The 129,868-nt window shown below is 40.4% G+C and overlaps 1 protein-coding gene, 1 long non-coding RNA gene and 1 pseudogene across 2 annotated transcripts; 1 reads left to right on the top strand and 2 right to left on the bottom strand.

Moving 5' to 3' along the window:
* The first annotated feature begins 23,185 nt into the window (after nucleotides 1-23,185).
* Nucleotides 23,186-48,905, top strand: LOC146381635 (alpha-tectorin-like; annotated as a pseudogene).
* On the bottom strand, nucleotides 33,465-33,860 carry LOC146381636 (uncharacterized). The gene is made up of 2 exons (XR_014801127.1): nucleotides 33,718-33,860; nucleotides 33,465-33,632 (listed from the first exon to the last, which is right to left on the bottom strand). It is a non-coding gene; the product is annotated as an uncharacterized LOC146381636 (long non-coding RNA).
* A 12,304-nt stretch (nucleotides 48,906-61,209) lies between the features above and the next one.
* On the bottom strand, nucleotides 61,210-100,984 carry ngfrb (nerve growth factor receptor b). The gene is made up of 6 exons (XM_084937731.1): nucleotides 100,487-100,984; nucleotides 96,606-96,747; nucleotides 89,140-89,496; nucleotides 70,831-71,062; nucleotides 67,725-67,885; nucleotides 61,210-65,809 (listed from the first exon to the last, which is right to left on the bottom strand). The coding sequence occupies exons 1-6, from the start codon at nucleotides 100,538-100,540 to the stop codon at nucleotides 65,466-65,468; spliced, it is 1,290 nt and encodes a 429-aa protein (XP_084793857.1). The 5' UTR covers nucleotides 100,541-100,984; the 3' UTR covers nucleotides 61,210-65,465.
* Between the last annotated feature and the right edge of the window lie 28,884 nt (nucleotides 100,985-129,868).

Below are 129,868 nucleotides of genomic sequence, written 5' to 3'. Positions count from 1 at the left end.
CCTTGCAATCACTGCTAAGAGGTCACACCTGCTTGATGTCACACTAACCTGAGACCAGGACTGGCCATTGGGCCTCTCGTGATTTTTCATTTTTATGGGCCAATGGGGTTTTATTTCTTTTCTTTTTTTAACGGTATAAATGAATGGTGATGGATTGGCCAGTTGGTCATGATCGACTCTGGGCTGGACCAATTACAGCCGAGGACGTCGAACTTTAAAGTTGAGGTGAAAGGGAACGCAATTTGTCCCGTACTACTTCAGCTAGAAAGTTGCTAATTCAATCATGAAACTGATCAATGATCAGCTGACTGGCTTTTCTCTCTGCGCCAGAAAGAGGAAACAGGCGGATGTCGCGCTAAACAACAGCAGCACGTTTAAGCTTGATCAGCTGTTGTTAGAATTTATTTAACATTACTTTCTAGTATCAGCTGATGTTTGCTGGAACCACAGCTGTAAAAGCTGCTTCTCATGATATCCGTCTGGATATGTGGTGCGAGGGAAACGTGAAGATGAAACCAGGAGATGTCCTTACTGAATCATCAGAGCTGAACAGGTCATGGGGAAACAGGTTTACCTTTTAGGTGACATGAATGAGTTGAAGGGAAGTTATGAACTGTTTGTGAGAGACAAATAACACCAGGATTCTTTTCTACGTAGCTGACGGCTACGTGTGCAGGGGCAGGTCTAGCAAAGTTTTGCCAGGGGGGCAGGTAGGGCATTAACAGGGAAAGGGGGGCACAAAGAAATACTTTTCTTTCTTATTCTTATTTAAAATGTCTAGCTTTAATAAATAATTATCTGAATCTTCCAACCAAAGTTTTCATCTGATGTAAAATGTATAGAAGTCCATTATTGTATTCAGTAAATATTAAGTCTAGTATATACCCTAGTAAGTTATAGTATTCTTTCCTTTGGGAAGGTACCATCTGTGCAGTCTGCAATTCTGTTGAAGAAAGATGTTGAATCTATTTAATTACTGGAGAAAAATAATAGATTTCTGTGCATTTGTTTTATACGTGCATTAAATTAAAATTGGTTTTGTCAATTAAGCATCTTGAGGCAGAGGGTACGGGAGTGGTTCCCTTTTTTTTTCCTTTCTTTTTTTGCTGGGAGTTGGCAACTCTATTAGTTAGGTATATGTAATTATTAATTAGGTTGTTTTATATTTTTGCTAAGTACTGTTTAGAATACCAGAATAGGGAGGATGGTGTAGGTTTAAGTTTATTATAAAAGCTTTATGGCTTTTCCTATAATACCATGGTGGGCCGGTCACTAGTCAAAATGCCTGGGCTGATTTTTTTGTCCCAGTCCATCCCTGCCTGAGACACAATTCAAAAAACCAAGACATGAATAGGAATGTCTTCCAAGCTACTTTATTTTTAAATAAATAAAACAGAAAAAGAAAACCTACTGTTAAAAAAGTAGTCAGTACCATCAGTGGTGTGAGGGAGTGCATGGGTGGAAAAATGGTGCATGTAATGGTGTTAAAAGCAAAAGCCAAACCAAACGCAGCCAGAGTCTAACATGGTGTCTCAGGGAAATGAGCCAAAAAACAACTATGCCCTAAAGGCTTTTTTATGGAGCCCTGGCACGCTGGCCCAGGTGTTACCAGTGTCACTGATTGTAAATGGGAACTCCGCCTCTCCAACGTCTGCAAACAAGACACACATAAGCCAAAAGGAAGGCAGGGTGCAATAGGTCGTCACAGTGCCCAAGAACAACAAGTCCTCATGCCTGAATGACTACCAGTTGCACTGACTTCGGTGGTAATGAAGGTGTTCGAGAGGCTGTTGAAAAACATCATCACCTCCTCCATCCCAAACACCACAGATCCGCTCCGACCCAACAGATCCACTGATGACCCCATGTCCTGCACACCACCCTTAGCCATGTGGACAAGAAACAGGCTAACTATGTGAGATTGCTGTTTGTTGATTACAGTTCAGAGTTCAACACAATACTGCCCGGCTGACTGTTCACAAAGCTGAGGGATCTAGGACTCAACAGCAGTCTGTGTGCATGGGTGCTGGACTTCCTCACTGGCAGAACTCAGGTTGGGAGGGTGGGTAGGTGCGTCTCCGACAGCATCACCATCAACACGGGAGCGCCACAGGCGTGTGTATTCTCATCACTGCTCTACAACTTCTGTACTTCAGACTGCGTGGCCACGCATGGCTCCAATACCATTGTGAAGTTTGCTGATGACACAGTGTTGTTGGACGCCATCTCCAACAATGATGAGGCGGCCTACATGGATGAAGTGAAGAATCTGGCATCGTGGTGCCAGGATAACCACCTCCAGCTGAACGTCGGCAAGACCAAGGAGCTGATGGTGGACCTCAGAAGGAGTAAGCACAGAGAATACAAGCCCATTGTCATTAATGGAGCTCCAGTGGAGAGGGTGCAGTCCTTCAAGTATCTCGGTGTCCACATCTCCTCAAACCTGACATGGTCTGCCCAAATTCAGGTCCAGTCCAAAAAGGCTAGGCAGCGCCTGTATCATCTCTGACAACTGAGGAAGTTCGGGGTCTCTCCAGTGATCCTCAGGACTTTCTATACAGGTGCTGTGGAGAGCATCCTCTCAGAACGTCGCACCCCGGTATGGGAACAGCTATGTTAAGGACCAAAAAGCTCTTCAGAGAGTGATCCATACAGGAGAACGCTGCTGCAGGACTGATATCCCCTCCCTACAGGACATTTACACCAGGAGATGCTGGTCCAGAGCAGCTCAGATATTGAAGGACCCATCCCATCCCAGCAATAAACTGTTCCAACTTCTGCAATCAGGCAGAAAGTTCCGCACCATGCGGGCGAAAACAGAGTGGCTCAACGGGAGCTTCTATCCTCAGGCCGTCCATGTGTTAAATCAGGACTTTCAGCATTTAACACTTTATTTTTCTGTTCTGAAAGGGCCCGTTGCCTGTGAATGTGTGGTTAATTCTTCGTCCACATATGTGGACATCACATTTTGGGTTGTCTAGACCACAGTACTAAATTTTAGTCTACATGGGCCTGCTATCCACTTACAAGGACATTATACTGCCACTGTTCTATCCAAATTTAAAACAAATGTCCTCATATGTGGAGCAAAATCAGGTAAAAAGATATATATATTTTTTTTTACATTCATCAGGTCCCAATCAGCCCAAATAAATTGTGTACTGTTGATAAATTGTAGAAAGTGTCGCAGAGCCATACGTGGACAGTGTTGGGGAGTAACGGAATACATGTACCGCCGTTACGTATTTAAAATACAAAATATGAGTAACTGTATTCCGTTACAGTTACCGTTTAAAAAGGTGGTATTTAGAATACAGTTACTTTGTTGAAATGAATGGATTACACGGCAGTATTTTCCCGTTTCATATGTTAGGCTATGCCCTCTCTATTTTTAGTTTCCATGCCGGTGGAAACCCAAACAAAACATGCATTAAGAGGCTCTAATGTCTGTGTCTCAATCTTGCGGCCCATGTCACCTCTACTTGCGGCATAATGACGTGAAGAAATATTTTATAAAATTATTCACAAAAATTATTTAATATGAAGGCAATAGGCAGAGTGTTACAGGCATTGCCTTAAATAATGTAGCCTCATGGGCAGTGTAGTCTGTGTTGCAGGGAGAATGGACTGCCATACCCGTTATGCGTCTGTGAGCACCAGGAAGGGAGAAAAAGAGTAGAAAAGTACGAGCTGTCACCGAGCAGAAATGGGAGATGGAAGCATGTAAATATAATAATAACCACTGCAGCCAAAAAGAGTGCCTGACGAGCCCAGTTGTAAGCAAGCTATTAAGACTCGACTGTACACTGTGTTCGTGTTTTCCTCCGAAACAATAAGTTTCGTTGGAGCAGCCTTTCAACGCCTCTCTCTGTCTCTCGCTAGCAAAGTTGACCAAGACGGCAAAGTAAAGCTAGTTTTCAGCTATGAGCCCGACACGAACCCCGAAGTATTAGCCAGAGGTCCCTTTACGGTTTTACGGTTTTACGCCTTTACGGTTCGGAGCCGCGAACCTGTTTTACAGGTGCGGAATAGTTTTCTATAGGAGATCGCTGCAAAAAGTGCAGCCTTACCTAATGCCAACCTACTGTTACTCATTTTATATTAAGATTTAAAATCTAGTTGGTATTGGTATGGTAAATAACCTTCAGTAAAAGTAATAAGTCACATAGCAATAGTACATTCATGTAGTTGTAAAAAGCATGATAACATATTAAGTAATCCAAAGTATTCAGAATACGTTACTCTCACTGAGTAACGTAATGGAATACGTTACAAAATACATTTTGGGGCATGTATTCTGTAATCTGTAGTGGAATACATTTTAAAAGTAACCTTCCCAACACTGTACGTGGATAACGTCATAACTGAAGGAGATTTTGAGTGTGTGTTTCCCATCTAACCACTGGCTACCTGACTGGCCAAATATGAAATGATCTGCCACTATGTCAGCTGTGAAAAAAAAACCAAATTGGCAAGTTTTGCTTTGTTATAGTTGTAACACTGCTTACTTGCATTGATTCACAGGGAAAGCAAGTTATTTGCACGCAATGTACCATCTCTGCTGTCACGTTTCACAATCAGTGAACATGTGAGTGACTCCTCTGGTAAAATGTTGGTTCATACTGATCATAAACCACACCTGTGCTCATTTTTCTGGTAGTTAAAGAAATGCATCATTAGTGACATGATAAAATGTAGCTTCTCTGTAAGAAGAAATTACATATCTGTAATACATAGTGTGCAATAATATATCATATTAAAATGTCAGCTACCACTGCACTCGTTTACTGGAAAAGTGGAACCTTTAACAAAGTCCGCAGACCCGGTCAGCTGCAGTCAACACTCTATCATGCACATGAGAGAGAGTACACACAGCTGTCCGCAGACCCGGTCAGCTGCAGTCAACACTCTATCATGCACATGAGAGAGAGTACACACAGCGAGGTGCCGTCATGCAACGTCTGAAACAGAAGTGGAGCTCTCCTTTATGCATTACCAAGAAAAGGGAGGAAGTCACAAACTGATACCACACATCACTTGGCCCGACATGAAACCTAACTGAACAATGGTAATGCTGTTTTGTGCCCTTGGTGTTATCAACATCTGCAAAAGGAGTTGTTGTTTTGTTCTACTTTTGAGGCTGAAGTAAGTTCATCTAGTTTTAGACTGTTCAGTGGACGTTTCCATTGCAGTGTCACAACTAAGCAAATGCACAAGCACTTAAACACTTTCATTGAGAAGAATGAAAAATTTCCATCACACTATGATAACTGTGACAATTCATTATGATACACAGAGAGCAATAATATTTAATGCAATTATCACAACTGCTACTATTGTTCACATAAATCACATTATTACTGTAATCCCGAGTGGATTCACAGAGGACTTGAAATTAACAATAAACTCAGATGATTCAGTTATTATATTATATTATATGAATATTCATATAATATAATGTAATGAATATGCCATTCAATCAGTCTTATAAATTCCTTATCAATGCCTAAATTTGGCCAAACACCTAACGGTTAAAATGCAATGTCTATTCATTTTATTTTTTAAATGAATAAAGATGCTTCTTTCAGAGCTACACTGATGATGAGTTGAAAACCAATGCTTACTGTCTTCCTGTACTGTGCCATAATGTGATATATAATACAGCAAATGCCTGAAATCTAATCAAAAGCAGGTACATAGGTAAGAGCACAAGGAAGTACCACTGGATTTAACCACTGGAAACCCCCATTATGAAAACACATTATCCTTCTGAAAGCATCCGTCAGAAGATTAGTAGACTGTAGTTATACAGGCATGAACATGATCAGCATTGGTGTTTAAACAATGCTCTCTGGACCCAAACCTGTCATGTTGATGTGGCCCTCAAATGCAGTCCAAAACATGGGTGTGTCACGAACTGACGAGACGAGAGGCAAAACTAGATTAAAAAAAAAAAAAAAAAAAGCATGGATTTATTATATCCGATAACAAAACTAAAAAGTAAATATATTAAACTTGGAATGCCTGGAAATCCCTGAACACTTGAGACATGGAGACACATCGACAAGGGAAAAGCGGGAAACTGACACAATGGCTGTGTCCAAATTCAGGGGTAGCATGCTTCGAAGGACCCGCCCTATGTGGGTCGGGTCCTTCGAAGGCTGGGAAGGCCCGGAAGTGAGCAGCTGTGAATTTGGACAGTCTTCTAGCCTTTGTTCAAGTCCGCCCTTACTTCTGCATTTTTTACAGTCACTAGCACCACAGCGCAAAAACTTTAGAATGGACCTAAAAATGTCGTTCCGTTATTTTGTACATTTTTAATTCTCGAGGAGCTAGAAAAACTTGGACCTTTTGTCATGGTCCTTTTATATAGTCTGTGGTTTCTTCTTGGTTCATGTTTACTAGTGTTTTGGTTTTTGTTTTGTATTTCTTGTTCTTAGGTTTTGGTCCCTGTGCTCCTCATGTTACTCTGTGCTCCTTCCATTTAGTGTCCAGTCATCCCTGCCCGTGTGTGCCTTCCGTACTCTGTCAGTGTCAGTGTCTCTGAGTTCAGTCAGTGTATTTCCTGTTTTACTTTGAAGGTCCGTGTCTGATATCAGTGTGTTCTGTTTGCGTGCTCCGTCTCGTCACGTTAATTAGGTTTGTCTCCCTCCTGTGTGCAGTTTCCCCATTTCCCTCAGTGTATATTTAATGTGTTCTCCGGTGTTCGTTGTCAGTCCGTCTGCATATACATGCGTTTCATTCTCCGTGTGCATAGATGGGCTGTAAAAATATCACAAAGCTGAAAACAGGGTTATTTTTGAGTTAACAAAAAAGCTTAGTTACACAGATGAAGTGTATAAGTATAGTTTACTTAAGCTTAATAATCAGAATAATGCTTTGATGTCTTAAAATAAATGAAATCATACCTTTCTACTAAAACTGTTTGTTGTTCTCCACCTTTTCTTTAACCAAACCAGACCATTGTACTGCAGAATTGACCTGAATGTCCAAGTCCTGGACCGTTTTTTTTTTAACCAGGAGGATCCCAGGCCTGATTTTTGTTGATGTATTATAAATATTCTTGTTTTATTGTTATTGTTTCTTTATTCTCATTAAATAAACATCCATTTAAAATAGTTCAAAGTTAGCGTTATGTTCATACATGTTAAAAATACTTATATACTTAAATGTTACTTAAATACTATTTTTGTTCAGTGACAATTACTGTTTGTTTTAATCAATTTATTCATACCATAAAACTTTTAAACATAATACATGATCTGCATATTATAACATAAATATATTCAAATACATAAATTTCTTAATGCATTTCTCATTTTGGAACAAATGAGGTGAATATAAACAACACAACAACTCTTAGAAATTGCACATTTATTAACTTGTGTTCTTAAGAATTATCTTCTTGATAACACACGTACATACTTTTTTTTTTTTTTTAAAGTAATCCCATTTCTTTCTGGCCTGCAAAGGGGTGACTTTCCCCTGCAGGCCCATCTTCTCTTATTTTTCGTGTGTGATAAGGATATCACACACGAAAAATAAGAGAAGTGTCACGGCTGGGGAGGCGAGCCGTGTGGTGTGGAGGAAGGAGGACCCAAGATGCAAGCAGTGGATGAAAATGCTAGTGAAGTTTATTTACAAGGTGGTGTAGTGGCAAACAAGCAGTGGGGCATGACAAAATAACTGAAGACACCTAAACTGGGAGAACTAAAATAACAGACCTGGGAGCATACGACAAAGGGATGAGAGGCAGAGAGGCAGACGAAGAGCAGGACACCGAGGAACACAGAGTAACGCAGACTGACACGGAGAAACACAGACGAACCGGCAACAGGCAGGAGAACACACAGGGCTTAAATACACACACACACACACCGGTAATCAGGGGATGAAAGACAGGAGGGCAACACAGCTGGGAGAAATCAGAGCTGACGGGACAGGGGAAACGTAAACTGAACACACTCACATCAGACAGAGACCTTCACAATAAAACAGGAAACTCAGACATGGAGAACCAAACAAGACACAGAACTAAACAGACAGATTCACAAACAGACGGGGTGACACCATAGACAGACAGAGACACAGACGCAGACTCAGAGGCAGACCGAATATAACACAGAACTCAAACAATCATCATCATCATCATCATCAACTAGAAAATGATAATAAACTAAAAGCGCTGGGTCACCGACCCAGGACCATAACAAGAAGAGAGAAAAACATGACAACTATGTTTCTCCTCTCGTTTTAATAAATTGAGCCATTTGGTCTTTGTTCCCTAAAGCATTTCACAAAAAGGTTAATTCGAAAACATCTAAATTAGCTGTATGTAAGCAGCAATACATGACAAAACGGGACCCACCATACAAGCTCATTAACGGGCAATTTTTACGAAGATTATTTTAATAAACAAAAAACATGTCTATACAAATGCCCAAAGCCTAACAACACAACCGCTATAAAAATGTAACTTTTGTACCACCAGATTTTCATATACTTTCATTTAAAAGTGTTTTTCTCTCCTGCATCAACCACGATTGTTATTAGAATAAAATTCTCCTGTATGGCCCGCACTAAATCCTGGGATATGTTGGGCCACAAAAGATGTACCTGACCCGTCGTTCAAATCTGGGGAAAACTAGGACGCATTTGTCGCTGCATTTGGAGGAAACTTCGAATTTGGACAGCTTTGTTGCATCGCTGTGACGTAATTGGCTACAAATGCGGCCATCAAAGCATGCTACCACTGAATTTGGACATAGCAAATGTATATGCATGAGGAGAGTAAGTGGAAACACATGGGGAACACAGCAGGAATGAATTAGACATGACGAGACAGGGGAAGCAAAACTGAACACACCGAACGCAGGATGAGACTGTCAAAATAAAACACGAAGTAAAACAATGAGACCATGACTAAGACATAGGAACTTGACACAGGAAGAGGCGCACGGGAACGCACATCAGACTGCAGAGACAAAAAACACAAGGAGGGGAACATGGAAACAGATAGAGTCAAACACAAAGACATGACTAAGACATGGAAAGTGGAAGTTGTTGAACCAGACCCTTGGCAGGGCAGGTCATGGCAATGGGAGTGTTGCCTGCAAAAGGGTCATCGCTATTGTTGTGGAATTTTTAAATAAACTGCAAACACCTGGTGAGCGTCTTTTTGAAGTAGGTTTAATTACATACTGCAATATGGAAAGAAACATTCTGATGAAACGCCAAAATGGTCTCTAACAATGGCCACCGCCCTGATCTCTTATATTAACACACAGACAAAAACATTCCACAACACATCACGTGAGTCTATACCTTCAGTTTAGCTCATCCTTAAAACCTTCCCTTCAAAGAATTGCCATCACCTCCCTACCTCCCAGAGACAAACACCAGGACCCCACTACCTATCAGTCCAACACCCCTGCACATACGGCACCTGGATGTCTCTGGCCTGCTCACAATGGCCCCACTGTTGTGTGTGGAAACATAAGACATAGATGTGACGCTATCCCAAGTGACAAAGTGATATTACTATTATTATTACTAAAGTGATAGTGTTATAATATGTGATCAATGCATAGAATAAAGAAATTTGCCACTACAGTTCCACCCTTTGTGATTACCCAAAAATAACATAAAAATATGGGAATTTATTTTCTAGCTCCCCTACATCATTACACACTCAAGGAATTTTCACAATGTGCATTCTCCCTACAGTCAGAAGGAAAAAAAACAATTTCACTCTTTAATTTTTATCCTCGCCCTCACTATCCTCTCCTCTGAGTCTGAATCTCCACCCTTTGGTCATTTCCAATCATCTTCATAGTCTAACCTTCATATGCAAAAGATAACAGTAATAATACAAAAAAAAACTTCACAAAATAATGAGATTACACACAAAAATATGAAACAGCATTAGTTGTTCATCTGCTAAAAGAAAGCTTCAAGTTACCTTACATCAAGTTGTTCACTCATGAGAGTCTGTTGTTAGGATAAGGAAGCAATTCAGTGTGAGACATGTTTCTCCTCTTTATCATTAGATCCATCAACCCATGGATGTTTGCCATCTGGACAGGGCATGTTCCAAGTTTGTGTATAGATGCACCTATCTATAGATGCACAAACATAACATTTTTAGATATTTTGGTTTACAATTTTACAAAACTCTGTTCACAACTACACATTCTGATTTACAAGTACAAAATATTTATGACCACAATTTGAGCTCATACATGTCATCAGTCCTTCACAGTCCCCTCACATGTATCATTGCTGATAGTGGAGCCTCTCACGCAGCATATTTAAGTATCCACTGAGACCAATATGACATCATATCAAAAAACAAAAAAAAACAAAAACAAATCTTTATGACTTTGGAATGGATTGACCCGCTGCAATCCTTTTAGACAAAGGGACTCACCGTTCAATGTTATCTGTGGCCCAGATAGGTGAATTTCCCCGAAGCCCATTGTAATCTGGAGAAGCTCACATTACATTTGCTCTCAGTAAGATATTTTATAGCGCTTTTAGTTTCAGCCTTGCAGGCTTGCTTAAAAGAGAGCTGATAATAAAATTCTCAACACAAAATATCATCCCCTGGAGGGATGACACCTGACAGGTTTTCCTTTCAGCGCATTGTAAAAAAATAAAATAAAATAAATTCGGCCTAGTTTAAGACATGTCCAAGCATAACTTTTCTCTGACGCTATCCCAAGCGATAACCCGCAATAGAAGTGTTGACTTCCTGGGTGCGACGGAATTGCCTCTGCAGCTATTTAGACAAAACTTTCCTCAAGGAAAATGAGAAATATCTGACATTAAAGAATAGCTGCAGTTATAAACACTACCCCAATCGGACCAGGAGTGACATGTTTAGCCGCACGTTCTCCTTAAATTGTTGGCTGTCTGAGTGGTGTCCAAAAATGATGTGGACTTTATATATAATTGGGAAACTTTCTGGAGGAAACCTGGTCTTGTTAGGAGAGATGGCATCCATCTCACTTTGGATGGAGCAGCTCTCATTTCTAGAAATCTGGCCAAATTTATTAAACGTCCCAAATGACTATCCAGAGTTGGGACCAGGAAGCGGAGTTGCAGTCTTACACGCCTCTCTGTAGCTTCTCTCCTCCTGTTATCCCCCAAAACCCCATCCCCTTAGAGACTGTGTCAGCTCCCAAACAGACAAAAAACAAACAAACTAAAAACCAGCAAAAAAAAAAGACTTAAAGACAAAAAAATCACAAAGAAAGAACAATACAGTGTCCACATCTAGGTCTCTCTCCTCCAAGTCTCTGTTAGTACATGACTTAATAATTGACCAACAAATCGATTTACTCTGCCTTACAGAAACTGGTTGCTGCAGGATGATTATTTTAGTTTAAATGAATCAACACCCCCGAGTGATTCTAACTATCAGAAACCTCGAAGCACAAGCCACGGGGCGGTGTGGCAGCAATTTTTCACACCAGCCTATTAATCAACCAAAGACCAAGACAGACTTTTAACTCATTTGAAAGCCTGATGCTTAGCCTTGTCCACCCCAGCTGTAAAACTCAAAAACCAGTCTTATTTGTTATCATCTATCGTCCATCTGGGCCTTACACAGAGTTTCTGTCTGATTTCTCAGACTTTTTATCTGATTTATTGCTCAGCTCAGATAAAACAATTATTGTGGGTGATTTTAATATTCATGTAGATGTTAAAAATGACAACCTCATCATGCCATCTAATCTGTTAGTAGACTCAATTGGCTTCTCTCAAAATGTAAAATAACCTACCTACCGCTTTAATAACACCCTAGATCTTGTGTTAACATATGGCATAGAAACTGAACATTTAACAGTGTTTCCTGAAAACCCTCTCTTGTCTGATCATTTGCTGATAACATTTTTAATTTACAGTAATTGATTACACAGCAGTGGGGAGTAGACTTCAGCACAGTAGATGTATTTTTGAAAGTACTGTAACTAAGTTTAAGAATATAATCCACCCACTGTTATCATCGTCAATGCACTGTACCAAAACAGAGCAGAGCAGCTACCTGAACGGAGGTTGATTATCTTGTTAATAATTTTGCCTCCTCACTACATACAACACTGGATACTGTAGCTCCTGTGAAAAATAGAGCCTCAAATCAGAAGTACTTGACTCCCTGGTATAATTCTCAAATATGTAGTCCAAAGCAGATAACTCCTAAGACGGAGAGGAAATGCCGTGTCACAAATTTAGAAGATCTTCATTTAGCCTGGAGTTTGTTGCTTTATAAGAAAGCCCTCCGTAAAGCTAGAACATCTTACTATTCATCACTGATTGAAGAAAATAAGAACAACCCAAGGTTTCTCTTCAGCACTGTAGCCAGGCTGATCAAAAGTCAGAGCACTATTGAGCCAACCATCCCTTTACACAAATAAATACACAATAGTTCACAAATAAAATTTTAACAATTAGAGAAAAAATTACCCATAATCATCTCACAGATGTAACATGGAGGAATGGCTTATTTGAAGAGTTTCAGTCAGGTTTCAGAGCTCATCACAGCACAGAAACAGCTTTAGTGAAGGTTACAAATGATCTTCTTATGGCCTCTGACAGGGGACTCATCTCTGTGCTTGTCCTGCTAGACCTTAGTGCAGCGATACTGTCGACCATAATATCCTATTAGAGCGATTAGAGCTTGCTGTAGGTAGGTATTGTGCTGCAGTGGTTTGTATCATATCTATCTAATAGACTCCAATTTGTTTATGTAAATGGAGAGTGCTCTTCACACACTAAGGTTAATTATGGAGTTTCACAGGGTTCAACGCTAGGACCAATTCTACTTATGTTAAACATGCTTCCCTTAGGCAGTATCGTCAGAAGCCATAGCATACATTTTCACTGCTATGCAGATGACACCCAGCTTTATCTATTCATGAAGCCAAATAACACACACCAATTAGTTAAACTGCAGGAACATCTTAAAGACATAAAGACCTGTATGGCCTCTAATTTTCTCCTTCTAAATTCAGATAAAACTGAGGTTATTGTACTTGGCCCTGAAAATCTTAGAAATATGGTATCTAACCTGATTCTTACTCTGGATGGCATTACCTTGGCCTCTAGTAACACTGTGAGGAACTGTAGCGACTTCCACAGTCACTAGAGGCTGGGGATGGAGCCTGCCTCTTTGCCTGACGCGCTGTCAACTTTACGCAATAATGCAAGAGGTGGAATTGCTTGCTTGTTTATTAAAGTGCTTTGAGAGTTTACAGAGTAATGTGATCGGCTCCCGATTCAGACTCTTAAAACATCACAGGCAACAAGGGAAAACTCGTTGTGCAGCGGTCAACAAAAACTACGGCTACCCAGCCCTCCTCTCTCTCAAAATCAAACCAGTGAATGACAGACTGACAACACCCTCTTAATGTCACTGCTAGCATCCACGTGACTCCAGTTACACATCACCATAGCAACCAAACAAATGAAAACCCAGTGATCATCAAAATTCAATACATTTAGTTATGGCTCCTATAGGAACCTTGGAGTCATTTTTGACCAGGATATGTCCTTCATATTGAACAAATATGTAGGACTGCTTTCTTCCATTTGCACAATATCTCCAAAATTAGAAATATCCTGTCTCAGAGTGACGCTGAAAAACTAGTTCATGCATTTGTTACGGGCCCCAGGAATGGTGCCACAATAACAAAGAAGAAATCCCTGCAAATACAGGTAAAGTTCAGGAGCAATGAAGACAGTGCACTCGGTTTGCCTCTCAGATTGCATCTGATTAGTGGGCGGAAGTCCATCCCCCTAAAGCAACTGGGGTGCACCTGCCTTGAAATAATAGTTCCACCTGAGGTGTTGCTCCATTTTTCTGTCTTTCTGTACAGTCCAAAATAATATACTGCATAAATTGGTCATGTTACCAAAGTCATTTTGAATATTAATAGCCACAGAAAATAACAAATAAACAAATTAAATAAATTAAATTGAATGATTAACACAAAAGTGGCCATGCATTTTGGGTGTGCCACACATTTATTACTTCCAGGCTGGACTACTGTAATTCATTATTATCAGGATGTCCTAAAAACTCCCTGAAAAGCCTTCAGTTAATCCAAAATGCTGCAGCAAGAGTACTGACAGGGACTAGAAAGAGAGAGCATATTTCTCCTATATTGGCTTCCCTTCATTGGCTCCCTGTTAAATCCAGAATTGAATTCAAAATCCTGCTCCTCACATAGAAGGTCTGAAATAATCAGGCCCCATCTCATCTTACTGACCTTGTAGTCAGTGTAGGGACTAACGCGTTATTAAGTAACGCATTACAGTAACTACATTATTATTGTGGTAACGAGCACGGTAACTAGTTATTATGCCAAAATCAGGAACGCGTTAATCATTACTGGGATTTAGATAGGGTTGTTATTCGTTACTTCGTGTGGTGGCTATCGCGGAGCTTCCACAGTAGTGATGGTAAATTTGATTCTTTTTACTGAATCGAGTTTGAATGAGTCACTCACCAAGTGAATCGGGGTTTTTTGTACATTTTCACTCAAACTTAATTTGTTTCTCTTTTCATGTATATCCTACTGCTAAGATGAGTGATTCTAAAAGAAAACAACTATTTTATAGAGCAAAAAAGAGCAAAAAAAATTCTAAAGGGAACATTTATTTTGTTTATTTTTATTTTATTAGTATATTCCTTAAATGTGTCAAATATATATTTTCTCATCTAAATGTCCACTGAGCTGTGAGCCAGGGGGCGGTAATGCGCTTTAACATTGGTTGCCAACCAAGAAGAAGAAGAAGCTGTGAGCCAGGAGGGAGGGGGTGAGTGTCTGCAGCCTTAAAGTACGTAGCCTTAACGGTTCACAAGGGCCGCGTACCGCTAAGGCCGGAAGTGCGAGGCTTGTGAAATGGGATGGTCTAGCCTCCGCCGCGCTGCCCAGGTTGCCTAGCCACCATGATACTAACAGCTGGAAACGTTTCATACAGCTTTGTTTGACGGAAATGAAGGAGAAAATCTTTTGTTCATTTGTTTGTTTGTTTTTACATGAGCTTTGTTTGATTAGTTGAGTATCTGAGGCTGAGACCACGGGACTGTTAAACATGATTGTTGGGCTTCATTTCTGTACTGAACAGTCATTTTAAGATTAGTTAGTAAATAACAATTAGCTGATGTTGTTCATGACACTAAAGTCATCTTACTTTGGTAATGTAAATATAATATATGGCCAATGTTAAATTTATTATATTAATCATTATTAATTATTACAGCAGTGAACTTGAACTCTTTGTCAAATGAGCTTCAGTAAAGATTCAAGTTGCAGTTATTTATATTTCCTATCACCTTAAATCTTCACTCAAAGATAAGTATCTTTGACAGTGTATATATAGATGTATCATATATAAGAGACGAATATTGTTCGTTTAATATGTTGGCATTATTACATTTGGCTCAATGCTTACATATATGTGTAAAAAGAAAATGTACGAGCTGTGATAACTGTTTCTGATAGAATGAAGAGTAGACTGATATATTAAATATTCCTTTAATGGGTGAGAAAAATCAGACCATGTCATAACTGCTTTAAGTCATACAGAATAGATATCAGAGCCTTAAACAGGCTGACTTCTGCTAAATAGGTCAAACTGGGCAGAAAGTATACAAACACATAACATCTTTATAGAATATGATGTAACACTATAGATGTGTGTGTGGTTGGAGAATGTGTTTGTGTGTGGGTGTGCGTGCGTGTGCGTGCGTGTGCGTGCGCGCGCATGGGGGGGGGGGGACATTTTTCCTGGAAAACAAAGGGGGCCTAGCAAAAAAAAGTTTGGGAACCACTGTGTTAATGTGATTCATGAGTCAGTAAAGTGATTCTCGAGTATTGAACGATTCGTTCATGATTCACGCATCACTGTTCCACAGATTCAGTAACATTAGCAAGTGGTGGAGGCCAGCAGGTGGATGAGGGAAAGGGGAGGCAGGAGAAGAGACCCGAGGCGGCCGCAGGTCCGAGTGTCAGGTGAACTGAACTTCAGGTAAGAAGTTATGACCTGCAGTCTATCTGGGTCAGATATAAACCAAGTTTAGGTGTACTTTATTTTCGTTATCCTAACTTTTTCGTACTGGGTACTAGCTAGCATGACGGAGTTTCTATACAGCTGGGTGGGTGCTATAATGTTACTGATGTTGAACTTTATTTTGTTCATAACGTTAATTATTAGAGTTGTCAACCGTCCCCTAAAAAACGGAATCGTCTCGTATTCAGAGAAAATATTACGCGTTTCGTATTGAGGTGAAAAGGAACACAATTTGTCCCGTACTTCAGCTACAATGACAAAAAGACACAAAGCTGGAGTTTTTCTGTCAGCTGCCTCTTCTTCTCTCATTCTCTCCCCCTCCCTTCTCCTGTTTCTACTTCAATCATGAAACTGATCAATGATCAGCTGATCAGCTTTAAACAACAGCAGCACGTTTAAGGTTGATCAGCTGTTGTTAGAATTTATTTAATATTACTTTCTAGGTGAAAGGGAACGCAATTTGTCCCGTACTACTTCAGCTAGAAAGTTGCTAATTCAATCATGAAACTGATCAATGATCAGCTGACTGGCTTTTCTCTCTGCGCCAGAAAGAGGAAACAGGCGGATGTCGCGCTAAACAACAGCAGCACGTTTAAGCTTGATCAGCTGTTGTTAGAATTTATTTAACATTACTTTCTAGTATCAGCTGATGTTTGCTGGAGCCACAGCTGTAAAAGCTGCTTCTCATGATATCTGTTTGGATATGTGGTGAGAGGGAAACATGAAGATGAAACCAGGAGATGTCCTTACTGAATAATCAGAGCTGAACAGGTCATGGGGAAACAGGTTTACCTTTTAGGTGACTTGAATGAGTTGAAGGGAAGTTATGAACTGTTTCTGAGAGACAAATAACACCAGGATCCTTTTCTATGTAGCTGACGGCTGGTAACTGTGCAGGGGCGGGTCTAGCAAAGTGTTACCAGGGGGCCAGGTAGGGCATTAACAGGGAGAGGGGGGCACAAAGAAGTACTTTTCTTTTTTATTCTCATTTAAAATATCTAGCTTTTAAAAAATAATTATCTAAATCTTACAACAAACGATTGACAGATTGATGCATATATACCATAAAAACAGTGTACATCACTGTCACAACAGCGTTTGTTTTCATTCAGAGGCTTTATGGTTTTTCCTATAATGGTGGGCCTGTCTCTAGTCAAAATGCCCGGGCCGATTTTTTGTCCCAGTCCAGCCCTGTATGCAGCTCATCTGCAGTCTGGAGTTACCTACATCTTCCTACAGGGAGTGCAGAATTATTAGGCAAATGAGTATTTTGTCCACATCATCCTCTTCATGCTTGTTGTCTTACTCCAAGCTGTATAGGCTCGAAAGCCTACTACCAATTAAGCATATTAGGTGATGTGCATCTCTGTAATGAGAAGGGGTGTGGTCTAATGACATCAACACCCTATATCAGGTGTGCATAATTATTAGGCAACTTCCTTTCCTTTGGCAAAATGGGTCAAAAGAAGGACTTGACAGGCTCAGAAAAGTCAAAAATAGTGAGATATCTTGCAGAGGGATGCAGCAGTCTCAAAATTGCAAAGCTTCTGAAGCGTGATCATCGAACAATCAAGCGTTTCATTCAAAATAGTCAACAGGGTCGCTAGAAGCGTGTGGAAAAACCAAGGCGCAAAATAACTGCCCATGAACTGAGAAAAGTCAAGCGTGCAGCTGCCAAGATGCCACTTGCCACCAGTTTGGCCATATTTCAGAGCTGCAACATCACTGGAGTGCCCAAAAGCACAAGGTGTGCAATACTCAGAGACATGGCCAAGGTAAGAAAGGCTGAAAGACGACCACCACTGAACAAGACACACAAGCTGAAACGTCAAGACTGGGCCAAGAAATATCTCAAGACTGGTTTTTCTAAGGTTTTATGGACTGATGAAATGAGAGTGAGTCTTGATGGGCCAGATGGATGGGCCCGTGTAGGATTGGTAAAGGGCAGAGAGATCCAGTCCGACTCATACGCCAGCAAGGTGGAGGTGGAGTACTGGTTTGGGCTGGTATCATCAAAGATGAGCTTGTGGGGCCTTTTCGGGTTGAGGATGGAGTCAAGCTCAACTCCCAGTCCTACTGCCAGTTTCTGGAAGACACCTTCTTCAAGCAGTGGTACAGGAAGAAGTCTGCATCCTTCAAGAAAAACATGATTTTCATGCAGGACAATGCTCCATCACACGCGTCCAAGTACTCCACAGCGTGGCTGGCAAGAAAGGGTATAAAAGAAGAAAAACTAATGACATGGCCACCTTGTTCACCTGATCTGAACCCCATTGAGAACCTGTGGTCCATCATCAAATGTGAGATTTACAAGGAGGGAAAACAGTACACCTCTCTGAACAGTGTCTGGGAGGCTGTGGTTGCTGCTGCACGCAATGTTGATGGTGAACAGATCAAAACACTGACAGAATCCATGGATGGCAGGCTTTTGAGTGTCCTTGCAAAGAAAGGTGGCTATATTGGTCGCTGATTTGTTTTTGTTTTGTTTTTGAATGTCAGAAATGTATATTTGTGAATGTGGAGATGTTATATTGGTTTCACTGGTAAAAATAAATAATTGAAATGGGTATATATTTGTTTTTTGTTAAGTTGCCTAATAATTATGCACAGTAATAGTCACCTGCACACACAGATATCCCCCTAAAATAGCTAAAACTAAAAACAAACTAAAAACTACTTCCACAAACATTCAGCTTTGATATTAATGAGTTTTTTTGGGTTCATTGAGAACATGGTTGTTGTTCAATAATAAAATTATTCCTCAAAAATACAACTTGCCTAATAATTCTGCACTCCCTGTATTTGGAAGGCAGAATTTCGGAGTTCTGAGTACAATCGAAAGCACCACGACTGCAGTTTTCATGTTGGATATAAAAAGTGCACATGACGCTGTGACATGGACTAGAATCATGGCGGCGGTCAATGACGGGGATTTCTCTCGTGGAAATATGCACATTATTTTTGCCTTTCTGTTGGTAGGTGGCACAGTGCACTTGTGGCAAGTAAGCAAGCTAGAAGACTGGCAGTCTTGCTGGGTATCCAGTTAGGAAAGCAACACATTAACACAGTGGTTCCCAAACTTTTTTTTGCTAGGCCCCCTTTGTTTTCCAGGAAAAATGTTTGCCCCCCCCCCCACGCACACGCACGCACAAACACATCCTCCAACCACACGCACCCATACTTTGCTCCATTGCGGTTTATTTCACACCTCAAACATTTAGTAAACAATTAAGCAAATACAAGTAAGCTGCAATAAATTACAGGTAGTAATAAAATGAACTACTAGCTCTTTTATTTTTTTTATTTTTTTTTAATAAAATAAACTACTAGCTCTTTTATGCTACGGCCACACCTACACGGGTATTTTTGAAAACGCAGCTGTTTCGTTCACACGTAAACGGCGTTTCGAATCATCGAAAACTGAGATTTTTTTAAAACTCCTTTTTTGCGTTTACGTGTGGACGAGGAATACAGAGTTTGTCACGCAACGTCAAAGGTATGTACCTTTTTTCACGTCACGCTGTGCGACACGTTATTGTTTCCATGAGATGAATTGCAGAATAGCAGATAGTCAGAATAACAGTATTTTGTCTCTATCTTTAGGTTTTACACGCTTACATATATACACGCAGTTACTGTCCCTCCATGTACAAAGGCATCACGGTGTGATTATTTTACGTGTAGTTGTTTTATTCCTGTGTAATAATATTCAACATTGCTATCAATACATTTTTCAAAAAATGCCTCTCTGTGCAAAATGGGTTCAAAAACATAAATAACTGTGGGATACTGTTTTTCTTGTAAAACACAGGGGGGCCTAGCAAAAAAGGTTTGGGAACCACTGTCCTAAGGCAAGATTCACATGGACACATTGCTTAACACAGATTACCTATCACAGTTGTTAACTTCTTCATTTTGGTGCCAAACTGCATAAGGAACTATCTCCCTCACTCAGGATTTCCACTGATAATGTGATCTGATTCGGTGGCGCCTGCGCTGGTGTTTGAAAAGTTTCATATTTCAACACAAGCACTGCATGCAAAGCAGATGACAAAAACTGAAGTGGATGCGGTTTCTCAGTACATTAGAGTTGGAACCTTTCATGCATGAATTAAGACAACCTCAATCAGGATTTTTACTTTTCTTAAGTATTTTTATTCATATTTAGGCATGAAAAAAAAGATTTTTGAACTTGTATGTGCATTTTGAACTTCATTTTTTTAAACATATGTTTTTCATGTTTTTTAAACATGGCAGGGTATGGACTGACACATCAGTGTCCAATGTAGTGGTTTATGTGCAAGTATACCATCAACACTGACACAAATACAAGAAAACAACCTTTGAATAGCTGTCCACTGTAGTGACCACCAATGTTCCCTCTAATTTTTCATGTGTCTGAGTGAACACACAAACTCCCTGAGCAGTCCCTTGGACCACTGTGAGCAACAGCAGACGTGTGCACTGTGGTCACGCCTGCATCGAATTCATCCAAGTTACATGGTTAATTAAAATAATCAAATTACAGCATTTATGTTAGACTACTTTTAATTAACTGCTTTAGCCCACTTACAATGAAAACTAAAAAAAAATCTTGTTCATGACCTGTGTAGTATGTTAACACTATTGGAAGTAAAAATAACTTGAACTCCAATTTTGAAAACACAACTTTCCTTTTTTTTTTCTTTCTTTCTTTTTTTTTAATATAAAGCTCTGACTTATATTATGAGTATGAGTCTGTGGTCTGGGAGAGAGTCCTGTAACTCTGTCTGCAAAATACAGGATATAATGACCAATGTTGGGCAATTAATTATATAGTTACTTCTTCAAAAAAGTAACTGAGTTATGCAAACAACGTTTTTTGCAGCTGTTTACCTAAAAATGCAGCCAAGACATTTTTTTTAAATAAACATTTCAAACTATTTACAGAACTATCAGGTGTTCTGCATCAAATTTGATGCCACACAAATTATTTGTGCCACTCCAAAAAATAATTTCTGTCCACTATGAAATAAAGGAGAACATCACAAGCCTGATACCTGCAGGCCTGACAACAGGAGATGTATCACTCCTGTAACACCTGTAACATATAGCAGTCACCTCATTGTTCTGACACACACAAGAAAACTATTGACTACACTACACACTAACTACACAAGATTTGCGCTAAACGTCGCAAATCTCTCACATCTCAAAACACCGCCTTCACTCCTAAAACTTCCCCCCTTCCTAAACAACTAAATGCCATGTTGCCATATCATCTTTTGATTGGTTGACATGGTACATTTTTCGACCAATAGGAAAGGGTGGTTTTTTACAGCAACACTGACCGCTGTGGTATCCTCAGCAGTAGTTCTGGACCTTTCACGCCTTGCCATCAGCAACTTCCTCCACAGTCCTTTGTGGACAGTTGTGTGTATGATCTGTGTGTAGGAGGAGGGTACCGACCTATTCTCTGTCAAGCCCTAAGTGTGTATGCAAGTCAGTGTCAACAAAGTGGTATTCGGCTACCAAGTTGGAGGACACCCAGCTTTTGTGGTATGTTAATCACTTTTTTTTTTTTTTGCATTATTTCAAAATATTATTGTATTAAAATTCCACTGATGTAAATATCGATGTTGTTCTCTTATGCCTAGAAATCCCATGTCCAGCCAACAGTAACTTTGAGTCTGAAGGCACAGGATGTCCACTTACCTGTGTTAATCCCAACTCTACCCATAGCTGCCCTCTACCTCCCCAGGAAAGCTGCATCTGTGATTCAGGCTACATCCTCAGCGGTGGGGTCTGCGTCCCTCATGCTGAGTGTGGCTGCAGCTTTGAGGGCCGTTACTACCGCTCTGGACAAACTGTAATACTAGACGAAGACTGTGGGAGACGTTGTAGCTGCAGTTATGGCTCCATGACTTGCCACTCTCATGGTTGTGGCCCACTTGAATCATGCAGGGTGGAGGATGGAGAAAGAGGATGCAGACCAAATAGCTATGAAACATGCTGGATCAGAGGCCCAGGGTCATATCAGACATTTGATGGACTGACATACCAATATCCTGGAGCGTGTCGATTGACACTTGCCAAAGTTATGGGACTGTCCAGTCACCCACACTTCATGGTGACAGCAGAAAAAGTGCCAAGAGGCCAGCAAGGTTTTGCACGAATTCTGCATTTTGAAGCAGAGGGGATACACGTATCTATTGAGATGACAAGGAACAGTAAAGTGAAGGTAAGTGAATGGAACACTTACTTAAAATTATGTTCTTCCTTTAATATTTATTTATGTGTACACGGACACAATACTGTTTAAGTCTTGTTAACTGCAAAAAACTGGATGATCCTGCAGGTTAATGGTCAGCTGATCAGGCTACCTTTCAGCACTCCATCCAACCAAATCCAGATCTTCCACAGCAGCATTTACAGTGTCATCATTCGCACCTCCTTTGGTGTAACTGTGCAGACAGTCTGGCCTCACTTTGTCCGTGTCACTGCTCCTGGTGTCTACAGTGGTTCACTGGGTGGACTCTGTGGTAATTACAATGGTCATCCACATGATGACTTCAATACACCCAACGGTGTCCTGGTCAACAGTTCTCAGGACTTTGGAGACAGTTGGCGAGATGGCTCTCTGGCTGCTCACTGCGTGGAAAGCATGAACCAAAATTCTACAACTAATTACAATTCTACTGAGTACTGTGGCATTCTCAGCTCACCAGATGGGCCATTTGTACCCTGTTGGTCTGAGGTTGACCCAAGCCAGCAGGTGGATGTATGTGTGGAGATCATGCGGGGCTCTAGTAATCCAGCATCAACTCTGTGTGGCGTCCTACGAGATTATGCACTAATGTGTCAACAGAAGGGTGTTGCCTTAGGACAATGGAGAAATGCAACTGGCTGTGGTAAGCATTCAGCTGTTTTTGAATTAATTCTAGCCATGATCTCCAAATGTTTAAAAATGCTTTTTTATGTTAACCTGTTTGTTTTTCTCCAGCACTAACCTGCCCATCAAACAGCCATTATGAACTCTGTGGAACCTCTTGCCCTTCTGCTTGCCCCAGCCTCTCTTTCCCCTTCACCTGTGATACTGTGTGCCAGGAGGGTTGTCAGTGTAACAATGGTTTTATTCTCAATGGTGACCAGTGTGTTCCACCAACATCTTGTGGATGCTATCATCAAGGACGCTATCACCAAGGTGGTGAGCAGTTCTGGGATGGTGAAGAATGTCAGAGCTTGTGTACCTGTAACGGCACTACAGGGAACGTCCACTGTACTCCCAACTCCTGTGGGCCCCAGGAGTCCTGCCGTGTGGTGGAGGGCGAGTTTGGCTGCCATCCCAACCCTCATGGCACCTGCTCTGCCTCTGGAGACCCTCACTACATCACCTTTGATCGTAAGGCCTATGACTTCCAAGGAACCTGTCGCTATGTTCTGGTGACCCTCTGTAATGCCACTGATGAGCTCAATCAGTTTTCAGTGGAAGCTAAGAATGAGGCATTGAATGGGCTTCCACTTTCAATAGTAGCTGAAGTTCTTGTGAATGTGTGGGGCTATGACGTGCATATGTCAAGGGACAGAAGAGGTTTGGTACAAGTAAGTAGTTAGTGATAGTTCTCATTCGATGATTGTTATGAACAATTTCAGGTGTATGAAGTAAATGGCATCATCATATATTTTAGGGATATTTTAACTGCTGTGAATGAAAAAAATAACAATTAAAAAGTAGAAAAAATAACCACTGATTTTCTTTGCATATCTCTTCTAGGTGAATGGAGTAACTAGAAATTTACCTATTATCTTGAATGAAGGTAACGTTTCTATCTACACAACAGGATCTCGTATAGTTGCCAGCACTAATTTCGGCTTGAGTGTTACCTATAATGGATATAGTGCAGTGTTTATCTCCGTACCACCAAATTACAGGTACAATTCCCACCCATCAAAGCTGCAGTAATTATTGTTTGACATGCTTTAAAAACCAGGATACTCAAATCTACATAATTCAGTTATTTACTAATAATTTATCCTTATGAAACTAAAACAAGGACTATTGCTAACTGTTGTCATCAACAGAGAAAAAATATGCGGACTTTGTGGAAATTTCAATGGAAATCCAAATGATGACTTTCACACACCATCTGGAACGATAGTCACATCTCCAGATGAGTTTGGGAGAGCCTGGAAGGTGCCAGGCAACTACACGTGCAATGATGGCTGTGGCTCCTCCTGTCCACAGTGTACCAATGAACAGCCTGCTAGAGATCAGTGTGAGGTGATACAGGCATCTGACGGGCCCTTCAGTTTCTGCCACGAGGAGGTTGACCCGGCACCATATTTCAACGACTGCGTGTTTGATGTATGTTTGTCAGGAAATCAAGGCCACGATCTCTTGTGCAGTGCCATTGAATCATATGTCAGTGCCTGTCAGTCTGCTAATGTTCGAATCTATCCCTGGAGAGAGAACACCACCTGCAGTGAGTCAACATGTTGTTTTATTATATTTATATTTAAATTTACAAGAAATTTGCTCACCACTTAACTAATTTGACAACACTCATTATATCCAGATTGTATTACATTAAAAGTGGTATGTCTGACTAGTGCCATTTGTCACGTTTCTCACTTATTAAGCACTGGACTGTCCAGCCAACAGCCATTATGAGCTGTGCGGTACTGACTGTGGCCACACCTGTGCCAGTAGCATTGATGAAACCTGTGAGCAGTTCTGCTCTGAGGGATGTTTCTGTGATGAAGGCTTCATCAAGAGTGGGACCAGGTGTGTCCCAGTGGAAAGCTGTGGCTGCCAATATGATGGATTCTACTATGATGTAAGACATATTAAAGTCAATAGTAAATACTCTTTGAAGTAATTCCCTTCAAATCAGCAGAATCAGCAGACTTGCCCTTCTTACATTTAGAAAGCTTCGTGAAGTGTTTTGGACTGTGACAAAGCTTAAAATTCAGAAATATATTTTAAACAAACAACAGAGTCTATTATAGCTCAGTAATAATGTGGTAATATTGAGGTAACAAGGTGGAAACAGGAAGATAAAAACTAGAGCTATAGCAAATAATTGCCACTTCATTTCCAGAGTAATAACCAAGTGATCTAGTGAGTACTATTACATTTAAATCTATGTAATAACAGACCATAAATTATAAGTGATAATGGATACAAATGTATGTACATGAGCTTAAAAAAACAATTAGTAATAGTATAGTCACAATCACTAGCAATAAAACACATTTTTATATATACTAACCTCATAATAATAGGGTAACAAGATACTAATATGATTTTAAGTTTTAATGTATTAGGATACCATTACCATATTGCCATAATGCTGGAATGAATCCTGCCTCATCCACCAACATTCTTTTTTGTTTGACAACAGTATCACCGTAAATATTATGTTTAAATCTGATATCTTACCTGGAATCAATGTTGGTTTCTGTTCAATAACCAAGAAACAAGGCTACAAAATGCAAATTGACGTTACCTGGAAACATGTGGTAGTTTAGGTCTAATAACCAGGAATCAGGGCTGCAAAATGGAAAAAATGTTAGTTCCATGTTAATAACCAAATAAAAAGCAAACCAAATGAAAAATTTCAGGAAGCATGATGAATACCTGGAAACGTGGTAGTTTCTATGAAATAGCAAATAATAGGGGTTGCAAAATGCAAAACTACAGTTTATAGTTTCATATAACTGAAATCTTAGGATCACAAAAAAGGTCTTCATTTGCTATCATATATTCAGCATAGCTATTATGACCGTTTTATATTACACCACTAAAAAGAAAATAATTAATATGTAGCTATACAAGCAAAATGATGCATTAACTCTTTAAACTGCAGATTAAATAAATAAATAAAAATCTGTCCCTAAATAAATGAATGCATTAAACAATCAGTTGAAGATTATACAGCTACATCGGAACAATTAAAAACCTTTTTCATGCATCTCTGTTCCACATATTTCTTGAAATTGTGGCATTTAGCATCTGTCCTTTCTGTGGGAGAAAGATCAAAAGTTGTCAAACTAGTTGTCAAAATATTTATTATATTATTAGTTGCACTTTGCAGTGATCTAGCAATTATTGCACTAAATCACCTACAATTAATGAAAACAAAATCCTTCAAAATGGTATTTTAAGAACTATATTTGTTGTATCAATTTGGCTATGATTTGGTGTGGTGTGGTTCACAGGCTGGCGAGTCCTTCTGGACAGACGGTTGCTCCCAGAGATGTGAATGTCACACTCCAAATGACCTGCGATGTTCTGCCTCGTCTTGCACTCCTGAACAGCAGTGCTCCATCAGAGACGGCCAGCTGGGCTGTTACGATGCCATGTCCACCTGCACTGTGTGGGGGGATCCACACTACATCACCTTTGATGGAGCAGTGGCTCATTTCCAGGGAACTTGCTCCTACATCATCGCTGATAGCACAAACCATGGCACTAACGAAACACAGTTTCAGGTGATAGCCATCAACAATCACCGTGGAAACAACCGTGTGTCATTTGTGTCTGCAGTGGACATATACCTCTCAAATCATCCAGAAAGTGTGTACATCAGGATCGGACCCAATAAAAGATTAACGGTAAACTATCTATTACTTTTAAGATGAACAGCATTCTACTTTGTCTAATCTGCACAAAAGTAACAACACACACTTATTGCATCTCTTGTCCTCTCAGGTAAATGGAAATGATGTGTCTCTTCCCACCACAGTGGGAATCTTAGCTCAGGTGGTAAGGCAGGGAAGCTACATAGTGGTGGATGCCTCTGACTTGCTAGTCCAGTTTGATGGTCAGAGCACTTTACTGGTCAGACTGGGCCAAAACCGTCATGACAGAGTCACAGGGATGTGTGGAAACTCTAACAATGATCCTTCAGATGACAAAGTCTTACCCAATGGCACACTGGCACAAAATGATAATTATTTTGGACACAGCTGGAAGTCACCCACCAGCCAACCAGGGTGAGTTGCATTGGAAATCACTATTGATGCTTCAACAAGGCAGTAGCTGATGGCAGTATGATTTGTCTTTTCCAGATGTGGCTCCACTGATGAAGATGATGATGGACTGAATGACTGTGCCTTTAGAGAAAAATACTCCCAACTCTGCAGTGTCATCACCAACACCACCGGCCCATTCAGCACCTGCCACCTGCACTCTGACCCCCAGCCATTTTTCTCTTCCTGTGTCTACGACCTCTGCCTCTACACTCCAGCCAATGGCATGCTGTGTTCCGCTGTCTCTGCCTATGAGAAAACCTGCTCTGTTCTGGGGCTAGACATCCCTGACTGGCGCTCTGCTTTGCATTGTAGTATGTTTGTACTGCTCAAATAAGACATTTAATACAAATTTAAATCATTGCAATTCATCACTGATGATCCTTTCTCTGTGTCTGCAGATGAGTCAGACCCCTGTGAAAAGCTGGACTGCACAGAGCACGAGTGGTGTGGTGAGAAGGACGGTGTCTATGGCTGCTTCTGTAATGAGCACCACCATCGGCCAAACAATGAGAGCTACGGTGCGGGCTAACTAAAACCTTCAGCAGTATCTGCAGTGTGTTTATTGCATTAGTCAGCCTTTATATTAAGCAGTCAAGTCAACAAATGTCTTTCAAATCAGTATTGATGACTCAGCTTTAAAAAAATATCATGCTATAACGAGTCAGATTGTGTTTCTCTCTCCTTCTTAGACTCGTCCATCACTTGTGTCAGTAGTTCTGGCACCATATCTCTGTCCCGCTGTCAGCTGTTTGAGGCCGGCTTCCACTCTGATGCCCTCCATCTTCGAGATGAAACCTGCAACGGGACTCTTGAGGATGGTCGACTGGTTTTACACTTCAACAATGATGACCAGCTTTGTGGGACAATGCTGAGGGTAAAATTAGTACATTGAAGGAATCTTCTGGGCAGCATTTTTAATTTTTGAAAATATGCTTAAACTCTTTTGTCTTCTTACTCTTAAGAGCAACGGGACCCACTTCAGTTATGAGAACACCATCAGCGGGGATGTGGACCCTCATGATGGCCTCATAAGTCGTGAGAAGAGCATCCACCTGCACTTCTCCTGTGACTATGCTCTGACCCAGGCACTGTCTATGGATGTTGGCATCAAACCTGTAGAGAGGTGATAACCACAACACCATCTGGCTTACATTTTTTGTTTTTTACTTTTTGGTTATATGACATTGTGGTTGCTGCTCTTCCAAAGGTACATAGCTCGCTGAGCTTTATAGAAATTTCAGTTTTTGATTGTCTTCATGACTAAATGACCATGTGAATCACCATCATTTTACCCTGTTTTTGTTTAATACAAACATTGTTCTAATGTATGGAACGCCAGGTCTGCCATAATGAATTAATTAAATACACTATTAAATAATTTATTAATGTGGCAATAATTAATTAGAATTGATATTAATTAATTAAATAAATATTTTTCACACATTTAATCAATTAATTATTGCCACATTTAAATAATTATTTAATGATGTATTTAATTAATTCATTTTGGCACAGTTGACTCCTTTAGGTCTCACCGTGAATTTATTTTATCTGTCAACCGCATCCACCAATCTCAGGGGGCGGGGTTAACGCTGATCGAGTCAAAACCATTGCTTCGGCCTGGTGGCCATTATTTTTAGCACACCAACAACCGGCTTGTGGAAACTAACAGAACTGAACTACCTGCACTGCCAGGTCCACCTGTGTCTTTTGAGACACAATTACTGCACAGCTGTACGTACTACTTATAACGATTTGTATTAACACTGGGAAAAAATCTTTCATACCACTTATTGGATTTCTTCATCTGCTGAAATCACTCTGCTTTCCACAGCACAGCTACCCAGGTTACCATGCAAGAGTGGTGAGGGATATTTCATACCATGACAGTGAAGGCATTTCATTGCCTTCACTGCCACTTGTATTGAACACAGGTAACATTTTTACAACATTGGCAGTCTTGTAGATGATACAGCTGTATAATCAGTGGATTGTGATAATTGGATTCATGAGCCAAGTTTGAATTCACTGTAGATTTTGGTTGTTTTCTAACAGAAAGAAGAATGAAAGCAAGCAGCTCTCCAGGCCTCTTGACATCTCTGGTGACCCTGATAGTCTGTTTGCTGACTGCAAATATTCTGATCTAGAGAAATCAAGTTGATGCACAAATTACAGCAAACTCAGCAATCATATAATAACTTAGTATAGATTTGATAAATAAAAGCACTGAAAATAGAATCAGAAGACTTTTTTATATGCACAGAGGAATAGTGATGGTTTGAAAAGTGGATGTTACTGAATATTTGACATCTATTAAAATACTTCTTATTTGCTATGAGCATTCCTACTTGTAATTTCTGCAGTTTTTCTTTGCAACACTGGAGGGCAGCATCTGATCAAAAACATATTTGTATGCTTCTGTTTCCAGTTCATGAGTTTTACCTTCAGGTCATTCAGGATTGTTTTAACATCGTTACATCATGATTTATTTTGTGGTATTCATCCATTCATTAGCAAATATAAAAATAATGAAGAATAAATGTATGTTTGAAATATTAATGCCTTGTAAACTGTGTCAAAATACAGTCTGAGATGATTGATGATCTTGCTTTCTTTTTCTGTTTCTTTCTTCTTCTTTTTTTTTAAATAAAAATGTTACTACATTGCTTTTGAGTCATGTGGGATTATAATATTACCTATGCCATGTTAGACCCCTAATTAAAGATTGTGAATTATTATGTAGTTTTAGTTTGCATTATTCTCCTGAATTAGAAGAAGGTGATAACTATTACATTTGTTAAACTGATTTGCATTACATTAGACTGATGATTTATTGTGAATGAATGATATTGTTTTACGATGCATTATACTGCTGAGTTATAAGAAATACTGTTCGCAGAAAGTCATCGCCTTATTTGTCTGATTAGAAGAGAACAGAGCATACCGGAGAGGTTTTCTGCCCCATCTCAGCAGGAGCAGATAAACAGGGAGCCAAGGTCGTAGCTTAGGCGCCGTGTGAGAGAAAGAATGTCAATGTTTAGGCTTTTATGATTAGGTGGGGGCCACGAGAGGCTATAAGAGTTTGATCAATGCTCCACCATTTTGAGATCTGATGCTGTCTGCGTACGGTGTCTATCTCCCACGCGTGTACATTAAAATCATCGTTTGACTCAACCCGGCCGGACCAGTGTTGTTATTTTGGTTTTCCAATATTTGAATCCGTAACAGTCACTTTTTCAATTTACAAAGAGGGCTCTTCATGTAACTGTAACAAAGGAGGAAAACTCCATTTTAGAATCACAATACATAAATGAACTGAATCATTTCTATAACAGATTTGATTCCACGCCCCCTCCCGCCATGACAGTAGGCCAAGCAAAGCACACGGAAGTGTCAGCTATGGTTTGTACGTGCTGTGTTGTCGGTTGCAACAGTAGATCACACGACAGGGAAGGCAAGAAGCTGGAAAATGGGCTCTCTTTTCATCGTTTCCCCTCCTGGAGGCAACGGGAGGGATCTCACGTATCCTATCCAATAATACTAAACGAAGACGTCAGGCTTGGATTGCAGCGGTCAGACGAGCGGATATCGAGTTCTCTGCCATCCCCAAACGAGAGCAATTGCCCACCTGAGAATTCATGTTGAGCGAGTAATAGGTAGTTTGCGTAACAAGTTCAAAATGCTACACACTACAATGCCAGTCCGATTACTCATATCATGTGAGGGTGAAGACACAACACTGCTTGATAAGATTGTTAAGGTGTGCTGTGTTTTGGTGAATATGTGCCCCAGTGTGGTTGTCAAACCAGGGCCAAATGAAACTTGCTCTTGTTGAATATTCATAAAACTGCTGTGTTGCATGTACAGTTCATTGTAAATAATTGTACTTTCTGTAAAGTGGTTTCAATAAAACAGAAAAGAAAAGTATGTTGTAGTTTTTTTTTATTCAAGATCTGTTCACATGTACTTAGCAAGTGCATACACATGAAATGCAAACTATTTACATGGCAACGCACAGCTGGCATCAATCGTGAATCGTTCATCTAGAGCAAATTTTGGGGCAGCTGCTGAGGAGAAGTCAATGTTATGTGCAACCTCTGGCTGTATCTTGGTCATATGGTCAACGTACTCACAACGTGGAGGCTTAAAAACAGCCAAATCTTGTACCCAACCGTTTGTGAATCAGATGTGCGCCTCCAGGGATTTATAATTACGAAAAGGATTTCCCCTATGCGCTGACTCCACAGACAAGGTACGCGAAGATATCGGGATAGGACAACGGCGGTAGGCTGTCTGGTTTTCCACTCCACTGCCTTTTTTCATACGGGTCCACATTACAGATGCACGCTATTTTTTCCAAGTACCGTCTCTTGGCGTCTGGGCGCAATCGGTCGCGATATAGCCCTTTGTCTTTTGCGCTGATTTTAAGTATGGTTTTGGCAGTAACGCTTCCAACATAGTGTGTTTGTTTTGATTTATTGCCTTCTGACATGGCGCCGCGATCCCACAATGCACTGCGGCGTGACGTCAACTCCAAAGCCCTATACACATTCAGCACAAGACTCCAGCCTGTCTCTCTCAGCCACCCAGGTTAGGAGGGAACTGAGGAGGCAGCTCAAGGGCTGTCAGGTCCTGCGCAGACCAACGGATGATCTGATATCGTCGTGTTGGTGTTGTTCCCAGATCATCATGAAAATGTTGTTCCAGGTTCAACATCGCAAGTGACCAATCACATTGTTGTGATGTTATTCTTTTGCGCGCCGAGCCATTCGTACATTTATGAAATTCCAATGTTGCAAGGACAATATCAATTCTGCTTACCGTTTATTAAAGGGTTATGGTTAGGGTTAGGGTCAGGGTCCGTTGATCGGCGGACAGAGGCGGTTTCTCGCAGCTTAAGTACAGTTTTTGGTTTTAAGGCGTTTTTTCCCGAAGTCGCAAAAGTATGATGTCACAACATTCTGATTGGTCACTTGTAATGTTGATCCTGGAACAACATTTAGTATGATGATCTGGGAACAAAACCAACACGATGATATCAGATCGTGCGCAGACCAACTGTGTGGGGTGATGGAGCACATTTTCAACCTGAGCCTCAGGCTCGGGAGAGTCCCACAGCTCTGGAAAACCTCCTGTGTTGTATCAGTGCCAAAGACTTCACGCTCCAAGGACCTCAACAGCTACAGCCCAGTGGCTCTGACATCCCACCTGATGAAGACCCTGGAGCAGCTGGTCCTGGCTCAGCTTTGGCGCCTGGTGAGCTCATCACTGGACCCACTTCAGTTTGCCTATCAACCTGGCATTGGACCGCTGGGAGCACTGTGAGAATCATGTTCTTCCCACAGTCTTGAAGGACAAGCTGGAGAACACTGGAGTGGACCATCACCTCACTACATGGATATTAGGCTACCTCACTGACCAACCACAGTATGTGAGAACTCAGGGCTGTGTGTCGGACAGGATCGTCTGCAGTACGGGGGCACACAGGGAACTGTTGTGGCTCTGTTCCTCTTCACCATCTACACTGGAGACTTGTACCACAATTCCACCCAGTGCTTTCTGCAGAAGTTCTCTGGTGACTCTGCAATAGTCGGCCTCATTACTGATTGGGACAACAGGGAGTACCGAGAACTGACCCATGACTTTGCAGACTCGTGCCAGCAGAACTACCTGCAGATCAACACTAGTAAAACAAAGGAGCTGGTGGTAGACTTCCGCAGACACAAACATCCTCCACTGCAACCTCTAAACATTCAAGTTATGGACGGGTATGGAGTATCCTGAATACTATCGTTGTTTATATTTACTGCAAGAAGAAACGGTAAAAACTGCATTTTATAAGGAAAGCGCTTAAAAGCACTCTCCGCCTGTGAGCAAAAACAAAACCAAAAACCCCCCCACCCTTTCCTATTGGTTGAAATATGTACCATGTCGACCAATCAAAAAATGATATGGCAACATGGCATTTAGTTGTTTAGGAAGAGGGAAGTTTTAGGAGTGACGGCGGTGTTTTGAGATCTGAGAGATTTGCAACGTTTAGCGCAGATCTTGTGTAGTTAGTGTGTAGTGTAGTCAGTAGTTTTGTTGTGTGTGTCAGAACAATGAGGCGACTACTGAATGTTACAAGTGTTACAGGAGTGATACATTTCCTGTTATCAGGCCTGCAGGTATCAGGCTGTTGTTCTCCTTTATCTCATAGTGGATAGAAATTATTTTTTTGGAGTGGCACAAATAATTTGTGTGGCATCAAATTTGATGCAGAACAGCTGATTGTTCTGTAAATAGTTTGAAATGTTTATTTAAAGAAATGCCTTTGCTGCATTTTTTGTCACGGTCTGGTGTAGGGAAGGAGGACCCAGGCACGGCGCTCTGTGTGTAAACAGTGCGTTTATTTACAGTGTATGAAACTAAACAACAATAAATCCCCGTGCTTTCCCCAGACTCCCGTGTCGTGTCTTCTCCCAGTGTTTGTGCTCTCCGCTCCCGTGTCTCAGCACTCCCCCGTGCTGGCTGCTGTCTGGCACTCCACCCCTCTCCTGGGGACACAATAGAAGCAGCCGTCAGGACACATAGAACCGCGGGCATACACACACACTAACCAAGCACAACGGGGTGACTAACGTGGAGTCTCAAGCAATGATCCCGCGTCGGTGGGAGCTCCAAGACTCTCCTAAGTAGCTCCCCCGACGAGGCCTGATCAGCAGCAGGTGTGTGGCTTCGGGTGTGGCCAGACCGTCAGCAGGGCCACACCCACCAGGCCTGAAGGCGCCCACCGAAACACATATACACACACACGCAAACAGGGAGAAAGACAGCAACACCAAATATACATGCAATAATAATAATATAATTCATAACTGCTCAGGGATCCTGGGTCGCTCAGACCCAGGACCCTGACATTTTTAGGTAAACAGCTGCAAAAAACGTTGTTGTTTGCATAACTCAGTTACTTTTTGAAGAAGTAACTATATAATTAATTGCCCAACATTGGTCATTATGTACTGTATTTTGCAGACAGAGTTACAGGACTCTCACCCAGACCACAGACTCATAATATAAGTCAGAGCTTTATATTTAAAAAAAAAGAAAGAGAAAAAAAAAAAAAAGAAAGTTGTGTTTTCAAAATTGGAGTTCAAGTTATTTTTACTTCCAATAGTGTTAACATACTACACAGGTCATGAACAAGATTTTTTTTTAGTTTTCATTGTAAGTGGGCTAAAGCAGTTAATTAAAAGTAGTCTAACATAAATGCTGTAATTTGATTATTTTAATTAACCATGTAACTTGGATGGATTCGATACTGGCGTGACCACAGTGCACACATCTGCTGTTGCTCACAGTGGTCCAAGTGTCCGCTCAGGGAGTTTGTGTGTTCGCTCAGACACATGAAAAATTAGAGGGAACATTGGTGGCAACATCTCTGCTGGGGACAGGAAGAGACTGAACAGGCTGATCTGGAGGGCCAGCTCTGTTCTAGGATGCCCTCTGGACCCAGTGGAGGTGGTAAGTGACAGGAGAATGGTGGCTAATCTGTCATCCCTGCTGGACAACATCTCCCACCCCATGCAGGACACTCTGACAGCACTGAGCAGCTCCTTCAGTGGCAGGCTGCGGCACCCACGGTGTGGGACGGAGAGATCTCGCAGGTCTCTCCTCCCCACTGCTGTCAGACTCCACAACAAAGACTTTGCAACTGACCAAACACACACATCCACACATGTGCAATAGCAATAACACTAAGTGCAATACTCTTTTTCTGACTACGCTGTATTGTGCTCAGTGGTATATAGCATTTGCATTCTATTTTATTCTATTGTATATAGTATTTGATTTGATTCTATTCTATTGTGTACAGTTGTGTACAGTCTCTTTTTCTTATCCTATTCCTGTGTTTTTCTAATTTTTGGTATGTAACTTTGCACTGTCCACTGTCTGCTGTAACAAAACAAGTGTCCCACGTGTGGGACGAATAAAGGTTATCTTATCTTATCTTATCTTATCTTATCTTATCTTATCTTATCTTATCTTATCTTATCTTATCTTATCTTATCTTATCTTATTATCTAAAGGACCGTTTCACGTGAAAGAAAAGAAACTATTGGTGATACAAGAGGTCTGGGGTGATTTATCTGTCAATATGTCGTAGCGTTGTGGGATGAGACCTACAGTAAACATAACACTTAACACACATGCACATCATGAAATTTATCGTTGGTGTTGTGATACAAGTGTTCAGAGAAGGGCTTTGTGTCCAGAGGAATAAATGAATGCTTGATAAACTATAGCGAGAATATGCTGGACACACAGTTCAACATGGGTTCGTTTTGTAAAGATACATCTTCATTTATAGTGCACGGTAAATGTTATTCTGCTTCAGTCTGGAAGCCGATGTGGGGTATTCAGGGAATGCCTCATTACTTAAAACTGGAAATGTAAGACTGGAAAGTCATTTATGAAATCCTCTACCTCATATGTTACTTTGTTTTTGATGCAGTTTTTGACATTTCAAACGCGAGACAAGTACTCTTGGACTACTGTGGATACTAATGTGGATGCTGATGTTATATAACAATTATAATAAAAACAATATGACAACCTAATTTCATCGAGGAATGTCTATTTATTAACAAACTTTAAAATATTAATGTTACATCTTTTAGCAATAAGAGGAAAATATTCATTTTTGTCAATGTCTAGCTATAATAATAATAATAATAATAATAATAATAATAATAATAATAATAATAATAATGTGACAACAATGAGAAGCATTAATTTTGTCTCCTTTTAGCAATAACGGAAACAAAAACATTTTTTTAGTAGTCATAAGGTGAAAAGGCTTTAATATCATTTAATGTCATCTGGAACCAGGTGTGCCCCAGTGGAAAGCTGTGGCTGCCAATATGCTGAATTCTTCTATAATGTAAATTCTACAAAGGACCATAGAGGTGGATAAAAGAAGGGCGTGTTTCTTCATTTCAAGGATTTGAGTAGAGAATTAACAATGACACCTTGGCAACAGTAATTATATGGTGTACTTTATTATTAACTTTGTGGTCATTCTTTCTCCTTTTGTTACATTTTCTCACATACGCTGGCAAGTCCTAAAAGTTGCAGTATGTGGTGATCTAGCAATTACTGCACTAAATCACCTACAATTAATGAAAAAAAACTTCAAAATGGTATTTTAAGATCTATATTTGTTGTATCAATTTGGCTATGATTTGGTGTGGTGTGGTTCACAGGCTGGCGAGTCCTTCTAGACAGACGGTTGCTCCCAGAGATGTGAATGTCATGCTCCCAATCTCCTGCGATGTTCTGCTGCATCTTGCACTCCTGAACAGCAGTGCTCCATCAGAGACAGCCAGCTGGGCTGTTACGATGCCATGTCCACCTGCACTGTGTGGGGGGATCCACACTACATCACTTTTGATGGAGCAATGGCTCATTTCCAGGGAACTTGCTCCTACATCATCGCTGAGAGCACGAACCATGGCACCAATGAAACCCAGTTTCAGGTGATAGCCACCAACAATCACCATGGAAACAACCGTGTGTCATTTGTGTCTGCAGTGGACATATACCTGTCAAATCATCCAGAAAGTGTGCACATCAGGATCGGACCCAATAAAAGAGTAACGGTAAACACTAAGCACTAACACTATTTGGTGCCTGCCACCTGCACTCTGACCCCCAGCCATTTTTCACTTCCTGTATCTACAACCTCTGCCTTTACACTCCAGCCAATGGCATGTTGTGTTCTTCTTTCTCAACCTATGCGAGAACCTGCTCTGTTTATGAGCTAGTCACCCCCTTAATGGCACTCTGGTTAGCTGTGTGGTAAGTTTGCGCTGGACAATTAAGTGATGTCTTCATAGAGCTTGTCAGTTTTCTTTGAAAGATTGGCGTTCTTTTATTTGATCCTTGTTCCTCTGCTTCTGCAGAGGAGTCCAACCCCTGTTAACAGCTGGACTGTACAGAGTATGAGTGGTGTACTACTACTGAGGATGGACGACTGGTTTTCCACTTTGAAAATGACAACCATCTTTGTGGGACAGCACTCAGACAAAAATATTATGGATATTCACTGTTATTGAACATATTCAACTTGTACTATTTTGCGTTTCAGCTGTGAATACCCCCTGAATCTGGCCCTGTCTATGGCTGTGGGCATCAACCCTGTAGAAAGCTAACAATACATCTCCTGTGTATCATATACAATATTTTGTCAAGTTGGCATTTTTAGTACCAGTGTTGGGGTTGTTACAAAAAAACTAAAAAACAAAGTAAAAATAAAAGTAATTGTCTTTTGAAATTTCATAAATAACTTCAACATTTTCCTCCTCTGCTACACAAACACAAATCATCAAACTGGAGCAAAGAAACAAAGAAACAAAACAAGAAACAAAACATTGTTTTAATTGTTTGTTTCTATCCGTCTGTCCCGAAGATACAGCCACAATCAAAAGCTTAAGACTACTTGAAAAATGGCAAAAAAATAAATAAATAAATAAATCATACTTTGCACGGTTGGATCTTAACAAGGTTCCAAGTTGAGCTTCAACATGCAACAAGAAGAAATGGGAATGAGACAACACATTTGTTAAGACTTGTTAAGATCCAAACATGCCAAATATGATTTTTTTTTTTTTGTTGCCATTTTCAAGTGGTCTTCAGCTTTTGGTTGAACTGTATTTGCAAAACCTCTGCAACACAAGCAGTGGCATAATTGTAACTGTACAGTAACACTTTACATTAGGGCATTACTAAAAATTGCAATTATTATTACAGTGACACGTCACTTTGAAGCTCTTTACACTTACACATACACTACTTCAAACATACATTATTTTAGCTCTTTCTAGTTTGAATGCATATTTTTGTTTACAATGTCGATGTGTCATGGAGTACTATACGAGTACAGAAGTAGTTAACTCAAAGTGGGTAAAATGTGTGGAACACTGTATGGTTGCTAGACTACATAGCAGAAGGGGAGAGACCACCAGCAAGGAGTTTTTAGGGAGGGTGTGGCTCAAGTGGTTGCATGGGTTTTCCAACAGTTGGAAGGCTATTGAATCCCAGATTCTTCCACTCCACATCCCAAAGTATCCTTGGGCAAGATACTAAATCCCAAGTTACTCCTCATGCATCCACTGTTGTGTGAGCCTGTGAATGTTTGAAAGCACATAGGCATCGATAAAATGTGCTGTATGAATGAATTAATGTGTGGGTGATTGGGTGAATGAAACAGAAACAGATTTGAGTGCCTAACTGAGTAAAAGATGCAACTACCGGTCCATTTACTATTTGTTAAAAAAGCTGCAGTTTTCTGAGAGGGCTGGGGGTTGTCAGACATCAGTGCTACATATTATGATGTTCATGCATGTTAAATACAATACAATACAATACAACTTTATTTGTATAGCACATTTAAAAGACCAGTGGTACACCAAAGTGCTTTACAATAAAAACAGGAAAATTACGACAATAAATAAAAGACTATTAACAAAGTACCACATATGTCATCAGGTTAAGGGCACTAATTATACAACAATAAAAGGGAATAGAAGAACAAAGTTACTAAGAACAGATATAGCTAAAAGATAAAGTACATAAATAAGAAATTGTAAATATCTGCAGCTAGCACAGCATTCACAGCTAAATGCTGCTGTTCTCATCCTCACTAAAAGTACAACGTGCCATGCTCCGTCTGAGATAACGCACTACATTGTAAGCTCGTAGTTTACACCTGTAGAAAAGGAAGTGAACTGGATTCAGTGTTAAAATGTTACATTTTTATTATTGAGAAGCTCTTGAGGTGAAACTTATTTACAATCATTTGGTAATCAACTCACTTGTAGTATTATTATTATTATTGTTGTTTTTTGTAGCATCATTAGGAAGAAGATTGCAACTGCCATGGACAGTAGCACATTTGAATGATCCCCTTCCATGAACCCGGCTTCTGTTTCCCCTTCAGCAGTGGCACAAACATAGAAATGGAAATAGATCAGAGGTTATATGTTGAGGTGCGAACAGGAAGAGTGGATCAGCATCTGATCTCCACTGTTCTGGACTCCTGCTGGGCCACGCCAGTCAACATGCCAAATTACCTCGTCCGCCCATCTTATTACTGCAGAGTAAGAGAATTTTTGCAACTTCACCTTGTCTTAGCAGTCTTTATTAAAAACTTGAAAGAGTCAGACCCAGACAGACCTCTCCTCGGTTTTCCACCAATTCTTCCTCATAATGAATTTTGCTACTTTGCTTTATAATCTGGGATATTTAAATGTCTTCCAGATGTCCCAATGAAGCTGATGGAACAGTAGAGCTGATTCAGAACGGCATCTTCACTGAGGCCCGATTCTCCTTCAGGATGTTCACTTTTACCAACTATTCATCCATTTACCTTCACTGACAGACCCACCTGTGTCTTTTGAGACACAACAATTGCACAGCATTATTGTTTTTCATTCTTATGTTATAAATTAGAAACAGTTAAATCAGCAGAAGCTTCTAAACATAACAGTTAAGAAATGCAACATTGGTGACATGATAAACTATATCTTCTGTTTAAGAAGAAACTCTACATATCAGTGATAACTGCTAGAGTCACAGTTGAGTATGATACACAGTGTGCAATAACTTATCACAATGAAATGTCAGCCACCCCTGCACCCATTCATTTACAGGAAAACTGGAACCTTTATGACATAATGACTTTATCTGAGAACAAGACAAGGAAGATAGCGCTTGCATTTTGATAAAATGCCCAGCTTTTACAGGTCCAGGGTGTTTTCCTTCTCTTCCTGAACAATAACAAGAAGTTATTGTATCATAAACCCTGAAAATAATACGCCCATAAAACTAAGAAGAAATCTAAAAAAAATAAAATAACATAAAACTATAAAATATAAGTAATAAAACAATACAACATTTGTGACATGACAAAAATGTAGCTTCTGTTTGAAAGGATGCACAACAACTGTCATGTTATTTAATTGTCACATTTCATACTGATACACAGTGTGCAATAATATTAAATGTAGTTGTCACGATTGCTACTTTATGAGATTATCACTGTAGTCCTGAGTGGATTCACAAAGGACTTATTGTTGTTTAACTAACAATAAACTCAGATGACTGTTTGGTAGTAGTGATATTGCTCATTAGATCATTGTTATGAATAATTTAATTTCAGATTTATCAAGTAAATGGCAACTACATATATTTTGGGGATATTTTTTACTGCTGTGAAAGAAAAAAATAACAATTAAGCACAAAAACTAACCACTGATTTTCTTTTCTTTCTTTTTTTCTTTTCTCTTCTAGGTGAATGGAGTAACTAGAAATTTACCTATGGTCTTGAATGAAGGCAATGTGTCTATCTATTCAACAGGACCTCAAATACTTGTCAGCACTATTTTCAGCTACAGTGTCACTTATAATGGATACAGTGCAGTGTTTATTTGTGTACCACCAAATAACAGGTACACTTCCCACCCATCAAAGCTACACTCATTTTTATTTGACATGCTTTAAAAACCAGGATAATCAAATCTACATAACCCATTTATTTACTATTTATCCTTATGAAACTAACACAACGACCGTTGTTAACTGTTGTCATCAACACAAAGAGAAAAAAAAGGTGGACTTTGTGGAAATTCCAATGGAAATCCAAATGATGACTTTCACACACCATCTGGAACGATAGTCACATCTCCAGATGAGTTTGGGAGAGCCTGGAAGGTACCGGGTGCAATGATGGCTGTGGCTCCTCCTGTCCACAGTGTACCAATGAACAGCCTTCTAGAGATCAGTGTGAAGTGATCCAGGCAGCTGATGGGCCCTTCAGTTTCTGCTAAGGAGATAGGCCCGGCACCATATTTCAATGGCTGCGTGTTTGATGGTTGCTTGTCAGTTTGGTTCTTTAATATATTAGGATACCATTACCATATTGACACAATACTGGAATTAATCCCGCCTCATCCCCCAGCAGTCTTTGTTGTTTGAACAGTGTAAATATTATGTCTAAATCTGATATCTTACCTGGAAACACTGTTGGTGTCTGTTCAATAACCAAAAATCAATTCTAAAGAATGCAAAATGGTCTGTTTCTTTTTGATTCCATCTTGATAACCTATTAAAGCTAGCTCCAAGAAATGTGACAATTACTTGGAAACGTGCAGTAGTTTAGGTGTAATAACCAAGAGTCATGACCGCAAATTGTAAAACTGCTTGTGTCTATTCAGTTCCATGTTAATAACGAAATAAAACACATTACAGGAAGTGTGATGAATACTGGAAACATGTGGTAGTTTCTGTGAATTACCCAGCAATCAAAGCTGCAAAATGCAAAGCTACATTTCACAGCCCAAATCCTATTTTATATTACACCACTAGAAAGACAATAACTGATATGTAGCTCTACAAACAGAAGGGCAGTCTAACTCTTTATATTGTAGTTCACAGAAAATATTTTATATAATATAATATATAATCTAATTATTTTTATATTATTGAGCAAGTGCAAGATGCTGTAGCTCTGATCAGACATCACTAACACCAACGTGTCATCCATCTGCCTGCACTGCCACCTGTAAGTATTTGCATTCACACTGTGGAAAAAGTAATTAGTTACCAATTGCTGATTACTTCTCCAGCAAAGTAATCCCATTACTTTACTGATTACTTATTTTTTAAAGTCATTAGTTACTTACTTATTACTTAGTTACTTTTTTTAAAAAAACATGATACATAACCTGGATACACAATAAAGCAATAGATCTTTCAGCCCATTTCAATATTTTCTGCATAATCAATCATATTAAATTAAATCAAATGAAAAAGTCTCACAAACAAAATCACAGTTTAGTAACACACTGTGCTTATGGGAAAGTATCAGTAATCCAATTACTATTTTGCAATAGTAATCCCTTACATTACTTTACTGGATTCCTTCATCTGCTGAAATCAGAAGATTTTTTTTTTTTTTAAATACACAGAGAAATAGTGATGGTTTGAAAAGTGGATGTTACTGAATATTTGACATCTGTGAAAATGCTTCTTATTTGCTCTGAGCACTCGTTTGTAATAGCTGCCATTTGTCTTTGCAACACTGGAGGGCAGCACCTGATCAAAAACATATGTTTCTGTTTCCAGTTCATGAGTTTTACCTTCAGGTCATTCAGGGTCGTTTTAATACCATTACATAATGATTTATCTTGTGTTATTCATCATTAGCAAGGATTGAAATAATGAAGAAGAAATGTATGTGTGAAATATGTCTTGTACACTGTATCAAAATACAGTCTGGGTTGACTGACAGTTTTGCTTTGGAAAAACCAGGCCCTTCTTTCTTTTTTCTTTTCTTTTTTAAAATAAAAACTGCTTTTGAATCACTTTTTGAATTTACAAAGAAGCATCTTCATGTAACTGTAACAAAGGAGGGAAACTCCATTATAGAATCACAATAAGTTTTGCACGGAACAAGTAAACAATAACCACAATCCAATCCAAACGGTCACTACAAGAAGGTTTCCGTTTCACATCAAAGAAACTATCCGTGATACAAGAGGTCAGGTTTCTCTTTTGTGCTGAACCTCTTTTGTTGTTCTGAGTGTGAAGATTCAGTAAGCTTCCTCTAGCTTTGATGGGGGAGGGAGTGAAATGTATCATTGTTAGCCGATATGTCGTCAGCGTTGTGGGATGAGACCTACAGCAGACATAACACCGGTTAACACATATGCACAACATTTAATTTATTATTGGTGTGGTGGTACAAGTGCTCAAAGAAGGGCATTATGTCAAATACCTGGTAAGATGTGTAGAGCTGTTATAGCTCATATTTCATGTCTGTTAATTCTAATGTTGTTAATTACTTCTCATAGACCAAAAGTATGCCCATGTGATTGGTACTTAAGAACTGTATTTCTCATATAACTACTTTCCTTCTTTGACAGTGAGTACTGGGAGGTTAATTGTGTGGCTTATGTGGTATTAAAGTCAATGAGCGAACATGAATGAGAGAGTAAAACAAAGAATCACAACAAACAATGTAAAGGTTGCACTGGAACTGATATCCTGCAAGTCATTATTTGGCAGACATCTCTTCTTTTCTCTCAGTATTATAAAATGTAATGTAATGCGTTGGCTATTCAGACCATGTAACTTTCTATGGGATAACAAGACAGGTTTGGTGAGAAAGTGCATTACATTTCAGGTATCTACAAATATCTGAAGGCAATGAGAACACACAGTTTGAAATATAACTTAAAGTCATGCTGGCAGCTGTGATTAAAGCAAAATTAGAAAGAAAGGGTTATGAGTGGGGCTGAGGTGATGTGTGTGATCCTTTAAAAAGAATATTGCATAGAGCTGGCGACAGTGGCTAAAAGTCCAGTCTCAGTCTAAATATCTAAGTCTCAGGCCCTCAAAATGCATCCTGCTGGTATGCTTGAATCTCTTTAATCCTTTCCTGGTTGTTCTCATATCTTCTTTTGCAGCCCATTTATCCCTCTTCTTCTTTATGCAATCTGCCCTGTACCTAACCGAATTAACCAAATGCAGTTTTTGGAACAGATTAAGCCCCACTTACATATGTCAAACTTAACAACATCCATGTGTGGTGAGTCATATCTTATCTTTGATTTGCAAACTGTCATACAATCACTTTAAAGGGCTCTCCTTGATCTAGGGCAGGGGTGTCATACATAAGGCCTGCGAGCCAGAAGCGACCAGGCAAAAAGACTCCAATCAGAGTTTTAGAACATTTGAAAAAGGGCATAGATTTTGGGCTTTTAACTATATTTTTAATAGGCTTTACAGTTTTTCGTGCTGATAATGACCTCCCCCATGGTTATTAATACTACACCAACTTTTTCTGTAATTTTACGCATTAATTTCTTACAACTTAAGAAGAGTTATACTAACAGATACATTTACTACAGCAACATTTCTTTATCATGTGAAAAACTGAGGTGTACTGTTGAAATTAAAATTTATTTATTAATATGTCTAAGAGATTACATGTGCAATTTACTTCTTCACACTGACACACAGAGAAGCTTCACTGGTCTGGCCTACGTAAATTCATAGAGGGCTGTATGTTATTGACAATGTAAGATGAGTCTGACAATCCTGATTTTGAGAGTTCCTACACACACACACAAAGGAAGCTGTTGGACTTTGCTAAAACAGAGGAGTGTGCATTTATTTCTGTATTTAAACCAGTTAAGACTTCCTGCAGGAAATGCAAGTGAAGTGCAAGTGAGATGGTGAGAGGAAAAGAGCCCGTGGATGAGAGATGAAGGAAAATATGAGTGACAGCTTGTTGACTTTTACAAGTTGCAGTGGGCTCAGTGGGGGTAAATTGGATTCCCTTGTTAAATCCCCTGCGTGGTGTGTTGGAGGGGTCGGCTAGGGTCTCATCTGATGTTTGACCTCCTTTCATGGCACTAGCAGTGACCACTCATGCACCGCAGCTCACAGAATAATTACATCTGTTCTGGAGTCTGTTTGGGCACTTTGACCCATTTTTGGTTTTCATATTTGTAGTTTCCAAAATTCTTGCAACAAGTATGCTTATATGGCTCTTAACTTTTTATCAATTTGTTTGATTCTGAATAAATATTCCAATTTGTTGTTAACGTGTTCCGGATAAATAAACAAAAATATTTCATTTGGAAGCTCTGTGCATGCTTCTGCGCAATCAGAAATTAGAGGAAGTTGTAGTTTTCTTCTTGTTTAGAAACTTTTTGTTTTGGAAAAACCTTTCTTGTAAAAGAAATATCCGCCTGTTTCTACCCAGAGTAATTAGGTTTCGCTGGTGAACTCTATACTCCTGAGAAGGCTGGACAGTCCTGGGACTGAAGTCATGAAACTCGATGGAGCAAACCATGTGTGAAAAATCAACGCTTGGTAAAGTAAAATATATATACCGTGACTTTATCCATGCTGTGTTATCTGTGGATTTACTATGACATCTTTACTGTCCTGAAAATTAGTCACAAGTGTGTCATGATATTTTTATAGTATTTCCCAGCACTCTTCTTTATTAACAATATCATGTCCAAATATAACTCAAACATAAAAAAACAAATATCACCAAAACTCAAACTAGTCATTGTTTACTTGCCTTTCTTTCCTACTGTTGTTCCACTATTACATCATGTCATGTTCATCCACTGATGAATGTTACAAAAATCCATTAGATAGAAAATGTAATGACTGTAAATTATTTTGTCTATGACAAGCCGTTTCCACCAGGCTTTCATTTGAAATATTAGATCAGGGGTTCACCAGAGTGCTTCCACTTACCATCTGGTTTTGCTGTCAACTCATGACTGCGTCCTTTACAGTTTAAACCTGTACCAATTTGTGTCTTGCTAAAGATTTAAACATTTTTTTATAGGGCATTACCTTTTGGTGTCACCAATAGTAATAAATCAAATCTTTTAGTGTAAAATTTCTATTTTTTTTTTCTTTGAGAAACTCCTACCTACTCCCACATCTTCTCACATCTTGCTTTTTGATGCACCTCAGTGTTCTATATCCCAGTAATGTTCAGTACTTGGACAGCAGTTCTACATCATTGCATCTGGCTGCTGGAATTGTATCCTTAATGGGTAAAAGCAGTATGAATAGCTTATTTGTATGACAGCTTCCCAAAAGTGAAGGCAAAATATTTTGATTAAGTCATGTGACTAGCTGCAGTACAGGTCAGAAACCCCGCCTGCTCTCCAGCAAAGTGAACTAAGTGACTTCATTTGTCTGAGAGTTTGTTGTACTTTTTATAGTTAGTTAAGATCATTAGTATTAATTCTATTAGACAACAAGCATTCTAACATTAGCTGCTCTAACAGAAACTAAGAGGGTGAGTAGCAGTTAGGTTTAGCTTATAAAATGTACATGCTAAACCGGCACAAACTTGATGCTGCTATGTTTGCTAATTATAGGCATATTTCTCATCTTCCTTTTATCTCAAAAATTCTTGAAAGAGTAGTTGTAAAACAGCTAACAGATCATCTGCAGAGGAATGGCTAATTTAAAGAGCTTCAGTCAGATTTCAGAGCTCATCAAGGTGCAAAAACAGCTTTAGTGAAGGTTAGAAATGATCTTATGGCCTCTGACAGTGGACTCATCTCTGTGTTTGTCCTGTTAGACCTCAGTGCAGTGTTCGATTCTGCTGACCATTATATTTTATTACAGCGATTATTAAAGCGATTAGTGCATGCTGTAGGCATTACAGGTACCGCACTACAGTGGTTTGAATCATATCTACCTATTGGTCTCCAATTTGTTCATGTAAATGGAGAGTTCTCTTCACACATTAAGATTAATTATGGAGTCCCACATGGTTATGTACTAGGGCCAGTTCTGTTTACATTATACATGCTTCCCTAGGCAGTATCATTAGAAGGCATAGCATACATTTTCACTGCCATGCAGATGATACCTAACGTTATCTATCCATGAAGCCAGATAACACACACCAATTAGCTAAACTGCAGGAATATCCTAAAGGCATAAAGACCCACATCACCGCTAATTTCCTACTTCTAAATTCAGATAAAACTGATGTTATTGTAATCGGCCACAAAGATCTTACAAATATGTTATCTAGCCCGATGGATGGTATGACACAGGTAACACTGTGAGGAATCCTGGAGTTGTTTTTGACCAGAATATGTCCTTCAATACGCAAATTTAAGAAATAGAAAAGACTACTTTCTTTTATCTCTAAAATTTCTCTAAAATTAGAAACATCCTGTCTCAGAATCACGGCGAAAAACTAGTTCATGCATTTATTACTTCTAGGCTGGACTATGATAATTCGTTATTATCAGGCTGTCCTGAAAGCTCCCTGAAAAGCCTTGAGCTGATCTGAAATGCTGCAGCAAGAATACTGATGTATTTCTACGTCTTTCAAATGTATATAAATTAGGTTTCCATATGTGTAAATATTTAAAGTTTACCTTTATCATTCTCTCACCATAAATCAAATTGTTCCTAGGCAATGAAATATTTCTGATTTGTCATAAAAAATGTTTCATTAAAAACCTTAATTAGGCTTAATAGGTGAATAGGTTTTAATAGGTGTAAAATATTGAAATATATCTAAATGTAAAAACAGTTAATCACAGTCAATTTAACTTTAAGAATATATGTGTGGTGTTAAAAATTAAAATACTCTTTCAAAATTTCAAGTCATTTAAACACATTATATACAGTTTTCTGGGCATTTTCCATTTATTTAAAATGCTTTTAGCTAATTTGCCTACATGCTCTGATAATTAAGTTTACAGCAGGAATTAGGCCAGAAGCTCATGGAGTGAGTGATGGACTTGATGAAGGATAATGACAACGCTCCTGCTTTCTTTTTCCACTGTGTCACCATGTTTGCTTTCCTCCGTCTCGCCCCACTCCAACACACTTCACTCCCTCCAACAGTGACCATGGGCTGTTTATCGACTTGCTTCTTCTTCCTGTTTGTGGTACTAAGAGGATGAAATTAGATCTGCATCAGCGAGGATTTGAGATAAATTGGGCAGCGGATCAGTCCAAATTCGATTTGCTCTAGATTTCGGGGGGTGGGGGCAGTTCTCCATTGTAGACTTGATAAGAACACCAGTCTGACACTGACAAAGACTGAGTGAATGCAGTTCTTTTAAGGTGTGGTGCAATTAATCAGTCCATGTATTTGGATAAGACAGAACATATGCATGCAAAGATTCAGAGTTTTGAGGTCACTTAAAGTCATGCATGTGACCCTGCTGCCAGGATTAGTGATTGGTTGCCTTTGCCCTCACTGCATGCTGTCCTCTCCTGTAGTGCCATTGGATGGGCCCAAATAGCTGCGGCACACGGGGGTAAACTCCCGCTCCCATTACAACTCCCGGGAGAGAGAGGTTTGCTCCTTAGCTGCATTGTATGTTTGGGAGATAAGGTGTGGATCTCACTCTTTTCACCGTCCCACTTTGATCTGACTCCAATTCAAGACAGCTGATACCGCAGATGAACTTGACACTCAACTGCTGCCTCTGTAGAAATCTGGAATGGAAAGCGGAGAATGGGATTGAGAGGAATGGGCCTGAAAGCCAGTGTATCTGCTGTTTTGTGTGCCAGACAGACGCAATGACCCTCTTGGTTAAACTCAGCTGAAAAGGTCACAGCTCGTACTGAACAAGAGAAAAGCCCAGAGGGTAAACAAATGTCTCTGCATTTTTATTATGTCATTTTTTGTCACAGTCCTCTGTAAATCTATATAAATTTGTATCAGCATCCTGATTATCAAACTATGATATGGAGGAGAGGATATTTTAACATTCATTTAAGGCTTTAACAACATTATGTAGATATAATTTTTAATGGACACTGAGAAAGTGTCCATTAAAAAAAAAACAAAAAAAAAAAAACATGTATGTAAATGAGAAACGTCTATTCTGTGTTTTCATCTTTCATTCAGAGGTTTAATGCCAAGAACTCTTGAAAGCCAAATCACAATGGAGAAGACACAGAGCTACTTTGTGACAAAAGAGACACCACACCGGATTTCTACCATGTCCCAAGACACCAAGCTCATAGTGGTGGTGCGAGACCCCGTCACTCGAGCAATATCGGACTACACTCAGACGTTATCCAAAACGCCGGACCTGCCGAGCTTCCAGGACCTGGCCTTCAGGAATCAGAGCCTGGGAATCGTTGACATGTCCTGGAACGCCATTCGGATTGGCTTGTATGCTTTGCACCTTGAAAACTGGCTCCACTACTTCCTACTTCCTACTCAAAAAGTTACATATTATTAAAAGTTAACTACAAGTGAATTCAGATCTATTATTTTGAAAAAAAAAAAAAAAAAAGAGTCTATATCTAACGTTAAAATCAAACCAATAAAAGATGAGATAGGGCTGCTTCTTCCCTCACAGTCTTCTAAATGCCTTGTGGCTAACAGATGTGTTTACTATACTATTCTATTTCATCCCATTACCATTTAGATGATGGCTTAAATGTACAAATATACAGCTCTAGAACTTGTAACACAGCATTTGATAAATAGGAGTTCAAGACTAGTAACTTTAAACTGGGACTGCTAAAAGGTGTCCAGTGAAAAATGGCCTAAAATTTCCCTGTAGCTCACGTCTGTTGTGCAGTCAAGGGAAAAAGAACATTTTACACAGAACTCTGTGCAGTCTCTTTCCACAGCAGTTAAATGGTAAGGGGCAGCCAGGTGCTGCTAATGAAATGCACTTGATTAAATGATCATCTGCAAGAGTGAGCACCACTGTAAAAGCAGAGGTTGTGGCTGTTTGCTGGTCTGGAGGATTCAGGTGTGTGTTAACACAATGCAACAATCTATTCAGAAGTGGACGTGCCAGCAAATTCATCCCAAGGTCAGACTGTGTGTGCTCAGGTACACTGCAAAAATCCCAAACACCAGACACTATAGGCCTTAGTTAGTATGTTAAATGATCAACTTAATAAATGATGTTAAATTAGAAACTTCATAAAGTTAAAGTAGAATTAGAGAAACACGGAACAAGTATGACTTTTCTGGTTGCCAAGAAAAATGAAAAAAGGCCATGTTTGTCCATAATCAACAGCGCCACATTTAACAAAATTAGTGCTGTCATCATTAATCTTGTTAAAATGGCGTTAACGCCATAACCGCATTAATGCAGCAAATCTACGCGTTGACGCCGTGCAGCAGGTGATCTGCGTTAACTCGCTTACGGAGATTTGCCGCGTTAATGCAGTTGTGGCGTTAACGTCATTTTAACGAGATTAACGCTGACAACACTAACCAAAATACAAGCACAGTAGTGGTGGGGTGATGATTTGGGCTTGTTTTGCAGCCACAGGACTTGGACACCTTGTACTCTCTGAGTTGACCATGAACTCAGACCATCTGTCAGACAGCTGAGGCATGGCTGACAGCAGTTGTGCAACAGGACAATGATCTTAGACTTTGCATGAATAAATCTCAATGAACTGAGGCTAAATGGTAAAGAAGAGTGGTCCAAAATTCTGCCACAATGATGTGAGAGACTGGCAAGGAGAATAACTTTTCTTTTTAGTTATGGCTGCTCGAGGTGGTTCCACAAACTAATGAATCATGGCGTGGACTTAGTTTTCCACAGGACTCTCTGCAGTCCTGTGAAACTTTCATTTTCATATGACTGTATTTGTTAACTTTGATCCAGTGAACAAAGATTCAAAAAGATGTTCAAAGACTTTGTTTTGTCATGGACTGAGTTTGTCTATAGTTCTGACAGCTGTGTTTTTCCCAGAGGAATGTTTCAGAATGAATGAGATTTCGGAAACATTCGATGCTAGGTGTCCGCAGGTGTGACAAGATGGGCCCTCAAACATTTTTAGCAATGTTCTGCTATTGTGCAACTGGTTGGAGCCATCAGTAAATTGAGCCTCTCTAAGTTAAATCTGAATGAAGAGCTTTCAAACATTAGATACCCCCTAAATCCAGCTGGATTCATTGGGGCATTCAAAGACCCTTGTTTCCTGTATTTTGGTATTTCAGTCATTCTCATCTTTGTCTCTCTGTGTACATGCTTAACTAAGCTTATAAAATGTCACTCAGGTGTTTACAGTTTGACTTCAGGCTTCACCCACAATTCAAAGTTTCTCAGTGTAGACTGCAAACATCACACACAGACAAGCTGCAACATATTCTGCCCCAGGTCAGCACTAAACTGTTGTTGGCCGAATGGGCTCCTGCCTGTCATCACAGATCATGAACATACCTAAAGAATCTACTGGGAAAAAAACACTATATTTGTGAGATTCCTCAATATTTAACCTCCTAGGACCTGGCGTCCACATATGTGGACATCGCATTTTGGGTTATTTAGACCAAAATACTCCATTTTGCTCTCCAGGGGCCTGATATCCACTTATGAGGACATTATACTGCTGGTGTTCTATCGAAATTTTAAACGAATATCCTCATATGTGGCTCTCATTTTTCTTAAAAACAAAAATCAGGTAAAAAAAAAAATCTGGTTATTCTTTGTTTTTACATTCATCAGTTCCCAATCAGCCCAAATATCAAAGAGAAATTAAAAATGCATGCAGTGGAAGAGTTCGGGTCTTAGGAGGTTAAGGTTATACTAAGTACTATCTTTGTTTTTTAGACACTGCGTTGTTTCAAAGGATGCATTCAAAACCCATTAGTTACAAATCATTTAATACAAATGACTGATTTGACATAATTTGAATATTGTGGAATCAACGTCTCTTTTGCTTTTGTTCATATTTTAACTTTTGTTGGTTTTTGTACAGTAGTTTTCTTGATTCACTAGCTTCTATTAAGGTTAGTATCAATATCTTCATGGGATATAAGCACAGGGATGAAGTACCAAAACCCACAGGCTGTTTCTCTTTCTGGGATGTCTAGATAAATGTGAGAAAGGTCTATGTTATACTAGAGATCTGTATTATCTTTTGGAGTACAATAATCTGTTCCTGTGCCTTTTTTTCCCCACATCCACAGTGCAATGTTACATCACTCCTTTATTTAGAAACCATATCAATGTGACATCATGACCATCACTCTATACCTGCATTCACTGCAGACACGGCTGGCTTGGAATGAAACTGAAGCTTGTGTATTGTATGAAGTGTAGGACATCGCTGCTTGTCATTGGCTATTCTGAGGACGAATCAGATTTCACAGAGCTGAATCCAGTTTCCTGTAGTTTCATACCACTTGGTTAGCAGGTTTTGGCCAAAAAGATATAATGTGTGCTAATTTTGTTGCATTCATTTTCTTTCTTACAGATGCAAGAATCACATAGTAATTACCTATCGTTACCTTATAATAAGCAACGGGGGGCGATACATGTCGGTACTTCCCATTCTATAGAAGTCTATGGAAAACCTTGGACCTCATGTAATTTCTCCAATTCAATAATTTGCTTTAATGGCCCTGCAGACTGTAATATTTCAGCAGGTATGTATGCATGTATGTAACCTTCACTGAAATGTGGGTTATGTTGTTCTGTTGTAATACCTATCTGTTCTCCTTGGTGCCACAATGAAATTAGCTGAAAAAGTTGTCATACAAACACAGCCAACTTAAAAAAAATAAAAAATATAACTTTTTTTCTACTTTTTCTTTTTCATCTTCCATGTATTTCTGCACATTATACCTTTTTTTATTTTGTCTGGGCTTTTTAGGGTTTTTTTTTCCCATCATTTCGTGCAGCATTCTCATTGTTTACTTACATTTAGGTCTCACATTATAAGATGACCGTCCTAATATTGTGATAGTGTCCCAAATGTGTCCCAAGCTATCTTTGGTGGCTGCAAGGCTAACTGTGAACCTCTCTCAAACTGTGCCAGCTGAAGCCATGACCAGTTCTTTTATGTTTGTCGTGTTTCTGCATTACAAAACTGTAACAGTCTGAATAAAATCCTGATCAAGTCTTCTTCTTTGTTTGACAGAACAAGAATTTAAGGACCAACAAAAAAGGAAAATCTGGAGTTTTTACAGCTGGAATCTGGACTTTCTCTTTGTGCCATAAATACTGCTGAAATATCAACCTTTAAATGTGCTTAAACCCTCACAAGTGTATGACACACAGTTGATACAAGACGTCTTATAGAGAGCTATGCTATCTTTCCTTCTCAAGTTATCTCCTCTAGTGACAGCTAAAAACTACTGAAATCTTTACTGGTCAGATCTGCCCCTACGCAAAAAACGTCCATTGTGTGTAACCTGTGACACACGTGCATGTAAGGAATGATGGCACAAAGCTGCAGTAAAATCCCTAAAATGGTTGATGTACTCAGAATCCTTAAGAGCAATAATGGCAGGTAACAATTTCAGCAATATTGTCCAACATAAAGAAAACACTGTGCGTTATCAATCAAAATCTATCTAAACAATCTATAAAAAGGCACTTGAAAAATATTTGGAAAGCTTCCACATGTTCAGACTGGTTTCTCTTCTACAGCACTCACGGTATCTTCATAATATGATTCATTTTACATTTAGTAGTTGAAAGTATTAAAGTCATTCTTCATTGAAATGTGCAGATAGTGTACAGTATTGCCATCAATAAACCAGGGCACCTGCACCTGTAGGTCGAGAACTCGGGTGCCACGTTGCAATTGTTACTGCGCTGCAGATCATTTTTCCGTTGTGACATGAAGGCTCTGTTGGTTCAATGACTCACTTGTCAGAAAGCATTAACAAATGAACCAAAGGGAGGAAACGTACAAAATATTCACATGAATGTCTGATTAGGCTAGACAGCTCTCTGAACAATGCGCTCTGCCTGTGGCTGATGTTTTTTTGTTACAGCGACCAATAGACAGATTTCCTCTTTCAAACCAGTTTCTAATTGCACAGTGTGGCACAAATAAAAACGTTGAGCATATGTGGCCTTACACAAAACGGGATTAAACCCGTAATGTTTTAACTATGTTTTCCATGAATTTACGTGACAAACAAATAAACCCCTTTCAATTCGCCACAAAGCCGCTTCAAGGAATACCTCCCCAGTTAAGAGTTTCTGAAAGACTTTGGATTGTGTTAGTGCTCGTTATTTTGTCACTTTCAGCTGGGCTTTATGATTAAATGAACGTGGAATGACTGTGGACAATTAAAGTTAATGCGTGTTCCCGCTTTTAAGATTTATCACTTGCTTCAAGGCCGCAGACATTTTACAGCCTCTCAGTCAACAAAGTTCTGTTTGACCTCAGAAAAAGTTAACAGGAGCTGAGTGTACTTGATGCCTTTTTAATGGATTTCCAAACACCACAAATATTAATATTCAGAGATGGACTTTTCAGTGAGATTGATGAGCAAACTGACAGGAGTAGAGTTCAGAGAAAAGAGAAGGGGTTTCCAGGGAACTCTAAAGAAAGGAGATGCTGTATTGTTTATAGAGAGGAAAGACAGAAAGGAAAGGACTGGAGGAGGAATTGTATAATAGACTGATGTGGAAGGAGGTGAAAAATGGCTCTATTATGGGCCTAATAGAATTTCCCTTGTTCCCAGAGGAAAACAGAATGGACTCTCCCTCCTTCCCACTTTGCCTCTCCATCCCCTCATCCTTCCATTTTCTTGCAACTAAGGCATAATTTCATCACTCCTCACTTAATTGTGTGGGTTGCTGGCAGGGCCCGACTCTCTGTTCCAGCAAACACAGGGCAGGTGGGAGAGGAGGAAGAAGAGCAGAATAATAGAACAGAGTGGGAAACCACAGCACTTCATTTTTATAGATGGACAGCTTGTAAAAGCAGTGGGTTACATGGTCCCCTCTGAACATTCAAGTGTAAACACAGTGGAAGACTGAGTGAGATCCCTAAGAAATGCTGTCTCACACAGGACGGACTTACAGTTAGATTAGATTTAAGTAGTTAAGTAAAACATTAGGTAGAGTTAAAGGGGATGTGAAATGCTACACACATAAAGGCTAATTTGCATCATTTAGCCCTGCTCTCAAAAACAGACAAGCTGTAACTGTCTGTGAAGCTGGACTTAAGAAATAAGTGCTTAAAGTTTAAGCTTGAAAAACATGTTTAGCGCCGTCTTGGCGTCATGTGGTTGGATGTTTGGTTGCCGCTAACAGACTTACATTAGTTTATGTTAGCTAGCTAGTGACAGAATCAATAACTCAGAGGGAAATAACAACACTAAAACTGAAAAATTAGTTTAAGGGGACCACTTTTGTGCTCCCCCCGGCTTCAAAAATGAGTTTTAGTTAAGACACCTTGAATATACTTTCCACTTTCACTGTCTGTCTCTTTAGCAGTAATTGGCTGTTTGGCTAGCTGCACTCAAACAGGAAAATCCAACTGTTAGCGCTTAATGAGGACTCTGTGAAGGAGAGCCTGCTTGAGTCACCAGGCCAACAAGCTGGATTGCACCAAACCAGCGTTTCCTCACCATGCTGGGTGTATGGGATGGCAATCACTTGCAAAGCAGGTGTTTGCATAATGCAATCAGAGCTATTTTATGTAATAAAATATTTTCTCTTTTCCCAACAACCAAACAGCTCACAAGATCACAGGTTACACCACACCAAAAATATAAATATATATATAAGATATATAATGTATATAAGATATATAATATATATATATCTTACTGAACACAAGTGGAAATCCTAACATCCATCAGCTTGTCCACAGGGGACACCCCCCCCCCCCCCCCCCCCAAAAAAAAAAACAAAAAAAACCAAAACCACCCCATGTTACACTCTAATTCACTTATATTTGGTCTTCACTTGTCCTCACTTCTAATATCAAGTAATCCAGTCAGTGAGATGATGTGAGGAAAAAAAGGTCTCCAAAACATGTCATCTCTTCCTCGGAGCCGCTGTCTTGTCAAATCATCATAAATTGCCAGATCTGCATACATGTGTCACAAAGTGACCAATATATTGTGATTGTGGCTCAAAGAGTTCGCAGTTCGTCTTGTAATCGGAAGGTTGCCGGTTCGAGCCCCGGCTTGGACAGTCTCGGTCATTGTGTCCTTGGGCAAGACACCTTCGCCTACTGGTGATGGCCAGAGGGGCCGATGGTGCGATATGGCAGCCTCGCTTCTGTCAGTCTGCCCCTGGGCAGCTGTGGCTACAAATGTAGCTTGCCTTCACCAGTGTGTGAATGTGAGAGTGAGTGAATAGTGGAATTGTAAAGCGCTTTGAGGTTTCTTGAATAAGTGCTATATAAATGCAATCCATTATTATAACCAATCACATGACGTCACGTTCTGACTAAAGATGCTTTTATAACTTAAACTTTAAGGACTTATTTCTTAAATCCAGCTTCACAGACACTTACATCTGTTTCAGTTTTTGAGAGCAGGGCTCTGTGATGTAATTTAGCCTTTATATGTGTAGCGTTTCATTTCCCCTTTAACCTGCCAGTTTAATAAGACATTTTGTTGCGGTGCACTTTGGTTTATCTTCCTCATAAAAAACTAAATGTTTTGGTAAGATCAGAGGAAATAAAACGATTCAAAACCATTTGAGCTGTTACGAGTATTGCATCTGAAACCCACCTTGTCCATCCTTTCATGTAATATTTACAAAACACTACACGAGCTCAAACAGACCCTCAAGTTCACGCCTATTCGTATCTAAAAAAAGAAAGACAAAACCCCACTCCACTTCGATTTCCATGTCAAGACATTAACCTTTGACCTCAGAGTAGATCAGTCACCTCCCTTCTGCTGTTCCACCCAGTACAAGCGTTTTGTTACTTTCAAAGCTGCACCTTGTGTTTGATCTCCTGTTACAGTCGACTGTGACCAAAGAGAACACGTGTGCACTCATCTGGAGAAATCTGCGGAGCCGCTACAGTCAGCCGTTATATCATCACTCGTGTCTTCAGAATTCCTCAGTGAGATGCTCTTCACTCTGTCATAAAGATGAAAATGCTTTTGACCCTTGACCTCACCTCATAAATTGACCTCACCTCAGTAGCTGCTTTTTCTGTTTTTTTTCCAGAGAGCACTGCACGAAGATGTAAGAGGCACACGAAGCATAGAGGTTACAAGATTGGGGTCAAGTATTTTCGGCAGTCTAGTATATCTGTGTAAAACCAATGAAACTGATTGTGAATTTTCCAGGCCTTATGGTGTAGTTACTGTATTAACACTCAGACATAATACAAACTGAGAGGCAGCACAGTGAACAGCCATATTCATGCTGAGCAAGTCCCAGAAGCAGCTGGTAGTTAAATATTGCTCACAGTGTTTTATGAAAAGGTTAAGCATTCACTGTGTAAATATGTCTTTTTATTTTACCAACCATATTTTTTAATGAGTGAAACTGTTTCAGCAGAAAGTATTAATCGTCGACTTCTATAAACTTTTTTTAATAGCAAGTCATAGTTTTAGTTTATGGTATTAATCATTAACATTTTATTTCAAGTGTATACTTCCCAGCCTATTTCTTGTGTGGATTTTTCTTTTCCTGTTTCTTCCTATTTCGCTCAATTTGTACTCCTTTCCTTATTTTAAACATTGCATTTCTTGGGCATAATTGATTTTATTCCTGTTTTTGTCTGTTTTGCCACCTTTTTTATTTCCTGCTGAGGTCGTTTCACCCATAGACAGGATAAAAGATGGATGTCGCCATTGGGTTGGGAAAGTGAAGCTGGGGGTCAGTACCTGTGGTTGCAAAAAGACTTCTGGTCTAATAGAGGCATCGCATGCGCATATTGCTCAAGAGTTGTTTGCCATATGTTTGTATATGTGATGCAAGAACTGGTCTGGAGGAAAAATATGTACTCCCCGACTGGTTGGTGGGTGGTTCCTGGAGGTTGCATGTAGTTTGTATTTTTACTGTTGCTTGGAGAGTAATTGCCAAGTGTTTGTAGACAATAAGTGTCTTTCATCCAAATTATGCACAACCACTGGTGATTTGCTTGCAACCAGACCAATCAGAAGGTTTCCATCAAGTGGTTGGAAAACACATATTTTTCCCAAGTGACCAATGGTAAGGTTTTCTTTCTACTTAAAAGAAGAAATTAATAATGGATTGCATTTATAAAGCGCTTTTCGGGGCCCTCAAAGCACTTTAAAATTCCACTATTCATTCACTCTCACATTCACACACTGGTGGAGACAAGCTACAGTTGTAGCCACAGCTACCCTGGGGCAGACTGACAGAAGCGAGGCTGCCATATCGCGCCATCGGCCCTTCTGCCCATCACCAGTAGGCGGCAGGTGAAGTGTCTTGCCCAAGGTCACAATGACCGAGACTGTCCGAGCCGGGGCTCGAACCGGCAACCTTCCGGTTACAAGAACTGCCAACTCTTTGAGCCATGTCATCTGAAACTCGATGAAAAGAAAATAAAGTTTTTAAGTAAATTAAATGACTATAATTTATCTTTTTTTCTCTTCTCTATTTTCCATCTTACTTCCACTGAGATGTGGCATATGGTTCTTCAGCTATTACTATTTGTCATGCTTTTATTTATTTTCATTGCAAAGGTTTCAGAGGCTCACATTTCCGGCCTATCCTAAGGGAGTCCTGTTTCCACATTCTCAATTTTTTCCAGAAGTGATTTGTAGAGTAAATAAGCATGTTATTCTGAGAGCAGCCATATAGCTGTCATTAACATGCTATAAATTAGCCCAGTTACCAGTACAGCAAGGAGATATATAGCGTGGAAATCATTACTTTCTTACTGTTCCCACTCTTTAATTCAATTATTAGTACTCTGTGTTTGCTAATTCTTGTAAGTCAGTTATAAGCGTGTATTTTTGATTAATCTTTTTAACATATCCCCCGAAGAAGGTATAGAAAACAGCTTTGTCATTTAGATTTTTTTTACCCAGGCATAATATAGATTTTTGTTTATTAAATGCTCAGAAACATATGACACAGACATTACTAAATATCACTGATCAACCTCAGTTTGGGAAGTCATTTCTCTTCTTGATCTTTTTCCTTCTATTTTTTTCTCAGCATCTGATTGTGTACTTGATGATATTAAACATGCACATACCCATAAACACTTGTAAGTAGGGGGATCTCTGCAGAGTCAAGAGTTGCTCACTGAGAACAGATTTTTTTGTCCACTAAGCATGCAGCCCAAATTCAAGCAGTCACCAAAACACAACATGCTTATCCCCTTTCACCACCACATGTCACATTTGTACACATGGTTCTCTTCACACATGGAGCATTCCTAACGACTCACTGGAGGTTAGCAGCAGTTAGACGGCAATGTGTTTTCCATTTGAACCACGGTTCACTTAGAAACTGATACTGGGTGATGTCTCAGAACCTGCCCATGCCCCTTGTGATCTGAATAAGAAGAAACAGATTAAACTGGAAGGAACAAATACAAAGATTAAAGACTATTACATTCAATGTTGATTGGATAGGAAATATCAGGGAGCAGGTTTGTCTTTTCTGATGTATGTAATATACATAGAATATAAGTAGTGCAGTTTTTTTTACATTTAAATTCTTTGTTATTTATTATATGTTATATTAGATACATTACTGCTGCTTTTCTATGACTCTCTCTGCATTCATGTTTGAAATGATTTCACAATACGCTTTGGTCTAAGAAGTGCCGCCTGATCAGTTTTGTGGCATTTCGCTAAATTAACACAAGATTCTTTCCACTGAAGAAATAATCATTTAACATCAATAATCAATCAACATTCAATCAATGGCCTGGTTCCTAATGCCCATAGCATAACATTGGTCTTAGCATGTTTGACAGATGATGTGATATTTGTCAGATCACAAGGTGTTTATTTACTTTTCCATACTTTTCCCTTTCAATTATTCTGATGTAAGTTAATCTTGGCTTCATCTGTGAAAATATTTTTTTCAGAACTGGGTAGGTTATTTTAGATGTTTTCTGGCAAACCAGTGGTTTGTTGTCAGTATTTGGTGACCTTCTTGACGACCTTCTGCAATCACTTGATTGCAGACTTCAGCACTGATACACCCACCTCCTTCAGTATATCCTTGACTTTGTTAGATGGTGAGAAGTTGTTCTTAACTATGGAGATAATTTTGTGAAAATGCACTTTAGTTTTCATCTGTGGTCCTCCAGACCAATTAGTCCAGCTGAGTTGGTCAGGGCAATCATTCTTTTTAAGAATGTACCACGGTATTGATTTGTCCATTCGTAAAGTTGACCTAACTCTGATTAAAATTTTAATCTCTATCATAGGTTTATTTGGGGCTTTCAGCCTATTGATGGCCTCCTTCAATTTCACAGATATTTCTTCAGACCCTATAGTGAGAGTTCTAGTGGAAAGCAGTCAAGTTCAACACTTGCAATCGAGTCCAGATCTTTTATCAGATTAATTTGTCATGAAACAACAATGGCCTCATCTCATGAAACTGCTTATCAGTCTATTGTTCACTTACTTTTGTGTGTCTGAAAATGAGTTAAAGCTGAGTCTGTGCCTCAATTGCATGATGATTGTTTGATTTGAAATCCACTGTGATGGTGTACAGTATAGAGGCAAAACTATCAACTGTATCTTTGTCCAAATACTTTCAGAACTGATTTAATTCGTCACATATACTATGTATAGGATTATTCTTAACAACTCACAATTCTACCTCAAAAAATCCTGTGGCGTTGCAACATCTGTGCATCTCTACACATAACCAGGTGTTCAAACAGCTTTTCATACAGTGCAGAAATGATGCATATGCCCATGTATCATTGTGTATATAGTAATATGTCACTGTAGATTTAGCTGCATTTTTCATTTTGTTCTATTTATTATATCAGATAGCTATCACGCCTGTTATGTTCTGTTCTGTTATAGTCTATAGAAATCTAATAGATGTTTTCCAACACATACAATGCATGAATTCCAACAAAAACAATTCATTTTAACCATAAGCTACACTAATCCATCACAATATTTTCACACTTGTAACACTACCACTGAGTTAAGTCCATAGTGGCATAAAGTCAGTGAGAACCAGTGTACTAGCATGTGTCGTTTCATGCACCATTATTCTGTTGTATCACTCACCAGTAAGTCCAGTTGTGTTGACAGGCTGACGGTTTCTATTATGATAGTACCACGTTACCATTTCTGCACTGACCACACACAACCCTCATAATTCATGCTGTCAGTTTGATGAAGGAACTAGTGCAGACTTTGTTTGCCCCCTTTTTAGTCCCCTCTGAGCACTTATTGCTCATTGTGCTGAAACTGTTAAAGCCTCCAGCAATCAGTCTGTCTCATTTGGCTTGAGTTACATATCAGAAGGACGTGGCACTGGAGAAAAAATGCACAGGCCTTCTCCTTGGGACAAAATGCAAAACAATACATTGCTTTTCCAAGATCTAACCATTCTAAAATCGTTAAGATACATAAATATGAGCACTAAAGTCTAAAAAGTATTACCAAAAGCTTTAAGTACTATACTGTTTGCTCATGCAAATTTAAAGACAGAGAAAAATAGAAAGTAGACTATGCCACTTAAAAGCATATTTATGAAATTATCAACCCATATGATTAAATAAATACAAAAAATAATAATTGTCCTATATATTCAGATAATTATTTATTTAATTGAGTACATCTAATTTCTAATGTGCATATTTGTGTTTGTGTGTTGTTGGATCAATACAGAAGATGAGTGCCTTTAAAAGCTTTATTATTGGTTTTACTGCTTGTCTGCAGTAGGTTTTTAGCAAATTCACATTAAGTACAGAGCAGTATATGTATTCGTATACAAGGAACAGTGATTTTCAGATGTGTACAGCTCAGTCCTGGTTCTGCTATGAGTCACTATGAGCTACATTACCAGGGATTTACCCTCAAAAGAAAGCCTTTTACGCACAACCCTCATTTCATGGTTACTTTTAGCCCTCAGAATCAACAAATATTATTCAGGGAAAAGCATCCATATTCAATTGTAGCTTCTGATAGAAGGACACACATACATTTTATTGTGTTTACCATCCTTTGGTACAATGAAGAAAGAGCTTTCAAGGAAGGTCATTCTATTGTGGTGGATATCATTGAGCAAAACTATTAAACCAAAAACAATCCCCTTAAGCATCATAAAACCAAAGCAGAGAAGAGGCCCTACAGTTTTTCAAGTGCTCTGGTTCCTGCAGTTTCCAAGAAGAAAAATACTTAATTTACCAGAGCAAAGTTTATATTGACAGTTTCGTGTGAAACATTTTGTTACTGGTCAGGAAAGCTTGTAAAGTTTTAGGCAAAGAGCTTTAACTCTCACATTAGTAAATGAGCTGGTGCAAATTTTTAAGACATTCAAGACAAATGAGGCTTAAATCACTCTATCAGCCTAGTTCCCCCCTTGAAAGATGTGCCTTTATGATATATAACCTATGCAGTGCAATAGTATATCATATATACACATGTAATAGTATTTATGAATATTGGTACAACTATCGGTTAGTGGTTAATATAACAGATTATTAACCGATTATATATAACTGATAATTACATATAATCGATTAAAGACTTATTTAGGAAGAATGGTTTTTAATTAAATAATCCGTTAAATGTTTTAGGAAGGCAAAATACTCTCATCTTTTTACAGCTAGCAGACAGCTGATTTAGCTTAGCAGGCAGCTAGCTTAGCTCACAAGTATAATCAATAACAAAAAAAGTACCCTAGATTACCATTAGCCACGTTTATTTTTCTAGACAGTATTTCAACTACACTTTGTTCAATTTGCAGAAAGGCCTAAAGTTAAACAAACAAACATGCAGCTTATGTAAAATTTAAAACCATCAATAGGAATGTGTAGACGCAGACGTGGACGTTTTCCCGCCACTGATGTTTTTTTTCCTTTTGTAGGTATGTGTACAGCTATATTGTATATCATGTGACATTGTTTGACTTTGTATTTGTTGCATTTTAATGTGTTCACTGTATGTGGTGGATACCTTGGCTGCCAGTCTAAGAACCAGTGGCTTAGCATGAACTGGAACAGCTAGCTTGTTTTGCATTTCTCTCTTTCTATTTCCATTGAATTGAAAACACGAAAAGTTTGTTTCTAAATGTGTGATAGAAATTGAAGGAGCTTGGCTTGACTGGTCTAGTTCTGTCTAAAGATAATAGCTGAAGCGGTATGGTGCACAACCTCCTGCAACAATGAATGTAGTTATTTTTAGGTTTTCCCAGAGGCAATACTTGTTCCAGTCTTTGTAGCTTCATTTATTACATTCCATATAGTAACACCCATTGTATTGCTCATGGCATCTAATTCTTAGCAAGAAAGGGGATAAAAATGTTATATCATTGTTTCGTTTTAGTATTGTTTCTTTAGTGTCCCTAAAATCTAATCTTTTGAATGATATTGCAGCTTATTATTTTAATTATGCTTTAACCTAAGGGTTACTTGGCTGGGTGTCTAACTGGAGCATTAGAATCTGTTTAATCCTGAACCATATGAAATGTAGATTGAATTTAGTCTTTTTCTTTATGTTAGTAGAACTGAATAATTTGTTAACTGCCTTAATGAGGCGTGGCTGTTCTTTTGTTCCTTTTGTCAACAGCCCTAGAATTGTAATATAGTCCTGTTCACATACAAGTATTATACAGTGGCCACTTCCAGGCTTTAACTAAGATAAAATGTAGAAAAAGACAAATTATTTACAATTGAAATCAATAAAAATAATATTTACAAGTTACAAAAAAATACAGTATAGCTAAAAGCAAAAATCACATTAGCCGCCTGGACTAATAATTACACATTTAAGTGCTACAATCTATAGGACAAAAACAGAAATATAATACCATGTACAGTTGTTATTTGAGAATTAAATACAACAACCCTTACAGAGTAATGAGAATACCTTCATTTAAAGTAACACTACAGCATGAAGCTCAGTATGCTAGCGATTAGTGACAATCTGTACTCAGTAGCAACTGAGGTTGGTGAGGACGAGGATTTTATGTAGCAAGCTAATTAATCCTTCAAAAATTTTCCAATGAAAAAAAATCCAAAGAGTTGAAGCTTTAAATGTCAACATAAACACAAAATTTAATATGTTTTGATAAATCCTAACCAAGCTGGCAGAACCAAACACAATACAGAGAGCACATAATGCACTGAAGAGATGAATGCATGCTTACAATTAAACAGTCTAATTAATGCAACTGCCGATTCCTGGGTTTCCCCTTTACATTTAAGTAATCCAAAACTTTTCCACTTGCCCTTGTCTGAATTCATCCCACATCCTTCAACTTGTGTCTCCACTGACTTGCCTTTTATCTGGAGGTCATTGTTCCCAAACAAAGAAGAAACTAGACACCCCTCTTCTTTTTTTCTTTCTCTGTCTTATTAGTCTGTTTGAAGGATTGTCAGTCGCAAGAATCATTGCTCTGGATAAACACAGTCTCCTTTGTGTTTTTGTTAGTTGTAGGGTGCTATAACAAATCAAATATTCATGTAATATCACAGTTAAATGAGACACCCTGAGAAATTAAGAGAAAAAATTGAAAATCCTGTCATTTTTCTTTTGCTTCCTAATCATTTACAGCAGTTTATTTACCGGATAACTGGCTGACAATGAGTTGCTACTTTGTGCATGCTGTTTACTGTTAATGTAGTATTTCATTATCTACAGCGCAAATTACAAATCATATAATTGTTAACATAATTAGGCACACAGATATCTAATATTGGCTACTATTAATGACAACAAACAGTATATGGTCCCTTTGTCACACTGTTCCATACCATATATGGCAGGATCTGATCATTTCTGTGTCCTGTACTATGAAAAAGACTGTAAATGCATACATGAGCTAACTGTGTATGCGTTTGTGTGTGTATATGTACACTACATGCATGCAAACCTAGATACTGTATTTGGGTATCTATTTCAAGTATGTCTATATCTGGCGTGTGCATTTGCCTGCATATCTACATATTGTATACATGGTTGTTACTTGTGTTTTGAATTCCACGTCTTTCCCTTTTCTGGGTCAGCATGGAGTCTGTCTCTGAGTTTCTGTTATGTAGACAGGTCTGAGCACACAGGCTGGAGTCACGTTGCCTCCATCAGTGACCTGGCCCCACAGTCAGCCTGGCTGGCAAAGTCCAGGCAGTTAGCACTTGCTGGGGGGAAAAAGGAGTCCAGAAGCCGATTAAGATGAAGCTGACACTGAGATAAACGCTACTGCTCCATCTCTTAGATCTAATACAAATATTTAAAAGGACGGTAAAAGTTGTTTTTTTTTTCCTTCCTTTTTTTTGGAAAGAGAACAAGTTCATTTAAAATGTGTCCAAACCTCACTTCCTCAGGTTGTCACATTTGCAAAGATCCAGACATTCAGTGGTATGCAGGCCTCGTCCAGTAGGAGTAACAGGTTCAAGCCATTTGTCAACTTAAATTTAAACAGTGTACTTAAACATGGCATTAAAACAATATAACTTGTGAGTTAGTGTCTCAGGAAAATCTTTGGTAGCAGAGATGGGAAAGTACAACACAGACTTATGAAAGGGTAGCAATGGCTGGATGAAGATAATATTAAAGATGCAGAGGACCAAACTGGAGAAAGAATAAGAGTCAAGATTTAAAAACACCTTAACTTCAGGCAGGTAGATATCCAGTGGAGTAATTACAAACATTTGTTTTTTAAGCTTCTTTCTTTGCAAATTTGCTGTATATTTTGTGGATAAATGCAGATTTGGTTTCACATAGCGATATCTATCTGTCAGTGTTTGTCTGATTCCCTGTATTATCCCTTAATTTGACATGATTTTTCAGGATTCACAGCACTGGATCATCACTGTGATTGGTAGCTTCATAAGTGAATATAGCATAGAGGAATAGGAGGCCACAGAGGAATATTTTAAGGTTCAGGTGTTAACATGTGAAATCACTGTTGAGCTTTAAAAATAAACAAAAATCACACTACAGAAGTGGCTGTTGTTTTAGCGGCACTTGGGCTGAGCACCAGGCTCTGAGCGACGTCTTCACGATTGATTTTGCGCAGCGCCGTGCACAGAGCTTCGATGCTGGCACAGTCCTTTCCCGCCCAGTCAGACAGGAGGGCGCAGACCGGATGCTCTTCCTGCTGGAAGGTCGCGATCCGCTCCTCCTCGTATCCGAGAAGAGCCGCCAAGCTGCTCCAGTCGCTGTCGTGCATGTGGTCGCAGTCTTCTCCGTCCGCAGCCCTAAACAGCAGCTTCTCCACTTTCTCTCTGGTGTGGAGGGGAAGAAGCAAACAAGGCTCTTCATCGATGTTGACGACTGCAAAAGGAAAAAAACAAACACAATTATGCATTTTTATTTAAGTTTAAGCACATAGATAACAGCATAATATCTTATTGAACAAAGAAAATATTTTATTCACTTGATGTGATCCACAGAGCGATGGCAGCTGTGCACAAATAACTACAGGACTGTGAGTCATCATTACTAATCGGATTACTTTCTAAATATAGTTTTTATGCAGACAGTACATTCTTTGTCAATATCAGTGTCAAACAACAAGCTCTGATTCACTTTTAATGGCCATTAAATGAAGAAAATGCTTCTTGTTCCCAACTTATTCACCTTGCTCTGACAGATCATGGTTTTAGGACTCATCACTTTGTCCTGTGCAATAATAACTCTGTCAGCAAGGGACTTCACTCTTTAATATTTATAAAAGTGGTCTGTATATTTCAGATGGCTTTTGCGGTTTAAGTAAATTCATTGCCCTACAATATCTCAGGAGTGCCTCATTAATAAAATTCCCAGAGCTTGCCAAACTAAAATGACTTATTTATGGTTTCATGCCTTTACTGGCAGCCAAACTGCAGTTTGTACAGCCAGACTGACATAGTGTATGGTGTTGAATAGAACAGAAAACATTATGATGACACTCTGACATCACTTCATTTTTTTTCTATGAGCTTTTTGTGTAAAATTTCTTATGATTTTGAAAGTTTTGTGAGGCTTTGATGATTTTGATCTTTGAACACCATATGATAATTAGTTCATCCTCATCCGTCAAATCCCTGATTGAAAGAATTATTACTGCACAGGTCCAAGTGATGAGTCCCAAAACCATGACATATAAGAGCAAGGTGAATAAGTTCAGAACAAGAAGCATTTCTTCATTTAATGCCCATTAAAGGTGAATCTGACAAATACTGCACAGTCTGCATACAAACTATAGAAAGCAAACTTTATTTCGAATTTAACCTTGTAATGCGACACATATCATATTTGATACATTAGTTCTTGTGAGGTTCTGAGACCTCTACATCATCAATGTGATATTTCCCCCTCAAAAATGCACAAAAAATGCAAGATTTAGTAATTATAATACAAACAAAAATTCTAAATGATTTTTTTTTTTTTTTATTGTCGGAAGGTTCAATAAACAATCCAGTGTAAAAAAATAAAATAAAATTATTACGGCAATTATCTCATGGTTCTTTACAGGGTCAAAGAAATGTACTCAGAGATATTCCACTTATGAGAATGGGACTAACAGAGTTGATGCCTTCAGCTGTTCACCTCTATGTGATTTAAAAATAGATCACATGGTTTCCTTGGCTGATTTTTAATTAAGCTCTATTTATTTTTTATTTTCATTTAACCTTTATTTGTTCAGGTAATCTCACTGAGACTCAATGTCTCATTTACAAGAGAGACCTGCTTCTAAACTGAATAAGCCTGTGCAGGCTATGGGTGCGCCTTACAAGAAGTGAACATTAACATTTTAAGTAACTGCTTTGCATGAACTACAAGAAAAGAATCCATCATTGGTCCCAATACTACAGATTACACTTTAAGATATCAAATCTACTTCTAATTGTGTTTTTCCAAATATAAACAGGTTTTTCAGGACCTGATCTGCTAAAATAACACTGAAGGTCTGAAGGCTTCATCACTGTTGTAATCCTCTCCTGCCGATTTGCTACAGTAAGTAAGTTTTCCTGAGAGAGGGGAGGGTGGGCCTCTTTTCGTAAGAAACATAAGGTTGACACTGTTTAGGGTGCAGCCTACGGTTTATGTACTTGCCCTGAAACCCAAATTTCTGGTTTGCTGTCCATCAGACTTGTCATATGTTTACACCCAGTTTAAGCACATTAGTTTGATAAATGAGGGCTATCGTGTTTCTCAGCGCTATGACAGCGGCCCCTGTGTCGTTATACTGTGGATGAGTTTTAACCTGTTTGTGCCTGATTCTGGCCCTGCTGCTCCTGCAGACTCTGGCTGTCCACAGAAATGCCGCTGTCACTGTGTAGCTTCTCCCCCTCGGGTGATGGGGTCTGGTTCGGGTTGGGGGTGCAGTTGTTGGCTCCTTGCTTATTCTGCTTGCAGCTGTTCCACCTGTATGTGAACGAATCAGCACAGAGACTCATCATACCAGAACTGTTAACACACAAACCGGTTTCCCCTTTTTAAATTATGTTACGTACACAGCATATAATCAGTGAGCTGCAGCTGGATTATAACTGTATGGGTTCAGTATGAGTATCTTTCACGTACACTGTTAGAGCAGGCCTACTGTGTTGTTGTGTGTCTCCATAAGGCTGCAATATGGGTGTTTTTCTCGTTTACTGGAATTTAGCTCCTTTATTTCTATTGTTATTCGTGTCTTCGCTGGACATAGTGCTTACCAGTCTCATTACCCTTTTAATAAAATCTTATTAATATTATTTTTTTAACCCAAACATTTTCAGCCATTTCTTGGAATGATACCATTTTCAGGTAGCCATTTATTCTACAGTAAATATGAAAGTAAAACATAACAGATCTCATCATAGCACAGATGACTTCTGCACTAACGTCTCACAAGATTTTGAGGAAACTTGACCTTGAGGTCAAGGTCACTGAGATTCAAATTCATCTGAGATTTTCAGTAGATTCTGTAGGCTGAGGGGCACAAAACTACAAACCCATATCAAATTCGATTCCACTTCATCTAACTGTGCACCTTTCAACTGCTTCTAGCATTAACGCTCCCGCTACTTTTAGATCTCTTCCTGGAAGTTGTGTCAAAACGCTGACCGTTCAACATAAATTTTATGGTTGATGTCCAACAAAAGCAAAACAAAAATGCTGTTAGTGTGTTTGAGGCTCACCCTGAAATAGAAGATAATCTAATCCAAGTGGCCATAGCTTCCAAGCACTAGGGATGGGTATCGTTTAGGTTTTATCCGATACCAGTACCAAACCGGTACTTTTGAAACGGTGCCGGTGCTTAAACGGTGCTCAAACCGGTGCTTAAAGAATGAAGAACACCAACTTTGTCCAAAAACCTCTCATGTTTAGCTGTTTTTTTGTAAAAAGATAACAATGTTAGCCTTTTCTGCAGCTATAGGGGATTTATGGCATCACTCTTGGCTGGAAGCAGTGCTTAAATAATGGGGGAAAAAAACACCAACTTTGTCTAAAAACCTCTCATGTTTAGCTGTTTCCCACTTTTTCTTTGGTCATTTTAGCTTTTTTGGCCAGGGTGAAGGGAGCATCTGCCATCAAACAAGAAGACAGCCGCTATAACTACGACGGTGTTTGCTAGTTCACCTTACATGCATTAATTTAATAAGGTGGTTAGCCTACTCAACGTAAATTACACACGAACAACATTAAGCTACTGACCCAGAGAAGCACGGCTGCTGCTGCTGCCATCACCATCCGTCATCATTTCTGCTACACTGGCAGGGCTAGGGGACAGGACTCTCCTCTTCGGGCTTTTGGGGGATGTTGCTAACTCCGGGTCCAATAACAGGCAACCCACCCGCAGTAGATGTGCACAGTGTGAGGTTTCGCAGCAAGCTATCAAATACGGTGCATTTCTCTGATTTAAAAAAAACGCTATGCGTCGCCAGGTGTTTCATCAGATTCGAGGTGTTACCTCCTTTGCACAGTATCACCTTAAAGCACTTGTTGCAGGCTGCTGAGTTTGCATCTTTTGCTGTGAAGTACAGCCAGACTTTTGACCGCTTCGCCTTGGGCGTTTTTAATCTGTAGCTCTGCTCTAAAAGAACGTACGTACCTGGGCCCGCCTACTATCCTTGGGAAGGTAAAATGATTGGCTAGAATCCAAAGTGTATGACATCTCAGGAAAAAAAAAGCACCGAAATGTGCGCTGCTTTTCGGTCTGGTTACTACCATTTATGTCAGAACCGGTGCCTCAGACTAATGCTTTTATTTTTCCTATCAGCTTTTATTCCCAGGTACAGTAAAGTTAGGTTGTCACCGTAGCACACATATGTAGCGAACCAAAAAAAGGACCTGAATAGGTGCGTTCTACATTTCTGCACATATCAGATGATGACAATGCATATAAGTCCTCATTCGCCCCAAACCCAGTAGTGTAACTGAGGTGAATTGAGTGATGCTTTTCTCCTCAAGACTGAGAAGCTGTCTTTTATAACTCAGACTTATATTCCAAAAGGTAAAATTGTGAATGCTTTAAAGCATTTGAGAAAGAAACATGACTTACAAACGCTGCTATCTTCTCTGCGCTAGTTTAAAATAGACTGAAGGAAAGTGAAAAACTGTTCTGTAATTCTTTAATTCTTTTTGGAAAACATGGATGCCTCATCCTCCAGACTAAAGAGGAGAGGGACCATCAGTAGAAAAGTCTGATGGTAAGAGGGCGGCATTCGTGCCTGTGGAACTGGCGACTTACATTATGGAAAGGCACCATCTGTGCTGAAAGGCATATAAATACTTTAGAGCAGCGTATGCTCCCATCCAGATGGCGTCTTTTTCAGGGAAGGTCTTCCATATTTAAGAAACACAATGCTAAACAGCACACGGCATCTATTAAAACAGCATGACTTCATAGTAGAAGAGTCTGAGTGCTGAGCTGGCCTGCCTGCAGTCCAAGCCTTTCACCAACTGAAAACTTAGAGTCTCATGAAGGGAATAAAAAAAATACAACAAAGATAACCCAGGACTGAGCAGATGGAATCTGTATCATACACACATACAAAATTCCTCTCTCAAAAGTCCCACGCATTTACAGACTGATTATAAAAGAAGAGGTGACACCTCTAATTTGAGATCAGAGTTGTAAATCATTGTATTCTGGGTTTGTTTGTTTTTATATTTTACCCAGTGTGCCATATTTTTTGGAATGAGGGTCATAAATGAGCATCAGGTTTTAGTTATGATTTAGGCTTTATGACATTAACAGATGCCAAAATTTGGAGTTTTCTGAAACTCTGCTTTTTTCTTGTAGTTGCAGTTGGTCATCAGGTACCTTGAGATGTCATTTTGCTCAATATGTCTACTTTTCAGTGTGTTTCCTGCTTAGTCCTCACCTCTTGAAGATGATGAAGGCCACTAATCCAACAACAACAGCTGCCAGGATGGAGCAGTAGATGGGGATGAGTTTATCATTCAGACCCTTGTAGAACCGCTGCTGGGAATCACCACTAGTGGTGGTGGTGGTGCTGCTGCTGTCTGTGGGGACCTCTGGTACGGGTTCATCTATTATGAAGTCATCACTGGTACTGGGGGGGAAAGTAAATAGAGACCCTGTGGTGGACGGACCTGTAAAGGACAAATATGCACAGAGAGAAATTCTTGAGTTTTGTGAAGATAGAACAGCAACAGGAAATTAAAACATTCACAGTTTTGTTAAACATTTATTTTTGCCCACTTGGATCATTTAACGTTAAAAAGAGAAAGCTGGCAGTTTTAATACCCAGAAGGCCATCCCTGTGCTGAACGTCAGTCCAGTATTTCCTTTCCTTTAGCTTTGTGATTGTGCTGCAGCTAAAGCTAATTACTTAAGAAATATCAAAGAATATATTTTATTTATGATTGAAATTCATCTAAACTTTTATTGCATGTCTTGCCATTACGGGAACAAAAATCTACTTCATAATATTATATACATATTATTATTATATAATTAATATCATAATATACACATAATCTACACATTATCATGTGCAGTACTGACACAATATCAATGCTTCATTTCAAAAATTATAATGAAAAAATGCAGTTTTTCACTCTTCTGTCCTTCTTTCAGTGTCATGGAATATTTTCATCACATCCTCATGTCTTAGGTTTCTATTTCATATTTGTCACATTTGTCAGAACATCAAACAAATTTTATATTGGATTTAATATTTGATTTTATATCTGACAAAGATAACCCAAGTAAATATAAAACTTATTTTTTAAAATAATGATTTTATCTGTGATGACCAGAGCTTTTGGAAAGCTGGGTTAAGCCACAAACAGCACTGATTACTACCAGACCTGTTGATTCAATAAATCTAAACTCAAGATTAGTTAAGAAACAAAGTCATTGACATCTATCAGTCAGAAAGAGTTACGAAGACATTTCTAAGGCTTTGGGACTCCAGTGAACAACAGTGAGAGCCGTTATACACAAATGTAGAAAAGTTAAAAAACTGGTGAACCTTCCCAGGAGAGACCGGCCTACCAAGACTCATTCAGGAGGTCACAAATAAACCCTGAACAACAGAACTGCAGGCCTCACTTGCCTCAGTTAAGGTCAGAGTTCATGATTCAACAATAAGGGCAGGGATAGCATCATTAGGTAGACTGGTGACCCCATGATTGGAAGGTCAGGGGTTCGAATCCACTGAACGGCTACCCTGAGGTACCCCTGAGCAAGGTATCGTCCCTACACACTGCTCCCAGTGTGCCTGCTTAGTGGCTGCCGACTGCTTCACTGAAGGAATGGGTCAAATGCAGAAAGAGTAATTTCCCCACGGGGATCAATAAAGTATACATTATTATTAAGAAAGAGGCAAAAATGGCATCCATGGGAGAGCTCCAAAGAGGAAACTACTGCTGACCAAAAAGGACACAAAAGCTTGTCTCACATTTGCCTAAAAACTATTTCAATGATCCCCAAACCTTTGGAAAAATATTCTGTGAATGAAAGAAAAGTTGAACATTTTAGAAGACTTGATCCCTGTTACATCTGGTATAAAACTAACATAGCATTTAATAAAAAGAACATCAGAGCAACAGTCAAACATGGTGGTGGTAGTCTGTTGGTCTGAGGCTACTTTTTTGCTTCAGGACCTGCATACTTGCTGTAACAATGAATTCTGCTCTCTACCAAAACATCCTGGATGAGAATGTCCAGCCATCAGTTTATTCCCTGAAACTCAAGCTCACTCGGGTTATGCAGCAGCACAATGATCCAAGAAACATCAGCAGGTTTACCTCAGAGTAGCTCAAAAACAAAATGAAGGTTTTGGAGTGACGTGGTCAAAGTCTGGGCTTAAATCCCGTTGAGATGATCTGGCATGACATTAAACAGCCCATTAATGCTGGAAAACCCTCCGATTAAAACAATTCTCCAAAGTAGAGTGGGCCAAAAATCCTCCACAGTGATGTGAAAGACTCATGGTCAGTCATCACAAATGCTCGATTGAACTTCTCACTGCCAAGGTGTGCACAACCAGTTATTAGGTTTACTTATTTAAATGTGTACTAATACGAAACTACCCCATTTATAAACTGAGAGCTGTTACACAAGGTCTTCTGAGCATTGGCCGCACTTGTAAATTATATCTCAGTAGAAGGACTGGTAAACACATCTGCGGTCTGCTAACACAAGATAGGGCACTTCTTATTTCCAAAAATAGAAATACAACTTTCTGCTTCCTCTATAAAAACTGAGAGGAAATGCAGAGTGAGATTTAAACTCTGAGTTTGTCAAGCAGCAATGCATGACACAAACTCACCTATTCATTCTTGAAATTAAATTATTGATTTAAACAGATTTAACTGTGCTGCAGCTCGGGTCAGTGCACTTTTGCTCAAATCGGAAACGCTAAAAGTGTCCTCACAACATAAATGAATTTCAAGAATTAACTTCATTTCTAATGAAATCAAATCAAAGGATTTTGTTATTTGGAAAAGAAAAACAGCAGCAAACACATCCAGACCAAGGTTGTTTTTTTCATAAATAGTAGCAGTTTGTTTGATACTCCACGGAGTAGGACATTCCCAGCACAGCAATATGACCGGAAAATGGTTTGCAAAGTTTAAATATAGCTACAGATACAAGTGGTAACTTGGCAGATCACATATTTCCGTGTTACTTTTACTGTTTTGCCTCTTTTCACCACAGCAAGTGTAACAATAAATACTTATTATGCTGACAAACACAACAAGCACTCCCACAACACTTGGTCATACCCCATCCTCCACCCTCCCCTCTCCCCAGGGAGCCATTAACGATGGTAAGAGCAAGTTGGTCCATCCAGTCCTGCCCACATTCCTCCAACCATTAGCAGACACATTCGCTCCTCGCCGCGGATGCGGAAACCTATCCTCGCCTGTCACTTACTTACAGTTACTCACAGCATGGACAGGAAATCAGGCTGTTGGTTTCAGAGGGCTCTAAATACCTCAGGAGAGCCGCTGAGTGCAAGGCATCCATTTTTTACTAATGAGGCGAAAACATTTTTAATGAGAGCTAACTTAGATCGATGTGCTGAGCTGCTGCGGGGATTTTAGCTGAAGGAAATTTGAGGAAGCACTTTACGGTAACAACAATTAACTGAACATCAAATCTACGTCGATGATTCTTAATCATTAACCTTTAAGGCCACAGCTTTTTCTCACTAACTTGTCTTAGGATGACACTTGTGCCTCATTAACCTGAAGCCTATGAGCTGTAAATGTAATTCTCAGTGCCGGACTCATTTGACACTTGACACACAGCGAAAACATTTGTTTTGTGTGCAGTTTTTTTTTTTTTTAACCATGTTAGGTGTATTTACAAGCAGCCCAGATGCCTGTTTGTCTTCGTGTTACCTTGTTATTGTTGGTGCTTTGCCAGTTTTGCCTCCTGCTTAGCTCAGTAAGCCACATGCTTCTGTTTCCGGTGCTTTAACTCACTTAACACAACTTACTTGAAACCATTTTCGAGTATTATTGCCAAAGCCACAACATTCCTGGTCTTCACGCTTCCATATACTAACTCATCTTGCTTGTTGCATTTAAAGCCAAACTGTAAAGATCTTGGAAACTTTGCATATATAGTGCTTTTTTGTGGCTTTATGGGGAGTTGCACAATACCAGAGATAGCACCTCAGCTAGCATCAGAGACAGCTGAAACCTAGATTTACAGATGAGGCTCTAAAAACTTGAGGCTCATCATCCATCCAGTTCAATAACTTTTGGAAAGTCTGTATCATCATATTTTTTTATCCCATTCATATGTACTGATAGCTAACAAGACTTTGTAAATCTGGCATCCTGCTCTCATTGATATGTAAAGGAAAAAGTATGGATGACAGAAACAAAACAAAACAAGAGTCAGTTATATTATACGTGTGTGGGTTGCTGCTAAACTGGTGGATATATTATACCTTTATGAGTGGATGAAGTGCCTAAGAAATAGTATACATATAAACAGGCTTCTGGTGAATCACTACAAGATATCATGTTGCTTCCTGCCCTCTTCAATACTAGGTACCACACCATACAGAATACACACACACACACACACACACACACCACCATCACCGCCACCGTTACCACCATAGCGTGTTTGTTTCTACTTTCTTTACTTTCCAACACACACGTGCGCACGCTCACACAAAATCAGACACCGTCCCATGACAGAGAGCTGCTTTGTCCGGCTAAAAATATGTCCTCTCTCCATCGTTCCTCTTTATCCTTCAGTCTTTTCCCCACATTACATCTGGCTACACTTTTACTCATTCCTACTGGGCAATTCCTTTTCTGTCAGTCACTCCTATGATCATTTAGACCAGGGGTGTCCAACTCCAGGCCTCAAGGGCCAGTGTCCTGCAGGTTTTAGATGTGTCCTTGATCCAACACAGCTGATTTAAATGGCTAAATTACCTCCTCAACATGTCTTGAAGTTCTCCAGAGGCCTGGTAATGAACTAATGATTTGATTCAGGTGTGTTGACCCAGGGTGATATCTAAAACCTGCAGGACATCGGCCCTCGAGGCCTGGAGCTGGACACCCCTGATTTAGAAGTTTTTTAATGTTGTTTTAATCATTCTTATTATTTTCAGTTTTCATGTGGGTGATGAGCACTCTTGTGTAAGCAGGCAGCACTCTCAATCTGCACAAAGCTTTAAATAATAAGCTGTTTTCAATATAAGGCAATGGTGGCAAAGGGAAGCTGCTTCACTGGCATTATTTGTCTTCCCTCCCATCTTTTATCAGTGTATTTTTAATCTTTATTGTAAATGCTAGGTATATATATCGCACACAGGATATTATTTGTCTCACAGTTTAAACCAGGGGGGTTCCTCCGGTAAGAGCGCGGCACGCCTGTCATTAAAACTATAAAAGTTGAAAGCTGCGGAGACGTCAAAATGACAGGCTCAGTCGGTTTTGAATTATCAAAACATTTATTATATTTATTGTTAAGCATTATCTGGCTGTTAGTGAAATTACCAGAGTTGTCTTGCTTGCTTTGTCTGATAGTGATTCACTTGTGACAGGAAATCCAGGCTCTTGTGCACATTAAGCGTGTAATAAGAACCTGTTGGTCTGTGCCCTTTACATAAGTACTATATAAGATCAGCAGGACTGTGCATGCAGCTTGTGTTCACAGCAGCTGTGTGCTTGTTTGTGTGTGTGCAGCCACACCTGAGCTGAACTCGTCATTCCAACCGCTTGCGGACTCGTGTAAACAGGTGTTGCTGCAGTTTCAACACCGTATACTTTAAAGCCTGACTTGTGATTTAGTCACAAAAGACAGGAGGGGCTCGGTTTGCCTTTCTGTAACTGCATTCCACCTGACTGCAGCCATAACAACCACAAATCCCTGCACATCAAAACCTGAAAAGACATTTGTATATTATTCATTATTCATTAAATGAACCACAACTATTTTTATAATAGTTGTTACAAATACAAACAAATCAATGTCCTTCAAATACTGCAGAATGCTGTTACTCTTGTTTTGTCAATCTGTCTTTTGGCCTCTGGCTCACTTCCTACTGTATGCAACCCATCTACTCCTTCTGCACACATGCCTTAGACACACCCATGAATGTACAGAGTGCATGCATGTGGGCACGTCTTTCTGCGTGTGTGTGTGAGTGTGAGTGACTGTTCTGCTGCAGAAAGTGATCAGCACTCGTAGAGGTCAACCAGAGAAACCCGAGAGCGCAGAGGAGTAACTCCATCGCTTTTATCGACCAGGCCGCATTCTCAGCATCTGCTCCTGTGCTCCACTCTCGCCAGCTTTCTCCATCTCGTTCTCTCCTGCAGCTCTTTATTTGTTTTCCAGTGTACTAATCTCATGCTGATGCATTTTCTCTTGTGCAGCTGCTTTCAACTGGTTGATCACTACCCTTAATGTAGAAACAAGTCTGTTTTTTTTCCTACAATTTCAAATGACACATGCAAAAATTCTTAAAATGGCAAAAAGGTTGCGGTGGAAGGAGAATCCAGATATAGAGACAGGTGCAGTGGAGGTAACACACTCCCAGCTTTTGATTTGAAGATTCGAGTTTGAGTCCCATCGCAACTTCCTTTAATAGCTAATAGTTATACATTTAAAAGCTATTATGTTCAAGTTTACAGTAAGGTCAAGCACTCAAAACACTTAGGAAGAGTTAGGGAAATTCACAATCAGGTAAAATCTGGGTCAAAGTAAAACCTTTAATGTGTTAAACACACCGTCAAAAGGTGAAACTTTAACTGAAGTGCTTTTGCAAAATCAGTTGCTTGTCACAGCCTGCATGACTTTATCACCTGTAAAGAATTTCAAAATGATAAATTGTAGAAAAGTGACAAAACTGCCTTTTTTTCTCACACTGACAATAATGTAACAAATGACCCAATGCCGCAAAATTACATTAATGTCTCTCTTTATTCAATAATTCAGCCCTAGGCAGCTGTAAAGATAATATCAGTGAGAGAGAGGCTCAGTTTGGCAGAGACACATGCAATAAATCCCAATGAGGACAAAAGCCCGAGTCTCCGAGCAGAACTTTTGGCAACGAAACAACGACACGAGCGAAAGCGCAAGTGTTGTGGTCACCCTTGCCACCAGAACTGCTCACTCATGCCAAATCACCTCTGAAGGTTTTTCCTGGAATCTCCGGGGCAAATTCCGGAATGATGACAGGAAAGTGAGTCAATCCCACACTGACAGCGAAGAAAAAGACCCAGTCAACTTTAAGATCTCCTTCATTGTTACAATGCTCATACTGTGTGGAGAAGGGTGCAAAGGGGTTAAAGAGAGGAGGTCAGCTGCAGCCATACAGAGATACAGAGATACAGGCCTGTGGATGTGAAGGGGACCAAGCTTTGGCAACACAATGAGTGACTGTGCAATACAAAGACAGTGAATTGTTTAGTCACTGGGGCTGTGGATTCTTCACAGCCACTGATGTGGTGATGCCTTGGACGCAGGAAATCGGGAATGTTGATGGCATTTTGTCCTCCGTGGTTTCCCCAATTCATAGCCTGCTCTTTATCCTTATGGGGCCAACCAAACACTAAACTTCTCCCACACAGGAGTGCCATCCCATCCAATCATAGCTTAGCAAATCATAACGAAACAAGGGCCTGTCAACCGTTTCAATATCGTTACACGTTGAAGTGGTGCACGTGTTCCTCCAGACTTGATATTTTAAAAGTCTGGAGGATTTTCGTTATTGAAAAGCAAAAATACACAGAATGTTAGTGTGTCAGCGCTGACGCTACAGCCACTGTGTGGAACCAAGATAAGAAAATCAATAGTTATAACAAAAGACCCCAGAAAAGATCATAGTTTGATCAATTATAAGCTCAAAAGACTTTTCATTTGTATTGAGAAATACAAAAGATAAAATATTGCTGCAAAAAGGTTGATATTAAATTCTAAATTAACGTTATAGACTGTGCTTTTGACCGTTATAGGCTGTGGCACCGCATGAGAATTCATTCAAATTTAAGAACCCCCTCTGCAGATTCAGAAACATCCCTTCTTTTGCTTCTTTTCCTTCGTCCTTCGAATTGAACTGCCGTGGCCCTGAGAGCTCTGCATGGTCCTTGTTAGTAGATTATGCTTTCTGATTTCTGGAGGGCAGCCTGTCGATTGTTAAGGTCAACCAAACTCCGGAAGGAAACTGCTCCCCTCCCCTCCTGCTAACCTATCAATAACCGAATGAACTTGGACCAATCACTCTCCCCTCCTCGCCCCTTTTTTTGTGTCTCTCTACTGAAACCATTATCATATGTATACGTGTCTATAACTTGTTAGTTAATTCTGGTGTCTTCGTAAAAATATCTCCTGTTTAAAAGAGGGTTTAAAAAAAGCAAACAAACCTCCACATTTCCACCTACTAGCTCACATGAGTAATGTTCTGACTGACAGTTCACAGACTCCTCTGCCAATGTGAGAGGTGAGGCAGGGGAATCAGGGTTACGTGTGTGGTAGGGGATCTTCTCTGTTTGTTTGCCACAAAGATTACAGGAAAGCTAACAAGTTATTACTGAAGAACCTTGATTAACAGGTGGAGCATGGGTAACACGCCAAAAAAAAGAAAAAAAGACGCAGCTCTAGATAGGGCATTGACCTTGAGAACGGTGATTGATGTGCCTGTTGGATTATTGCCAGATCTGTGTGTGGTTGTGTGTGCGTGTGTGTGTGTGTGTGTGTGTGTGTTGTATAATTCACATTAAAGTAACCCTTTGAAGTTTCTTTTTGTGCATGTATGTGCATGAATAATACAACTACATATGTCCTGCCAGCCACAACTTTTTGCCCTCGCTGACACAGAGCAAGAATTCGAGGCTCTGGCTGATAGATACAGCATGTCCCGTCAGCCCTGAGTACGATCTCAAGGAAGAACAGGGTCATGGAGCAAAACCTCTGTCTCCCACCACATTGAGGGCTTTTAGCCAAAACCTCAAGATGATAAGAACAGGCAGTGAGTACTTTATCCTGCTCAATCATTGCTCAATCATACAGCTTTAACCAAGGTCGAAAGAGGCCTTGCAAAGTTGTGTTAACGTGGCTGCATTATCCTACTCATAATGCATTCTGAAATCATCTTTCTCTGAGCTTGATGGGCCTCACAAGAACCAGCCCTGCATCTCCATTCCCAAACCAAACCAGTGCTCAGCAAAGCAAACCACTGCATCTCAGGTAACCGAAGCCAACCATACAAGCCCTGTCTCCTTATAGAGCACTAACTTGCCGTGACGAAGATAAGCTGCTTGGATTAGTGTATTAAGTGCTACAATAAAGGGATGTTGGCTGTACAAAGTTCAGGACTCTGACGCTTCAGAAAGAGATTTTATCCTTGGTCCCATGGAGGGATTTAGGCAACAAATGTATGTATGTATGGTTACCACTGCCTAAGGACAGGACCACGGCTTCTTAAGTGAAAACCTTTAGCGAGCCCTTATGTGTCGTAAAGAGACCAATTTTCTGAAAACACATGCTACACCAAGGATCGGGTCCCGGAGCACAAACACAGTAATATAGTGTATGCGGTTAAGTGGCAGGAGGAATGCTGTGAATTATACATCAAGGAAACCAAACAACCTCTGGCTAAGCGGCTGCCACGACACAAAAGAGCTTCCTCATTAGGCCTGGACTCCACAGTCTATTTAAACCTGCAGGCCAGTGCACAGTCTTTAAGTGATGAGTACATATCCTGGATAGGGAGGAACGCTGGTCTGAGCATGGAGTCAAGGGAAGCATTTGTGTGAAAAGGGAAAGACCACCTCTGAACTGCAGAGGAAGCCTTAAGTGTGATTTAGACTGAAATATACAGTGGCTTGCAAAAGTATTCAGCCCCCTTGAACTTTTCCACATTTTGTCACATTACAGCCACAAACATGAATCAATTTTATTGGAATTCCACGTGAAAGACAAATACAAAGTGGTGTACACGTGAGAAGTGGAACAAAAATCATACATGATTCCAAACATTTTTTACAAATAAATAACTGCAAAGTGGGGTGTGCGTAATTATTCAGCCCCCTGAGTCAATACTTTGTAGAACCACCTTTTGCTGCAATTACAGCTGCCAGTCTTTTAGGGTATGTCTCTACCAGCTTTGCACATCTAGAGACTGAAATCCTTGCCCATTCTTCTTTGTAAAACAGCTCCACAACTTCCCTGTGACGGCCTCAGAGGTTTTCTAAGAGAATATTGGGAGCAACAACACCATGAAGTCCAAAGAACACACCAGACAGGTCAGGGTATAAAGTTATTGAGAAATTTAAAGCAGGCTTAGGCTACAAAAAGATTTCCCAAGCCTTGAGCATCCCACGGAGCACTGTTCAAGCGATCATTCAGAAATGGAAGGAGTATGGCACAACTGTAAACCTACCAAGACAAGGCCGTCCACCTAAACTCACAGGCCGAACAAGGAGAGCGCTGATCAGAAATGCAGCCAAGAGGCCCATGGTGACTCTGGACGAGCTGCAGAGATCTACAGCTCAGGTGGGGGAATCTGTCCATAGGACAACTATTAGTCGTGCACTGCACAAAGTTGGCCTTTATGGAAGAGTGGCAAGAAGAAAGCCATTGTTAACAGAAAACCATAAGAAGTCCCGTTTGCAGTTTGCCACAAGCCATGTGGGGGACACAGCAAACATGTGGAGGAAGGTGCTCTGGTCAGATGAAATGGTAAATGGTAAATGGCCTGCATTTGTATAGCGCTTTTCTAGTCCATAGGACCCCAAAGCGCTTTACACTACATTCAGTCATTCACCCATTCACACACACATTCACACACTGGCGATAGCAAGCTACATTGTAGCCACAGCTGCCCTGGGGCGCACTGACAGAGGCGAGGCTGCCGGACACGGGCGCCACCGGGCCCTCTGACCACCACCAGTAGGCAAACATGGGGTTAGTATCTTGCCCAAGGATATTTGGCATGCAGCCAGGAGGCAGCCTGGGATTGAACCACCGACCGAGATGAGACCAAAATGGAACTTTTTCGCCAAAATGCAAAACGCTATGTGTGGCGGAAAACTAACGCTGCACATCACTCTGAACACACCATCCCCACTGTCAAATATGGTGGTGGCAGCATCATGCTCTGGGGGTGCTTCTCTTCAGCAGGGACAGGGAAGCTGGTCAGAGTTGATGGGAAGATAGATGGAGCCAAATACAGGGCAATCCTGGAAGAAAACCTCTTGGAGTCTGCAAAAGACTTGAGACTGGGGCGGAGGTTCACCTTCCAGCAGGACAACGACCCTAAACATAAAGCCAGGGCAACAATGGAATGGTTTAAAACAAACATATCCATGTGTTAGAATGGCCCAGTCAAAGTCCAGATCTAAATCCAATCGAGAATCTGTGGCAAGATCTGAAAACTGCTGTTCACAAACGCTGTCCATCTAATCTGTCTGAGCTGGAGCTGTTTTGGTAGAGACATACCCTAAAAGACTGGCAGCTGTAATTGCAGCAAAAGGTGGTTCTACAAAGTATTGACTCAGGGGGCTGAATAATTACGCACACCCCACTTTGCAGTTATTTATTTGTAAAAAATGTTTGGAATCATGTATGATTTTCGTTCCACTTCTCACGTGTACACCACTTTGTATTGGTCTTTCACGTGGAATTCCAATAAAATTGATTCATGTTTGTGGCTGTAATGTGACAAAATGTGGAAAAGTTCAAGGGGGCCGAATACCTTTGCAAGCCACTGTACATCGTAACCTACACTGTAACCTTCCACGTCATTCAATCAGCATGCTGCCTGGACCAGACGTGCGGTTACATTTCAGGTGCACATCAGGTTACATGGAAAATGACAGCGTAGGGTTAAAAGGGGGGTTTTGGTTATGTTGTAAGTTACGATAAATCTAAATCAGGCAGAATCAGCTTTCTGTGGTTTTCTTAACCGGATGAATGATGCACGCATCGACTGCACACTTTATTCGAGTAACTAAACTGAAAAATGCTGTAGAGGCTATGAGTAAAATGAGAGAAGCAAATATACCTAGTACTAACATCATTTTCTCATTATATTAATATGAAATTGGGGATTAGAAGGCCAGCATTTGGTATTCCTACAGCAATAATGCACATCAGTAGATGTCACCTCGTCAGGATTGTTATCAACTTCGGTTTTAATTAACTTTACTTGCCCCAGTGTTGTTGTGACCCCTGAAAGGATTGTGAGGAATTATATCATGTTGTTCCCTCCACATCCCCCAGGGGGGAACTTATACTGCCTGATCACTCCACAACCCCCACCCCTCTCCACATACAAGGCTCTCATGCCCTTTAACCTTTGACATTGCTCGCTGGCCTGCAAAAGAGTGGAAGTCGTATCACACTTCTTTAGATAAGGATCTTGCCTTTAAATCTCCAACTCTGTGGGTCTACCCTCACAAAAGTCTGGTCACTATTACCATGTTTAGCCATCAGAGATAGAAGAAGAGAGTGAGTTATTCCCCCTAAGACACAAAACATAGCATTAATCCCTTTGGAGCTAGACCTGGAGGAAATTGGATTTCACCCCACATGTCAGCTGAGTATTTATCCTGCTATATTAAACACAAGAGAAGGAAAATATAATCCAAAGAGTAAAGCAGAAGATCCAGTTTTATCTTTAAAGGAAAATAACCCCCAGTATAGTCAAGCTGATGTTCTGGTCCTTCTACCTTGATTTAAATTACGTCTCCACCGTCTCAAGTTACGACTTGTCTTTAGTGGTCTGTGTGTTCCACTCATTCCCTCCACCTCCCTGACTTTACCCTTCAGGCCTGTGTCGCACGACTCCGCAGCATTAATGGATGTGGACGTCTGGCATTGCTACAGATTTGTATGCGCTGATAACGCTTCTGCTTTGGTAAAAAGATTACGTTCGAAATAAAAGGCGCATGATTGGGTTAGAGTGAGGAACAACATATGACAATAAAGCCCATACACAGTGAGCTGTAAGTCATTCTGCCGGAATCACATTCATCATGATGTATGCTTTGTTCGTTATCTAAAGGATGTTTTTCGTATTGGGGCTCTGGCTTCTTATATCTTGATCTCGGATGAATCATCTCTCCAAACACCACCCTTTGCTTTCAGACCACAAGCTGATTCAAGCTGCCTTAAAGCGTCATCCCCAGTGTGAGATAATAGCAGCGCAGCACTTGGTAGAGAACATCTATATATGTCGTGTCTGCTTTTGCTTATTAAATAAACTTCTCTCTCTGTATTTTCTCTGGTTCTTTTAAAGCCTGGCAGACACAAAATGACGGATTAGTCTTCTGTGTTGCTTCTGTTTTCACACATTCTAGTTTCATGACTCCTCACAGTATCGGGTAGGTTATTTGAAATTTAAAAAAAAAAAGTCCAAACTAAATGCTTCTTATTTATTGGTTTATTTCATATCCACACACCTGCATCCATATCATCATGGTTTTGAGTTTCTATTGTATGTTTGGTAATTCTTCTACTGCTTAGCCATGCTTTAGGAATTAATGGAATTTACCACTGATTTGCTGAAATATGCAAGGTCTTCCCTGAAAAAAGCGTTGTCTGTATGGGAGCATATATTGCTTTAAATCTGGTCTATATCTATCGGCATCAATTGTACCTTTCCAAAGCAAAAGCTGCCAGTTCCATAGAGACTAATGCACCTTCATACCATCAACGATACCGTCAGAGGCTTTTTAGTTAAACTAAACTTTTTATTCATCTGGTCACAGAACAGTTTTCCACTTTACTTCAGTCTATTTCAAATTAGCTTTGGTCGAGAAAAAGAAGATGGCAGCGTTTCTGGCTGATGTTCACAAATGGCTTCTTCTTTGCGTGAAAGAGCTTTAACCTGCATTTATGGTTGACATGGTGAACTGTGGTCACAGATGATCATTTCTGGCAGTGTTTTTGAGCAAATGCATTGATTTTCATGATAGAGTCCTTCCTGTTTTCAACACAGTGCTCGCCTAGGGCTTAAAGTTAATCAGCATTCAATTTTGTCCCTTGCGCACAGAGATTTCTCCAGATTTTCCTAATCATTTTATGATATTATGCACTGTAGCTGATTAAATATTGAAATTCTTTGCTAAATACTCTAGGAAAATCAGTCTGTCCTATTCTGCATGTTTACTCCTGAGAGCTTCTCCCCTCTGCTCTTTTTATACCCAGTCATATCACTGACCTGTTGCTAATTAACCCAATTAGTAGCAAAATGTTCCTCCAGCTTTTCAGAACCACTTACTTTTCCAGCCTTCTGTTGTCCCTTTCCCAACTTTTTTGAGACGTGCTGCTGTCATTAAATGGCCTGTATTTGTATAGTGCTTTACTAGTCCCTAAGGACCCCAAAGCGCTTTACACATTCAGTCACGCACTGGTGATGGCAAGCTACATTGTAGCCACAGCCACCCTGGGGCGCACTGACAGAGGTGAGGCTGCCGGACACTGGCGCCATCGGGCCCTCTGACCACCACCAGTAGGCAACAGGTGAAGTGTCTTGCCCAAGGACACAATGACCGAGACTGTCCAAGACGGGGCTCGAACCGGCAACCTTCCGATTACAAGGCGAACTCCCAACTCTTGAGCCATGATCGCCCCACACAACAGCCTTATTTCTTCTTTACCCCCTGGAGTGAACAGACACACCAACATATCACATGACGGGTTTAAGATGACCTAGCAGCTAGACACAGCCCGAGTTTCAACTTTTGTTGAAAGTGCAGACTTTAAACTACATACCAGTTTTCATTATAACAGTGGAGTTATTTGGATTTCTTGGCAGTTTGATGTATATAAGTCCTACACCAAAAAAATAGATAAGAATTCAAAAGCAAAAATATTCTGAATCACATTTAGTGTTATATTTTAGATAGTTTCAGTGGATATTTGGGATTCAGGTATTTGTTTTAGTTTGATATTGCAAGGCACTATTTGCTAGCAATGGTTGGTGCAGCTCTCCCAAAAGCAGGATTAGATTTAGGTTTAGCACTCTTGGCCTCCCTCCTCTCACATGTGCCTGGATAAAGGATTTCCTCACAAACCGGCCCCAGACTGTAAGACTCGGCCCTCATCTCTCCTCCACTCGCACACTGAGCACCGGCTCCCCACAGGGCTGTGTGCTGAGCCCCCTCTTGTATTCTCTCTACACCCACGACTGCAGTTCGACCCACAACAACACTCTCATCATCAAGTTTGCTGATGACACCACGGTAGTCGGACTCATCTCGAAGGGAGACGAGGCAGAGTACAGAGAGGAAGTCCTGAAGCTGGCAGCCTGGTGTTCAGAAAACAACCTGGCACTGAACACCAAGAAAACCAAAGAGCTCATTGTTGACTTCAGGAGACACAGCACCGACTTGGCCCCCCTCTACATCAACGGGGAGTGTGTGGAGAGGGTCCACACTTTCCGGTTCCTTGGTGTCCTCATCTCTGCTGACATCTCCTGGACAGGAAACATCTCAGCGGTCATCAAGAAGGCCCAACAGCGGCTGCACTTCCTGAGAGTCCTCAGGAAGTACAAGCTGAACTCCAACTTGCTGCTGACCTTCTACCGCTCGTCCATTGAGAGCCTGCTAACCTACTGCATCACGGTATGGTACGGCAGCTGCACCAAAGCAGATAGAGTGAGGCTTCAGAGTGTGGTCAAGACAGCACAAAAGATCATCGGCTGCCCTCTCCCCTCCCTGATGGACATTTATTCCTCCCGCTGCCTCACCAGAGCAGCAAACATTATCAAGGACAGCTCCCACCCTGGCTTCAACATGTTCAGCCTGCTTCCCTCAGGGAAGCGCTACAGGTGCATCAACACAAAAACCCACAGACTAAAAAACAGTTTCTTCCCCAAAGCGATAACCACCCTGAACTCACACATGCACAGATAACACAGCCCCCCCACTTCCCACTTCCTCTATGGACCACCACTGTGCAATACCAATCCTATGTGCAACAACTCAACTGTATATACATAACACTATTTATACCAATTCTATGTGCAATAACTCAACTGTATATACATAACTCTATTTATACCAATTCCATGTGCAATAACTCAACTGTATATACATAACACTATTTATTACATATTACTTACGGCTTGTATATTGTACATTTTTTATATATATATATATATATATATATATATATATATATATATATATATATATATATATATATATATATATATATGTTTTTCCCTATGTTAATACTGTCCATATGTACATAGCGCTGCAGAACTGTACCCCCCCCCAGCATGTTTACACTGAGTAGGAGATGCTCTGTATCTCATTGTACAACTGTATAGTGACAATAAAGGCATTCTATTCTATTCTATTCTATATAACAACTTCAACCTCAGAGTGTTGAATGGTACATTTGCTCATTTCAAACATATGTTTTCTGAGTAATTTATGAGTTTTGGCATCATTGCATTCTTGTTATATTTACATTAAAATATCATTCCAGCTTCTTTGGGATTGGGGTTGAATTTAAGAATGGGTATTCTACTGATATACTCTTTGTGTCTCCATACACACATTTTAATTTTAATTTACAGAACTAGTAATCCAAATCTAAAATTAGTTGTCTAACTCAGTGTTGGTCCAGCCTAAACAAATTAGTGCAGCAACAATTTCTGATTAATGCTAAAATCGCCCAAATACTGCAGTGGGACACAGGAACACTCAAGAGAAACTGTGCCTTCTTTGAATAAACAGGAAAAATTATGTCCTGTTATAATTATACCAAGCACATTCGACATTAGTTTCTCACTCATTATTGGCTCTTCTTTTATTTGGCCCCATGGGCTAAACCGAAAGCCCTCCTAGGCCAAAGAGTGCCATGGGAGGACGTACAAAAGGGTCCCTTTAGCCTCAGACTGGCTCTGTGTTCGCCACTGTGATAACAACATCCTTCAAACCACTTTCCCAACAGACTGCTTGGCTGATCAACAGACTCCTTTTATTGTCACCTCACAAAAGCGTTGATTTAATCTTTGAGGCATCAGATCATTGGAATGAGCAGTGACTCCAGTCATACAGAATTCCTGATTTGGAGTGTGATACCCACAGGGTGCAATGGTATAAAAGAAATTCAGAGCCCTGTTTAGAGAAATGACCTTCTTCTAAACCCTCAACATAGAGAGAGTGTGGTCTTTGTTTCTCTCTTGGGATGAGTCGCTGAAGACAATGAGACAAGCTTCAGTGTGGCATTTAGGTCGATGGGCCAACAATGTGTATAGTGTCGAACTTAGATGATCTGATTATGAGGCTGACAGAGTGGATGTCAAGTGTGTTGTACATTTCATTCAGTGTCGGACAGTGAATTTGTGCTCACGTAGTTTCATTCAGATCGTTGTGACCCTGAGCGACACACTTCATCACTCATCCTTACTCGGCACAGAAGTTGAAACTTGGTTGGTATTTAGATCAGGTCACCTCACAAAGCCATTTATTAGATAGCTGACAAATAACTATATGAATGGTCTTATCACATCACAAGAATACAAAATCAGCAAAGTGCTGTAAACACTCTTCTGAGAGTTTGGTCCATATTGACATGATAGCATCACAAAATTGCTGCACATCCATGACATGAATCTCTTTTTTCCAACAAATCCCAATGGTACTCTATTAGATTGAGATCTGGTGACCACAGTTTGATGTGATGCAACTTCTGCGACATGATGTTTTATCCTCCTGGAAGCAGCCATCAGTAACACTTGCTCAGGTAGGCTGTGTTGTTTAAACGATGCTCAGTTGGTGCTAAGGGGCCCAAAGTGTGCCAAGGAAAAATCTCTCAGACCACCATGAACAGCCTGAGTCTTTTACATAAGGCATCGCGGATCCATGCTTTCATGTGGTTTACCCCAAAATTCTGACCCTACCATCTAAATGTTACAGCAGAAATCAAGACTCATCAGAACGGCCAAAGTTGTTCCAGTCTTCTCTTGTCTAGCTTTGGTGAGTCTGTGTGAATTGTAGCCTCAGTTTCCTGTTCTTCACTGACAACAGTTACATCCGGTGCAGTCTTCTGCTGCTGTACCACATCTGCTTCAAATTTTGAACGTTGTGGGTCCAGAGATGCTCTTCTGCATACCTTGGTTTTTTCAAGTGGCTCTTTGAATTACTGTTGATTTCTATCACCTCTAAGCAGTCTGACCATTCTCCATTCTCTGACCTTTGATATCAACAAGACATTTTACCCAGATAACTGATGTTCGCTGGATATTTTCTCAGACCATTTTCTGTAAACTCCAGATATTTATAATTGTGTAGGAAAATCCCAATAGACCCCCAATTTCTGAAATACTCAGACCAACAACCACAAAGTCACTTTCTTCCCCATTCTGATGCTCAGTTTGCGTGCCTAATGCATTGAGTTTACACCATTTGATTGCTGAATAGATATTTGATGAATAGAAAAGCTAAGAGGTACTGGGTTTAGACTTATATTGTCTAAACATAATGAGAGTATGGTGCTCAGGTGTCTGACTTTACATGGAACATGAATTCCACACTTACAGCTTGTTGAGAAAGTAACACTTAAATAAAGAACTAGTCCGAATACACAATCAGGGCGTTATGCCAAGAAGCTTGTTTGGTTTAGATTGTTTGCTTTAAAATACATCATGAAACTTTTTTTAACTGTACATACATGTGCCCTTTGACCCATTAGACTTCATGTTGACAATATGAGCTACTTGTCCTACCTTGGCAAACCGTATCGCCAAAAGGGGTGCACGACTCTAACTCCTCCAACTCATCACAGGTACTGCAAGGAATACAAGGCTCCCAAAAGCTTTCCTGGTCCGAGTAGGTGTCCCCAGTGCAATTCTCACACTTTGTGTCACGGTCATCTTCACAGCTGTACAGCATTCCCTGACCTTCAGGACACTTAGTGCAGGGTAGACAATTCTGCGAGGTTTCATCCAGGTAGAAACCATAGTTGCACGTGCAAATGGCGTCGGCGGAGTCAGTGCAGGGAGTATGCATGCGCAATAGACCTGAGCACTGCGTGCAGGGCTGACATTCCTCTGTGTGGCTTATGCTTTCTGAGAAGGTTTCACCTGAAGAAAGAGAGAAGAAAACTGACATGAAAGCTGTTCATTTAACAGAAAGATAAATACAGATAACATTCTGACAAAGCCTTTGCTATAAGAAACTACACACTCTTTTTGAACATTTCCACAGCCCATTCAGTTGGCCTCTGCAAATAGCTGAATGGCAGTCAGGCTCATTAACCAGTACCTAAAGCCATTAGGTACCTATGACTTTAGGTCATTACCTAAAGTTTATTGAGGCAACTGCTGTTGTGATTAATTTTATTGTATTTACCCATTGTTAGTGATACCACTTAGCCAAATAAGTCAAGAATGTATATACATCTTATTTTCCAGCATCTGCAACCGCTCCAGTGAGGTTATTGCACCCTTATTAAGCTGTCAACATTAGCTACACACTTTAGTTTGAATGAATTAATATTCGGCATTATTCAAATAACTGGTACTGTGATTTGTTTTTAGTGAGCAGGTTTCAAGTCTTTATTTTTATATTTGATATTTAAAATATAATATTTCATTTAGCTTTCTACATATATTTAATTTTTTTTTATTAATTTTAATGAGTGAGATTGTCATCTTGGGGAGAGTGATTACAAAGCACACAAAACACAATGGATGCAGAAAAAAAAACAAGTTGAATAAAACAACCCAGACGTAGAAAAATGTTTTCTCCTTCACAACATGCACATCTTAGTGAAATCCTTCGCACATTTTGGTTTTTGTCACTTCCATTGCTGTTCTGTCATGTTAACGTCTCCCCCGAATCACTTTTGTTGTCTTGTGTCAGCTTCTGTTTATTTGTTGTTGTTTTTGTTGTGTGTTTTTGCAACATTTTTTTTTCCTTTTTCTTAGATTTTAGTACGTTTGACCTCTTGGGGCCACCGTAGGATTCAGTCTTCCAAAAATCAAGTTGGGACAAGGGAATTAAGCTATAAGGTTATTTTTCCTGGTGGGCATATAAATGCAAAGAGGTCGCTAAGAACAAGAAAGGACAGTATTTCATAAAAGGATGTTTCTAGAAAATTATCATAGTTACTTGAAATGTTTTGTAAATGATATGTAGTGCAGTATATGTGCAAAACTTCCAGGACAGATATAGATGCAAAGGACACAATCAATATTGCATGTTTTATGGAATTGTATTTCGGCTAGAACTGGGAAACCCACTAAATTATGCAACAGACCCATTTGTAAGAGCAGGTCGTGTGTGTATGTGTGTATTAGAGACTGGTGAATTTATCTTGGCAGAATCTAACTTCATAAATTCTGCCAAAAATGTGTTGTTGTTTTTTTTTTTTTTATTTCCAGTTTCTGACTCTTGCAGAGTTGCTGTTTGTCCTTGGCTAACGCAAAAATATCAAACAAGTTCAACAAAATAAATACTTTTTATGGAAACTGTGGAAAAGCATTGTACCATTTTTTTTATAAATTGCATAAAGCAAATATAAAGATCAGTTTGCTAATCTGTAGACTAACAGCAGCAATGAGTATCTATCATAATGGTAAATAAGATGGAAGTGAACTGCTTCGATAAAGACATATTTTAAGATAAAGCAAAAGAAAACAAGTGCTTTAACTCTGAGGATTATGTCCTCAACTACCTGCTTTGTGAGCAAGGTGGTGAAATGTGTGCAGTTTACTGTAGATTTTTTTCTTGTTTTCCCATCTTTAAAGCAAACTGAAATAAACTAGTCTCTCGTAGGAGACAGAAGGCTTTTGGTATGCAGTCTGCCATGACCCTCTGCTGTTCAGTGTCTGATAGTGTATCAAGTTTTTTTGGTCTGCGTCACTGGCCCACCAACCTCAGCGAATGCTCTGATGATGCAGAGATTACAGCAGAGATAGGGAGAGACGGACGGACACGGACGGACGGCGAGAAGAAAAGAAGGTCGTGTCATTTGAGAACCCGATGAATCTGTGTGTGCAGTTCTGCCTTAAATTGATGGTGTCAAATGTGGGTCCTTCACATTTTTGTTTAATTCTGTCTTCAGAGGTGGACTATTGTCCCCCCTCTTTATGTGGGCCTGTTGCAGTCGTGTACTGAAACCCTACCGCCACCATCACACTCCCCCCTTGCCCCTATTATGTCCCACTACACCCTCCCCACTCTTGGACTACCCTCACTCCCCCTTCCCCATGAGTGCTCTCAGAGCCATTATCATAATGCCATGCATCAATAATGCAAGTCAATACATTATTAACACTAGGCTGTAGCATGGAGAGAAGAGCTGGGGGAGTGGGGATTGGTTATGGTGCTGGAGGGAGGGGGAGTATTGACGGCCTCTTCGTGGCTCGGCGTATCATAACTTCCCCTACTTGTCTAAAACTGAATCCTTCGCTTTGTTTTCAACACCCATAAAAGGACTCCTGACTTTATCCTCTACGGCTGCCGAATGTGTGTTAGTCTGTGTGAGTGTGTGGGAATTTTCCTGGACATGTTTGTACGTGAGTGTGTGTGAACCATTTACTGAGAAGTTTGCCTTGTTTCTATTCCACCTCCACGTACAGCTGTACTTATTCTGTTTCATCTCCACTTATCTGCTCATTCAGCCAAACTCCTCAAGGGCTTTGGCTAGCTATCTTTTTTAGCACTTCTGCCAGGATCCTGTTAACTATCTGCACTAAATGAAGCCTAGGAAGTCTGTGTCCTATAAACAGATTGGTGTGCAATCTGATTCTATTAAAAGTAGGCAATATGCCTGAACCCGCACATGGAAGGACATATGGTGGGTGGAAGGAAATGCGATGCTTTTGTTTTGAGACTCTCAGAGAAAGCTAAACTGTAACATATTATGGTTCCTCATGTAAGAGTTGAGCGGCACACAGGACATCATACCAATTCAATTAAATTCAATTTAAATTTAAATTCAATTTTACTTATTTAGAACCAAATCACAACAACTGTTGCCTTAAGGTCTTTATTATTATTATTATTATTGTAGAGATCCTAAAATAATACAGAGAAAATCTCAACAAGCGGTGACAGTGGGAAGGAAAAACTCCCTTTTAACAGGAGGAAATCCCCGGCAGAATCAGGATCGGGCAGTGGGAGCCATCTGCCATGATCAGGTGGTGGGGAGGAGAAGGAGACAGATCAAAAGAGGCTCTAGGAAGAGAGCTATAGATTAATAATAACTAATGACTGGATTCAGAGTGGTGTATACCACCAGTCATGAGTAAAAAAATGTGTATTTCTAACTGGATGAAAAGTGGTTCCTGGAGGTTGCTGAGGAAAGTGGTCGCACAAAGGGTGCTTCACCAAACACCTCCTTGTGATTGCTTTGGACTTCCACTCCTGGAAGGATTGTGGCGTTGAATTTACAAACACCTGAATGCTCCAAAGCAGAAACTGCCAGAATGTCTGCTTTTTTGGAGGTGATCACAATTGCTGATCATGAGTTAATCAAGGGCCTTTGATTATCAGCATCTGACTGCTACTTCCCCTCTTAATCCGTATGGAAGCAGTTAGCGTGTGACAGGGGATTTCTTTAAATCACCCCGTAGTTCTTCAGCTAAGACACCTGGGTTAGAAAACACAAACACTGCAGTTGTCTTTACTTGCAAGGGCAGTCATGAACGCACAATCTGCGACCTGCGTCTCATCACTGTCTGCGTTCTTTATTTATACTTGTCTGTATGTCTGTGTGTGTGTGTGTGTGTACAAATAGCTTCTTATTCTAAGAACTCTGAGCTGAGGTTCCCCTTTTTCTACATCTGTATGTTCTTACAGAAAGAGGAAGCTATTAGTTGTTTATCACACAAAAGTACATGTCAAAAGTCACGTAGACATTTGCTTAGTGATCAATAAAAGAATACATTTCATGAAGCTGATCACATTATATAAAAACAATATTCCTTTGACAGCGTGTTATTACTTTTCCCCATGGTGCGCTTGCATTTCGGCTAAGTTTTTATCAAACAAAAGTAAACATGTGGTGTAATATGTCACCTTTTGTCATTCACCTGACCTTATACTTACCTTATTTTAAGACACATGTTTTTATTATGTCCCAATATGTAAACCCTTAGAGTTCAACGACAGCATGCTTTCTTTTGATTATAACTGTAATTCTTTTGTAGTAAGCCCGAATAAAAACCCATTAATTATTAACAGTAAAGTGGAAACAACTTCCAGCGTGTGGTTCACATGTTCTGATAAGTAAAATGCCACACATCTCCTTCTTAGTGTCAAGGTTGTTCCTACACCGTGACTCAAAAGCACATGAACAAAACCAAAACTGAAACATGGGACTATCCAAGGAGCATGTGAATGCACAAAAACTTCCCCCAGTCTAATAATACAGCACGGCCTGCGCTGTGATCTGACTTGGATGCCATCATGGGGAAACATCACAGCGATGATAAATGACATATTTTTACAAAAAGAAACTTGTCTAAAATGTGTCCGGCCTTTGGAAAAGACACTAACGCTGATTCATGTTAATCTCATGAAGTAATTAATCAAACAAACTAACAACAGACAGTCTTTTTTATTTTGTTTCGTAGCCTTTGCAACTAAATTTGTGGTTCTGAAGCAGGTGAAAGAAAAAGAAAGAAGCCACCAGCCAAGCTTTTATGCATATTACATGACACTGTTCAGGCTGGCTTGTTAAAGCAGAGATTTGATAAGCGCGCTGTAAATGGGCTGAATACAGACACTTCAGCTTCATATCTATGCGTGTGTTTTTACAACATCATGATAATGTTACCTCATGAACAGATATCTGCTTGGCATTTCTCTGTTTATGAGCTCGAGCAGATCTTGTCACCATCTGTTTGTTCACGCCTGAGCTGAACCAGCGCTATAAGACTGATAATTATTATCCTTTGGGACATTTCAAATAACTATAATTTTAAGCAGACAACAGAAGCTTTTTTTTAAAAGAAAAAATAGAAATAGAACAGAAGACAGTTTATGACAAGAAGTCTAGAACTAAACACTTTTATGCACAAAAGCAACATATCATTAAGTTGTCGACTAACTCTTCTAAACACTGAAAAACACATACATCTTTCCAAAGAAGACCCGCAATCCTAAATAAATAAATAATCTACATCCATGTTCTCACGACTTCTCTCATGACCTGAAGGCTGAATCATTTTGTGAGTATGGGTTTTCTTGGCTCATGGGTTACCATCCTCCGCTGGCTCAGGGAGGTTTGCAGCTACTTCCTGTCCTAGTTGCAGGATGGTTAGGGAATTCATGCAAGAAAAACTGGCTGTAGACCAAATGTGTCCTCTGTAGCTCCGAGATGACCTCAGATTCTAAATTTCCCAAAACATTTCATGCTGTTGAATTTTCCCTGTGCTAAAAAGTGGAGCTGTACCACACTGAGAAGACTTTAAATACCTTTTTGAGCTCTGCAGTCATCATTCATGCTTACCAAATCTACTGTGACATAACAGCTTGTCTAATGCACTACACATCTTCCAACAGAGTTTTTTTTTCTCTGACAGCATTTGGAGCTGTTCCCACTCTTGTATCCTCTCAACATCACTGTCCTCTGAAAGCCTTTCAGCCCAACAAAGCCTCTCTCCCTACATGGTAAAGGCCATGAGGAGGGCAGAATACTGGAGAACAATTATGTCTGGCATGCAGTTTACTTCCAAACATCCGAAAAAGTTTAATGCTTTAAATTAAATGTAAAAACATTAAGAAGTCTGTTACTTTCTGGCATACAACACCGTGGTTTCATAAGAGTGATAATCTAATTTCATCCACACTAATGTCGAGAGTTGTTTTGCTGGGTAATCTAGCTGGGAGCTGTTTTTAGGTGCACTTACATGATTCAAGGGATGCTATTGTCAAATCAAAGGCTAGCTGGACAGCCCTGAAATTCAAGAACTCAGAGCATGAATCGTAATGACTTTGAAGTCCTGTGACTTCAATAAAAAACATCATGCTTCCAAAACACTGTGTCTTAATAGCTCTGATGATGGCCTGATTATGTGGCGGGTCCATTTTTTCTCATAAAAAATGGACAAATAAACAAATCAAGAGTGTGATGTGGAAATGTTAGCCAGATTTAAACCTGGATTTTTTTGTATTGACCAGCAGGGGGGCTTACTAGGCTGTAAAAACAAGACAAATCATAGCAGTACTCAACCCAACTCCTTACTCCTTACGACATCTGTAAACACTTTGCTAATGAGTTTATGGTCTCAATCCTTAGTTTAAAGTCAATGGGAATGTAGCATGATGTTCATTTAGTAACTTATGGTCCCATTTACTTTAAAATAGACAAAAAATCAACCTTCATATGTGCCTACTGGTTTCAAAAAGCTGAGATGTCAACGACACAAATGCTCAAGCCAAGGCTTCTTTAACAAAGTGGGCAGAGTTATAGCTCCGTCCATCTTTTGTATACAGTCTATGGGTAAACGTAGTAGTAGAGACTGTCATGTATACGTCCTGTAGAATCATATTTATTATGTTTAAGGATGAACTGATTTAAACATAAATTTAATGTAAAAAACAACAATGCTGGAGAGCTTTTGCTATCATAAAACACAAAAAATATAATTACATTTACATTTTAAAACAGGAAAAAATAAATAAGCTTTAAAAACAGGCTAAAACTAAAATATGACACATGCTATACTACTATGAAACAACAAAGATTAACTCACTATAGCTGCTGATATCCTAATAACAAAATCTAGCTTTGCAAAAACTACAGAAGGCTGTTGTTGAGCCCAAAATTATTCACTGTCTTACAGTTTGGCGGAAGGATTTTGGATTTTAAATCAAACTTTGAAGGAAATTTGCATTTGATTTACAATCCTCCATAAACTGCTGTTGGAAGCATGTTTTCTCCAGGGACACACTCACAGCGGAAAGCTCGAACAAGTAGGAAGAAGACAGAGGGTGAATTTCAGGGCATCAGTTTATCATCTTCTTCTGTCAGATGAAACACTGATGATCAGAACCAGAGACTACACGGCGTGCTCGTGGAGCTCTGCTCTGAGGCATGTAACCAGCACAGCTAGCTCATTCATTAATGTTTGAGTGCATGCGTCTGGGGGTTTTTTCTGTGTATTTGCATCAGAAACCCCTGAATCTACGAGTGTCCGTGTTCTCGTGACATTTAGACAGCTGTTTGTGTGATACTCACTATCGAGGCACGGCTCACAGACGGTCTGTTGGGCCCCACAGGGTTGGACGACACCCTCGCCGGGCTGACACTGCTTGCAGCATTCGCCACTGTGTGTATACTGGTTTGATGGACATGCTCCCTTATTGGCCAGGGTCCCAACCTGCAGAATGACAGCAACTCCATTAACAGCAGCAAATTGAAGATTGTCAGTAAAACACACACAAAAATAATTTTACAGATAAAGTTTAATGTTTTGCCTCAAGCGAAGCAATGTTTCATATTGTGCAACAAGCGCACTTCAAATACACTCAGTCTCACACCGCTGGCTGAAAAGGCCATCATGCTGGAAAGAAGTCCCAGTATTTCACAAGAAAGAGCATTAGAAAGAAAGGAAAAATAAACAACGTTCTAGAAAACGGAAATCTTTCTTACTGTCTGGCATCTGCTTAGGTTTATTTTGGAAGGACTAAAACTAGTTTAGTCATGGGGCCAGTGAGGACCCCGAAGGAAAGTGGGAAGAAAAATCAGAACAGTTGTGAGATGATTAATGGCAAAGCCTCACAAAACCGTTCACTTTCCACAGTCCCTTTTTCTGTTTTCTCTGCTTTCGTGCAATACTACGTTTTCTTTTCCTTGTCTGGCTTCAAATAAAAATAAATTGTAGAAACAAATAATTCTCTGGTTAAACTGCTTACATTTTTTGACACACGGGATCTGTAACTCGAGGTCACAAAGAGGTCGCGCTTTGTTTTTTTTTTAAACGGTCACATGGAAGTTTAAGAAGCGAAGGCATTTATAAAGTGCGAGCACACAAAATAACACATCCTCACAAAGATAAAGCTGGTCTTATCTACATTCTTCAAACAATAACCTGTTGAGTGCGTTATCAAAGCTGCTGACAGGTGAAGACATCTGTGTGTGTCTCTGCTCAGGCATAAATAAATGCATGACACTCAGGCTTGAGCCGGGACGTGTCTCTACATCTTACTACAACTCTTAAGACCTATGAGTGTGCATGGCCTTTGACATTATATCTAATAGCTAAATCTTTGCTTTCTTCTGCACACCTTAATCTCTAAAGCAAACAAGACAAAGTTACATACTAACAAAGCTTTATGTTTTCCTTTTCCGCATATACATGATGATTTTTAAGCTGATATATATGAAATCAGGACCGTGTGCTGTAAGCCAGTGTATGTCTTATGAGTTATCCCATTATTCATAGATGAAGGGTGTAAAGAAAATTGTGTCTCAGCCTTGTTAGACCACATTAAAACAATTTTTAAGGCACTTTTTTGTTTTTATTACTAAATGTGAGTCAGATACAGCAAATATACTTAGAGAGGATGGATGTGGGTATGTTGATGGGGGCATTTTTGCGAAGGAGGTACAATCGCCTGACAGGCGTCAGGGTTCAGGTGTGTGTGGAATGTTACTGACGAGAGAAAGGAGCTCCAAGAAACATCAAATGTCCCCTCGAGCACCTCCACTGAGTCAGCTGGCAGATAATGTCCATGAGTGTGTGGATGGGTGTGAGCATGTACGCTTTCCTTTGGACCTACACAAACACATACTCACTGTTGCTCTCAACGGTGTCACGGTTCATTGAACTTCAAGTCTTTGGTATTTAATTTTTCATCCTCTAAATGTTCAAGAATGTTTTCAGCCTCATGCAGGAACTTTTTATTTGAAATGTTCCATTAAAAAAATGCCTGGTTTTTCATGAAAGTGCACAAACTCTGGGAAACAAAGACAGTTTATGTTCATCGAGTGAAGCTCCTAATTCTCCTGTGACTGTTGTAGCACCAAATTCTCTCTGCGTGACCTGCAACACTTTCTCCATGCGGTGAGTTTAAGCCTCCAAAATGTTTCACTTTGTAGCTTCCTCACAACTTCAAAGCCCTTGCTCTCTTCCTCACCGCAGCTCACGCTCTACCTCACGCTCACCTTTCCCATCTGCACACGCTCATCACTCTACAGCAGCTGCTTCCCCTGAGCTGCCCGCCTCGTGTACTCCACACACACCCAACCAAACATTCACATTCGTGCAAACACATTTACAAACCTTACATGTGAACAAACCTGTTCCAAAAGTCAAACTGACACCTTTGAAATGACTCCAAGTTCCAGCATTTTGACAACTGCGTCTTTTGTTGTTGTTGTAGTTTTATTTTACCCTATTCTAGCTCCGGGTGAGGGTGTGCAGCACCAAGACGCCTCAAAGATGAATAACCGAGGTTAAAGTGCATCAGTAATGTCTGCTGTGCTGTGCAAACAGAAGAATTAGAGGGCAATGCGATTTTCAGCATACGGCTTGAGCAATAGAAAAAAGAAAAAGGATGCAGAGCACTGAGCAAGTTGCAGCTCGACTTGCACGTTTCCTGCTTTTTAGATGGAAATTTGTGGGCTGCATGCTTCAACTTTTGTCAGCCAATTTCCCTGAAGCAAAATCAAGAAGTAAGAAGAACACACACACGCGCGCGCGCGCGCGCACACACACACACACACACACACACAAATGAATGCACAGAAGCATCTGGACACACCACTTTCAATGCTCCAACCAATCTTACTAATGCAACAGTCAATTTTAAGTTGGAGGCACTTAACCTCTGGACCTCTGCTGTCAGCGCTTGTTAAGCCATTAGAGTTCCACTAAACCAGCCTTCCAATAAACTGGGCCTAATTTTAATCCAGACGTGGACCCTAAACTGCTGTTGGCCCACTGGGTGCCAGTTACACGACAACCCCGTGCCTTGGCAAACAAAGCTGAATCATCACTTCATGGAGCGAGAGGCAAAGGGAGAGAAACAGACAAGAGGCGAGCCAAGTGAGCATGTAAGGGGGAAAGGAGGAGAGGAAAAGTGAGGGGGCTGGGAGTGGGTAGGAGGGTGGTTCAGACTCTATCAATATTACATGTGCTGAGCCAGCAGAGGATGTATACCCATCAGTGGGAGCAGCTGTCACGTATCAGTGATGCAGCCGGCTCCAAAAACCAAGACATTGACGAGCTCACGGCACAGGCTGACCGTGTCCATGTAACGGACAGTTTTGCATAGTTTTCATGAATCCTCATAAGGTGGTGGATTTTCCTTCCCTCTCCCACATGTTCATGTTTTCCCCCTGTCTCCCTCCCTCTATGTTTACTTCCATCTCCTGCATCTGCTTGTTTTTGCCTCTGTGTAGCTTCATCTTCCAGGCCTTCGCAGTGGTGAGAATCTGTGCATCGCCTAGAAATCGCCCTACAGATCATGCTTAATGTTTAACTTCCTGTATGCCCATTATCACAAGTTTGCCTCACAAACTCAGTAAATTGAGGAATTCACCAAAGTTAAACCAAACCCGGGCTTTACTGGTGATCTCCTCCACAGAGCCCACAGTTACATTGTTATTGTCCTGCTGTCTGTGGAGCCACATGTAACTGAGAAGGGTGGAACTACAGATCCACAACTGAGGCTATAGAGTATCAACCTGAATGGCTACTGCATACATCCATTCTTGCTTCACAATGTCAAGCCAGGGCTGCGGGTGGGACAGGTGCAGAGACACGAAGGTGGGCTGTTTTACGAGCACCACAAATACCAGTATCATCTAACATGACTGGGACTTTAAATCACAGAGAGAAAAGTAAAGATTTTCAGGAAAGTTTGCTCTCAAAAGGTGAAGGGCGTGACAGGCTGGACGGGAAGAAAAAATATTAATAAAAAGAAAATAAAACATGTGAAAGAGAGAAAACTTCCCCCACACACTCGCACCAGCTTTTAACCACCTTCTAATGGGACCATGTTGATGCGCAACTGGCATGCTTTTTGCGCACGATGTGACAGGGAAAAATGTAACCAGGTAAAGTTGACGGCAAATATTTAACACCCACGATGATTATGTCAGAGAGTACTCACCGCTCCAAGCAACACTGCTACGAACACGCAATACATTCTGTGTCTTGTTTGCATCTTTCCAGGGAGGTCAGCCGTCGGATGCAGAGCAGAGTGATGCAGTCTTTAGTCTGCACTGAACTCGGTTGTCATTATTGTGTGTCTTTGCAAATCTTTTGGATTCTGCTGTTAGAGTAGGAGGAAATAAATAAGAAACTGTCCGAGTAAGTGAGCTGTGTCAGGTGTGAAACCCGCAGCGGGAAGACACTAAGTCCGTGAGCCTTAGCTGCAGATGCGATCCACTCGCTGAGATTGACCCATCGGATTCACGCCTGCTTGCGCTTCTTTCCTCCTACAGCGTTTCATCTGGCAGAAGCGCTCAGCGGCTTCAGGGAAGGGCCCGTCTCCCTCTCCACGCCCACAATGTGCGCGCGCGCACTCACTCACACACACACACACACACACGAAATAGCGCTTTCTTTCTCTTTTTTAAATGGTTAAATTACGTGGTAGTTGCTGTTGAGTCGAACAAACCAAGTGTTTAAAAAAACAGACTGCCTCCCGTCTAAATGAGCCTCCTTTGAAAAACTTCTGAAAGGAAGACATCCGTCAGACTGAAAACAGAAGTCCCCTCAGTCATACGGATGTACACCCACTGATGTCTGCAGCAACATCCACGCTGATGATGCACAACCAAAAAGAACCAACCAACAAACAAACAAATAAAAAGTTAACTTTAATGAGAGTCGTCTGTCCCAGAGGTGTCGAACATAAAGCTGAGTGGCGGGGCGGGGGGGCAAAATCAGCCCAGCAAAAACTCCAATCCGGCCCAGTGCACAGCCTTGGATCAAGAGAAGGTGGACATAAGTTTGTGGACTTTTTTAACTCGTGTTTTACAGCTGCCGATACAACAGAGTAATACATCAGCAATTAAATAACAGAAACCTTTTTTCACTACTGTAGAAATTTCTGTTGTTTTTTTGTTTTGTTTTGTTTATTTATTTTATTTATTTTTGTTTACAGTCAGTGCACGGTGTATTTTTTAAATGAGGCATTGTCTGTAAACTAACAAGAACTTTCTGTTTTCTAATTACAGGACAGTCTAGGCAATGAGCTACCAGAACCTTTTCTGCAATGTAACACATTTATTTCTTACAATTTATGCCAAAAGAGTCACAATGGCAGATTACTGGTCCAGCCCAATTATGATCAACGTGGGCTGAATGTGGCGCACGATGCACAGTGAGTCTGACTCTATCACATCACATGAAAATCACTTCCTTTTTTTTATGTGACCTATTTAAAACTCATATTAAATTATTTATCATCTGGAGAGATGTGGAATGAGAGGATTGCTCTTCTCAGAAACACTGCTGCCTTTATGCGTAAGAGGTGATGTACTGCTGGAGACACCTGAGGCAAAAAAAAAAACTGATGGATTCAAATCGTGACAATACTTGTTTAAAGCACCGTAGCAGCAGAACAGGCTTCAGTAATGGCAGAGATGTTTATGAGTTCTGTAAGTAGATGTTTGTGCAATATCCTCACTTACTTCAAATCCCCGAAGCAAGATAAATTATATTGTAACTTTCTTTTTTAATCGGGTTCACTTGACTCAACATTTGACAAGTTAAAGGGCATTGAAGTATACTTGTGACTCATCCAGTATGGTTCCCAGAATTGTAATAAAGCTCATTAGGGAGCATAATTGAGATTATTCATTTAAGAGTAAGTAGTTTAGCTCTCACACTCCTTTTGGCGAAACTCTTTTTTAAAATTTTGTAATGTAAAACAGCTCATTAATAAATAATAAAAGTTGAAGTACTGGTCTCACTCATCTCCCAGTGTAGGTATTGATCACGGTAAAGGCCATATTCATCAACATTGTACTTGAACTCTTTGACTTCACAGTTGGAAAATATTATGTAATGATGATGCAATGTGTGCAGATCTGTTCTTGTACTGACTTTAATATCCATGTTAAAAGTTATTATGAAAATATAAAAGTCTAATCCGCCAATCACATGGCAGCAGTCCAAAGCATCTAAGCACGAAGACATGGTCAGACACGACCTGCTAAAGTTAAAGCTGAGCAGAATGAGGAAGAAAAGGGATTTAAGTGACTTTCGTTGTTGGTGCCAGTCAGAGCGGCCTGAATATTTCCGTTGATTTACTGAGATTTTCCCACAAAACGATCTCTAAGGTTTACAGAGGGTGGTCTGAAAAAGAAAAAAATATCCAGCAAGCAACGGTTCTCCAGGTGAAAATGCCTTTTTGATGCCAGAAGTCAGAGAATAATGGCCAGACTGCATTGAGGTCATAAAATGGCAAAAACAACTCAAACAACTACTCATTACAACCAAGGTATGCAGACGAGCATCTCTGAATGCACAACACATTGAAGTAGATGGACTACAACAGCAGAAGACCACACTGGGTGTCTCTCCTATCAGCTGCGTCAACATTCGGTCGGTAGGGTCAGAATTTTTAGTAACTAACCTGAAGGCATGGATCCATCCTGTCCTGAACAGTTCAGGCTGCTCGTGGTGATTTAAGTGTCTGGGGATTTTTTCTTGGCACTTTTTGGACCCCTTTAGCACCAGCTGAGTGTTGTTTGACCCCCACAGCCGACCTAAATATTGTTGCTGATCATGTCCATCACTTAATGACCACAGTGTACGGATCATCTAATGGCTCCTTCCAGCAGGTCACCAGATCTCAGTCCAATAGAGCACCTCTGGGATGTACCGGAATGAGAGTCACAGCTGACAAATCTGCAGCAACTGTGTGATGCTGACATTAGTCGTTAGCATGGACAAAAATCTCGGAGGAATATTTCCAGCACCTTGTTGAATCTATGCCATGACGAACATAAAAGGCAAACCAGAGAGTACGCCTGAGAAACTTAAACTCCTAGTTTTGAATATGTTTAAAAAATGGGAGTGACGGTTTCATCTTACGTATCAATTGAAAGTGACTGTGATTTATATAGAACAGGAGGGCAGTGGGGACATGAGGGGCTTGGGGGGGGGGGGGAGCTGGTTTGCTCTGAGAGATAAATAATGCATGAATGCAAAGACAGGGACAAAAGGGGGAGAGAGAAACAGTGAAACACACAAAGAGAAAGAAAGAAAATCCATGATGAAGGCCAAAGTAGCTAGATCAAATTTACAGCATGCTCTCTGTAGTTTATGAAGACAATCAGAACTTGTTCCACCCAAAAAAATCAAACACAGAAATAGTTTCTTTGTGCTAACATGAAGACCACTTATATCAGCTGCACTCAGAGGAAGAATGCCTCAACTTCTGTTGGCTATTTAAAGGGGGCTTAACCCACCGGTAACACATTTAATAAGGGGATTTATGAGTGATATAAATTATTAAACAGAAAAAGAATAAAAATATTGAAAGACATGTTAAAAAAAAGATGTTGTAAAATGCTTGTTGATTTCAAAGACATAGTCAACGTGGGAAAAAGATGAAAAAAATAGAAGCTGTGCTGAGTTCATTTATGATCATTTTAATTGTGTTGCTGTTACATTTTCGATTATTCTTTATATCGCCTGTTTTGTTCTGAAAGGTTCACTTGCATTGTGGGTCCGTCTTTGTTTTATATGCAGTTTTTCATTGATTTCTTTACTTCTCAGCTTAGTTTTACATGTGTTCGGTTAGTTCACAGTGTATTTATGGACCTGCCTGTCTCTTATCATTTTGTCTCCTGTTGAGCTCTCCCTCCTTACCTCCTCCTTTCTTTGCTTTAGTTTCTTTCTTTTTTTTCATCTCATTTTTTGGGTGTTCTGGTTCTTTTTCTGGTTTTGGACCACCAGCTGCCAGTTCTTGTACATTTGGGCCTCGTTTTGCATCCAACGAGTAATCATCCATGTTTTTTTAATACTTCTTGCCCAGTACATGTCTTTTTCATTTTTGCAGAAATGTACATCATGATGAGTTAGAGGGAACTGTAACCAGTCAAGTTAAAATTTGGTTGTCTGTGTTATTTTTGGTGTAAAAAAAAAAAGAAGTGTAAAAAAAATAGAGGATTATGAAATGTGCTTGTGTGGAAAAAAAAAAGAAAAAGAAAAATGCCTTCAGTTTGTGACATGGACAGAGACAAAGATCTAGATTCAGATACACAACGATGCACAGTTTTTCTGCAGGGCCAGGAACAGAATGCTTTTTTTGGAACCTGAGACGGGACAGCAAATGTCTCCTGGACCACCCGTCCAGGACACCCGTGCGTCTTCCTCCAGCTCCCAAACATACGCTAACTAACTACACAGTCGCTGTTTTTCTCCACCAGCACCACCTGAGAAAAGGAGAGCACCTGTCATTCCTACATTAGTAGCAGCACAGAAGTACAAACATCCTGGAGATGAGCTTCACAGTCTGGTTGCAAGCTTTCCTTCTAATGTACTGTAATAGCTGAAGAGGCATCATATGACGAGCCAAGCAAGCCCTCGAATTACTCTGAGAGCACTCACACCAATATGGGAGTGATATCAAGTTGTGTTTTGTGAGGAGACCTTCAGAGCACTGCAGTACTTCCCTGTTACATCATGCTTTTCAGTCTAAATCAACAAAACACCATCATCATGTGAAGCATGAATTGAGCCTGTGCAGATACTCTTAATTTCATTGTGTGCCTTCTGTGGGGATCAAATGATTAAACTTGTGTTAAAGTGGATCTTTTTAGGGAGCCCAGATGGCAACAAACCCAGCTTCTTCCCACGAGACTCCCTCATCTGCACAGTATTGATCTGATCTGGGTACTCTTCTCTGTCTTGATTGTACACCCTCAATCAAGCCCCTGTTCACTAGCTGCCACATCTCATAGAAAAAAGTCAATAAACATCTCCACACCACACTCCTCGTGTAAAAAATAACCAAAACATGCATGATTTTTTTCTTTTTAACATTTCCAGCCTGCTTACTTCCTTCATTAGACATTCATCTGAAAACTATTATGACTAAATATGTCTTATCACGAGGTTTACCCACATTGCTACAACATCCACAGTGAATGAAGTTCATTCATTGTGAATTTTTGAACCAAAACAAGTAGGCAAGCAGGAATTCCACCTTGTCAGTGACACATTAAAGGTATACATACCTCTATGTCAAAATTTTGTCATATTTTGTCACACGTTTTACACAAAATTTTACATTTGTGTAAAACGTGTTTGCTCATCCCCATTAATAAGAGCATTATTCGCTTCCCTGCTGATGCACTGAAGAGAGCAGGCGATGTGGGGACTTTTGGGGGGTTGAATTGGCCTTTGTATTGATCGGGTTTGCACAGAGCTGAGCCTCGGGCTGATGACTGTCAGTGCAGTCCATTATGCATTCAGATATGAATTGAATGATGTGCTCATAGACGCAAAAGTAAACCTGCTCTCTACAGACATCAAAGTTTAAAAAACAAAACAAAAAAACGCTTTCAGAGCCTTTTTGGATAAGGATCACAAAGTATTTCACAACAACAGTCAGAAGTAATAAACATAAAATCAAAACATAGTAATATCTACTGGTTAAAAGCAATCCATAAGAGTAAGTCTTGAGCTGCTGTACACACTATAAGCAAAGGTATTAGACAACAGGGGCAGTTACAGTGTCACGTTATTCCTGAAAGTGATGCAACAGCACAAGTACGACTTGAATTTAACCTGAAACATAAAAACAGCCTTTTTATGCAGCCGGTAAAGGGTTCTGCAACCACATGCATGTTCTGCATTCCCGTACCAGACCTCACACTATTCACAGCTCCGTATATCGGCTGTTCCTCCTTATCTGGCTCGTCACGAGTGGCTTACACAGATGGCAAACACCAAAAATAGAGGTGGTTTTAGGTTAAATCAGATTATGGCTGGATTATAACAACACTAGTTAAAGTTTAGAGTTAGTATTTCTGCATGATTGAAGAACAGACGTGCTATAAATTATAATCACATACCTTCAGTTCAGATTAGAGACTAACTGCCTTTTTATTTTAACTTTTAAGGGAAGCCATCCTGAACTCGTCTGTGAGCTTGTAAAGCAAAGACTAAAATTAGCAAGCAAGAGCTCTCTGAGCTCTTTGACTGTATGAATGTTGCTTTGTGAGAGTGTTCCTACTTCAAGAGGTTTTCAGGTTTCTGGTTGCGACGAAGATTATTGGTAAATTCAAATTTCAATTGCTAAGATTTAAATGCTTATGAACAGCCATCCAGTACAGTTTAACACTCATAAAAAGATTATTATTAGCTACAAAACAGTGTTTGTTAGAGCAGAGCTGGAAGGCATTACACTAGAGTACAAACGCTGTTAAAACGAATCACTTGTGTGTATAGAACTTTTATGTTATTAGTAACTGAGTTATGAATTATGAATGCCTTGTGTATTTATGCTCTCTTTATGTCTAGGACCACTACCTGAGCCTGATATGATGGCATCTGGAGCCAGATTAAGCCAGGTTCAGCCCTGGCATCTCATCGTGGTTGTGTTAGATGGGTTGTCTGAGATGGAATCGGCCTGTCCAAAGTAGCTCACCCACCCATAAAGTTCTGTGACGTCATCCTCCACCACTTCCTTCAATGCAACACAGTTTTTCTAAGCTCCACTTTGGCCCAAACTTCCATCAGCTTAAGAATCTCCAGAGCCTGCAATTATCGCCACAAATGTTCTGAGAGGTTGAGAAGGGAATGAGGCAGCAGTCCAGATGTCCTGTGTGGGCATAACTACACTAACCAATTTTGATTGCTCCACAAAGAAAACTGCAGCCATGAAGCGCGGTGGGCTTGTGGTGTCTGACATAAAGACTGTGAGAAACTGATGTGGGTTAATGTGCTGCTCGTGCGATTCATAGATTCTTGGGGCCACTCTAGATGTTCGGGTCAACTAAATTTGGACTTGTTGAGATAAAGAGCAGCATCAAAATATGTTGTTTCCAAGGGGGTTCACCTCAAGGTGACAGGTTCAGATACAGGACTGGATACTGATATACAGATTTAACTGTGGAAAGTGTGGCATGAGGACACATTCATTGCTGAAATGAAGAATAAGTTACATGGATTTGTATCTTGCGATGCTTTTATATATGTTTTATTTATCTGTTTATCAGTTTTTAACTTTTTCAGGTGCTTTTAGGTGATATTTCCAGAAATACAATTCACTGTTGGTTAACTGTGAATCAGTTGCTGTTAAAAATTTTGATATTATTTAATTGTTTGATGATATAAATACTAAAATGAGTAAACAGCTTCAAAATGAACCACAGGATGAAATACAGTGGGATGCAAAAGTTTGGGCAACCTTGTTAATAGTAATTTTCCTGTATGAATCGTTGGTTGTTACAATAAAAAAAATGTCAGTTAAATATATCATATAGGAGACACATACAGTGATATTTGAGAAGTGAAATGAAGTTTATTGGATTTACAGAAAGTGTGCAATAATTGTTTAAACAAAACATAAATTTGGGCACCACAAAAAAAGAAATTAAATCAACATTTAGTAGATCCGCCTTTTGCAGAAATTACAGCCTCTAAATGCTTCCTGTAGATTCCAATGAGAGTCTGGATTGTGGTTGAAGGTATTTTGGACCATTCCTCTTTACAAAACATCTCTAGTTCATTCAGGTTTGATGGCTTCCGAGCATGGACAGCACTCTTTAACTCACACCGCAGATTTTCAATAATATTCAGGTCTGGGGACTGAGATGGCCGTTCCAGAATGTTGTACTTGTTCCTCTGCATGAATGCCTTAGTGGATTTTGAGCAGTGTTTCGGGTCGTTGTCTTGTTGAAAGATCCAGCCCCAGTGCAGCTTCAGCTTTGTCACTGATTCCTGGACATTGGTCTCCAGAATCTGCTGATACTGAGTGGAATCCATGTGTCCCTCAACTTTGACAATATTCCCAGTCCCTGCACTGGCCACACAGCCCCACAGCATGATGGAACCACCACCATATTTTACTGTAGGTAGCAGGTGTTTTTCTTGGAATGCTGTGTTCTTTTTCCTCCATGCATAACGCCCCTTGTTATGCCCAAATAACTCAATTTTAGTTTCATCAGTCCACAGCACCTTATTCCAGAATGAAGCTGGCTTGTCCAAATGTGCTTTAGCAAACCTCAAGCGGCTCTGTATGTGCTGTGGGCGGAGAAAAGGCTTCCTCTGCATCATTCTCACATACAGCATCTCTTTGTGTAAAGTGCGCCGAATGGTAGAACGATGCACAGTGACTCCATCTGCTGCAAGATGATGTTATAGGTCTGTGGTGGTGGTCTGTGGGTTGACTCTGACTGTTCTCACCATTCGTCACTTCTGTCTATCCGAGATTTTTCTTGGTCTGCCACTTCGAGCCTTAACTTGAACTGAGCCTGTGGTCTTCTATTTTCTCAATATGTTCCTAACTGTGGAAACAGACAGCTTAAATCTCTGAGACAACTTTCTGTATCCTTCCCCTAAACCACGATGGTGAACAATCTTTGTCTTCAGGTCATTTGAGAGTTGTTTTGAGACCCCCATGTTGCTACTCTTCAGAGAAAATTAAAAGAGGAGGGAAACTTACAACTAACCCCCTTAAGTACTCTTTCTCCTTATTGGATTCACCTGTGTATGTAGGTCAGGGGTCACTGAGCTTACCAAGCCAATTTGAGTTCCAATAATTCTAAAGGTTCTAAAGGTTCTAAAGGTTTTGGAATCAATAAAATGAAAACAGTGCCCAAATTTATGCACCTGCCTGATTTTGTTTAAACAATTATTGCACACTTTCTGTAAATCCAATAAACGTCATTTCACTTCTCAAATATCACTGTGTGTGAAATGCCCTGAACGTTTAAAAGGTGGAATGAAAAGTTTAGCTCCAACATCAGCGAGGAGGTCTTGGATAAGGAGTCCTTTGTCTGCCACGTCTTGGTCTCCTGGCTCCAGCCAGGGAAGGACTCCACTGATGCTTGTCATCTCCTTATCAGAGATCCAGACAGTATACAGAGGTGAGATGAATTCCAACCCACTGGGAGAAACACCCATCAGCCCTTTCAGAGTCATCCTGATCCTGCAATTGGAGAATGTTTGTGACTTTAAGGTCAGAGAAGAGGATGTCTCCTGTGCGATCGCCAGGCAGTCTAGCATGACAGTCACATTCTGGCAGCATCTCTGGAATTTGAGGGGCATAGTGGCCTTGACCTTTTCCCTGCCTATCCAGATAGGAAGGAAGGACAGCATGATGAATGAATAGATAATTGGTCCAGGTGATGGCAATTTGGCATTGCTCACAATAAACATGTCAGCAGCTCGATGGAGCTCCATGAACACCCGTCAAAGAGTCCATCAGAAACTCATCTATTAATGGCGTGACGTGAGGGTTCTAGGCAGGCTTCCTCACCAGTTTTCTTTGTTTAGTCTAGCCCACTGTCAATAAGCAGATGGACTCCTAAAACATCCCGAAGACACTGTCAGATGGAAATTTAGTGTAGAATCCTGTTAGGTCATCAGATGACCGATATCTGCTGAAGAGGACAGGAGATGGCAGGGCTTCTTCTTCCAACCTGGCTTCCAGGTCTTGGATGTAGTCCAAACATCACTGCAGATTCCGGTTTCTCGTTTCCACAGCTAGAACACCACAACAGCCTAACTCTATTACAATACCATGTGCTGATGAACCTGTTGATATATTTACAGTACTTGTCAAGTTGACCTCACTAAAACATATGTATCTAGTGACTGAACTCTGTGACTGAAAAACAAAAGACAAGCACATTGCTACATTTATAATTTCTGTGACCAGGTTATGTAACAGAGATCAGAAGTTGTTTAACGAGGAAGGCATTTAAACTTTTACAGTGCATATTTGGCATCGTAGACCCATCGTTGAACCATTGTTAATGTTAATCATACCTGCTTGAGGGTGTGTCACGTTGTCCTGATCCAGCTTCACAGCCTTAGCTGGTGTTGTGCCAAAAGAGCAATTTCTGGTATTTGTCAAAAAATGGCCTATAATCTGTCAAATGTATTTCTCATGAAAGTTATAAAGTCATTGTAAGCCACAGACAGCATTCCTGTCACAAGGTAGAAGCCTTTTAGTAAAGATTGTTTTTTTTATATGTTTTATTTATCAAGCTACAAAACTCTCATTGACACTAAAATGTATTTTTAAAGAGAAATTTGGCATACAGAGCAGTGAAATTCCAACACATAAAACATAACAGCCGCTCATTCCCTTTTTGGGAATTGGGGGGGGGGGGTTATACTTTCAATGTATAACTTACACAAAGAACAACTATAATTCATATCAAGCGTAAACCCATCCAATGTCTTTTTAACTGGGTATATACCCATTATGTAGTATTTTAAAAGAAACCTTCATAACATTATTGGTTAAGCAGAATTTTCCTCTCTGTAGCCAAAATGTATCACTAACTAATTCTAATTAGAATGTTGGCTATTGTGCCTCAAAAAACTTACAGCACACGTCTTGACAGAGCCTCAAACACCACTGCATATTCTTTGATTATAACAGGTATGTTAAACTTGGATAAACCTGGATAAACTTAAAGAATGAGAGAAGTTAGGTTTGTATGCAAGTTTCCAAACCAAAAGAGCTTGTTTATGAGAACTAGATAACTTTAAAGGTATTTTTTTTTAATCTTGTAACCACATTCAGGTAAAAATAAATCAGTCAATTAAAAATTACAAAAAGAATGTTTGAAAAGGCGTTCCAAATCGTGCCTTTGTCATTGAGTAAGTTGGTAAACCACTTCACCTCAAAGGAATTATTTAAAATTAAAAATTTCAAACGATCGATTCAAATATTGATAGTATTGATATCAATGCTGGTATCAGTATCAGATCGATACAAACGCAAATGGATCAATTTTTTTGCTTCTGTCGTCAAAGTCCAGTATGAATCCCACTGAACTGTGTTTAATACATATTTATTATCATTTTTTAAATGAAAAAATGTACCTCAAACAAGCACTATGAAAAAATCTTTGCTGTCTGTCACATCAACTCTTTATAGCCTATAGCACACTAAAACAGCAGAAGCTGACCCAAAGTCCTTTAAAGCAGCGGTCCCCAACCTTTTTTGCGCCACGGACTGGTTTATGCCCAACAATATTTTCATGGACCGGCCTTTAAGATGTCAGAATTTGGTAAATGTACGATGACTTAGCTTGTACATTTCATGACACACTGCTCTCCCCTACATAAGCTCCCTTAAAAGATACTTAAAAGTGTCAGTATCAGTATTGGTATTGGCAATACAGCCCTTAATTTATTTGGTATCGGATCGACACCAAAATCTGCTGTATGACACAGAACTAGTCGCTATATGACAGGAAGTCCCGTTGCCAAATTTCAGCGACCCCTGGTGTGAGAGTGTGGAAATAACAGGATGGTGGCCGCTGTAGGACAAACAACTGTTGCCGCCGTTGATCTGAAGAGCGTGTAGGCCGCAAGTCCGCAGTTCACTAGTGATGGGATTTCTGGCTATTTTTAGAGAACCGGCTCTTTCTGTCACGGTTTGCCATGGCAGACCGTGGGGGGTGTAGGGAAGGAGGACCCAGGCGCGGTGCTCTGTGTGCGAACAGTGCGTTTATTTACAGCGTGGTACAAAACAACAATAAATCCCCGTGTTCTCCCCAGACTCCCGTGTCGTGTCGTGTCCTCCTGGTGCTCTCTGCTCTCGTGTCTGCACTCCCGGTGCTCGCTGCTCTTCAGGCCTTCCACGCTCCTCCTGCGGGAAACAATAGCGGCAGCTGTCAGGACACTAAACAATGGCAGGCATGCACTAACTCAGTTCAACTGGATGACTAACGTGGAGACTCATGCAATGATCCCGCGTCGGTGGGAGCTCCAAGACTCTCTTAAGTAGCTCCCCCGACGAGGCCTGATCAGCAGCAGGTGTGTGGCTCCGGGTGTGGCCAGTCCCCTAGCAGGGCCACACCCACCAGGCCTGACGGCGCCTATAAACGAGTGCTCAGACACACAGCCACCCACACACACACATATGTACAAGCATAGAGAAGAAGGGGAAGCGACACCAAAAATACATAATAATATAACAGGTCCATGACTGCCCAGGGGTCCTGGGTCGCCCAGTCCCAGGACCCTGACAGTACCCCCCCCTAAGGGTCGGCTCCCGACGACCCCAAAACAAAAACACAAACCAAAAATTACAGTACAACCAACCCAGGGCGGGCGGCGGGGGTCCAGGACGGAGGGCCAGAACCGAAACAAGCAAAAACCACAAAAGAACAACCCCCCCAAGGTCACAGTCCCAAGTCCGACCGCGCATCCCGCAGCGGAGTAAAAAAGAAAAACGCCACAAAACAGTCCCAGGCGGCCCATCATTACAACACCAGTTCAGGAGGCCTACCGCGAGTCCAATGGCGGCAACGTTGCAGCTCCGGCGGACGGCCATGGGTCCGGCAGCAACAGCAAAACGGTTCTGGGGGCCTGCCACTGATCCACCGGCTCGCTGAGCTGCTCCTGCTCCGGCTCGCTGAGCTCCTCCGGCAGCGGCGCTGGCTCCACCGGCTCGCTGAGCTCCTCCGGCAGCGGCGCTGGCTCCACCGGCTCGCTGAGCTCCCCCGGCAGCGGCGCGAGCTCCTCCGGCTCCTGCTCGCTGAGCTGCTCCTCGGCAGGCGGCGCGAGCTCCTCCGGCTCCTGCTCGCTGAGCTGCTCCTCGGCAGGCGGCGCAGGCTCCTCCCGCTCGCCGAGCTCCTCTGCTGGCAACGCCGGTCGCTCCGGCTCGTTGAGGTCCTCCAGCAGCGGCGCTGGCTCCTCAGCTGGTGGCTTGCTGAGCTGCTCCTGCTCCGGCTCGCTGAGCTCCTCAGGCAGCGGCGCTGGCTCCACCTGCTCCGGCTCGCTGAGCTCCTCCGGCAGCGGCGCTGGCTCCACCTGCTCCGGCTCGCTGAGCTCCTCCGGCAGCGGCGCTGGCTCCACCTACTCCGGCTCCGGCTCGCTGAGCTGCTCCTCGGCCGGCGGCGCGAGCCCCTCCGGCTCCCGCTCGCTGAGCTGCTCCGGCTCGCTGAGCTGCTCCGGCTCGCCGGGCTCCTGCTCCTCGGCTGGCGCGAGCTCCTCCGGCTCGCCGGGCTCCTGCTCGGGCAGCGCGAGCTCCTCTGGCTTCCCGGGCTCCCGCTCCTCGGCTGGCGCGAGCTCCTCCGGCTCGCCGGGCTCCCGCTCGGGCAGCGCGAGCTCCTCCGGCTCGCCGTGCTCCCGCTCGGGCAGCGCGAGCTCCTCCGGCTCGCCGGGTTCAAAAAAAGCGCCCCTCCAACAGCCAAACCCATCTGTTCTCTGATTGGATTGTTACATTTGTGATTGACATGACATTGACCAATCAGATGAAAGGAAGAAAAATAGGGTCAAAATTCGTACTTGTAACTTGCAGGGGTTTTTTTTCTAAGTCCACACACAAATCTTTTTTACGCACACACAAATCTTTTTTACACATAAAAATCTTTTTTACGCACACACAAATCTTTTTTACACATACAAATCTTTTTTACACATACAAATCTTTTTTACAAGTACAAAATATTTATGACCACATTTTGAGCCCATACTGGCTCTCTTTCTCTCTCTCTCCCTCCTGCTCTGTTCCTGTGCTACTGAGTGTAACTACCGCCCCTCCCCCCTCATCCCAGCCTAAAGCACAAGGCCCACATGCTGAGTGAAGCGAAAAAAAGTGCGAGAGAGAGGGTGAGAGAAAGAAAAAAAAAAAAGGAGTATATCTTCGCAGTAGCGATTGACCGCAAAGTAAAGCTACCGGAAATGTACAACCCCACATCCGGTCTCAAACCAGGAAGTTAGCATTGTCTCGTGCACATAGTCAATTGACCGCACACCAGATAAGAATCCGCTACACTATTCTCTTCACTCACACTCTCTTGTATTAACTTTTGCTTAACTATGTAATTTCTGTTTGCTAATTTAGTATAACGTCACCGTCACTCTCCGCCAATGCTTTAATTGGAATGTTTCTGTTTTTATTTCTTTTTCCCTCTCTCTCTCTTGTCGCGCACCTTGCTCTTTGGTTTATTTGCTTCTCTTTTCTATCACTATGTCGATCACCTGTTTCCCTATCCATCCACAAACGACACTGTCTATTTCTACATGCTTACTCTGCACGATCACGCACACACATGCGTTTAAAGGCAACACATTTACAACAGCCACACAGCGCACACAGATATAGGACACATGCACACATTTGCTCATATTAGTTATTATGCACACACATAGTCAGACCTATGGAGCTTCTTGCCGCGCATTTTCTTCTCTTTACTTACCAAAAAAAAAAAAAAAAAAAAGATGTGTTTCCATTTTCCTCACCCGTCTAAGCGAGACACACAGCGTACATCATTAGCCACAAACACACAACTATGGGCATGCTAAGATTTGTCACATGGAATGTGCATGGAGCTGGCTCTAGGGAAAAAAGGTTAAAAATACTTAACCAACTTAAAAAATTACAGGCAGACGTTGTTTTATTACAAGAAACCCACATGCCTGTCACAGGTTTGAATAAACTTAAAACACCTGAGTTTCCTAATGTGTTCTCAGCCTGTTATAATTCTAGACAAAGAGGAGTAGCAATTCTAATACATAAAAATATTAATTTCACAGTACTCGATACAGTTATAGATCCAGAGGGCAGATTCCTAATCGTCAAACTATCTATACTTAACCAAAAGCTAGGTATTGTAAGTATATATGGTCCAAATGTTGATGACCCCTCATTCTTCCACGGTTTTTTTAGTACACTCTCCGAACACCTAGACTGCACAATTGTTCTGGGGGGAGACCTCAACCTGGGACTAAATGAAGAAATGGATAGGCTCAATACAGCAGGAACTCAACTGGCAGTCCACAAATATAATCAAACAGTATATGAGCGACTTTGGCCTTTGCAATGCATGGCGCTCCCTTCACCCCAACAGTAAGGAATATTCTTTCTTCTTACATGTCCATCACTCCTACTCTCGTCTGGATTATTTTCTGGTCAGCAGCTCACTGCTGAGTAACATTACAGACACTGAGATTCATCCTATAGCTGTCAGCGATCATGCTCCTGTATCTTTAACACTAATACAGATGAATAATACTACACCAAGAAAAAACTGGAGATTTAATACATCACTGCTCAAAGACGAAGAGTTTATCAAATACTTTAAAAAAGAATGGACTCTATATTTAGGCTTTAATGACATTCCTGGAACATCAGCATCTGTCCTCTGGGAAGCAGGGAAAGCCGTGATGAGAGGTAAAATAATCTCTTTCTCATCACATAAGAAGAAAGAAGAAAACAAAAAAATTCAGGAACTAGAGAAAAACATCAAATCCTTAGAAAAAGCCCATGTGTCACACCAAGATCAAGAAATATTAAACAAAATACGCAAGACAAAACTAGAATTAAATGAAATTATTAATAAAAAGCCTAAATTCTTAGTACAAAGACTTCGCCTGCAAAATTATGAACACGGTAACAAATCCAGACAATTTCTTGCTAACCAGTTAAAAATCAATAAAGAAAAAACAACTATATGTCCTGTTAAAGATTTATCTGGGAATACAATATATGATCCTAAAAAAATAAATAAAATTTTTAGGGATTTCTATGAAACTTTATATACACCACAAATAAACCCATCTAAAAACGAAATTGATCAATTTCTCGACAACATAACTCTTCCAAAATTATTAGACACCCAAGCAATGGCACTGGATTCGCCACTGACGCCAGGTGAACTCCAGGAAGCTCTGATAAGTATGCCCAATAATAAGGCTCCAGGTCCAGACGGTTTTCCAACAGATTTTTACAAAGAATTCTGGACAATTCTGGCACCAGTTTTTCACAGGATGTTGCAGGAAATCAAAGAAAATGGTAGACTACCACCAAATATGAACTCTGCAAATATCAGTCTCTTACAAAAACCAGGCAAAGACCCTGTATTTCCTTCAAGCTATCGTCCAATATCCCTTATTAATGTAGACCTTAAAATAATCTGCAAAGCTCTCTCAAAGAGATTAGAGAAAATAACCCCCCTTTTAATTCATCCTGACCAAACTGGTTTTATAAAAGGTAGGCACTCATCAACAAATACACGTAGATTACTTAATTTAATAGACTACTCATGCAGTAAAAACACTGAAACCATAATATTTTCTTTAGATGCAGAAAAAGCATTTGACAGAGTTAACTGGAAATTTCTATTTGCAACTTTACATAAATTTGGTTTTGGACCCTCTTTCATAAACTGGTTAAAAATATTATATAACTCCCCAACAGCTTGTGTCAGAACAAATGACCAAACATCCTCCCGCTTCTCTCTTCTGAGGGGCACCAGACAGGGATGCCCACTCTCCCCTTCACTGTTTGCAATTTTTATTGAGCCACAAGCAGCAGCAATTAGACAGGCTACAACAATTAAGGGCATAAAATGTAAGAATATAGAACATAAAATCAGCCTTTATGCAGATGATGTGTTACTTTTTCTCCAAAACTCACAAACCAATATCTCTGGGGTAATTGCATTGATAAATTCCTTCTCAAGTGTCTCAGATTATTCAATTAACTGGTCGAAATCAACAGTTCTTCCGATTAATTGCTCCTTCCATAATTCTTCTCCTTCCCCACTGCAATGTGGAAATATAAAATATTTAGGTATTAATGTCTCTCCCTAAACTTTCAGAATTAACTAAATTAAACCACATCCCACTTTTAAAGACAGTAGAAGGCGACCTGGCTAGATGGAAATCTTTACCCATATCACTCATGGGAAGGGTCGCCGCTATAAAAATGATGATCTTGCCAAAAATAAACTATTTATTTTCAATGATCCCAAATAAGCCATCACAAGATTGGTTCAGATCTCTAGACTCGTACATTTCTAAATTCCTTTGGAAAGATAAACCCCCACGTATCAGCTTAAAAACACTACAAAGGACCAAGGATAAAGGAGGATTGGATCTGCCTAACTTTAATCACTATTTTTTAGCCAACAGGCTTCAGTTCATCTCTAGATGGTTTAAACACACCCTCTTAGATGAACCTTGGATAGATGTAGAACAGGCACTATGTAATAACCTAGAAATTTCAGACCTACCATTTATCAGCTCAAACATCAAATGACATGAATGCTTTAAAAGCATCAATATTAGCTCTTCTCTGACAGCATGGTGGGAGTTTCTAAAAATGACAGAGTCTTCATTAATCCCATGCAAACGTACACCTATCTGGAACAACCCGGACATATTACAAAACAATAATATGATAAACTTTTCAGATTGGAGTTGCAAAGGAATTAAATACTTGGAACATATATTGGAAGGAACAGACTTTATTTCGTTTGACAGACTAGTTATACAATATGGGATCAACAAGAAACGATTTTTGGAATATCAACAAATTAAATCCATAGTAAAAAAGAAATTTAATCCCAGTGAAGCTGAATTACAAACACCACCAAGTGTGGTACAATTTTTTAGTCTAAAACCCCCCAAATTATTGTCTAAAATATACAGAACACTTTCTAAAATAGATGAATCAATATCCCTTCCTATTGCAAAATGGGAAGCAGATTTATCAATCAACTTAGACCCAAACCTTTGGTCTCAGATATGCTTAAAAACCTTTCAATGGATCAGAAATCCCAGTTTGCAATTAATACAATACAAAATATTACACAGAGTGCACTATACTGGTCATAGGATGTTCAAGATGGGCTATACGCCTTCCAACAACTGCTCACACTGCACAGCAAATACACCGGACAATTACATCCACGCTCTTTGGTTCTGTCCACCAGTTCAGAAATTTTGGTGTGAGATATGTGAAGACTTATCAAAGTGTCTGAAATGTAACATTCCAGCCTCCCCTTTAGTATGCTTGCTGGGCAACTTGGATGAGGTCACTGCAGAAATAAACACAGCCCACGTTGTTTTTACGGCCCTATGCATTGCCAAGAAAATGGTCCTCATTAACTGGAAAAATAAAAAATAATCTTAATTCTAACCAATATAAAAACCATCTAATAGATCACATTAGTCTTGATACAACCTCTGCCATCACATTTGATCAATCCCTTTGGGCTCCTTTGATCGGCTTCATCACCTAGTGGGGGTGGGGGGTCATGGTTTGGTCCTGCCTTCGCTATTGTGGTTGATATGGGGGTAGGGACGGCCTTAGGGCGTCTGGGGAGTCCCTAGGGACGTTTCCCTGGAGGGCCTAACCTGGGGGATGTGGCCATGACCTGGTTAGAAGCTCTGGGGCTCTTGGATGGTGTATTCCTTGTGGCTGCGTACAGCGGAGATGGGGGAGGGTCTGTGCTGGCGGACGTTGGTTACTGGCCTGGTAGCCTGGCTGCCCCTGGGAGGGTCCGGGACGGGCGTGGAGGCTTAGGGGTCTGGGGGTGCTCCGCCCCCCGGTCTGGGGTGCTGGCCGGGCCTTGGGGGCTTGGGTCCTGGCTGTTGTGTCGCCGGAGCAGTGGGCGGGTGGGTGCAGGGGGGCTCAGCCCCAGTGCAGGGGACCTCTGGTGCATCGGCCCAACTAGGGGGCTCTCTAACTGGTGGGGAGGTTGTTATATCTTTGCAGGTGGTCTCCTCACTACAGGAGCTCACTCTGCAGGTGGGGGGAGAGATATAGGAGAGGGGGAGAATGAACTCAACCTGGGTGTCTATTGTCTTGTGTAGTTTGGGAGATGATTGGATGATGGGGTGGGTGCCGTTTTCTCTGGGGTGGAGTCGGGTGAGCTGGCCCGGACTCTGTGGGGCTGGGCGGTGCTGCTGCTGCGGGCCCCGGTCCGGATGGGCCTGGGCCCCCTTGCCCTGGTGGGTTCCAGAGCGTGGGGGTGCCTACTCGGGTCAGCGGGGGAGCTGGCCCCAGGGAGGGGCCGCTTGCCCCTCCCTTTCTTCCCTCCCCATCCTCAGCTGCCTCCCTATTCCCGCTCTACCACACCCACCCACACACGCAGGGCTTGGGGTGCAGGTATGTCACCAGGGTGCAGGGGAGGCACTACCCCTCTGTCCCCTTCTGGCCGCCTGTGCCTCAATTTTATTCTGCAACCTAGACATCCACATTACTCACACTCTCACATAACACATACATATAGGGCCTTGGGGGTGGGCACGTTTTACAGCATCCAGAGGATGGTCGTTGTACTCCAACCCACCTCTGGCGCTGGTGCCCTACCCTCAATTTTAAATGTATTTAGACACTAAGGGTTTTCGGGAGGAGCCGTGCTGCTCTCTGAGAGGAAGCTAGTACCATGCTCTCCTGAGTTTTAAATGCACTTTAGAACAGCACACAGCAACACTACATATGAGCGGGCGTAGGGAGGTTTGAGGTCTTCACTCACCCCAGTTCTGTTAGCCGTCAGGGCTGGGGGGCTGGGAGGAGGTGCTGGCCGTCAGACTGGGGTCTGGGATGCGGGGCCTCCCTGCTACTGCAGATAAGGAGGTGGTCCGCTTGCCTCCACCCCAGAGAGAAGGGTTACATCTCCTGGGTCTAGGTGCGGCTTGCCCCTCTGGGGGCGGGGGTACCTGAACCTGGGATATAGAGTATGTTTGGGGAGTGCGACTGTCTGTGCAGTGTCTATTTGTGTCCGTCTACACGTTGGGTGAGTGCCGAGTATTTGGTTGTGCATATGGGGGTGGGAATGCACGTCTGTGTCCGCGTGTGCCTGTTCGTCTGTGTCTATATGTCAGGTTGGGTCTTAGACTCAACCTCTCTGGGTACATCTCAGGCCCTCTAAAGTACGGAGGCCTATCTCCCCTCACCACACTCCCTGCCGGTGGCTGATGCCCTCAGACGTTGGTGTGTTGGTGGTCCTTGTCGTCTGGGGCTGGGCGCTCATGCATGTACCGGCTCACTCCTGGTGGCCGATTGGCGGGGCCGGGCGCCTGTGGCCCGGCTGGGCTCCTTCCGGGGGGTGGGATGCCCTCAGGCCTCTGGCCTCTGGGCCTGAAGCTCGGTCCTTTCTGGCACAGCTGGCTGCCGGCAGAACCCGCGGGCACGCCACTGCAACCCCCTCTGGCCTCTGCTCCGTAGCTGCGGGGTGACCTCTCCTTTGGGGCTCTACTCAGCTCTTCCCAGGAGGGTGGCACGGTTCCCCCCCCCTTTGGTGGTCCTCCTCGGGTCCTTGTACTCTGGGGCCTCTGGATATCTGGGGCCTGGATCTCCTCCATACCTGCTTCATACCCTGGTGGACGGGGCTATGGCTCCCCACACTCCCTAGCAGATCGTTACATGGAGAAACCTTTGGAATACAAGCATGCTGATCCACACAGGTATGCATACAGGTGTACACACGGGTGTTCACAGACGCGGACTACACCTTCCTTGGCTGCTGCCTCAAAGCACATTGTGCGCTGTCTATCTTGCGTGCTGCACAATATCGTTTATTATTTAGTATCTACTGTTATCTACTGCTAGCTAGTTTATTGTGATGGTGCTGTGTTTTTTATTATGTTGCTCTTTGTTGTTTGCTTTCTCTTCTGTTTTTTTTCTCCATACAGGTGATCCAGGTGTTTTGTTTGTTTGTTTGTTTTTTCCTTTCTTCCCCCCTTCTCACCGTCTCTTCTCCCCTTTGGTTTTCTTTCTCTCCCTCTCTTTCTTTCATTCTTTCTCCCTGTCCTATCCCCCAGTCATGTCTGTCCCGTTTGTAGCAACCGAAAATAAAATAAATTCATAATTATAATAAAGGTCAATCAAATGGACCAATATGGCAAGGCCATGATGATCCACTTGGTAAAATAAATCCGCTTGGCATCTTTCTTGGCCTTAAGACAACAATTCTGATGGCTAAAGATCCAAATGGGACACAAAAAAAAGAGAAAAAAAAAAACCCGAAAAAAAAAAAACCCATGGCTCGCGATAAGGAGCCGGCTCGCGTCGTTCACGTCAAAGAGCCATTTCGTTCGCGACTGACCCGTCACTACAGTTCACCTCTGCTGTCAATATGTTTCCACATCTATGTACTCTGAAGGAGGGTGTAAAACTTTGTAAAAGGAAAGGATGAGCCAGTGAAGCTCACTTCTGTCCGATGACGGCGACACTGAGGTGAGTTTTTAAGGATATCTTTATCCTTACCCACTTTTCAGAGGGTAAGACTGCTTTGTTTGCTTTGGGGGATTTTTGTTTTGCTTTTTGTGGGGTTTTTTTGTGTTTGTGTGATATTTTTGCTGCTGTTAGTGAAGTGGACTGTTGGACTCGGATGCTATGTATGAATTTAATCAAAGTGTTTGTCAGAAGAAAATTGTGATTTTTAGAACCTAACATATCTGTCATAATGTCCGCTAATAACCACTGTCTAAAAACGTAATGTTTTACACATCACGTGTTATTTTTCTTAAAAGTAATGCAGTACTTCGCGTAATTCGTTACACTGCTCGTTGCATTACTTTCACATTTTGCAATGAATTGACACGCATTGTCTCACAATTACTAGTTAACAGTATTAACCTTAGGCTACAGTGCCAGTGTCAACACAAATCTCTAGCTAGCTAGATGCTTGCAGAGAGCAGCGGTATAATGCAGCTGTTTCTGTCCTGGAGGCAGTTTTCAGTTTGTCTTTTCATGCAATTAAAATAACTGTAATGTAAGCTCCACCATTTCCCTCCTTCTTCTGCACATGGACTGAAATCAGTTGATTGTAGGAAGCATGCAGGAAACAAAAAGGCACATTTATTTGTTTGTTTGTTTTCTTTCCTCCACCCCTATGCAGATAACTGAAGAAACTTTGTAACTCATACAGTTAACAGTGATGTAATCACTGAACATAGCAGAGTAACGTTAGCTTACTGTTTTACTGAAAAATGTAACGGGATTACAGTAACACCTTGCTTTGACACGCTTTACACCAGCAGTTAGACCAGCTTATAACCAGCTGTTGTTGTTTAGCCTGTTCATTGTCAGCTGTCTGGAGACAGGAGTCATATATGTAATCTGCTGACAGTAATTAATTCTGACAATATCGGGAATAAATGAGCGTCTTTATGCAGGTTTTCATGTGTTTCATGGCTTCAGTTCAGGAGATGAGGCTTGAAGTGAGAAGGAAGAGGGTGAGGTGAAAATGAAGGAGGAGACAGAGCAGTGGTGGAGGAAGAGAAAAATATAATGAGAAGAGATAATGAAGATATATATGTACATATGGTCATATATGATTTGAAAGAAGTATGTATGAGCTTTAAATTGAAAGTAACCTATAAGGTGTGCTAAGGCTTGTCTGTAGTAACATAAATAAAATGTGATTAGGCACAATTACAAGCACAATCATGTCAGGAAAAAAAGAAAACATAAACAAGTAGAGCAGGGCGATATGACCAAAAATATTTATCACGATATACATTTGAAAATTTGCGATAACGATATAACTGACGATATAATTGACACTGGACAAAATACTTTACAACTCCACAACTTTATTAGTGCAAAAAAAAAAACCCAAAAACATCAATGTGTTTTCATTTAAACAAGCAGCTGTTTTTTATGTGCATTAAAGTTATATAAAAATGTAACAGTGCAAATGCAAATTCCTTGCTGACAGTTTAACCAAAAGGCATTTCCAGTGGAAATTGGCCAACATATCCTCAGTAATGCTCCGACAATCCATCAAGCGGTGCGTTTTCATAGCTTAGCAAAGTCGTACTGAAAAATTTGACAGATTTTCTAACGCCATGTACCACATAAAACCGTTTCGAGGTCAGTAAGCACAACCAGAATTCATACATAAGGCACACGGGATTATAAGGGGCACTGTCGATTTTCAGAAAAATCAAAGGATTGATTTTAAGTGTGCCGTATTTTCCAAAAGAACACAGTAATAACGACGGCCCGCTAGCATGCGCTACCAAAAATAGTGCTTTGTTGTGTATCTGACGGACGACAGCTAAACCAGTTCCACACCACTGAAGTTGCGGCATTTTTACACACCAATTCTGGTTTATCCGTTTCATTCAACCATCCGCTTTCACCCTTCTCATTCTGCGTCGCCGCCATGTGCGTATGTAAACAAAGGCACTGCGCATGCGCGTTTTACCCATATTCTATTGCGATATTTCATTTTCTTATTGTTGCCCAACATTATACTGGTATTACCGTGCACAGTATGATATGGCCCAGCCCTATAAACAAGTATCTTAAATTAACTCGATTAACTTTAGAAGGGTTTATTTTATGTGTACAGCTAGTACGTATTAAGGCATTCTTCAACAATTATTTTTTTAAATCATTTTTAAATGCAACAAAAGCTTTAGCAACCTTAAAAAATCCTGGATTGAAAACAAGAAACTTAAATAATTTTCAAATTCCTTTCTCCATCCAGTTTTTGTAAAAAAAAAAAAAAGGCATTAATTTGTCGGAAGGCACAATTGCACACTCATCTATATAACCCTTCTTTATGGTTTTGTAAAAAGGTCTAATTCAGTGCATAAAAAATGAAAAATTAGCCTTTGACAGAAAGAATCTAAAAGAGCCTGCACAGTTCTCGAAATGTCTTTGGACGGATGAAGCCAACATTAACTTACTAACTCGTTATCTTATAGCATGAGTATGCATGGCTGCCAGTGGAACAGGCTCAACAGTGTTTAATGATGATATGACTGAAGTAACTGCATGAATTCTGAAGTGCACGAGGCTGTACTCTCTGCTCAGATTCAGTCAAATGCTGAAGAACAGATGAACTGTGATCATGGTGCAAATGGATAATTACCCAAAGCAAACTGCTTGCAAAAAAGACCCAAGAGCTTCTCAAGACAAAGAAATTGGATACTGATCAACAGCCACATCGCTCGCCTTATCTCAGCCCAACAGAGCATGCTTTTTGTACTTTTTCTTAATTAGAAACAGACAGAGACCCAGAATCAACTACCAACTGAAGGTGGGTGCGGTAAAGTTCTCTAAGAGCATCTCAAGGGGGGAAATACAGCATTAGTGATATCCACTGGTTCTAGACTTCAGGTAATCATTGACTGTGAAGGGATTTCATTCAAGTATTGAAAATCAATCATTATGTTTAAAATTCTGCTAGTCTGTCAAATTTATTTTGACCCTCTGGAAGTAGGTGGCTGTGCATAAAAATGGTCTTAACTCCTAAACAGCTAATGCAAGATATACAATGGCATGTAAAAGAAACTGGCTGAATACATTAGGCCATGGTAATAAAATTACTTCCACCTCTCTAAATGTATTTTACAGGTAAACTACTTCATTGGAAATTTCAATCGTGTTTTTGACCAAGAACAAATAAGCTAATAAGAAAGTCAGTTTCTGCCTTTGTTTCCTTCTAATGCCCTATAGGTTCTCTCTGGAAAATATGTGCAAACAAGTACAAGATTGTGAGATTACTCAACATAAGCAAAAGCTGCATAGCACCATTGGTTAGGGTGTCTGATAAGAACCGTGCAAAACTCAACAGTGTTACTCAACCCCTTTAAAGAAATGGCACTAATCACTATTTACACAACTGTGTATTATGAAAAAATAAGCTTTTCTCACTTGGTGTAGGGATTATCTCTAGAACTGCTATTTCACTGACAGCTAAGAAGATCTGCAAGAGCTGCAAGATCAAACTTCCCCAAAATGTATGGAAACACATATGCAGACTTTCAGAAGGAATGTTTGGATCAGATAGGGTTCAGCGTGTTTGGGTTGGAGCTGAACCATCACTGTAAATGCTCTTTGTGTAACATAGTATGAGCTGATAAGCGGCTGCAAAGGAGTTGACATTTATAGATTGGTCTGTAAATGTTTGTCTACACAAATATTGAATAAAAATACAACTCCGTGTCTAAAGACAATCATCCCAAACACACTTAAACAGTTACACAAGAGAAAAGTATAAAATATTTATTGACCTAGCACATATCTTAATGTGAATCCATTAATAGTACTTTTATTTTAAGCTGAAGGTTGAGAAACAGAAATAGACTCACATCTGTCCTCATTTTTGTGCAAGACCAATACACTGTTGAGTATAATGGATATAATTACTTTGATCTTTGACCTTTTGACCCATTCTGTTTTGAAACTCTATATGTGAAAACTATAACCATTGTTTGCTCAATAATCAGTGTGTTTCTTTATGCTACACCTCAGATACACCAAAGAAGAACACTTGACAGTAGTTAGCACCAGAGAGTTAAAATGATCTGAAGTTTAAATTTGGATCCCTGTACACTCAGTGCTAAGCAACTGACAAAAAAGAAAAAAAAACTGACAACTGTTCATAAAATGAAATATATTGAGAAAAGGCTGCCATGTTAACTATTATAAGGACACAGGTTTTTGGCTGTTTTGGGGCTGAGCTTTTCCAGCCTTGCCTGGAGCCGTGGAAAAAAGATCACAATGTTTGGTTGTGTTTGGCTGACTTTTAAGCTTTGTGACAGTTAATGCCATCAGGGTTATTCTTCACGCTATCAAACATGTTTTAAGTTTTATTTCAGTGTTTTATTTTCACAGTCTAACTGTGCTAACCTTAAAAAAAACAAAAATCTAAAAGGTAACAGTGTAACATTTATTACGTTATTGGAGGTAAATTCTGACCAATCACAACTCACATTGACCAATACCTTTTAAATCTGAGCAAACAAGCAGCAGTTCAGAGGTGACTCAGCGGAGGATAAAAGAACTGTCCTTAACTTTATTATCAACATTTACCGTACTGTGGATGTCATATATTGTGACTGAGGTTTTGGTTACCCTGAACCTGCTTGCCTCTCTCCTGGTGTTAATGGAATAGTTGCACCAGACGTGGCATTCAGAATTTAAAACAAGGTAAGAAAAGAAATCCCATTTATCATAAGCATTGTCAAGAAATACATCACATGTAATGATGTGCTTTCTTGCGTTTTTTGGGTTGCTGTTTTTTTTTATTTTTTTGTTATAGAGTATTATGACTACTTGAGTTTCTGGCTGTTCAGGTTACACTGAAGATGAAGGCATTTCATGCAGCAATTTTTTTGCATCATTTTCTGTTGAAAGTAGTAGTAGGAGTTTTGGTAGAGTAATAGAAAAAACCAGAGAACCGACAGGAGTTGGAGATTCAAATTTTTACATATTTTAGTTTCTCATTGAAAGCAAAGGTTGTTTCAATTGCGATGATTTAATGAATTTCAAACGCAGTGTGCTACTCTCTCTCTCACTGTATCTCTCTCTCTCTCTTCTTATGTAAGTCAGTATAGCTTTCTCTTTCTCCCATCTATATGACAGTAATCATCCGAATATGACGCGAATATTTATTAGGGGTGCAACAATACACAAAATTCATGGTTCGGTTCAGTTCGATACTTTGGTGTCACGGTTCGACATTTTTTCGATACAAAAAAATGTTCATGCCTTTTTAATTTGTCATTTGTTAAAATTATAAGTATATATTTTAACTCAAAAGTACAGTTTTTAAATTTAATGTTGCTGAAACAAGAAAATAATAAAAAATAAATAAATCTATCTGATCGAGAAATCACTCATCTTTGGAAAAGAGAGTTTATTACAGATAAATGGCTCTTTCCAAAATAAAAGCTATACTATACGCTTCTTCTGGGCTATATTCTCAGCAGCATATTAAACATATCAGGTCCCCATAAGGAGAATCATGTGCTAACGGCTGTCTAAATGACTCGGGTAAAGTTTGTAGCATGCGTGCTTGTTGTTTTTGTCTGCTTCCACTTGTCTTTGCACTAGGATGATGTCTGCGTAAAAGTGCAGTCATATTCGTTGTGTTCCCACTAGTGCTGTCAGCGTTAATCTCATTAAAATGACATTAACGCCATAAATCTCCGTTAACGAGTTACCGCGGATCGCCCTGTGCATGCGGCTGGACGGGGTCAACGCGTTAACAAGCTAACTGCGCTAACAAGCTAACTGCGCTAACGCACTAGTTCCCACCAATGTAGTTGAGCATTGCATGGCACATCCGACATACTGTTTTACTTTTGTCTATGACGTGCTTACCATCAGGGTCATGTTTCACATGAAAACCTAAATAGTTCCAAACGCCAGATGTGAATGAGGGTGGGGGAGGTTCAATTTCGGGTAGTGTTGAGGCAATTGCTATGTTGCAACGAGCTTAGCTTCTGTCTCGCTAGCTTGCCCCCCCCCCCACACACACACACACACACACACACACAAGAGCACAGTGGATCTGCGCTCGACAGTGCAGCCTAGGCGGAGTAGTCGAACGCAGATCCACTGAGCTCTCAACACAGACGGCATCGTCAGAAGAAAAGTTGATAAAATAAATTAAAAATTTTGTATTGTTCGATACATATGCGTACCGAACCGAAAGCACTGTATCGAACGGTTCAATATCGATACGAGTATCGTTGCACCCCTAATATTTATGTAGTTATACTTTGGAAGCTCGTCACACGGTGTGTTCCAATATTCAGTTTTGCTTTGGAATAGCCCTAACTGAGGAAAATGACAAGGAAGTATCCGCATAGCACATAATAAGAGCCACTCCACATCTCCAAATACTAGGAAAAAGAGCGTAAATGCCTCCTTTATTGTCCCGTTTAGCACAGAAAGCATCCTTTATGAAAGGAGAGCAGCAAATACCGTCCTATAATTCTTAGCATTGGGCCATCCGACCATCTATGAAAACAATCACAAAAATGTGGAGTACATCAAGCACATATTAATTAGTGCATTTTCCATTTCGTGCAATAACCTGCTAAAAAGGTTTTGAAGTTTATTCATAAGCCTGTTAGACATCAGGCTGCTGGAAGAAAATCTGCGTCTTGTCTATCTGCTGCCTTACATAAACATAAATTCATTTAAGCTCTCTAAAACAGATTCTGGTTTATATTAATTGATCAAAGTGCACTCAAGATTCTGTATAATTCAGTTTACATTCCTAATGTCTGTTGTGTTGCAGCCTTTATGATTATCATGAAATTTAATTTTTATTATTATTATTATTTTTATTATTGTTGTTGTTGTTGTTGTTGTTGTATAGGAGGAAATGGATCACTGAATCACTTTACAACAGGGAATTGTAAATAAATTATAAGCTATAGGACAGTTTATTAGGCCGAGCAAGTTACTGTGATGCCACAATTGCAGGGTCCTCTACTAATATGTGGTATCATTTGTTTACAAAAATGGAGCCAGTTCACTTCATTAATAACCAGCATTCAGCCAAGAGCAGCAAACCCGATGAGGGAACATGACTGAGAGAGAGAGGCAGGCTTAATAACTGAAATAATCAACTAGTCAGGTTTAGCATGTGTTTCTCTCTGAAAGCAAGGAGGCTGTTCAGATCATGGAGGATGAAGGAGAATCAAACTTTTCTGATAGAACTCACTGCAGAGGGTTCTGAGGATTAACATTCAGGTGGTGCGCAGGATTTATCCAAAGGAGAGCTACATCATTACTAAACACATTGCAACACAAAGGCAATATTCTAATTCTAATATTCGAAGTATCACTTCAAAGTGTGTAATAGGCAGTCGTTCATTTCACACTTTCCCTGTCTAAAGTGTGAAATGGACACAAATGTTTTACTTGTATTCAATACAGATTCAGCAGGGAGAAATCAGTTCATGTGTGTGCAAACGTTATCAAGCCCTTGAATGTTACATAGTTTAGCATGACATGTTACTGTAGTTGTCATATAGAGCCAGGAAAATCCCAGGATAGCTGAGGAGCAATAAATAAGGCTCAGTTCTAAACACGCAGCATGATGAATCAGTTTTAGGATAGAGCCAAGGTTTGGGCCCTGGGCTCATAGTTTTGAGCCATCCTCGCATCTAACTGTTCTAAAAATAAACAATCCTAGTAGCAAGTATCACAAGCACCACAGACATAAGACGTGCTTTTTTCGCATTCGATTTTGTGCAGTACACAGTAAATTGTGTCCCACAGACTTTGTAATTCAGATTTGCGTGACTCATGTAAATATTTTTATATTACAAATGCCACATGCATTACACATCACATCCGCAAAAAATACATCTGTCCACACATTACATTGTGCCTCTTTCATAAGTGATATTTTCATCAAGCTCAAGATTAAGAGGTTAGGAAAAGGAGATAGGAGGGACTTTTGGAACGCACCTCACAGTCCCATAATTCAGTGCTGTAATAAAACTACTGGTTGAGTTGTTGCCTTGAAGATCATAGATTTATATTAGTTCTCTAAAGATTATGAGCTATAATAACCCATCAAAGTGTATTTTAAGTTCTTTACAATCAGGTTGTATCAGTTATGTTCTTTGCTATATTGCTGCTTTTAGGATTATTGTGAAGTAATTTTTACTTGGGTCAGATGGGATAAGTGATGGATTGAACAAATTTTACTGCAGTCACAGAAATCCTAAACAAGGAGGAGAAAAGAAGTTCCGAGTAGTTAAATATAAGAAATGATCAGGTATTTACTTTTGTCTGCTATGGAACGGATTTAATTAGTGAGGCGAGTTATTGTGATGT

The sequence above is a fragment of the Perissodus microlepis genome, chromosome 8 (genome assembly GCF_051167445.1).
Source record: "Perissodus microlepis isolate ML-2025 ecotype Zambia chromosome 8, ASM5116744v1, whole genome shotgun sequence".
Classification (NCBI taxonomy): domain Eukaryota; kingdom Metazoa; phylum Chordata; class Actinopteri; order Cichliformes; family Cichlidae; genus Perissodus; species Perissodus microlepis.
Note: the sequence above shows the minus strand (reverse complement) of the source record. Positions and strands in the feature narration are given on the sequence as shown.

Bases quoted from the DNA above. Each gene is read 5' to 3' on its own strand.
- ngfrb (XM_084937731.1), bottom strand. From the start codon at position 100,540: ATGCAAACAAGACACAGAATGTATTGCGTGTTCGTAGCAGTGTTGCTT. The intron at 89,497-96,605 runs GTGAGTATCACA...CTCTTTCTTCAG, and splicing joins CTGTGAGCCGTGCCTCGATA to GTGAAACCTTCTCAGAAAGC. The intron at 71,063-89,139 runs GTAGGACAAGTA...TGTCCTTTACAG, and splicing joins TGGCGATACGGTTTGCCAAG to GTCCGTCCACCACAGGGTCT.